Source organism: Psittacula echo, assembly GCF_963264785.1.
Source record: "Psittacula echo genome assembly, chromosome: Z".
Classification (NCBI taxonomy): domain Eukaryota; kingdom Metazoa; phylum Chordata; class Aves; order Psittaciformes; family Psittacidae; genus Psittacula; species Psittacula echo.
The window spans coordinates 12,198,316-12,334,733 of record NC_137742.1 but is presented as its reverse complement, the minus strand read 5'-3'; the positions used below and the strand labels follow the sequence as shown (position 1 = coordinate 12,334,733).

Sequence of the window (136,418 nt, the reverse complement as noted above, 5' to 3'; positions counted from 1 at the left end):
AGCCTGCCCTTCACTGCGTGTCCCCCTCCAGCCTTTCCCTGCAGGGGCCGGTGTCCCACATCCACCCACTGTATCTGCTGGGATGGGATTCCCCATGCTGAAGCTGTCAGACTTGCCGAGCTGCTGTGGATCGAGAGTGAGACAAGCCACCCTGCATGTCCAGGATGGCATTGCACAGCACTGCCAGCAGCAAACCCTCTGCACCCCATGGCTGACGTCTGCCCAGTGCCCAGTGCCCTTTCCTCTGAGCATCACACTGGGGATGTCAGATCCGTGCTCAGCCAGACCCCAATACAGCATTTGTCCTGTCCTACACCAGCACAGATCCAGTCGGACCAGTGTAAACCCCACTACGCATAGCAGCCACCCTGCCCAGCTTGACATGCCTGCCTCATGCCAGGACCAATGGGCCCTTCAGAGGATATTCGGTGTTTTAACTACTTAGTTTAGTATCTAATTAAACTGGGGCAGGTCCATAGGGTCAGGAAAACAAGGCTGGGGAGCTCCACCAATGCTCTCAGAGGCTTGCCCCCCCCCCCCGAGACTTGTGTTGCCAGTGCTCGTCCTTGTCTGTTCACCCCTGTCCTTGGCATCCACCTCAGAGATTTGACGCATCTCCCCCATTTAGCTCCATTAAACCAGCTGGGATTGGATTTTTTGTTCTCAATCCTAAAAAGCCTGGCTGTGCCCTGCTGGCCGTCCTCCAGCCGGCTCCCCTTTAGCTTCTCCTCCTGTTTCTAGGGTTGGTTTTCATCAAAGAAGGACTGGGTATCAAAAGGAGGATATATTTATAGGGTGTCAAATACCCTGTGTGGCACCTCAGGTCGTTATACCCCGTTTCTGAGCTGCACACAGCTGTTCCACCCTTCATCTTGGCCGAGCACAAGCCAATTTCAACACCTTCCTAACATCTCCCTAGCGGGATCCATTTCCCAGGAGAAATATCAGTCATAGCACTAAATAAAACTCTTCCTGGCCTTGCCCTTCCCAGGGTACAAGGTGGCACATTGGACCCCAAAAGGACTGAGTCCCCACACACACCCCCTGAGCATCCTTTCTTGCAGCCCTCAGCAGCAGGCCATGGGCAAAAGCGTTTTCCACTTCTCTACTCTTTTTCACTTTCCTGCCACAGTTTAGCAAGTGCCACGGAGATTTCCCTGTGGAGCTGAGTGCTTGGGAATCAGTGACGCAGCTCAGGACACTCATCCCCATTAGCTCTGGGGAGCTAGGCAGGACCAGAGACCCCAGCATTGCCCACTGCAGCTGGCCTGGCCCCACAGCCCAAGCTGGATCCATCGGTCCCTGCATCTCAGCCTGGTTCAGTGTCAGCATCGCAGGAATGGGATCCTGACAGTCTTCCTCATGGACACTTTCCATATAAGGCCCCCCTCTTCCTTCACCCCCCCGAGGTCCAGTGCCCATGCACGGCAGAGTTGCCGGCGCGTATACATACATCTGTAGCTTTCTTCTCCGCCTGCTCCAGCTTCTCCTGGGCCTCCTTGACAGCCTCGGAGTACTTCTCCACCTCATCCTCTGTGCCCTTCAGCTTCTTCTGCAGGCCCTGCTGCTCCTCCTCCAGCTGGGGAAGGGACAGAGCTGGGGGTCAGGGGCTGTGGGGATGCCCACCAGCCTGGGGAGGAACAGCCACCCTCCTCCTGGGGACACAGCGGGAGCATGACACTGCCCCTCTGTCAACTGGGGTCCACACGTCCTCGAGGGGGTCCTTGATCCCCATCCGAGCCCCCAACACCCCTGAGACCAGTGCAGTTTAGGGAGTGGTGGGCCCCCCCCGTGTAGGGCACTTGAGAGGTCCTGATCTGGGGGCACAGGTCAGGGAGGTGAGCAGCAAGAAGGTCCCTATCTCTATATGGTTGGAGTGGACCGTGATATCCCCAAAGGTCTCCCTGGCAAAGGGATAGGGAGGTGGTACTGGGTGTGTGTGGAGGGACCAAAGTGAACAGTCAGGGGCAGCAGTGTGGAGCACTGGTACCTGGGGACAGGCACGCAGCAGGGTGAAGGTCCTCGGGGACGGGGACCCAGTGGCTTGAAAGTCTCAAGGGCTGGCCATTCCTAGAGCTGGGATCCACCCAGCAGGGCAAGGTCCTCAGGGCACGACACCCCTAGGACGGAGGTCCCCAGGCTGGATACTCAGAGTGAGGAGGTCCCCGGGACTGGGCACACCTAGGACAGGGTCCTCAAGTGGGACACACAGCATCTGGAGGTGCCCAGGGTTGGAAACCCCTAGGGTGGAGGGTCCTCAGGCTGAACCAACCTCTGGAAGAGGATCCTCAGGGCTGGACACCCCTAGGGGAAGGGTCTCCAAGCTGGATATCCAGCAGGATGGGGTCCCCAGGCTGGACACCCGGCAGGAAGGGGTCCCCAGTGCTTGGACACCTGGCAGGACAGGGTCCCCAGGACTGGAAACTCAATGGAACGGGCTCCCCACTGCTGGACACCCAGCAGGACAGGGTCCTCAGGCTGGACACCCAGTGGGGCAGTGTCCAAAGGGCTGGACACCCAACGGGATAGGGTCCTCAGGCTGGACACCAAATGGGACAGGGTCCCCAGTGCTGGACACCCAGTGGGGCAGCGTCCGAAGGGCTGGACACCCAACAGGACAGGGTCCACAGGGCTGGACACCTAGCAGGACAGAGTCCCCGAGGCTCAAGTCTCTGTAGGCTGTGGTCGCCGGGCAGTGCCGGGGGGGTCTGTGGGACACCCACCTGCTTGCAGCGGTCCTCCGCCTGCTTCTTGTCTGCCTCCGCCTGCTCGGCACGGTCGATGGCGTTCTCCTTGTCCAGTTTCAGCATCTGCATCTTCTTCTTGATGGCCTCCATGGTGGCGGCGAGGCGGCGGCGGGGCGCGGGGCGGCGAAGGGAGCAGCACCGAGGGCGGCGGTGGGAGTACCGGGGACGGCGGGAGCACCGGCACTGCGCCCCCCGGCCCGCCGCGCCGCCTAAGAGCTGGGGAGGGGCCGCGCCGGGGCCGCCCCGGCGCCTCCCCCGCCGCCCGCCAGCACCTTTTAGGGACAGGCTTGCACCGGCCGCCGCACCGAGCGGAACGGGGGGGGCGGCAGCCCCGGGCACCGGCACTCGGGGGCACCGGGAGGGGAACACCGGGGGCACTGCACCAGGGGTACCTCAGTGGCTCTGTACTAGGGACATCCCGGTGGCGCTGTGCTTGAAACACCGCAAGGTATTGCATTAGGGGTACCCCAGTGACTCTGTATTAGGGACACCCCGGTGGCACTGTGCTAGAGACACCGCAGGGTATTGCATTAGGGGTACCCCAGTGGCACTGTGTTGGGGACACCCTGGTGGCACTGTGCCAGAGGGATCCTGGGGTACTGAACTAAGGGTATCTTGGGGGCAGTGGGAGAAGGACACCCTCGGGCACTGTGAGTCGGTCACCCTGGGACACTGCAGTAGGGGTACCCCAGTGGCACTTGGGGACACCCCGGTGGCACTGTGTTAAAGACACCGCAAGGTATTGCACGAGGGGTACCCCAGTGGCGCTGTGTTGGGGACACCCCGGTGGCACTGTGTTAGGGACACCCCAGGGTATTGCACTAGGGGTGCCTCAGTGATGCTGTGCTAGAGACAGCCCGGAGTACTGCTCCAGGGGTACCCAGGTGGCACTGTATTGGTATCACCCTGGTGGCACTGTGCTAGAGGAACCCTGGGGTATTGCACTAGGTGTACCCTGAGGGCAGTGGGAGAAAAACACCCTTGGGCACTGTGAGAGGGACACTCTGGGACACTGCAGTAGGGATACCCCATGACACTGTATTGGGACACTGCACTAGGGGTACCCTGGTACCACTGTGTTAGGGACACCCTGGTGGCTAGAGAGACCCTGGGGTATTGCACTAGGGACAACCTCGTGGCACTGTGCTAGGGACACCCCAGAGCACTGCTCTAGGGGTACCCTGGTGGCACTGGGTGACACCGTGGGGTATGTGAGAGGGACACCCTGGTCACAGCACTAGAGGTACCCCGCTGGCACTGTGCTATGGACATCCCGGGGTATTGCACTAGGGGTACCCCAGGGGCAGTGGGAGAGGGACGCCCTGGGTACCAGGGCTACTTCAGTGGCACTGTACTGGGGACACCCTGGTGACACTGTGCTAGGGACACCCTTGAGCACTGCAGTGGGGGCATTTCTGGTCGTGGGGCAGACCCCCTATGTCCTCTCACCAATACGGAGAACATGCCATGCCTTGGCCCTGAGCTTGAGGACTGCATGGCGGGCAGTGTGCTGTTACTGTGCTCCAGGGACACCACCACCAGCCGCCCCCAGGGCCTGAGACCTCCCTCTGCCCCAGCCAGAGCTGTCCCTGCGCTAGAGGACATTGCAGGGCTGGCACTGCCCTAGTACACCCCATGCCCTGTCACTGCACCCTGGGGCCTGAGGGACCCTGCTTGTTGGCACTGGCTTGGGGGCACCATGGGCTGCCACTATAGTCTTACGGACACTCTTAAGCTGTGATTGCACTCAGGAATGCTCACGGGCTGTGATTTGCCGCTGGGGATGCCCATAAGTTGTGATTGCAATGGGGGATGTCAGTCTGGCACTGCAGAGGTACCCATAGGCTGTGACTCCAATCAGGCACCCATGGGCTATCCTTGGGGATAGCCACAGGCTATGATTAACCTTGAGGACACCATGGGCTGGCACTGCCCACATGGGGGAAATCCACTGGGAGAGAAGTGAGTGGAGCCCCTGACTTCCTATTCAGCTCTTGCATCACGCAGGCTCCCTGGCACCCACCTCCCTGCTTCCTTGCACCCTGGTGCCACCATCCACAGCACCCATGGGAGGTACCTGGCAAGTGTGCACTCCATAGGATGGCATTTCATGGTGACGCAGGGGCCCCTCTGCATCTTCCTGCTCTAAATAAACTGTATTCCACAGGCAGAAAAATGCAAACCTCTCAGATCCTGGCTCCTCCAAAAATAACCCCGGCTTTAATAATGCTCGTAAATGCTTCTGGCACATTCCCAGCTGCAGGGTGGGCTCCGGGACGGGGGGGGGACTGGAAGGAGCCGTGCAGCACGTGGGGAGGCTGGGATGGGATGGGGAAAGGGACAGGGACAGGGACAGGAGGGGTGTGCGGGCGGCCCCAGCCTGTCAGAGCTGCATCCAGCCCTTGCCTGGCACAAGCTATCAGCAGCGGTGCTCCAAGCAGAGAGGAGCAGAAAGGATTTGGGAGCTGGAGGAAGTGGCTTTCTATGAGCCTGCAGCACTGGCTTGTGGGGGGTGTAGGAGGAACGGGTGCAGGCAAGGACCGAGGGAAAGCAGCCGCAGAGCCACTGATGGACTCTGGAGAGCTGCTATTAATACTGACGAATTAGGCACATATTTGGACAAGGACACTTGGTTACCACAGCACACGGCTTCTGCGGGCAGGGGGAGGATCTGTCTTCTGTCAGTCCTGGCCGAGAGTGGATGTTTTTCTGCAACATGCTTCAGCCCAGAGCAACTTCATGGGCTTGGCGCAAGGGGGAATGATGATGTGCATGGTGCGAGCAAAGAGGAGGCTTCCCTATAGCCACACATGGTTTAAGCCCTTGAGTGTCCCCACAAAGGATGCAGTTTCCCCTCATTGCTCGCTCCCCTTCGCTCCAGGCATCATGGTGGTGTCTGAGCAGCACAATTGGAGCCATCCAGGCCCATGAGTCTGCCCTCAAGGCCATGCTCTGCAGTGACCTCCTGGACAAGGGGGTGTTGAGGACTGTGGGTCACACCCTTCCCACTGCTGCCCATGTCTAGCCCTGCTCCAGGCTAAGGCTCCAGGGACAGGGACCCTGCTCCATGGGGAAAGCCTTGTCCTGTCATCCAAAGGGAACTCCCTGGGTACAACCCCTGCTGCAGTGCCTCTCCTATCCGAGGGGTCCCCAAGAAGCTGGGCTGTGGCTTCCCTTCCTGCTTCCAACTTAGCCAGGGATTTAGGTCCCTGTGAAGGCACTGGTGCCTCAGGTGGCATCCCAGCTCCAAGCCTCCAAGTGTGCTCACCCAATACTGCCTGCCCAAATCATCCCTCCCTCTTGCAGGCGAGATTTAGGGGACCGAGGTGAATTGCACCCCATGTCCCTCCCCAGGGATCTGTGCCACCACCCCTTGCCTGCACCCCAGCCCAGAGGATATAGCAGTGGATGTGTTTGCAGCCCTGTGCCCCTGAGTGCCAGGATGAGGATGGGACCACTGCCATGTGGTGCATGAGACAGGCAGGGAAGTCATATTCCAACTTCTTGGGGACCCCAGGGATAGGGATAGACACTGCACCCAAGGCGTTCCCTTTAGATGGCAAGACAAGGCTTTCCCCAGGAGTGTGGTCAGATCCTAGAGTGGGGCATGGAGTGGGGTCCCCATCCTTGGGTTCCTTACCCTGGGGCAGGGCTGGGTATAGGCAGCAATAGAAGGGATGTACCCGCACACCCCTCAGCACCCACTTGTCCAGGAGGTCACCCGAAGAACAGCCTAGAAGGCAGACTCATGGGTCTGGTGTCCTTGCTGTCCGCGCCGAAGGGCCCCGTGCCCAGCCGGTACCTGGGTGAGAGCCTGGTGGCGGGTCAGCCCGGCGCAGATTGTCAGGGGACAGCTGGGAGGGCTGGGATGCCTGCTAGAGCCGCAAATCCACCCGGGAGCCTGGCCAGGGGCGAGCGTCCTGGGGGGGGACAGCCCCTCCGTGCCCATGAGGATGTGACAGGGGCCGCCAGCAAGGATGCTGCGGGATGCTGCCCTCACCACTCATGCTGCCCACAGCTCACAGTGCTGGGGACCGGTCCCTGAACACAGGGGACATGCACCAGGCACCCCATATCGCCGCTGCACACCCCAGCATCCCCATTGCCACCAGGGCCCCCTGAATCCCGCTGAGTGACGGGGTGGGAACAGGTGGGGACTTGCTTGGGGCAGCTGCTGCCCGCACAGGTCGGACCAGGGGGGGCTATTTCAGGGGGGTGAGCTCAGTGCCAGCAGCTGGGAGCGCTCCGGCCGCATTCCTGGACCCACAGCACAAGCGGCTGCTGCTTCCCCACCATTGGGATACCAGTGACCAATGGTCCCCCTACCTGCACCTTACCCAGAGGTACATTGGGCTGGGGGCACGAAGAGGAGCCAGCAGCCCTGATGCCTCCCCTTTGGTCCCCCCAAGCCTAAATCCCCCAGCAACACAACCCTGAGGCCCCCCGGCAGCACCTGCAAGGGCCAGCACATGGCTGGCAGCGGGGGTCCGGGCTGACGGGTGCCTTGGGGCTGGACGTGCCTCAAATATTTTCCATCCCATATTCCTGTATAAGCACCCATGCTACATTCCCCCCCCCCCCTTCCCTGGCCTCTGCTGCCCACCCGCCCTCCCTTCCTCCTGCGGGGGGAGGGTCCCCGTTGATATTCAGGCAGCAAGAAAGCAGGAAAACCAGGTTTTATTGGTGAACACGTCTTTCCAAGGAGACATCGCTATCCCCCACCCCACCTCGGAGCTTCGGGGGGAGCTGGTTTCCTTCAATGTTTTAATACGGGATGCTTAAAGTATCAAAATAGTGAGAGAAGCCTCAGCGAGTGCAAAGGGGGAAGGGATGGAGGTCCCGGAGCCGAGGAGGGGTGGGATGCTGGGCTGCGGGACCCTGGGGATAACTGGGTGTTAGTGGGCAAGGCATGAGCTGGAAGTGTGGAGGGGGGGAATAAATGAACGTTGAAAGCTGCAGGCTCAACACTAGAGAAATGGAGAAGTTACAAAAATACTGCAGATCTCGGAAAACAATGCAGGCACTTGGGAAGGCGGAGGAGGAGGCAGAGCTGGCTGGGGCTGCAGAAGGCAAAGAGCATCTCTAGGGGTGAACCCCCTGCATCCCCCCTATCCTGAGCAGAGGCACTGCACCTTCTGGTCCTGCTGCTCCCCAGAGGAGCCCAGGCTGAAGAAGATGCTCAGGGCAAGGGGAGGCTCAGTGCCTCCCAGGGAAGCTGTGGAGGGAGGAGGAATATTTAGCCAGCAATAAGGCATTGGAGGTGAAAGGCAGCTCTGTGCAAGAGCTAAGAGAGACCACGCTGCTCCCTGCGCCCCATCGCACAGGAGGGGGCAAGCCACGCGCCTCTCCCCATCCCGCGTGGAGGAGAGAGAGGGAAGGGGCACAAGTGGGAAGGACAAAAGGCACACAAAAAAATCCCCTATAGTGAAGAGCTCTCCAGCCCACATTGACGGGGCTGGCAAGTGAGCCCTGAGCCGGTGCAGCCCCAGCTTCCACCCCAGCCGGGTCCCCCCAACACCACGGCCATGCCCTCGGTGAGCACAGGAAGCTGTGCCGGGTGCTGAAGCGGAGCTGCTGGCGCGGCACCGGCCTGGAGCAGCGGCTGGGTTAGCCCCGGCGCTCTGTGTGTGACCAGAGCCTGGGTCTAAGCCCTGTTCTTGAGGCGGGTCGTCTTAAATAGGAGCGGGCGGGCGGGCAGCAGTCTGTGCGGTGGGTGAGTGGCGGGGGCGCTGAGGGGCTCAGTTCTGCTCCTCATCCCGCAGCTCCGAGGGCAGGAACTTGTACTGCTGCTGACGGATCATAGCCAGCTTCTTCCGCGCCTCCTCCAGCTCCCGCTCCTTGCGCAGCATCTCCTCCTGCGCAGCGATGATCTGCAGGGAGAGAGCCCTGGGGTCATGGCTGCCTCCAACAGGGATGGATGGGGCCTCTGCCATGGCAATGATGACCCCTGGAGCTGGGCTTTTCCCAGCTCCTTAGGCTGGTGTGGCCACAGGAGTGAGGGCTGCAGTGCCTGTGGTGTGATCATGGTCCTATGGAGATACAGGGAGCAGCACAGCTCCTGGGGCTCAGCCCCGCACACTCCATAGCCTGTGGCCATAAGGGACCTGCGGCACCTTTAATCCAATGTTCTGCTCTTCGTATGTGTCATGGACACCGGGATGGTGCAGGCACTGCACCAAGAAGCCAGGGCATTACACTGCTGGGAGCGTGCACCACCATTAGCTGTGCCCACTGCCACATACGGCAGGATGAGAGTGAAGCCACAGTGTTTCGTTGGTGCTGGCTGGGACGGATTCGCCTGCAGCATGTTTGTGAGGCTCTCTGGAGTCTTGCCCCATACTGGTGTGTGGTAGGACACGCTCCTGCGGCCGGGACACAGGGGTTGTGGTGTCAGCCAGAGGCTCCCCTGCTCCTCACCTGTGCAATTCCCCCGACCATCTTCTCCTTCACCACCACCGTTTCATCATGGTCCTGGAAGGCAGCTGCCTTCTGTGCTGCCTTCACCAGATTGTCTGACGCTCTCTTCACTGCATTGCCAGCAGCCTGCGGGAGGGAAGGGGGGATCAGCACCCTCAGTCACAGCCCCAGGGTAGCACTGCTGCCTGGGGGGGTGAAAAGCCCCTGCCCCAGGCTGGGCTGGCAGGAGGACAGGCGTGCTGGGAGCCGCAGGCAGTAATTCCTTTACATGGCTCGCTGCCTTGCCACCCGCTCATGACCATTTCAGGCGCTGCTGCTCTGAGCCAGGCTCTGGCTCCTGTCAGAGCAATGGGGCAGCGAATAGGGGGTAGCCCCGCTGACCCTCCCCAGCCCGAGGGATCAGCTGTGGGACACCGTGTTAATGCCCCAACCCATGGGCATTAACCTCTTGTGTGCCATAGAGTAAGAGTGCTACAAAACATGCCACCCAAACATTAACTTGTTGAATAGCAGTGATGCAGTGCATGCATTTCAGGCATTCCTGTGCCAGCTCCTCATCCCTGAATGCCTGATGTGAGCATCACTCACACTCCTGGCACGCAGCCCTAAGTCCAAGCAACACAGACCCTGCGCTCCAAGGAGCCCATGGCACACAAGCAGGGAGTGTGCATCCCGGGGGCACCCATGTGCCCTCACCACGCTCGTACCCACGCCTCAAGCAGCCTGGGACTCACCTGGAGCCGCTTCATGGCCTCTGAATCATGGTCAGCCTTCACCTTGCAGGCCACCAGGAGCTGTGCAGTGGAGGCAGCCACTTGCTTGGCGGATGAGATGAGCTTCTCCTCGCTGGCGTGGCCCTGTACTGCTGCATTGGCGGCTTCACAGAGGTTGTTGGTGGCAGCAGCCACCATACGTGCCTGCGGTGAGAGGGGGTCTCAGGGGGTGTGCAGGAGCCTGCCCGCAGGAGGATGTGCTCTGACTGTTCCCAAGACGGTTGTGGGGCATGGGATGGTGATAACCAGCTTCTGCACCATGTTTCAGATGGTGGGAAAGGGAGGAAGAAGCGTGGCTGCTTTTTCCCCCAAGGAGAAGCACATGGGCAGAGAATCCCCTAAAGGAGGGTTCCCCCCATCCCCTGAGCACGACCTTCATACTCACGGCTGAAATGAGTCCCTGGGACCACTGTCCATCATCCAATGCATTGGCAGGGATGGCGCCCACCTGCAAGGAAGAAGAGGAGTGAGGCTCACCACCCTGCGTACCCCTTGCATGGGGGAACAAGCAGCCCCAGGTGAAGGGAGGACCCACCACAGCTCTACATCTTATTCCTTTCCCTCTTCCAGCCTTACCTTTCCTTGGGCTACTAATTCTCGCTGGGCTGCTGAGGCTGCCTTCACCAGGGCACTTGTGGCTGCAGCAATGGATTTGGCAGCCTCAAGGATCTGCTCCTCGAAGTTCAGGCTCTCATCTGCTTGCTGTGGGCAAAAGCAGGGTGTGAGTCCTAGGCAGGTGTGCTGGGGAGAGCAGGCTGATGGCTGCAGGGGGCTGAGGGGGCACATCTGAAGCTGGATTAAAGGCTGTGGGGTGCAGGGATGTGGAAGGTAGCAGGAGCACACGAAGAAGGACTGGCTGTCGCATGGGCCTTCACACCAGGCTGAAGCACAGGGAGGAGAGCCCCAGTGCACCCGAAGCTGAGCATGGGGGTCAGCCAAGGCTCAGCACCACTACCTTGGGCTTGGCTCTTGGTTTCAGCTGCTCCAGCTTCTTGGCTGCAGCCTCAATGGCAGCTGCTGCCCCCAGCAGCTCGTTCTCAGCGATGACAGTGGGGTCCTCAGGGTCAACCCACTCTGTCCCTAGGGAAACCGGGAAGGGAAGCAGGTTAAACCTGCGCGAGGCCTCACTTCTGACCTGCTCTTACCTCCTCCAGCAGCTGCTGATCCCTCCACGCTAATCCCAGCCCTCACGGCCTTACCTTTCATGGCCTCGGCTGCCTGGATGAGCTCGGTGACGGAGCTGGCCACGCGCTTGGAGTATCCTGCCAGCTGCTGCTTCAGCTCATGAGTTGGCTTCTGCAGGATCTGCGGGCATGGGGCAGATGTAAGCACATGGAAAAAGGGGATCTCATAGGTCTGTTCAGGGTGCAACCCCCAGGGAAGAAGGGTGGGACACCCCTGGGACCCCTCACCCAGATATCCCCCCTACATGTATATACATCAGGGGTTGTCTGTGGTGCTTTCTCAAGTGACCCTGGTTGGTCTTCTCCTGCCCGAGGATGGGATGAGCTTCCTTCCCCACAGGGTTCTGCATCCATAGCTTCTGGGACGTCTCATAGACACAAGACCCTCCGTGCAAGCCTTCCTGCACTCAGCAGCTATCCCTACAGGATTTCCCCCCAATTCCCCAAGCATTTCAAGCTGCAGCAGCATTTCCCCCTTGCTGTCCCCATTTCGGAGATCTATCAGCCAAGACAAGCTGGGCAAAAGGGGGACCCATATCCTAGAAGAGTTGGCCCTAGCAGGACAAGGTGTCAGTCTGACCCATGAGAGTCCTTCGCTGGGGTTGGGGAACACACGTGCACACACCACAGCACACACGAGTGCACACACACAGGGTCTGTACACACAAGCAGAGCTCACCGCTGGCCTGACTCGCGCCCGTCAGCTAGAGCGGGTGTGAGTACACACACACGGACCCTGGGGTCCCTGCGGACACACACCAAGTGCCACCCCAGCACTGTGCTGGGCACGCAGACACGCCGTGAGCAAGGCTCATGCTGAGGTTAGACACCAGCAGGCACCCCAATGCCGCCTTACTCACCGGCTGGGAGGGAGGGAAGGAAAAGAAGAGAAGAAAGCAGTGAGCGCCTTGGCCAGGACACACAGGCACTGGGGAGTGGCAGGGGAAGGTGGGTGCTCTCCAGTGATGGGTGAAGGGCAGCCAAGAGGAGAGGTGGGAATGAAGGATCAGAGGTCCCGGGTGGGGAGCGGTGCTGCCATCGTTAGCTCATACTACAGCCCTGCAGGGCTGGGTGAGCCAGGGCATCCGGATGATGCTCCCACGGCTGGAGGAGACACCTACACCCAGAGCAAACACAGAGCCACGCTCCTCCTCACCCCCTTTTACCCCTTATGTCTCCCCACCCTGAATTGCTTCACTGCATTTTTCAGCCACTGGATCTCCCTGCTTTTGGAGGGAGAGACCTATTGTTACCAAACGCCAAGTCCCTGTGGAGGTTCAGATTCCTTCCCCTCCCCAGTGAAATATGCAGGCTTTCCCACTCCTCTGCTGGGAGCCATCCCAAGTCAAATAACCCTCTCTCTCAAACCCTAACCACGCTTGTTCTAGCTCTGCTTCATGCAAAGCACTGGCTCTAACGAGGATCCATCATACAGCAATGAACTTGCTGCTGCTGGGGGGATCCATCACCTCCTTCCCATTCCCCTACATCCTTCCTGCTTGCAGCTTTCCAGGAATCTGCTGCCCTCTGATAAATGGGACCCAATGGTTCCTCCCCTCACAGACCAGAGTGCTGCAGAGCCTGGGGTGGTCATGGCTTTATCATGGACTCTTGTGGGGCCATCCCAGCAAAGTCACTGAGCTGCATGCGGCTCAGATGGCTGGTATGCCTCACAACTGCATCCAAGACTAAATGTCCCATTATTAAGCCTGCTATCTGCTCTGACAACATGTTTAGAACTGCTAAATGTTTAGAGCTGAAGGCACCGTGGAGGCTACGAGGTCACTGAGATGCCTCCAGTGAACATCTCATCAGATGCACCAATGCATGAGATTCAGGATATGTATGTATGATCCTGCATGCAAGTGGAGGATTACTCCCAAAATACAGCAGAATAGTCTGATTCCACACTAAGTCATTAGCCCCATTATCTGTTAACAACAGGTCAGCCTGAGAATTCTTTCTCAGCACTCGTGACCTAAGTGTGGCTAAAAGCATCTTCCAGACAGACATTTATTTGATTTAGATGCAGAGGAGAGAAAACTCACTGCTTCCCCTGGAATTGCATCCCAGTGGTTACCTCTTTCAGATAAAACCACCCTTTGACTTCCCCCCTGCCCCAGGTTCAATTTCTAGCCATTGATTCCTGCACACCTCCTCTTTGTGCTGCAAGTGCTGGTTATCCTCTGCCTAAAGGAGCCTCCCCTGCAGGAAACCACAGTCTGAGCTCCACCCCCTTCCATCTGGCAAACTTGAACATCACCAATTCCTTCTAATCAGCTCAGTGAAACCTCGCCATGGGGCTGGCTCTTGCTCAGTCTTCATCCTCACCCTGGTTCGAGGGCTGTCACAGCTGCTGTGATACACAGGCTGGGTCTGCGCATCCCTCCAGAGCCCCTGACTGTACCTCTGTGATGCTGCCAAGAATGCAGACCACTGGAAGGACCTCACTGGATCCTTTCTACCGCTTTGTGGTCTTGATTTGCTTCTTGTAAACTACACTTATCTTGCAGGACAGTTAATTAGAGCAGCCATCTGAAGTCCTTGGGAGGACTCAGGCAGACAAAGACCAGATCACAAGGGTGCAGCTGGTGTTCACAGTCATCACCTCTGCTATCTGCTGCCCATCTCCCCCTCTGCTGTGAGATTAACAAGCTGTTTTCAAGTCTCACTCCCACCACTTTTACTGGAAGCTGCTTCTGTGTTTTGCTTCCGTGTTGTCAAATTTCCAGCCTCCATCTGCTTAAGACCAGTTAATCTCCATCTGTTGTTAGTCAAATAACTTTCCTCAGAGCCCGTTCCTCTCTCCAAAATCCACTTCCACAGCAGGGCCTCAGCCATGTGCTGTGCCGGCACAGGCAGAGAAGGGGCCACACAAAGACCTCAGTGGGAGGAGATGCAGAGCCCAGAGGACCCTGGGGATGTGGGGAACACACACGGGCACCCCCTGCCCACGCTGGGAGCAGGGACAGGGACACTCACCACAAGCACGTGCTCCAGCAGCTCCAGGTATCCATCGGCGCACTCTTTGCCAAAGCGCAGCGCTCGCTGCCGCACATCCCCGCTCACCTCTGGGTGGTAGGCGGCTTCCTGAAACCCGGAGACAGGGAATCCTCAGTTCACATCCAGCACCATCCCCGCCAGCACCCACAAACCCGTGCTGGACCCACCTTGCAGGCACGCAGCATATCGGCGATAGCACGGCGGCTCAGGTTGGCCGTGGCGATGACATCCTCCTGCCGACAGGAGTTGCCAGCAGCCACCGCTTTGGCCGTGGCCATCGTGATGCCTTTTGTCATGCGGATGAAGTCCTCCGGGGTGGAGACCTTGGCAGGGGGCACCGGGGAGGAGAAGACCTACGAGGAGACGGGTGGTGGTGAGGCACAGCGCAGGCAGTGAGTGGGGCAGCAGACACGGCACTGCTACCGTACTCACCGCCAGCTCCTGGCGTATGTGCTCTATGGTGGCCTCCAGTGCCCGTGTCCCCTTCGTGGCCTCATCCTCAACAGCTTTCACTGTCTTCAGCAAGGAAGTGACATTTGTCACCATCACCTGTGGAAGGGAAAAGAGGTGAAGCCTCACATCAGCTCTGGGCTGCTGCCAGCACCTTCACGGTTCAGTGCAGAAAAGCTCTATCCCCATACTCTGCTCACACCACCTCACCTTGTTCTCCCACCAGTGCCTCCTCTGCATGCTGTGCCCCATGTTTACGTGCCACTTCTTCCCCTCCTACCCCCAGGCAGGCAGAGAAGCCCCCCCTGCTCTTTCTCCAGCCCTCCTTCCCATCCCGTCCAGCTCAGACCTTGGCAGAGTTCTTCAGCTGGTAGACAGCAGGATCATCCCCAGCTTTGCCAGCAGCTGCCTTGGTGGCACCGATCAGGTCTCCAAGTGCCTTGGCCACATCCTTCACAGCATTGATCAGAACCACCTGGGGAGAGCAAAATTAGGGCAATGGCTTGGCTATGGTCACGCTCAGGCTGGAGGTGGTAAGACCCAGCAGTGGGACCCCAGCTCAGCCAGCACCAGCCAAAGCCCAGCAAACCCTCCCTACAACAGGCAGGACCAACCCCAGGGTACCACACAACACCCACAACCCTCAGCTCTTTCAAGCAAGCTACAAGCAGCCTCCATTCACCCTACAAACCCCATCTCACCTGAGTCTCTGGGTCTTCAGATCCCAGGCTGGCGGCACCCAGCTTCACCACCTCTGCCAGGCGGGTGATGGTGGACACGGAGGACTGGGCAGCCTGGGCTAGCTTCTCCTGGCTGGCTGTGGCATTCTGCACCAACACCTTGGTGTCCTCCACCAGCGCCTTGGCTGTCTTCAGGATGCCCTCCCTGGGGAGAAGAAGGGAGTCAGAGAAGATACAGCCCTCTAGGTGCACACATGGTATAGAGAGACTGCGGACCCTGCCTTCTGGAGGGGAAATAGAGTCAGCATGACCTGTACCTGCAGTTGTCCTTGGCGCTAGACCATAGCTCATAAAGACAGAAGACCACAGGACAGAGCCTGACCCCCCATCTCACACTGAGCAGAAGCTGTACAAGGTACCTGTGGTCAGCAAAGGTCTCTGAATTCTCCCGGTTGAGCGTTCCTGCTGTGGCAAACATGATGGTGGTGTCCAGGTCCGCAATGATGCCAGAGACAGCGCTGGCTGCTGTGATGCAGGCTTGCGTCCCACGGTTCCCAGCCTGCAGGGCTGCCAGCACATGAGATACCTGTGGGGTACAAGGAAGGTGACCTGGGGAGCAGAGTTGGTGCGCACACCTTCTCCAACATCTCCCAGGACGAAGCCACTCCATGCCAAAGAGAGGAATTGGGAATCACGTGGTCTGGATACAAGCTTCCAGTTGTATCCATCATGTTTGGGGGTTCAGAGGATACTGGACTCCGGTAGTTTGCAAATGAACAAGGTTTGCACGATGGGCACCAGAATATCACAGCTCATTTCTTCTTTGGCTGCGAAACTCAATTTCTGTATTTGGGCAAGCGCTCACAAGGGAACAAGTTTCCTGATGGAAAGCGATCTTGGAAAGGAAGGAGCTGCAGGAGGTCCTGAACATGCAGACACGTGCCAGGCATTATAACAAGTGTTTGTTTTCCTTTTGTGATTTTGCTTACAAGCACTGCTGCTCTACACTTATCAAATACAGCTTTTAAGCCTTGTTTTCATCTGTTATTCAGAAGCGTGCTCTTTACACTGACTGATGGGACAGGATGCTTTCCAAGATCAATCACCCAGCAGGAGCTACAAGCTTGGCTGGAGACGCAGTAAACACTATGCCCATCAATTAAAGGCTGATTTGGAGAGAACCTCGTTTAGTGGCTCCAAAGGCAAAAGCCTCAATCCAGCATCCCTCCCACCTTGCCACATCACTGCCTCTCTCTCTGGACCACTAACCTTCTCGGAAACCTTGCGTGCACTCTCTATCAGCTCCTTCTTGGTGTAGGCATCGCTGGGGCTGCACTGCAGGGCTCCAGCCTTGGTGACCAGGGCGGCGCAGCCGTGACCCAGCTCCTGCACCCGTCGCTTGATGTGGGAGCCGATCTGGAGAGGAATGAATGCATGAGAGAGCCAGCAGGAGACTAAGCCTCACATCCACGATACCTGTCCGGAAACACCACCCACCATCACCAAGCTCCTCTCTCCCAGTTGATAGGCTGGAAAAGTTGGGGCTGTTCAGCCTGGAGAAGAGAAGCTGCATGGAGACCTCAGAGCAGCCTTCCAGTGTTTGAAGGGGGCCTACAAGGATGCTGGAGAGGGACTCTTCATCAGGGACCGCAGTGATGGGGCAAGGGGTAATAGGTTTAAACTATAACATAGGAGGTTTAGGTTGGATATAAGGAAGAAGTTCTTTACTGTGAGGGTGCTGAGGCACGGGCACACGGTGCCCAGAGAGGCTGTGGCTGCCCTATCCCTGGCAGTGTTCAAGGCCAGGCTGGATGCGGCTTGGAGCAACCTGGTCTGGTGGAAAATGTCCCTGCCCATGATAGGGGGGTTGGAGCTGGATGATCTTAGGGTCCCTTCCAACCCAAACCATTCCATGAGTCTACAGTCCTCCCACTCAGGAAGGTGTAAAAGGGAACATGGTTTTGTTCCACATTTCCACACCATGCTGCAGGGGAGGCGTGAATGCTACCTGCCCCAGGAGGTTCAGGAGTCCTCTGCTCTCAAGCCCTAGCAGACCCCACTCTGCCCCACATCACGCTCCAGCACTGCCCCCTATGCTCTCACCTCCTCATTCTCAGCAGTGAGGGCAGCTGGCTTGGCCTCTTGCGCCAGCTGCCCATAGTCGTTGGTGAGCTGGTTGGCCAGTGTGCCCAGCTCATCCGGGTTGGTGGTGGATTTGGTGACCTGCCGATGAAAGAAGAGCAGGAGTTGGAAAAGCCTTGTGCTGGGACAGGCAAGCAAGGAAGGCAGAGCTTTCTGCAGTGACAGGCTTGTTTGTACCCACCATCTCCTGCACAGTCACTGCGATGGCCTTGGCTGTCTTCACCATCGTGGTCTGGTAGTCCACAAAGGTCCCCTCTGGCTCACCCACTGGCCCCTCATCCAGCTGTAAGACACCAGCAGGAGGCTCTGGCTCCAGCTCCAGACCAAAAACCTTGTAGGTGTTGATCCTACCTCCTCCTCTCTCCCACCACCAGCCCTTGCCAGGTCCCCTCCATGCTCCCCTGTTGTGGTTTAAGCCCGGCTGGTAACTCGGAACAACGCAGCCGCTCGCTCACTCCCGCCCATCCCCTTCCCCCCGCCAGCTCCTGGAGGGATGGGGAGGAGAATCGAAAGAATGCAACTCCCACGGGTTGAGATCAGAACAGTCCAGTAACTAAGGTATAACACAAATCACTACTGCTGCCACCAATAATAATAAGGGAAATAACAACGGAACAGAATACAGCCACTGACTGATACCCAGCCCGACCCGAGCAGTGATCTAGCCCTTCTGGGTAACTGCCCCCCAGTTTATATAGTGTGCATGACGTGCTGTGGTATGGAATACCCCTTTGGCTAGTTTGGGTCAGGTGTCCTGTCTCTGCTCCCTCCCAGTTTCCCTTCCTCCCTGGCAGAGCATGAGACTCAGAAAGTCCTTGGTTGGAGTAAACATTACTGAGCAACAGCTAAAAACATCGCTGGTGTTCCCAGGCTGAAAGTCAAAAACACAGCACTGTACCAGCTACTTAGAAGGAGAAAGATGACTGCTGCTGCTGAACCTAGGACATCCCCTCACCTGGTTGATGGCCTGGGTGATGGAGTCCACCATGCCCCCCACAACCCCTGCAGCGCTGGCTGCCTCATTCAGGGTGGTGGTCAGGTCCTCCACTGCCTCCTTCATCATCTGCACAGCCTCCTCCAGAGCCTCCTGAGTGTGGGCAGCTTGCTGCAAGGACAAATCACAGTGAGGGAAGGTGGGCAGCAGCTCCTATCCCAACAGGGATGCTGCACACACACTTACCTCCATGTCTGACACACACACCATGCAGCACCCATACACAGAGAAGCACACCACCGACACAGCGTGCTCCACGTGTGCTCCACAAGGTGACCTCCTGCTCACCTTGGGGTTCCCACCAGCCTCCTTGGCTGTGTACAGCATCTGCAAGGCAGACTCAGCCAGCGTTTTGGTCTGGTCCAGGAGGTTCATCTGCTGCTGGTGGTTGGGCGTTTTGGAGGCAGCACCGATCGCTGCCATGATGAGCGGCTCGAAGTACTGAGCCATCTGGGACACCTAGGGAAGACCATCATCAGCTTCCAGCCCTGGCTATCTTGTGCCTCTCCTCCCACCATGAGCTTCTCCACACACACCAAGCACCTCATCAGCAGTTTCCCATCCCCGTGTTACCTTGTGCCCCAGCTGAGAGGCCTCAGCCCGTGCTGCACTGGCCACAGGCTCGATGAGGTTGCTGATCTCCTGCACAGCTGTGATCATCTGGTTGTGCAAAGCCTGTTGCAAAGAGAAGGCACTGCATGAGGCTGGGGTCACCACATGCTGATGAGAGCCTGGGGGAAGGATGCCAGCCAATGTTAAAGCATCCCTGTACCAGCCCATCCCTGACCCACCTCCTGGGAGATATCTTCTCGTGGGGCAAGCTGCTGGCTGATGGCAGCAAGGGAGGCCTGGTCCACCTCCCGCATGCATCTGTTCAGGGCATCAATGGCTTCATCGCACTCCCGCTGTCCTGGAGCTTTGTCCCTGAGTGACACATGGATTAGCACAGCACTGGCAGCAGCTACACCATCTCTCTGCCCCCAGCCTCAGCTGGTGCTGGTGAGGGGCAGGACTCTTCTGCCAGGCTTTGGAGCGACAGTCATAAAGCCCAGGCATGCTGACATGCACCCCATCAGTCAGGGCTGAAGGAGCAGCTCCCATGCAGGATAAGAGACAACATCTTCATCCCATCCCCTGCCTCACCTCACTGGCAGCAGCCAAGGGAATGATGAGCTAAGACATCCCCAAGGATGCTTACTCAGAGCCAGTGGGGACAGGGCTGCAGTTGAGCGGGCAGGACTCTCCTCACCTCATGTTGGTGATGAGCTTCTTGATGGAGTCCGAGACGGTGCGAGAGTGGCCAGCCAGCACCGACCACTGTGGTGGGTCCTTGGGGTTGACAGCCAGGGAGCGGGCGGTCTGGATGAGGCCAGCAGAGCTCTCCAGCATGGCCTTGGCTGAAGAGACAATGGGCTCCATGGCTCTGCGCCCCTGCACAAGGAGATGACGGCTTGGTGAGGCAAGGGACTGTGCATGGGAAGCTACTTCCTTTCTCACCTGTGACCCTCACCATGGAGCTGCCACCTCCCCATTACACCCCACCAAGGCACCAGCCCTGCACTGGGACTCCATTACAAGCTCAAGGGGAGGCACAGCTCCTCCCCACCCTACAGCAACCCCTATCACATCCTTTCTGCCCCTGCAGGATCCCACCTCCGGGCTGATCTGGGCTGGAACAGTGGCAAACTCTGGGTTGGAGGCGAAGGCCGTCAGGTTATCCACAGCCTCAATGAGAGGTGCAGTGGCGGCGCGGCACCGCTCCCGGTTCTCCTCGTTGAAGTCGCCATCCAGGGCCTGGTGTGGAGAGACCAGAGCAGTTATCCGACCTCTACCATGCCCCAAATCCCATCCCCACCATGGTGTCCCAGCAGGGAGACCTCACCTTGATGGTCTTCACCAGGTTGGCCGTGCTGTTGGCCACCTCCTTGGCCGACTGGACAAACTGGCGCTTGGCCACAGGGTTGGCGGTGCGGGAGGAGGCCAGGCGGCACGTGTTGCACAGGGCTGAGGTGTGCTTCGCTACGATGGTGGCTGCTGACAGCACCTGCAGGGAAGAGCAGGGTGAGGCAGGACCCACCACAACTCCCCATCCCCACAGCTCCACCTTCCTGCCTGCCCTACATGGGGCATCAGTGACCACAGGGGTCCCTCTTGGGACCCAAGATGGACTGCCAAGGTCCTGCATGCCCAACTGGACTGTCCATTGCATCAAAGCTGCCAGCTTGTTCCCAGTACAGCTGATGAGACATTGGCCATAATCTTAGCCAACTCTTGGGAGGCAGCTCTTCCAACCAGCCTCACACTCCCTTTCATGCAAGAAAATGCCCATAATGGTGCCCCACCTCATACTCACCTGGGACTGGGTGCAGGCAGGGTCCACCAGGTTCTGGCAGGCCATCTGGATGGCTTGGTTAGCTCTGGCAAACTGAGTGGGGTCTACCAAGCCCTGCTGGCCAGCCTGGCTGTTGGGGTCCGACACCCCCACGAGGTAGGCAGCCTGGGAGCATGAGAGGGGTGATGAGAGAGAGCTCACACACAGCAGGAAGGCTCAGAGCAGGTAAGGGCCACAGAGGAGGCTTGTGGGACCATCCTACAGGGACAGGCTTGGAGGAGCAGGGGTACTATGGCAACTATGTGCCAGGGGCAATGCTCAGGGCTGGGACCGAGCCTGTCTCACCTGAGCAGCTGCCTCTGTCAGCCCACAGAGAGCTTTGGAGGCGGCACTGATGGACTCGCCGAACTCGGGCAGTTTGCTGTTCTTGGCGTTCTGGGAGATGCCAGCCATGGACTCGCCCAGCACCTGCAGGAACACATCGATGTGGACACCACCTCCTGCTCCCGCAGTGCTCCCAGGCTCAGAGCTCACTGTGGTTCATCAGCAGGGCTGGAACCACCTTTTCCTTTGCCCTCTACATCATACCCAAACCCGCCACATCCTTCCCCAGACCTGCTTAGGGCTCACCTTGGAGTTCTCCATGACACTGTCGAGGCAGTTGAAGTAGGACATGTCATTGACTGTCTGGGTGGGGTTCTCCAACAGCTCCTTCACCGTCTGCAGGGACACAGGCATCACATCCAGGGGAAGGGTCCATGCCCTCTGCCTGCATCTCCCTCCTGCCCCTCACAGTGAGGCGCAGCTCTCCCCACTCCACCATCACAACACCCAGCTATCCCAGCCTCATCAAGATGTGGTTTCTCACCTCCAGCTCCCGCAGGGCATTGTCACACTCCTTCTGGCCTGGCGCCTGCTGGGTGCACATGGTGATCAGCTGGTTAATGCTGTCGGTCACAGCCCTGCGAGGGACAATGGAGAAAGACCCACAGATCAACACCACCACACAACCCTGCTCCTCTGCTACAGCAAGCAGCTCACACAGAGCAGTTCCTCCTACCGTGCTGCTGCTGCCAACTGATTCTTGAGGTTGGGTGCTGCAGGGTCGGCAGAGAGCGCCTTTGCAGCCAGCAGTAGCTTGCTGGAGGACATGGAGATGCTCTTCAGGTTTGACACCACCTGCGCCTGGTCTTCCTTATTCTGCAAGGAGCCAAGAAGAGTTACCTGCAGCACGTTTCCAAGCTCCACACCCTGGGTCTGCTTTGGTGGTTTTCAAGCTGAGCCTGTTCCCTTCATCTAACTCGTCCAACAGCGACAGCACTTGCTGAACCAACCCAAGCCACTTTCTCCCTGCTGCTGTGGCTTTGTACAGCTCCAGACTCCATCTCACCAACTGCATTGGCCACAATCACCCTGACCACCCTGCCCAGCCGCTCTGCCTGTGGTCAGCCACCCTCTCAGGCATCCCAAACCACCCAGCATCACCCGAGGGGGCACTCGCTCTTACCGGGGACTGGCTGGCCATCTCCACTCCCGCTTGCAGGAACTCATTGAAGTCCTGCCCAAATTTGCCAGAGGACTTGGCCAGGTCTTGCGGGGTGCCACGCGACGCCTGCACCAGCTCGTTGGCAGACTGGTTGAGCCCCGCAGCTGCCTGGTTCAACTGGCTCTGCGCCTCCTGGAAGCTCTTGGTGCTGGGAGGGAACTGAAGGCAGGGAGACCAGTCAGGAGAGGCAGTGAGGAGGATGGAGATGGAGGATGAAGGGCTGGCACATGCTTGGGGATATGCTCCAGAGGAAGCCAGGGCAGACAGATTGTCTCGCATGTCTACAAGGCTTCCCTCATCCCTCCCGCCCCGGCTCAGCTCACCGAATCTGAGAGCAGCCTCTTGCTGGCCTCTCCCACCATGCGGATGGCAGCGTCCACGTCTCGCTGCCCTGGCAAGCAGTTAACACAGCGGCTCAGGGCCTGCGACACTGCTTTGGCCACCTGCAGAGAAACAAAGAGGGGTCACCATTCCGTGGCCAGCCTTGTGCCCTTCCCAGGGGATGGCAGGGCACACCAGGGTACCCGTTCTCCCATCTGGGGTACCCATTCTCCCACCTGGGCCAGGCGCTGCTGGCTCTCTGGGTCTCCAGGCTTGCCCACGGCTTTCCGCGCCTCCTCGATGAGGTTGTTGGCTTTGTCCATCACGTCGCTGGCACACTCCAGCATGGCGTTCTGTGCCTGTGGGTCGGCGGTGTTGGCTGCCACACCTCGGGCAGCCTGGCTGAGCGAGCGCAGGGCCTGGGCCACCTCTCGGGCAGCGATGCCTGGGGAGATGGAGAGGTCAGTGGCTGCTGGCACTGCACGCTCCCCTCTCCCAGCCCTGGAGCTGATGTTGGTACCTGTGTAGTTCTCGTTGCCCTGGGCCACCTCTCCCAGGAGGTGAGCGATGGCGGAGCTCACGGCTTTCGTGCTGTTCCCCAGGTCCTGGGCACACTTCTCCATCTGCAGGGAGATAAGAGGGGACATGGTCCTGAGCTGCACATTCTGGTGGCTCCCCTGCTCCAGCACTCACTCTGCACCACCCCATGCACTCACCGTCTCCCCTGGCAGAGGCTTGAGCTTGCCATCACGGGCAGCTGCCTTGGCTTCCTGCAAGTCCCTCTCCAGGCTCTGTACCAGACCCAGAGCAGAATCTATCTCCAGGGGTCCACACGCCTCCTGAGCCTGCGATGGGGAGAAGGGAAGGTGAGTGGGGCAACCCCTGAGCTCACCCATGACCTGCTGCTGGGCTGTCCCCATGTTTCCCCCTATTATACACAGCCAGGGTCCTCCTGCAGGATAGGACCCGGCCTCTCACCTTCTGTGCAGCCGTGCGGAGCTCAGCCAGAGCTGCGGCCAAGTTCTTGGCACACTGGCTGAGCTGCATGGCGGAGGCCTGGTCTGTGATGGTAGGGACGGTGGCCTTGGCTGCAGCTACCATCTTCCCACCAGGCTGCCAGGGCAAAGGAAAAAGCAGTGAGAAGGTGATGAACGCGCAGCACCTCTTTGCTGCCCACGTGCAGCAGGTTTCACAGCATCCTGGGAGGGCCAGGCAGGGTAGAAAAGCTGTAACACCAGAGCTGGTGCAGGAGACTCTGGGCATCACAAGTACCTGAAGGAAGTTCTGGCTGGCAGCAATGAGAGCCAGCTGAGCACTGGGGCTGTCTGGCTGGGACTGGCTCCCTCGGACACCCTGCACCAGCATCGGGATCTGCTCTGCCACCACCTGCCAAAGAGGAACATCAGTGCAGAGGCTGTGAGGAGATGGATCTAATCCAGGACAAGTGACCAGAAGGTCGGCTCCGGGAGGAGCTCCGCGAGGACCCCAAGGTCCTGCCTGCCCACTGTGTTTGAGCAGGAAGCCCCAGCACAGCTGATGGGAGAAGGGAGATGCCGGGATGAGGCATGGGCCCTTACCTTGCAGCTCTGCACCAGCTGCTGCTGTGCAGCAGGGTTCTTGTTGGAGGAGGCAGCATGCTGTGCTGCAGCGATGGTCTGGGTGGCAGAGGCAGCGGCTTGCTTGGCTGCGTGCTGACAGAGGGAGACATGGGTTAGCATGGGTCACCAACCAGGTCACCCTGCCCTGAACCTCCTACCACACACTGCGGCCCACCAGAACATCCCCAGCACCCTCAACACCCAGCATCCCAAAGCAACGAGGTGCACACATGGGAAGGGAGGAGCGGGGAGGTCTCTGTGGGATGCAGCATGGATGCTGTACACAAAAAGGACTTCATCCCTCTGGGAAGCGCAGGGATGTGGGGGCTCCTGGTCAGGTCTCACTGACCCTGCCTGCTTGCTCTCTGTGGTCCTTCGCCCAGTGTCTTACCTCCAGCTTGTGCACCAGCTTCTTCTTGATGGCATTCTGGGCTGCGGCGTTGGTCGCCATGCGGAGCCCCTCTGCGGCCTCGCGCAGGCGCTGCTGCTGCTCCTCGCTGTCCGGGTGGGCTGCAGCTCCCTGCGGAGAACAGGAAACTCATCACACCTCACAGAGACCACAGGGTCCTCCCGCGCCCTGGCCTGATGCTGGGGAGTCCCCCCGAGGCAGCCTGGCTGCTTACCGATGACCGAAGCCTCTCTGGGACAGCACAGCTGCACAAGAGGTAACAGCTCCTCTGGTACTACCCACAGCTCTAGGAAGAGCCCCATTCCATCGCAAAGGTCGCTGGCTCAGCGCAGAACCTTGCTCTGGGAACCACGTCCCATCCAGGGGCTGTTTGTCCCCTTCCCAACCCTGAGCAGATGTAATCAGATGGGGCTGGGGGCCAAAGCCAGCATTCCTCCCCTCCCACACCACTGACCTTCGCAGCCTCCACCATCTTGGCAGTGGCATCAGCCAGGATCTTGGCTGCACTCAGCAGCTTGCGTGAGTTCTCAAGGTCTGTTTCTCCTTCCGCATCAGCTTTGATGGCATTGACAAGGTCGGAAGTGGCCTGGGCCAGAATACGAGCCTGACGCACCATTTCCCCTGGGACAGGAAGGAAGGGTGGCCCCATTAGCGAGTCCACAGGCTCCTTGATACCTCCCCATCCACCACGCTCTACTCCAGCTGCCACCAGGGCTCTCACCAGCATCGCCCATGGAGCTGAATATGTTCTCAGTGACGTTGAGGATGGTGTCAGTGGCCTGGTCATAGCGCCCGATGGGCTGCCCGCCCAAGGCATGCTGCTTGATGTGCTGCAGCAGGTCATTCAGGGCCTGGGTGACGGCCGTGGCTGCCACCCCAACCTGCTTCAGGAGCTGGTCATCACTGGTGGCTGCTTTGGATGCCTCCACACAGCCCTCTGCTGACTTGGCCACCAACTTGCCAGCCTCAATCAGCTGCTCCTGGCACACTGGTGAGCTGATTGTGGGAGCCACTACCTGGAGAGGAGGAGAGAGCAAGCGTGGTGGGCCCTGTGTAGATGTGCAGAAATACCTGTCCCCAGCTTCTGCTCCTCCATTGAGGATATACAGTGCTTAGGCACAGTGACAACGACCACAACCTGAGCTGTGCCAGACCCCTAATGTCTCACCGTAGGAAGTGTAGTTCTAGCACACCCACAGCCCCACCATGGAGCTGCCACCACCCCGGTGACGCCACCACACCGAGGCACGGGTTAAAGCCTTGCTGCTTACCTTGGTGCAGGCCACCAGCTGGGAGGTGGAGAGGGCACACTGGGTGGCAGCAGCGATCACCTGCGTCTGCAGCGCCGCGTCCTCCGTCTTCTGAGCCACGTTCTTGGCTTTGAGCACCAGCGCGGCCGCGGCGCTGGCCACCGCCTTTGCCAGCTGCATGAGCATGTCCTGTGGGGAATGGAGGGGGTCAGCGCAGGAGCCACTATAGCAGGAGCAACGGCAGCCGCCCGCACGGCACTCATAAAATATTCAGCTGGGAAACATGAGCTCTCGGGGGCCTTTCATCCACTCGGTCCCAGCACCAGCACCACAGATCGCCTGGGGTGGCTGGCAACACCTTGACTCCCCCTCTACTGTGCGCTACAGCCAGTGGTGAGGCTGTAACACGGCCTGGAGCTGCAGCCTGCAGCACAGCACTGCCATAAACACCACCTGGCGCAGCTCAGGCAATGCTCAGCATCCTCCCAGCACCTGTGACCTGCTTATTGCTGACCCGCTTATTGCCTAGGCAACAACTGCTGCAAGTCCCCGATGGTACCACAGAACAAGCTCTGCAAGGCACTGCTGAGCTTTACGTGGAGGGATGCAAAGCCAAACAATTACAAACCCCTCCTGCTAAATGGCAGGCACAAGCTGCTATGGCACAGCCACACCAGGGACATCTGCCTGCCCACAGGCTCACTCCACAAGCAAGAGGGGAGCAGGAGATGCTGCTTCTGGTCATCTGTATTGCAAGCATGCCAGCTATTTTCTAGCTCCTTCGCAACAGGTTACATCTCTATAGCCCTTGCTGGGGCTAAAGGAGAGGTATGACACAGCACCCAGTCTCCTCACCCCCAGGGCAGCAGAGGAGGCATAGGGCCACCCTGCCAGCACACAGCAGGCAGTAACCAGCACACAGCAAACTGCTTTCCTGCAGGGCACCAGACATGACTGTACACCAGGATTAGCTCCTGTGGCATGCTGCCGGTGAAAACTGGCAGCACCGGTGCCAGACAGCAAAGTGCTTGGGGCAAAGACCTTGGTACAGGGGCCAGAGCTCACTGCCCGCTGTGCCTGCAACCCTCCTGCCACGTGCGTGCTCACAGTGAGCGGCCCCACTAAGGACAGCAAAGCCTCCAGCCACCAAATCAGTGTCACAGCATCCCCTCACCTCCTGCAAGCCAGGACTATTCCCACTGCAATCCACCACCTTTCCAGACAGCAGGAGAGAGCAGAGAGCGCATGCACCCAGCTCCAGAGTCGCCAAACTACTGCATCAGAGCCCAAGGAGGGAAGTAGATACACTCGGGTCTGACAGCTCTGAGTCAGAGCATCCCACTGCATGTGTGGAAGTCGTCCTCCAGGTCCTAAACCTGCCACATGGGGATGCCCCTGTGCTGGCATTGATGCCTGGCTGAGCACAGCTTCCTCCCCTGCTGTTGTCTTTTCTGTTCCCTTTGTCTAAATGTCAAGGCTTTTCTATTTATGCTGAGGTCGCCGTGAACAGAAACACCTTGTTTCTGGAGGCTCTTTTGGTTTGTATAATGGCTAGGTCCTCCTACCCAGCACACCGTGCTACCTTGCTTGTGCTGGAAGGAGCAACTGCAGGAAAACAAGCCAGCTGGAAGCCAGACTAAACCACCCCATGATGCAGCAGTCACCCTGCAGCTCTCAACAGGCAGGAGCAGAGGACTCCCACAGTGCTCACACAGGGATGACCCGAGTGCATGGACTTCTGAGAGCCAACCACCAGAAAAGCAGGGTTTTGACAAGAGCCCTTCTCCAAAGAGTTCAGCTGATTGTCCTCAGAGGAGCACCCCTCGCACGGGAGAGGGCAGGGACCACCACACCGTGCCTACAGCCCCCTTTTTACCGTCTTTGGGTCAGAGGCAGGCAGGATCCAAGCACGCCGGCTTTCTGAGATCTACATGGGAATCCACAAGATAAGAGGTGTTATATCACTGCGGCTCTAGGGACAGAGATGGGCAACGGCCTGTCCCCTCCCTCAGCAAAGTCACTGCGCCCGGAGCCAGGTCCTGTGCAAAAGCTGATGGTTTTAGGGAGTGAGAGTCTTCAGCTGCACTAACCTGGAACCGGGGGTCGGTGTCGCTCTCCCCTATCTGCTGCAGCAGCTCCCCACTGGTCTGGCCCACCAGGCCAGCAGCCTGCAGGAGGTTCTGGCGAGGCTGCAAGGAACGAGCCAAGATCAACACTGGGTTTGAGAGCAAGCAACAAAACCCTCTCCTGATGGCCCCTCCTGCCCCTCACCTCAGCGCTGGCAGGCTGTGCTGTTTTCAGCAGGTCTGAGACAGCACTCGCCAGGTTCTTGGCAGCCTGCAGAAGCTGTCGGCCATTCCCTCCTTCATCCTCCATCAGTGCAGCCAGCAGCTTCACACCCTTGGACATCTCCGTCAGGTTGGAAGAGATGGTGGTAACAGCGCAGCCCACAGCGGTGTAGTCCGTGTCTGCTGGATCCCCTGCACAGGAAAAGAGGTGTAGGATGGGATGCACTCCAAGTGATGCTTCGAGAGCATCCCCATGCCTGTCACTGAGGTGGTTCCTTTTCCTGCGAACACGGGAAGAGACCCTCTGGCTCCTAAGCCTGCGTCAGCTGAGTTTGAGCAGCAGAGCACGGGGAAAGAGAGCTGCACCATGCAGTAGCTGTGCTCAGAGCTATGGCAGGGACTGGACAACATGCCCTTCATCTAGAGGATTGCTGGTCACCCAAACACTGGGAGGAAGGACTGGGTTGGGCAAAGCCAGGGTGAGCTGCAGGGGCATGACCAGCTCTACAGGTATATTAGCAGCAGTCAGGGCTGATTTAGCTCTAGCTGGGGAAGACTGGCTCATCCAGCCTCTGATGGAGGGCAGGAGCTGTGACCTTCCTGCAGAAAAGAGACACCAAGCCTTGCTCAAAATGAGGCATCCCTCTTCAACCCTCCACATACCTGCTGTGAGGTTGACCACTGAGGCTGTGCCCGCAGTGATAGCATCCACTTGAGAGTGGATCTCATGCTTCGACTCATCCATTTTGTTTTTGCGCCAAGCTTTGGATGCCTGAAATGAGGAGAACAGGGTCAGGAGATGGTGGTGGAGGTGGTGGGTAACTGCAGTCATGCTCACACAGACAGATGGAGGAAGGAGGAGACAAGGAAGAGGGAAGGAAGAGCTGTGACCACCCCAAGCTCCCCAACCCATCTTGATGAAGCAAGATGACCAAGTGTCCCCTCCTCTCATGGGGATACAGTGGATACAACCCCACCTCCTTGCAGGCAGCAGATCTTCCCAGGAGCTGCTTACACCTCTCCTGGGAATGTGACCAGCCTCACCCAGCCGAGCCAACAACCTCCAGCAAGGTCCCCCCTTCCACAGAGCCTTCACGAACACTCACAGCATCCTGCCCGAGGGGTGGCAATGTCTCAAAGTCATCCAGTGTGGCCTGGGCTGCATGCACAGCCTGCATGCTGGAGTTGATGGTGCCGGTCAGGGCTTGCTGGGCTGAAGTCTGCAACACAGAGACACACGGAGAGACGCTGGAGGCTTGAAATCTAGGCTTAAGTATTTCTCACATGCCCCCCCGCCCCACAACATGGTGTAATGTGCTGCTGGTGACAGTGCTCTGGGGAGGTGTCTCCATAATGGGGGGCGCACCTAGGAAAAAGGGAGCCTCCCCTTTACACCTCCCACTGGGAAATTCCCAGTCCCACTGTGGGTACAAGCAAGCCACAGTTAACCAGCAACTGGGGAGCAGGGAGCACCTGCAGTGGGACCCCACGAGGCTTTTACAGCAAGCCCCAAGCAAGCTGAGTGAGGCCAAAGAAAACAGCCTCCTCATGGCCTTTTCCAAGTGGTTCTCCCTCTGCAGAGGACACGGGGGACACCAAAGGCGGGCACAGGGCCATGCTGCAAAGCACAGCACTGGTGGGGCTGGCCATGCACAGCAGCTTGGGGCAGCTCAACCCAGAGGAGAGGCTGCACCCAGTGGACCGTAACTCATGGACCCAAATGGATGGGTCTACACAATGAAGGGCACCTTCTGGGGTCTGTGCGGGCACAGGGAGAGCTTACCAGGGGAGGCATGTGCCCTCGGTGCATCTGGCCACTAGTGATCTGCAGCTGAGGCTGTGGCATTGTGCCCACCTGGAAGTTCTCAGGCCCTCCAGCCCCTGTGCGCATGATGGCTGGCAGGGCCACTGCGCCCAGCTCTGCCTTGCCTACACGGTTAAACTGCTGCTGCAAGACAGTCAACCTGAAACAGGAAGAAGTACCAGGTCAAGGGATGCCCATGGCTTGTGGGAGTGCTGCTCTGAAGGACTGGCAGCTCTTCCTCCATGTATGCTCTGCTGCAAGCTTGGCTGGAGCCTGCTCTCCACTCAACTGCTTGGCAGCTCCCTTGCTCCTGGAGAACTTACTTCTTTGGAGACACGGTGTCTTCCAGCATGGGGGACTCCTCATCCCCCTCCAGTCCAAAGTGGTCTTTGCTCTTCTTCTGCAGAGGGAAGGAGAAAATGTGTCAGCCAGCACAAGCTTGCCAGCCTTCCCCTCCTCCTGCAGCCCACCATCATCCCACCATACACCCGACCCAACTCCAGGTTTCCATGTGCCAGCTGGAGGCAGCTGGAAGGTGCATCATATACCCCTCTCCGCAGAGGAGCCGGTTGTCACTGCCCTTCCCAGCACAGCCTCACCTTTTTGAGGATGATATCGATGTAGCCAGCAATCAGCTGTGCGATCTGCTCCCCCTCCGTGGTCTGCACCGAGTAGTAACCATCCTGGTAATCCCCAAAATCCTGCAACAGCAGGGCACAGGGTAGCACTGTGGCATTGGCGGCCACCCTGAGCCCCTCTGGTATGCGCTAAGCACCCAAGTGCCAGCCTTCAAAACAAGAGCCAGAGAGGCACCAGAGGAGGGCAAGGCTGTCCCACCATGGGGCTGGCAAGAAAGGGGCTGGCCTGAGAGCAGCCCCTCATGGGGCATCGCTGGTGTTGGGGTGGGGAGGACCAGGGCTGGTCCCTACCAGGGTGAAGCTCTTGGGTGATGCTGCCCAACGCTTGATGTTGGTCAGGTTCCACTCCTGAATCACTTCCTTGGTCTTCTCATCTACACGCATCACACACTCCTTGGTGATCCCCAGCAGCCGCGGCACCAGCTTGTTCTTCCCCTTCATCTTCTCCTGTGGGCCACGACAGAAGGGTTATGGCAGATCCGTTCAGGCAGAGACCTTTGGTAGCCATAGATGTCTGCTATTGCTACACAGGCCACACTTTCTGCTTGTGACATACGGCTTGAAAATGAGAAGAAGCATGAACCAAGGAATGGGAACACAGTGCATAGCGAAAGGCAGGAAGGACAGTGGAGACAGAGGGAAAACTGGACCAATATGGGTTGAGGAGTAGCAACTGGAGACACAACAAATGGAGGGATGCTGAAGAAGAGGAATTCTGGTTGGTGAGAGGTGGGATCGGGGGGCTGCAGCTCTACCTTGACCAAGAAGAAGGAGACTCCGTACGTCTTAAGGGAACGGGCAAGTTTCACATAGCGAACTTTGGCTTCGATCTCACTCATGTTCCCACAGTTCTTGTGGGCCTGCAACAGCAAAGACAATATCACACTAGCTGCACAGCCCTCTGGCTGTCACAGCCCTCCCAGGCTCTCCCCACTCCACCAACATCCCCTGACCCTGCTACAGCATCCCTCTGACCTGTGGGACCACAGGAGCTGCCTTATCTGCTTCACCTACAGCTTCTGCTCCCGTTTCTCACCCACCAAGCTGCTATGCGTTGCCTTCAAAGACAACAGCAGCCTCAACCTTTGGTATGGAGGAAAGAGAAGACCAGGTCTCAACGTGCCCCCTGCACGTACCATGAAGATCTTGCGTTCCCCTTTCTGCTTGATGTACTCCTTGGGCAGGAAATCCTTGAGCCTGCCAAGAGACACCCAAGCCAGCTGTTAGCAGCAGAGACCAAGCCAGCATTTGTCTTCAACTACAAAGAGGCCAAACCCAGAGCCTCGGATGAACTCCTGCCAGGGCACGGGCTGGGAGTTTTTGGGAGCAGGAAGGATGTGGGAGAAGTTGCTGCAGTAATGAAAGCTGCCTCCGTGGTAGGGTGGACGGGCTGAGGACACAGCCCATAATGTGGCATCAGAGGAGGGCATATGGTGGTCTGAGATCCCCCCATCAGAGCTGGCTGCATGTCCCTTGGGGGTGCCAGGAGGAGCATGTGGGGCTGGCACCCCTTGCAGGGAGGAGAGTGGTTGTAGCAGAGGCAATCAGAGCTCCATGTGCTGGTGCAGTGCTGAGACTGTAGCGATAGGACAAGGGGAAATTGGTTTAAACTTAAATAGGAGAAATTCAGGTTGGATATAAGGAAGAAATGCTTTACTGTGAGGGTGGTGAGGCACTGGAATGGGTTGCCCAAAGCAGTGGTAAATGCTCCATCCCTGGCAGTGTTCAAGGTCAGGCTGGACAGAGCCTCGGGTTACACAGTTTAGTGTGAGGTGTCCCTGCCCATGGCAGGGGGTTGGAACTGGATGATCTTAAGGTCCTTTCTAACCCGAACCATTCTGTGATTCTAAGCTGCCTGAACCACCCAAGGAGCTCAAACCACCCCAAGACAAGCTTGGGGGCTCCTGAGGACACTCACTCCAGAAAGCCCGGCTTGTGCTTCTGCTCGTTGTGCGGCCCGAACTGGATCTGGCACTGGTACCCAGCAAACTCACACGCTTTGTCGAAGGAGACGGGGTGGGAACCATTCAGGATGTCATCGCGAGCCTGTGTGAGAAGAGGAGACACTGCTGTTGGCTGGGCAGCCCCTCCACAACAAGCAGGACCTGTTTTCCAGGCTTAAATGAAGCAGTCTTAAAAGAAAGGATTTAGGACTAATCCCAGAGGGACGGTCACCAAGCTTGGGAGAGAAAGAGCAGCAGGACTTCAGGGTGATTCCTATCGGACAGAGGAGACATGAAATCCCATGGGGAGCTCTGGACTGCGCAGAGGGCAGGGCTGTGACTGACACAGTTGGCTCTTACCCAGGAGATAACTGTGCATCTCGAAGCTCCCCCCTCTCTCTACAGCTGCTCTTGGCCAAAGCCCTCAGCCACCAGCCCTGGCAGCAGAGCTCCAGAGAGCTGTACCTGCACGTAGAGCAGGTTGAGCTGCACAGGATCTCGTGAGTCCACGTTCTGGTCAGAGTAGAAGAATTTGCGCCGCAGCAGCAGCGTTTCGTTGTCATCGATGCCTTGCTCGCGCAGGGTCCGGCCGTGGTCCAGCCAATTCACTGCAGGAAAGGACAGAGCCTGAGCAGGGACAGGCACTGAAGCAGGGCCAATCCCTGCCCCGAGGCTGCTCATGCAGAGTGAGAAATCAGCATCTGTCTGGTGCATCCCAGCATTCACCCTCTGCCCTGGGTTTCCAGGAGACACTCCAGGGAGTGTGGAACATGCTCCCTCATCACAGTCCTCTCCACTCTCCTGTAGCGGCTATTCCCCTGGCAGGGGTCCCTGCTCCTCTTCCCAGTGCCCTCAGCAGGGGCTGATCCCATCCCCTGCACGTGCAGGCACCTACACTCATCATCTGTGTGCAGCTTCTGCTTGAGCTTTTCCATCTTCTTCTCATCTCGTAGCAGGGTCTTGTCCTTCTTGAGGGTGCCAGTGACCTCCTCCTTCTTCTCTTCCATAATCTCCCGAACAAGCGAGTACTCATCATAGTTGGTGATGCCTGCAGCAGAGCAGAGGGCCAAGCTCAACAGGACTTTGCTGCCAAATACAGCAAAGAGCCTGAAAGAACACAGGGGTGCACAGCAGTGCCCCCTTCCTAGCATCACGCACCCCTCATCCCCACTGCATCTCCACAGAGCTGCTGCTGCTCCCCCAGTATCCCCATCCGACACTGCAGTCTTTCCCCACCTCCCTTTCCCCTGCTGCTGCCCCTCCTCTCACCAATCCGGGCACAGATTGTCATGAGCATGTCCGTGACGGTTTTGGAGTCATCCACCATCACTGTTTTCACTGTCCCATCCAGCATGCGGATCTTCAGGGGCCGCTGCTTCTTCTTGTACTCCATAGTATCCTGTGGGCACAGCAGAGCACAGCTCGCAGCAGTGACACCAGTGCAGGGCACCCACATCCCACCATCAGCTCCCATCTCCCTGGTGCAACTATGGGGTGCTGTAGGGCAAGATGCAAGGCAGCAGGGCAGGCACTCACACCAGCTCCACACTGAGGGCACATCTGGAGCCAAAGCAGGTGCCAGCTGGAAGGATGTGGGATGGACGCTTACCCCATTGCGAAGCATGTAGTAGTCCAGAGCCTTCCCTGCCTCCAGCCAGATCCCTTTCTTTGGGTCTTCATCCGAGAGGAACAGCCCAAAATCGTTGGCTGAAAAACAGGTAAAGGCTCTGCCAGGGTAATCCTGAGCAGGACAGGGCCATCAAGATCATGGAATGGTTTGGGTTGGAAGGGACCTTAGAGCTCATCCAGTTCCAATCCCCTGCCACAGGCAGGGACACCTTCCACTAGAGCAGGTTGCTCCAAGCCCCGTCCAGCCTGGCCTTGAACAATGCCAGGGATGTGCAGCAGTGCAGCCCTGCACGTGGAGCACAGCAGCACTGTGAATGCTGGAGCCTAAACCTAACGAGTGGGCAACAAAGCTGGCAAGCAAGCTTCATGTTTTGCCATAGCTGTCTATGAAAAAGCTGTCTGAAGCATGCCTACACAATGCCGAACTTGGAACTGACAGTCACAACAGAAAGAAGAGCTTGGAGCTGCGGGTGACAGCTCTCAGAAGCGTTCAGTGCACTGTGTAGCAACAGTGAAAGCACGGGGGATCACCAGGAAGGGTGCCGGGAACTGACTGTGAAACCTAGGCTCATCCACGCTTTGAGTACTCAGTGGTGGTGTGATCTGCACCTTCCCAGAAGGACACAGCACAGTTTGAAAAGAGACAGAGAAAAGCAATATAAATGATGAAGCCTTGTTATGAGGGACTAAAGGAGCCAGGACTCCTCTGGCTGGGGAGGATGAGGCTGAAGGAGTAAGGGATCAAGCCTTAAAAGGCCTCAGAGGTGGTGAATCAGTGCTGTTCACCAGATCCTGCTCTCTTGCAGCTGGGGTACTCAGTGCAGCCGCTGCTGCTGAGCCCATGCGGTGGCACCGCAGCTCATACCCACAGGGATAACCCTGTTTTCATGCTGCGAGAGGCCAGGACCACGCCTGGCTTTGCCCTGGGAAAGGTCCTTTTCCACCTCTGCAACAACCCAGCGCCGCAGGCCTTCTTGGCTGGCTCTGTTTATAACTCGTCATCTTGTTGGCAGCTCTCTGCGGGGAGGGACAAATTCCTGAGCTGCCCTGCGCCTGCCTGGCTCACGCTGCCGACGGGATCTGACTAAACAGGGAGCAGGAAAAGCACGGAGCCTTGCCATCTTATTTTTACACTGAGAAAAAACAACCCCAAACCCAAAGCTATTTTCATAGCGAATTCCAAAACGATAGCTCTAAAGCACTGGAAAGGGAGCAGCTTGCCCCAGATCTACAGCTTCAGTGGGGAAAGGCACAGAGCAAGAGCAGGGCTGGGAATATACTACCCTAAGGTGACAGAAAAAACAGCGCAGCTCCAACAGGGACCCCTGAGTGCCACCGCAAGGAGAAATACAACCTGTGAGGAGCTGACGGGAAAAGCAAAGCAGCTGAAAAGGAGCTCAGGAATAAGCAGTTCCCTTTAAGGCTTTCCCTTCGGCTGTTTTTTCACAAGCAGGCTGGCTCACGCCCAGGAGCAGGAAACGCAATGCTCCTTCCAACACCAGTACAGCCCCACATCCATAGGGACGCTCATCCCCTCTCTGAAACAGAAAGCCTTGGTCTGCCGGACCGCTGGCCAGCCGGGCACGCCATGGGAAGGCATTTCCTTTCATCCTCGAGGAATCCGCTGCTTCCAGATGTCACCGCGCTCCCCTCCTCTTCCCACGACTCCTGACCCCCTGCTCGCTGCCTCTCCCCCGTGGCACAGCTGCTTGCAGGGCAGCAGGGACCCAGGAGAGCCCCCGGGGATGTTGTCCCAGAGCTCCAGCCCCCCCCCTCCATCCAAGACAGGGACAGGCCATGTCCTCGTGGGTGTGAGTCACGTCATGAGCTTCTGAGCCATAAACTTAACTTTGAGCCCAGTGTCAGCAGGGAGGGCTGAGAAGGCTTAGCAAGGTAATGGAGCACCAGCATGGGTCTGGCAGAGAGCTGCCGGTGGGGAACAGACCCAATACATGCCCCAAAAAGGAAAAACTAACTTATATGGTTTATTAATGCCTGCAACTGTTTAAATCCACCTAGTCCTGGCTAGGGGTGATGGATGCATGTAGGAAACAGAAGCAGAGGCAGAAAGGGCAGCAGGCTCATACTGCTCAAGTATTTTACTTCCAAATGTGCCTTCCTACCTTCCAAAAACCCCGTATTTCTTACAGGGTGTCAAGGAGGGAGCCTGAGGAGCTCATCCTTTGCTTCAAGTGGGCAGGAAGACCTGGACCTTACTCCCCCCACCCCACCACTGACCTGGGGAAGCCCATATGGGCACAGAAACAGGAGAGGAAAGGGAGACCAGGATCTAAACTGGGCACCCATCCCCACCGTGGACTTACGCTGTCCCATCTGCGCCTCCGGCACCCGCTCACGGATCATGCGGCAGGCGTCGTACACCATGGTGGAGGGCTCGAACTGCATCGTCTTCACCACATTGCCAATGCTGATCTTCAGCGAGAGGGCAACCATGGTGGCAGCTGGGCTGTCCCCACTCCTGCGTCACCTATCAGAGGAGAGAGATGGGTTAGCTCTGACTGCTGGCCCCTCCGAAGCACAGCGTCCTTCCTCCTCCTTCTCCCCCACAGCAGCATCTCTGCTCCCCAAAAGCCAGCACCCAGCTTCTACTGGTGAGCAAGAGCTGTGCCCACAATGGCAGGCCCAGGAAGGGGTCCCACTTTCCATCCTCATGCTGACCCTGGGGTCTCTGGCCTGTGCTGGGACCCTTGTGCTGAGGTCCCAGAGCCTATTTGACAGCAGCTGGTACCCGGTGGAGATGCTGCTAGAAGGAGGAAGCGTGCACGCAGGAGCACGCGAGATAAGCCAGCACAGCATGACGGAATGGGTTATAATTAAACCTGCTGTGACACAGAAGCCACAAGAGGAAAACCCAGCTTTGACCCAGTGCTGGCAGGGCCCTTCCCTGGCTATCAGGGACCCCCGTGTCACCAGCAGACGGTGCTGAGCCGGCAGCCTCAGCACAGAGGGACACGGAGGGACGGAAAAGCCCGGAGCTGCTCGGGGAGGCGAGATAAGGGCAGCAGGCATCGACCTCACCCGTTAAACATGATTGCCTGAGGGAAGCACCACTCACACAGTGAGTGCTCAGAGTGTGGGGTCTACGGCAGCAGCGACTGCAGGAACCCAGCGCCAGAGAGCCTGTGCACAGCATGATGTGCAGGAGGGCAAAGGATCAGCCACTGCAGGTCTTGCTGCACGGGCACATGGGAGCCACACTGTGCCATCTGAAACAGGCCCCACGCTGCGTCCAGCTTGATGGACCAGCTTCGAGCTTGAAAGATTGTGTGTATCAGCTTCAGACATGCAGCCCTCAACAGGGCTCCAAAACAAGAGGTTTAACACCTAATTAGAACTGTGATATCCTATAGCAGAGTAAAATCGTTAACACCACAAGAAAAGGAGGTGTAAATAAGCACCCTGCTTGCCTGACACAGCTTGTAAGGCTTGTGAGAGCCCTTCCCTTTGGGTTTACTGATACACATCAGGGTTCCTGCACCAGGTCCTCAGCCCTGCCCCACTGCCCCCTGCCTTTCTCAGCATTCCAAGTCCTCATCCAACCCCAACGCGATGCTCTCCAGCAGTGACATGCCTTTTCCTCTCCCTGAGAGCCTGCTCATGGGGAAGGAGTTCCTTGCTCTGCATCAACCCAGGCCATCTGGGGAGGATGCAAGAGCACCGGTGGGCTGCACCACATCTGCTTGTTCTCTTTTTGATTGATTTGCTCCTACGAGGCCTCCTATTATGGGTGTCAGGGAATGGTTACCAGCCACGTGCATCCTCAGTCTGGCCTAAGGTTCTTGTGCAACACTTGCTGGCAGCCTCCCTCCACCACAGCAGCACAGTGAGCCTGTGCATGCCCAGCCGGTGCTGCCAGCTCTGGTCCCCCATGCGAAAGGGGGTTACCTTGGTGTGGGCTGCTCCCAACCATGGACCTGAGCAGGTCAGGGGCACAATCTGTGATGGATAAATAGCTCCTGCATCTGATTTTGTCCAGCAGTGAGTCAGAGGGCAAGGGTCCTGCTCCTGCAGGGCCATAAAGCCATGCTGGTGGTGCGGGATGGGAGGCAGGGACAGGGGAGTGTGCCGCCTCCACCAGCACATGGAGCAGCTCCAGCTCTGCATTCCTGAGCCGTTCTGCAATGTTTCTGCGGAGGCCCGCGGCCCCCACGGCTCCGCTGACGAGGAATGAAATGCATTTCGGGTCCGGAGCAAGACAGCCTGGTGTCAAGGGGGGAAGAGGCAGAAGAGGCACCCGCCTGTGCCACTGCCCTCCATCCGGAAGCACCAGCAAAGCTGCGGAGCCACGGGGACGAGGAACACCCTTCTGCATAAAGGGCTTTATGAATATTTCATGCAGGGCGGGCTGCTGTGGTCACCGGGCCATCTTCTCTGTATCTAAAAATAATCTCGAGTTGAGCATAAAGCTGCCTTCCGTCCCTCCGCAGGAAAAGGAGAACATGCCCCTGACAGGACAAGGTCAGAGACCATGGAGGAAGGGGAGGGGAAGACACCGAGCAGCAGAGAGGAACTGAGAGGAGCCAGCCCATGGACAGCCATTTCTGCAGCCTCCTCTTGCCCTCCTCAAGCCACGCAAAATCAGCTCCCCTTAGCACACCCTTCATAGGGGCTAAAACCCCACAGGAGGACGAATGCTCAAGACTTGACACTCCTGAGCTATTACAACAACAGTGCTCAGCAGGGAAGGTGCTAAAAACACAAGAAAGCGCTCAGAGGAAAGGGATACGGTTCACTTTAATTCCCGTATTCTACAGGAGCAGCTCAGGCTCCAGCAGCTGAGCTTTGCTGACATCAATGTCTAAAGCAGAAATGCTCTCTGCTGTGTAAATACACCTCCTCAAGCCACGGAGAGATTTGTCAGCAGTTAATCACACAGCGCTTGTGTCTCTGCTGCCTCCTGTGAAGGCACCAACGCAGGGCTCGGCCTCTGCAGACCTCTCTCCTCCCCACGTGGGGAAGGAAAAGCTGGACTAGACAGAAGGGATGAGACAGCGTGGGAGCCCGGCACTGCCGACCAGGAAAACAAAGGAAAAGGACAGTGGAATTCAAGCTGTTCTTCTGGAAAGGGGAAGCAAACACAACCCAAAGAAACCAAGTCTCGATGCGCACACACACCAGATTTCTGCGCTGGTTCGCCTTCAGAGCAAGCAAACCTGTTCTCAATCGGCGGTCGGTATGCAAAGGCAGATAAGGCACCGGAGCAGCGAGCCCACCGGCTGGCAGCCAGACTAACACACTTCTGCCTTTTACAGCAAGCTGCAGCCCTCTGAGCCACCAGCACGCTCCTGAGCTGATCCCACAACGGCAGAGGGGTCTTCTTCATAGGGTCCCACCCCACCAGGGCTGCCCCGATCTCACCCTGCACCAGATGGGCAAACCCACCCTGGTGCGGAGGTCTCAGCTTAAAGGCAGCGCAGCCCAAGGAGCCACCACGTACTGCAGAGACCACTGACAGCGAGTTTTCCACCACGTGACGTAGCTGCTATATTTGCGCCGGTCGAGCTCAGTGCTGCGAGGACGGTTACAGAGGAGGGTTTTTATCTTAAAATCAACCAACAATTCAGCAGCAGCCTGCTGGCACGCTCCGCGGACAGTTTCCAGAACAAGCCGTAAATCTTTAGAACGCGGCGATTTTGCCATTTTTAACATGCTCTTTTCTAAGGGAGGCTGTGGATGCGGTTTGGGTTTGTTGGTTCATTGGGGTTTTACGACAGCAATGCCAAGTCTCACTTGGGAAAGGCCCCACTCCGGACCACCCCCAGGCTGCAGGAAGCACCATCAGCTGCGATCCACCCCACTGCTGGGGTTTTCCAGAGCCATGGGGCTGCTGGCTGCCGGCACAGGCAGGCAGGTATCAGGCCACCACGTTTGCTGGCATAATAGCACAAGGAAAGGGGTCAAAAATTAACCTGGTTAAGAAGGCAGAGCCGGCTCTGGCTGGGCCACATGGGACCATGGCAGGCACATGGGTGTCTCAGCCCCGCACCCATGGAAGGCTGTGCCGGCTGCCCCAGCCCTGCTGCCAACACCATTCAGCCCAGTTCCCCTTCCCCAGCCGCATGTCCACATTGGGTGGAAGATGGCTTCTTCCAGCTGAGGGTGAGCTTGCTCCTGGGGAGCATGAGCAGCCACTGGGGCCAGCTCCATGGCACCCCTGTGAGCACTCGGCTGTTACCCAGGGGCAGGAGCATCCTCTCACCCCCACTGGATGAGCAGCCCTGCTTGATGATGGGAACAGGCAGGGGACAGCAGGGGAGATGGAGGAGGACAGCAGCTCTAGCTGTTAACTGCTGCTGTTTCCTACGCATCCCTAGGTCTGCCTGCTCCTGCCTGGCATCCTCTGTCCTCCAAACGGATGAGCGCAAATGGCAGCACCCCTTGGCTGCACACCATCAAGGAGGCATGGGGGTGAGCAAGGGCAGGACTCCATCCCCCGCGTCTCCTGTGTCTACAGAGCTGGCACAGCACCCCAAAAGCAGCACCTGGGGTGCAGTGTGTGTTCTCACCCAATCTGGGCACCCACATTCACTAGGGGAAGCAAGCTGAGCATTCACTTGCTAACCACCACACCACCGGCCAGGCAGAAAGGGAAAAGCAAGAGAGAAGAGAGCGTCACTGAGTTTTGAGGGGCATTTCTCTACCCAGCATCCAGCAAAGCTCAGCTCTGAAAAAGAGGGTGAACCACAGGTTCCCTTCCTCAGCCTTCCCACTGTCCTTCCCCAAATCTTCGGGATGTGCCAAAGCCTTGCCACTCAGGGAGCAAGCTGGGTGCTTGGACAGTGCTCATCCCTGCTCATTTAGCACCTGGGGGGGGGGGTTTCACCCCATAGCCTGCAGGAAGTGGGGGGATCAGATCCTTTTATCGGGCAACCGCCTGGCTCTAGCACAGCTCAAGAGCCCCAAAATATAATCCCTCCCCTTCTGAAGCAGCAAGGCTCGGGGAGAGAAGAAGGGAGTAAACAATTATTGCTACCAAATATGGGTCTAACAGCCAGCGATGAAGGCACAGCAGAAGCATGCAGACATCCTGCCGGCAGATTCAAAGGGACAGGGAGCACAGGGACACGGGTGGGATCCGACAGGGAAGAAGCAAAGAATGGGACAGGGAACAGGCAGCGCACGGGGCTGCGCTTCTCTTGCCGGCTTAGCAGCTCCAGCCGGGACACGGCGGACACCGGTGGGAATCGGTGCCGTCGCGCAGCACCCACCGCAGCGCCCCGTCCCGGGACAGCGGCGGAAGCTGCCGGGGTGACCTGGCCGGGCTGCGGCACTGCCATCGGGAGCGTGTCCTCGGGCGTCCCCACCCAAAGCCACGCCGCGGGCGGGAGACACCCTTCCCTCTCGCTTCCCCCTGCCTAGGGAGGGCAGGAAGCACGGGGAACGCTTCGCAAGGCTCCCCCGCAGTCCCCCCGGTTCGAAGGGGCCACGGCCAAGCTTCTCCCGCCCGGTCCCTAGGGACCACCGAAGCGGGGGATGCTCGACGGGGCCTGAAGCGGAGGCTTCAGACCGAGGCCTGCGGCGGTTATTCTGGGGCAGTACAAGTACGGGGCCGGGATTAACGGCGCCGGACCCAGCCCGTGCTGCCCCGTGTCCCATGGTGGGCGTCGGTGCTCGGGCGCCGTCAGCTCTGGGTGGATGGGGGGGGGCGACGGGGCGCGCCCTTAACCCAGAGCAAGGCGTCTCCGGCCCCCGAAAGCCCATGTACCGCAGAGCACGCCGGTGGGGCAGGCCGGTCCCGGTAACCGGGACGCTTCTCCCCCCTCACTCTCCGGTAACCGGAGCTCGGCGGGGCGGAGTGGGGGGGCTCCCCCCGGGACATCCGTTTCCGGCAGTCCCCCAGGAACCAGGGCGCGGCCGATCCCCGGAACCCCCTTCCCCGGCCCCCCCCGGGCCCCGCTGTCTCCCCGCTGCCGGGTCCCCGTACCTGTGCGCGGGCAGCAGCAGCGCGGCGGCCCCGCCGAGGCTGTGCGGAGCGGAGCGGGGCGGCACCACCCGCTTCCCGCCCCGCCGCCCCCCGCCGCGCATGCGCCGCGGCACGGCGCGCCGCCGGGCGGCACAGCTCGGTTCGGCACCGTGCAGTACCCAACCCTGGGGCTACGCTCCGCCCGGGGCTGCCGCAGCGCGGCCCTGCGCACAGGGATAGCGCTGCCCCGTACCGGCGGGGCCCGGCCCTGCGACCCGGAGCCTGTGCTTGCCCGGGTCCCAGCTTCTTTCTTCGCACCCCCACCCCGTCGGGGCCCTCGCCCATCCAGGAGTACCCCTGTTTCACCCCCCCCATAACATCCCCGTTGCCCCCGGGGTAACCGGTGTCACCGGCGGGAGGGGCGGGCCCCGGGCGCGCGGGGCTCGCCGGTAGGCGGGACGTCACCCGTCGGTGCCGTGAGGAGGCGAAGGCGGAGCGGGGTTGGGGGGACCGCGGGCAAAGGGGGAACCGCGACCGGCGGCTCCTCGGAGGGGGCCCGCCGGTCCCTAGGGGGGTGCCCGCGGGACGGCCGGCGGCGGGGCAGGGAGCCGGTACGGCAGCGCTGACACCCTCCGGTGGCCGGCGGTACTGCCCCAGCGCCCCGGCTCGCTGACGGACTGCGCTGTCCGTGCTGTCCGAGCCCTGCGGGCTTGCGGCTGAGCCGCGGTCCAGTCCCGCGGTGAGAGGCTCCTCGGCCTGCTTCGAATGGGTTGTCCGGGTGGAGTAGCGTCTCCCGTTCCCTTCCCACTACCTTATCCGCTGCCGTGTGCTCTGCTTTTCCGTTCCCAGCGCACGGCTCCTGGACCTAAAGGCATCAGTTTGTGTGTAGAAGCAATGTGCCCTGGCTCTGCCCGGGCTCTGCCCCATGCCCCTTCCCCTCACTGCTCCGCTTTCTGCTGGCCAGACGCGGCAGCCCCTCACCATCTGCCTGCTCTGCTCCCAGGCAGGTGGCACAGCACCTGCCTTTTTTTGGGGGTGGGATTTTTTTGTGTTTGGGGCTGTTGGTTCCGGTACTTTTCTGGACTATGATTGCTGGCAGTGAGTAAAAGCTTATGGACGCTGGGGGGGGGTATAATGGATGCCCCCCATGGGTGAAAGAGCAGGGCTTTGGTTCAGGCATCGCGGTCAAGCAGGCCTGACCTACAGCGGCTCTGTTGTGCAAACCATAAGAACCATGCAAGGCCGCATCTTCTCAGGCACCAAGGAGTCCAGGACACATCTTATCTGGAGATAGCAGCACCAGCGCAAGCTGATGCTAGACAAAACTAAAACTGACACAGCTGCGAAAACACCAAGTGGGGTTTGACTACAAGTCCATCACTTTATCCTATAAATACTTTTCGCCTCCTTGTGCCCACTGAAATCTCCTGTACAGCCGCGAGCTGCACAGCAGGGACCTCTCCAGGAGCAGACGTCTGCCAAAGTTGCTCCTGGAGACTGAGAGACTCTTCACTCAGCATCTGATACCTGCAGCTGAGAGTCCCTTCACACACCATCTGATACCTTGATACTACAGCAAGGTAAGTCGTATTTTGCTTACATTCAGCCTAAAAGTATATTAGCAGCACAGGAGATTTCTTGCTAAATCTGATCAGTTTTCTGGTGGTGCCTGGCATAAGAAGGAGCAAAAAGAACAATCAGTGCCCTGAAACTATAGAAATACCAGTGCTAAAATGAACTGTGTAAGTCCATGTAAGAGTGTAATTCTTCACCAAGAAATGCTGGAATATTGCAGCCTAATTCCTCATGAGCCAGCTAATCAAAGTAACTCGTCGTGGACCAGGTTTAACCGGGCTTTGAGCAACCTGGTCTAGTGAAAGGGGTCCCTGCCCATGGCACCGAGGTTGGAACTGAATGAGCTTTAAGGGTCCCATCCAACCCAAACCAGTCTGTGATTCTATGAATTTATGTGTATCCAGCTATAGCTTAATTATTTGAAGTGTAGTAAGTAACAGAATGTTTCACCACTGTCTAATTTGTTGTTTAAACCATCATTTAAATCACTGTCAAAACACTGTTTAATTACCATTCTATGACCGTCTAATCACCGTTTATAATCACTTAATTTCCACTCACTGATTATCATTTGATCATTGTTTAATCATTAACAAAACCTTTTTAGTTTATCACATAACGATATTATAATGTAAATTGATATATATTATATATATAAATTGATATATAATGTAAACTGACATATAATTAATATATAATATGATATGGTATGATATTGTATAGTATGATATGATATGATTGATATGCTATAATATAAATCATATAATATCATAAAATCATAGAATAGTTAGGGTTGGAAAGGACCTTAAGATAAGCTAGTTCCAACCCCCCTGCTTATATTATATTATATGATATTATATGATATTATGGTATTTGGTATTAGGTATTATATTATATATTATATAATAGTATGTAATATGTTATAATGCTAACTTCTTTTAATACTTCACCTGTTGCTGTGGCTGGGTCCCAATAGCCTGATGGGGAAACCGGTGTTCTGGGACCACCACGGCTTGCATAATGGCTTTGCTGGGGATGTATTCAAGGTCTTGTTGTTGCTGCAGAGCCCCAGCAGCTGTTGCCATTGCACGGTAGACTCTGCAGGGGCTGAGGGACACCTAGAAGGAGTTCTGGTGTCTTCTCCGTGCCAGTGCTCACTTTGGATGTCCTGCACAGATGGCAAGCCCAGATGAACTCGCTCTCCTGGCCGATGATGACCTGTTTGAATTCTTCCTGAAGGAAGGTTGTTTTATGCCTGATATCTCAGTGGGGGACAATGTTCTGCTGGAAGACTGGGGGCTGCCGGAGCCTGAGGTGAGCTGTTTGGGAGGAGCTGCTGCTGGGTTGTGATGAAGGATGTTTGTCTCCCTGCTGAGTAAAAGCTTTTTCTCCACAGCCTCTGGACAAGGATATGGATGATTTCATCACGTCCATTCTGAACCCTTTTCAGAACGGCGCAGGCATGCGGCAGGATTATCTACCTGCTGATGGGGACGTCGGCATTCCCGAGGATCAACTTCAGCTCCTGAGTTTTGTCAACGAATTTGGTTTCAGCGACTTTTCCTTCAGCGACTTTGCTGGCAGTGACTTTGCTGGCAACGACTTTGCTGGCAGCGAGACTGCTGGCAGTGAGATTGCTGGCATTGAATTGGCTGGCGGCGAGGTTGCTGCCACCGACCCTGCCAGCGACACCCAGAACTCGGAAGTCGTGCAGGTTGATCACAGCTATTCCCTGCACTGGGACTGGTCTCTGCTGCAAAGCATAGCATTCGAGCTGGTCGACATGGCAGAGGAGAATATGTCCATTGATGTCGGTAAGTGATGGGCACGGGCTCTTTCTGTCCTGGCTGCAGGCACGAAAGCAGCCCCACATTGTGGGATTTTGAGTGGGTGCCAGAAAGTGATGGAGAGCACCATGTGCGGTTAGCTTTTGGTTGCCGTAACGTTGCAGTTTGATGCTACTTAGAGCTCACCGGTCGGGCGCAGCCTTACTGAGGCCCAGTGTTGCGCTCTCCTTTCCTTCCCCAGACAATTGGCAAAGAGTGGAAGGCACAAGCACAGCCCTGGTACCGACCTCTGGTTTCTCGATTCCAGCTCCTGCGGATGCTGTACCCCAGGTTGAGCCTGCCATCACTATGCAGGTATGGACTGCTGTGCTTGTGAGCCCCAGCCTTTGCTCCTGCTCACATCTCCTCTTCTCTCCTGGCTTGCTTTCTGTGAGGGATATCTCTGAGGAAAGCATGATGCCTCTTTGGTGGAGCTGATCCTGGTTCTGCGTCCTTTCTGCATGTCTTCTCTGCCCCAGTGTAGACTCCTTTTACTTTGTATTCTCAGCAGGCATATTCTTACCGTTTTCTAGGCAAGCTTTCCAGAGCTGGTCCTGACTGAGAAGCAGAAGCAGCTCCTGATGGCTGAAGATTTCACTTATCTGCCACTGATCCAAGTGAGTCCTTGCTGTGGTCTGTCTCTCCCAGACACACTTGGACCACTTGAATGCTTCAGCCAGAGTAGGGGTTTGAAAATGCAGGGTGGTGTTTCCATGAGAGCACTGCTGCCCAGGTGCTGTGTTGAGGCAGCGTGGGGTAGGCTTTGGTGTTCTTTTCCACCCTTCAAGGCCTTGGGGATGTTCATGTGTACAGCAGCCTCAGCTTTGCTAATCAGGTAGATATAAAGAGCAATGAGACCTGGCTGCTGTTTGTCTTCCCACTCACGACTGCTTGCAGGAGGCAGTTATACCACAAGTGCCTCTAATCTATTATTTTACCCACTTGCTTGTGAGCTGTGTGCTTTTCAACTCCCTTAGGTATGCCTCACTTTTGCTATGCTGGAGAAGCTGCTGTCCACATCAGCAGCCTGTGCTTTGCTGGGGGGGGGGGGGGGGGGGGGCAGGAGGCAAAACCACAAGGGCTGATATTTGAAGTGTATGCAGGGTTTATGAGGGTTGTATTGCCAATGTTTGCTCCTAAGGGGAAATGGCCCTTGCAGGTTAAAGACCAGCTTATGAAGAAGGTACGTCGCAAGGTCTGGAACAGGCGGTCAACCCTGAATATTTATCGCAGAAAGAAGAGGAATATGAATAACCTGGAAAACAAGTAGGGGCACACAGCAGTGTCACCCAGCACTGGGGAGACAGACAGATTCCTTTACGGGTACTTTGCAGAGTGATGACAGTGCTCAATTGTAGTTTCATAGAATCATGTGTTTGTGTTGTGAGAGCAAACCTCATCCAGTTCCAATCCTCACCATGGGCAGGGACACCTTCCCCTAAACCAGGTTGCTCCAAGCCCCGTCCAACCTGGCCTTCAACACTGCCAGGGATGGGGCAGCCACAGCTTCTCTGGGCACCCTGTGCCAGTGCCTCAGCATCCTCATAGTGAAGAATTTCTTGGTTTTATCTGTTTTAAGTCCCCTTTGTCAGTTTAACACCATCCTGCCTTGTCCTATCCCTACCTACCTTTGAAAAACTTTCCTCTCCGTCTTTCCTGTAGGCTCCTTTCAGTACTGAAAGCTGCTTTAATGTCTCCCCTGAGGTTTTTCTTCTACAGGCTTAAATAAAATTTCAGTTAAAACTTTGTGCTCTTAATGTATTATGATTATTATAGCACAGAAGTTATTATTAGAGTGGCACGGGATTTCTGCAAGCAGAATGGATGTAGTACAATCTATAACCACTGTAATATAGAATTTATAATACAACTTATAGTTTCTAATAACCTGGATACTAATACAATTTGACTTAGGATTTTTCGTCACATGGACCCTCTGCAGATCGGGTCAGATCTTAACACACAGTTTGGTATATCAATATAGCAATTATAATCTAGACTCAAAAATTACATAAAGGAATATGAGTCACTCCCTCCATCATGAGGGGAGTCATATGGTGGTGATGGAGGTGCTCCTGACCAAGGGTGTCTTCAGTCTCGCTGCTCAGCACCAGCTTCAGGTTCCCTCTTAGGATTCGTAAGTACTTCATATTAAGGACAGTACTTTCTGTGCTGTTACGCTTCCTTGCTCTGTGACAGGGTCATCAACACAGTGGGGATGGCAAGGTGCCAGGGACCATCAAGGCCGGCAAGAAAGGGGAATAGGTGGTGTTTCATTCAGAATCCTTGTGGTGGGAAGGGAAGGGAATGAGGAATCTGGGGGTTTTGTCTACTTGGTGCACAGGACTTTCAGGGCCCGATAACGAGGGGAAGGGAATGAATGCACAGCCCACTTGGACACAGGAAATGGCTGCTCCACCACTAGTACAAAACAGCCTTAGTTATGCCGACTACATGGCTGGGGATTGGGAGCAGGGGAGCCAGGCACAAGCAGCCATGCTGTGCTGCTGCTGGGGTCTTGCCAGGATGTTGTTGATGCTCAGGGCATCGCTTCCCTTGCTTTCTTCACCTTGGAGACGGCACAGAGCTTGCTCCATGCGAGCCTGGTGCTGGCCTGACATCACGGATGTGCAGGGCTGGTGTGCCGCTAGGACCGAGCATCCTTAGGGATTGGTGTGGTGCTTCTGTGCAGGACTGGGCAGGGCTTACCCCTCCCCAAAGCCTGGTGAGGTGTCACTCTAACTAACAAAGCCTGTTTTCCCTCTGTGCTGTTCATCTTTCCTGCGAAGGGTGGCAGCCTGCATGGCTAGGAACCAGAGTCGAGGGAACATATGGGTGCCGCAGACGCAGAACAGGCAAGTACTACTTGTTGGACTCGGCGGATGTGATGGGAAGGGCTGTTCTTTTGGGATTGTGGCCTGCAAAGGGGGAAATGGGGGAGCGTGCAGCCCTTGGTTTAGCTGCTGTGTTAACCTGTGTTATCTCCTGTCCTGCAGGTCACTATTTAGGCAGTTCAGGAAGCTGCAAGCCTTTCTGAATCAGCTCTCTAACAGGACTGCTGTGGCTAAAACCTACATGACGGTGAGTGGCTTCAGCCTCAATGTCTGTGAAGGGGTCTCTGCTGCTTGGGAGAGAGGTGTTTGCTGCAGCCCGTGATGCCTGTCTGTGCCCTTTGCTGAGGTCTGTGCCCTTTGCTGAGGTCTGTGCCCATCTGTTTCCAGGCCATTCTGTCCTTCGGTGCCTTTTTCTCTCCCAACACATGTGTGATTGAAAACATCAAGACAAAGCTGGATCTTGAAGGTGAGTGCCTGGGGGCTGAAACATGGCTCCAGACGAAGCGCTGCCCTCCTTCCCTATAGACACCCTCAATCCTGGGGCACCTCCACCCCAGCACCTCCTTGCTGGGGTGATGACAAGGTTTGGCTCAGCTCTGCACTCTTCCTCAGCCTTGTTGCAGAGGTCTGCCTTAGGGTACAAGAGATGGTACAAGAGCTGGGGGGATCCATTCCCTCTTGGATGCTTGTGCCTGGCAGGAGCACAGCATCCTCTCCCTGCTTTCCCTGGGAGGAAGCAGCTCTAGTTCTTCTCTTGCGGGCTCTGGGCAGGATTGTGGGAGGCTGGGGATGACAGGCTCAGTGCCTGAGGACCCCTCCACTCGGGTTGGGCAGTGTCAGTCGGTGATGGGAAGAGGGCCATGGTCCACCCAACCCCACTCACAAATCTTCTTTCAACAGAAATTCAATACCTGATGCTCTGGCAGCAGCTGGTTTCAAGCTGGTTTCCTCTGAGCCTCCTGAGCAGCACCCCCAGGGCCGCCCATTGCAGGCAGAAATGCTTGTGTCGTGGAACGGGAAGAGGCAAGTGCGGCCTGATTGTGGTGCCCCGGAGGGGTAATCCAGCAGCACCATGCAGATGTGCCTTCTGCAGCTTCCTCCTGCTTCTCGGGGTGACCCTGGGCATCCTGCCGGAAAGGGGCGAGTAGAGCCACCTTAGTCCCATCGAAGCCTTAGATGGTCCATCAAAGTAGATTCTTCTGAATACTCCCCTAATTGCCGCGAGCTCAGGTTTGCTGGGGAGGAATAGTTCTGACACTTTGTGTTTCTATAGCAGAACTCCAGATGAGATAGAATAGAAAACTCTTGTCAATTTTGCTGTAGCTGCTGACATGGCTTGCAGCTCAGGGCACATCCTTGTGGCTTGCAGGGATGGGGTGCTGCACAGAGGGTGAAGGTGGTCAGGTCTGAGGTTGCTGCTAGTTAATCTGCACAAGATAGACGGAGTCTATTGTCCTGCTGCTTCTTTGCCCAGGGAGAGGTGAATAAACTAAGTCCTGCACTTACTACTGCATCCAGTGGCCACAAACGTCTGCCCCTTGCCCCTTCCCCTTAGTCCTGTGGTGTTGCTTGATTTCTAGGTGTGAGATAGGGAACTGCCCTTCAGTGCTCCCACGAAGAGTGATCCCGCCATTGAGACAAGCTCTGCTTGTCGCCTGTTCCTGCTACCTTCGAGCCACAGGCACAGGTCCTAGCATGGCTAGAGAAGGTCATGTACAGCCCTTCCCAGGCCGTGTGTGCTGTTGCCTTCTGTAGGGGCTGAGCCTTTCCATCTGCCACAGCCCACTCTGTTTATCCTGGACCTCAGGGGAAGGCACATCTCGGAACCTTCATGTGGGGAGGGATGAAGCAGAGCGCAGCAGAGCTGTTTGCTCCTCTGGAGGCTTTCATGGCCGCAGGATGTTCTCAAAGCTGTGTCCTTGTGTGCCGCTTTGCTGTGCTGGCCAAGGATGCAGTGAGCTGTTTCTAGGTGCTCCAAAAGGCCAAGCAGAAGCACTTTTGATATGGTGAGCAGCGTGTTGCTTGAAGTGCAGCTTAGTAGTGAACGATAAAAAAAACCAGCTGCTTGTTTTAAATGACTTACTACTGCTTAAATAGCTCTACTGGGCACTTTCTGCATACTTTCAAACTATCATTTAATGGTAAATCGTCTCTCCTTTCCTACTGTAGGACACTTCATAGAATCATATAGAATAGTTTAGATTGTAAGGGACCTTTAAAGATCATTTAGTTCAATTCTCCTGCCATAATCAGGGACACCTTCTACTAGATTTCCGTAACAGTTAATACTTTCCTTAGTAGTAGCAAGTAAATAAATAGTAATGAAGCATGTCTATGTCTCCTGTGGTGGTTTCGGTGTGGGGTACCCAGCACAGCACCCATGTGCGAGCTGTGCCGGCGCCGCGGAAGCAAGCAGCTTCCCTGGTCGGAAGCATGAGGAGCCAGTGTCTGCCCCACTGCTGCTGTTGTAACAGAGCTGCACAATGGCAGGAAGTGGAGCAGAGCCAGGGTAGTGCAGCTACGGCTGGGGGGCTGTGAGGAGGGCCCTGTTGTGGTGTGGGTGATAAATCAGGGCTGGGCACTGGGGTTGGTTGGGATCAGTGGGTCCATGGGAGGTGGGAGTGGACCATGAGCTCAGGCTGTGGAGCATAGTGGTAGGTTCGGGTGATGGGTGCAGGCAGCATCGTGCTTGTAACCCACCCCATAAGCAAAGGGTGTGTGTGCAGGTGAATGAGATCTAACACTGAAAGCGTGATCTCTGTCTGTGCAAGAGAGACAGCCAAGGGGTGCCTCTGTCCCCAGGAGGACAGGCAGCAGCACACTTGTACCGGGATCAGGTCTCAGCTCTGCCATAGCTGGGGGAAGCAGCCTGTGACATCCTCAGGGAGCTGCTGGACCTCTTTTCCCAGGAGCCATGCACCGTGGCAGGAAGCTGTCAGGCTTCACTTTCACTTTGCAGTTCAAGGCCAGGGTGTGTGATGCCACTGATGTCACTCGGAGTCCTCAACCCGGCACTGAGCGATATTACTCATCCGAAATAAAACACAGTGGTGCTGCCAGCAGAGCAGGGAGCGGCACCGCAACCCGTGTTTAACCAGGGCCATGGGTCAGCACTGTGCTCTGCAGCTATCTGGCTTGTCAACCAGGTATCAGGATAGGAGAAGGCGCTGGGAGAGTGGGCAGGGAGCCAGGCAAGCACAGCAAGCTCCTCATCAAACACAGCTCAGCACACGCTCCTGCTGACAGGCACTGCCTGCACCAGCCCTTCCATGCCACAAAGCGCTGGGGACACTGCAATGAGAGTTTTGGGGATGGGTGTCCTTCCATGCTATTTTACATTGCTCTCTGTGCTCTTGTGCTGGTCCCACAACCAGCAGCTCCGAGGCAGTGACAGGAAGGAAGCTGAGCCCAGGCCTTGTGCTTTGGGTTAAAGGGCAGCGATGATAAAAATGCCCGGAATGAGTTCTTCAGCAGAGGAGGCTCGCACCTTGTTTCCATCAAGCAGAGGAGCAGGGGGAGCCGGGTGTTTCTGCCACCCTCCTCCTCGCTGCACGTCCTCCATGACAGCTTTTTCCCTTGTGTACTGCAGGGGTCAGAACACATCCCGCTTACACACACACATAGCCCGGTGTTACGCTGGTGTTATGGTCCCTGCTTGCTCCCCCTGCCGTGTTCCCTCTATTATTCCCAATGTTGACCTATATCCCATGCACATCCCTGAAAGTGCCTGCATCAGCATTGAGAGAACACTGACAGACCACAAATGTGAGGAAAACACTCTGCTCAGCCCTTGGCAAGTCCCCTATGGATGCTGATGAATGGAAACGCTCTCTTTTACGCTTGGTGACCCCCTGAGCTTCAGTAGTGCTTGAAAGCACGAAAGCATGACATTAGATTTGCCTCCTGTTGCTGAGGAGGGTTTGGGCTGTGTGGCTGATTGTCCTGGGTTCAGCAGCAGCAGTCAGTTTTTCTCCTTCTTAGTAGCTGGTGCAGCGCTGTGTTTTTGACTTTCGGCCTGGGAATAATACTGATAAAGCCGATGTTTTCAGTTGTGGGTCAGAATGTTTACCCTGACCAAGGACTTTGTGAGTCTCATGCTCTGCCAGGGAGGAGGAGAAGCCGGGAGGAAGCAGGGACAGGACACCTGACCCAAACTAGCCAAAGAGGTATTAAATACCACAGCACGTCATGCCCAGGATGTAGAACTGAGAGTTCCCGGAAGGGCTGGATCACTGCGGGGTGGGGGCGAGGTACCGGTTGGTGAGCGGTTGTATTCTCTTCCTTGTTATTTCCTTTATCATTATTATTGGTGGTAGCAGTAGTGATTTGTGTTATACCTTAGTTATTAAACTGTTCTTATCTCAACCCGTGGGAGTTGCATTCTTTTGATTCTCCCCCCTGTCCCTCCAGGAGCGGAGGGAAGAAAGGTGGGGGGGGGGGGTAGTGGACTGCATGGTTCTGATTTACGGCCTGGGCTTAAACCACGACACTGATACAAAACATCTCCTGATCGCAGCTTTAAAGGAATCATATTTTCCTCCGGTGGTTTTTTTTTTTAAGGAATCGGGGTTTCTCAAGTACAGAAAGAGAGAGGCAGAGATTTCAGCAGAAGACATACCCTCCTTTTCAAGGGAAACCTTAAACCCAGCACCCATCCCAGTTCTAATCATTACCACCGATCGCTGGATATCAGTGCAAACAAAAACTAGCAGAAAACTGATAGCCCGATTAAAAGAGCAGCTCAAAATAGAGAGATGGAGCTGTTGTGTGCGTTGCTCAGGGACACGGCCTCGCTCTGAGGTCTCTCTAGGGGCTGGCTTTTGGATCTCTCCCCATCTGCTTGCGCTGGGAACAGGAGCCTGCCGGCTCTGCAAAAGCCATTTGCAGCCTCCCCATGCATTCAGGCACCCAAGGAACTTCCTCTGCTCCGCTCTGCCTGGACCCTGCCCTGCAGCTCTGGGATATGCTGCCCATAGCATCCCACTGCGGTTATTCTGATCCCGTTGCCTGCCCACCGCCCAGCTTGTCTTGCACACCTGGGGGCATTTAGGAGGGACCCCAAGGGACAAGATATCCACAGCACAGCATCACTCTTGCAGGCACAGCAGCACCAGGGAGGGGACACAGGGTAGCCCTTATGCCCATGGAGACTGCTGCATGCAGCTGCGGCTTCACGTGGCTGCACAAGGCAAACCCTGTGGGTTAGAGAACAGGCAGAAACCAGAGCTGAGCCCTGCTGTCCCCACAGAAACACTTTATTGTGTACCTGCTGCCCAGCCTTCACGCTGGGCTGAACTTGCATGGGAAAGCAGGAACATGTGGGCTGAGAGCTGCTGAAATACAGCACCACAGAGGAGGCAGAGCCTGGCTGGGGGTAGAGCTGTGTCCTTGAGTTCAAGGCCTCCTGGGCTTGTTTGCTGCTGCTTCTCTGCTTGCTGTTATCTTATTCGAGTGAAAATAATGGTGCCAATCCTGCAGGAACCCCAGACCACTGTGTTTGACCCAAACAGGGTTACCTATGCTGTGGTGGAGGGTATAGAGGGGGAAGCAAAGGGGTGGTAATGTGTTCCCTGCTGGGTGCCGAGTGGGATGCCCTGGGCTCCAGCACCCTTTAGAGAAGGCTGCTGTGGGTGCTGCCATTGTGTCCTGCTCTCTGCCTGCTGGGAACGGTGGTAGGATAGGCTTGAGGGGGTCTGGTTGAGGCCAGAACCCATCCTGGGGTCACCCACCCTGGGGTATACCAGGATGCAGGGGCTGGCCACGTCACAGGGATGCTCCTTAGCCCCTCATCACTGGCGGCAAACCCATTTCACCCTCCCAGTCCTGCCATGCCTCATCCCATGGGATTTCTCCCTTCTCCAGCCCAGTGCAGGAAAGCATGCACAGTGGTGGCCATGGGAACCAGTGCTCACCGTGTGGCTTTCCAGTCTTCTGCAGGGCTGTCAGATGCCTCTCGCAGGAGCCATAGGGCATGCAGGGTCTCCTCCCCGTTGGTGCCCACATAGCACTGGCCCAGGAATACACTCATCTGGGTTGTGTCCAAGTCTGGAAGGGTGCGAGGAGGTGTGATTTGGGGTAGCGAGGCATGAAGCCACCCCCAAATGTGTCACCACTGCAGGGTGATGTCCCCCTCCTGCTTACCTCGATGCTGCCAGTGCACGGTGAAGGAGAAGATGGGCTGCAGGACCAGCCCCACGTCCTGCTGGGACCCCTTCAGAGGTGAGGAGAGGATTTCGGAGTTGCCAGCAGCAGGTCCCGGCAGGTAGGAACCAGAGAAGCTGCCGTCCTTGCCAACGGTGAACACAACCATCCTGCAGCCCATGTCACTGCGCCACGACCCGGAGAGGAGGCACTGCAAGGCCAGCCAAGGAGGATGGGGCAGCCTGCTCCTTGCCCCACCACCCTGGTCCTGCCTGGAGGTGCTCCATGGATGCTGTGTGAAGTCGGTGGCACTGGCATTGCCACCTCGACTTGAGCATTGCACCCACGACACTGATTGCCTCCAGCACAACCATTGCCCTGGCCTCTTTGCTGCTGCTACCCAAGGGTGAGCAGGTTCTCCCCATGATAAAGCAGAGGGTGCACTGCTTTCCCAACATGTTTGGTGGGAAAACAGGGTTTCTCTAGGATATGTTCCTGTTTGCCTGTCTCTGAATGGATTCCCACAGTAAGGAGCATCCTTGCAGGAGCGGTCCCTCCCTCCCAAGCCTCTCCACAGCTTCCCTCAGTGCCCACAGTGCAGCTCCCACCAGCTCGGGCAGCCCATCCCCTGCTCCCTGCTGAGCATCACAGCCCCAGCAGCACACTTAGGGGTCAAACGGTGCCACATCCCCATCACCACCCATCCCCATACCTTCCTCTCTGCAGGGGTGATGCAAGCCACCAAGCCCAGGGTGAGGACCAGGGTGAAGGCACCGCTCCCCATGGCTGCAGGGCTGGGAAGCACAGCTCCCTCCTGGCGCTTTATAGTCTGTAACCAGAGCCCATGAGCAGTGGGCTGGCAGTGGCAGGATGCCGCGGACAGGATAGATGAGGTGAGGAGGTCTGTGTGACCTGGACATTGCTGGAGGAATGCAGGGATGAGCACGGCTGTGCGGGAAGATGAGGAATAGGCTTTTTTAAAGGCATTTACGGCAGCCTCGGAAGCATCAAACACCCATTCCCAGTGCATGCAGGCTGGAATCATTGCCTGTTTAAACATGTAACTGCTCCCTGCTCTGCTGGTGCTGCTGCCACGGTGTCACCCACCCTAGTGCCGGGCATCTCTGGTAGAGGCAAGCTGCACAGGAGGGAAGGCTTACCCTGCCGTCTGCTTTAGCAGCCACAGCATTTCCCCAGTGTCTTCTGAGTATCAGATGTTAATTTAGCTGGTTTGGCTTTTACAAGTGTTAAAGGAAGGAGTAACCACGAAAGCACACTGGGGTCGAAGCAAGCATGCTTGCTGAACGCAGCCACAGCATGCAAACCAGCACCTCTTCCTTATATCTGCTGCTCTTAGGGGCTCTGTAAGTACACAACACAGCATGAACTGACCCTGCTTTCATGAGCTGCTTCTCTGCTTGCTGCAGTGCCTGAAGCAGGCATGGGGCTGCAGGCGACTGAGAAGTAAGGTGGGATTCAGCTGCATAAACACACGTTCCTTCCAGGACAGCAGCGTTTGGGGCAGCGGAGAGCAGCAGGGCTGTGGTGTGTGGACATCCACTCCTTTTACAGACCCAAACTCACAGCTTATCACAGGGGATTGAGAAATCCTCCCTGCCGCAGGGGATCTGTTGCTGTTGCCCTAGCTGCCACGCTCCATCCTTTCAGCCTGACACCCTGCCTTTCTGCGCTGTTTGGAAGGGACAAGCTGCCCTGGTTGAGGTGCCAGGGAGGTGGCAGCCGCCATCCCACATCACAGCAGCTTGTTGGGGATAGGCCAGGCTCGATGGGCTGTGCAGATAGTGAGCTGGCATCGCTGGGGCTGGCTTGTATTTGTAACACTTCTGGAGGAGGCTTCATCTTCACCCATGGACCTGCCAAAAACATTGGATGGAAAGAGCTGACTAAGCTTGGCAGGTGTCCACAGGGGCAGATAGAGTGGCACTGACGAAATGCAGCAACAGAGAAAGGTAGAATCTATGGTTGTAACCCAGGGGAATGATGAGATATGTGGGATATGATGCGATGCGATGCAATGCAATGGGATGGGATGTGATGCAGTGCAATGGGATGGGATGCAATGTAATGCAATGGGATGAGATGCTATGCAATGCGATGAGATGGGATGGGATGCAATGTGATGCAATGCATAGGGATGCCATACGATGCAATACAATGAAATGCAATGGGATATGATGGAATGATGAGATGGGGGCTTTAACTGTGCACATTTTACCTCAAGTGCTGTGCAGCATGAAGGAAATACTTTATTGACATCTCACATTTACTGATACCGTTACCTCAACCACCCAATCATACAGCATAGAGTCCTGGCACTGGAAAAGTGTCTGGTAGGAATGGATATGAAGGCACCGCAAGGAAGCTGTCTGGATTCAGGATCATGATGCCACCTCTGCCATCAGCAGGCAGGAGGGGAGTAATGGTGCAAGGTGGAAGTTTGGGTTGGGATGGGATAGGAAATGGTCCCAGAGAGCTGGATGGAGGGATGGGGGGGGGGGATGCAGATGTCGCTGGGGAAAAGGCAGTGGTGCTGTGGAGACAGAAGCTGCCTCGAGGGGAGCGAGGGCAGTCTTTAGAAACAGACAAGCAGAGCTGACATGATTTTGAAGTTTATTTTGATGTGAGAGGCTGGTTTTGCTTGCCTTTAGGGGGCTGCGGCCGGAGCACAGTCATGGGGCGGGCGAAGACGTTTCCTCACAGGATGGGATCAAGCTCAGCAGGTTCTTTCCTTTCGGGGTGCGTTTGCGTGTGAAGACATTTCTGCCCACCCTGTGGGAAGCAGAGACCATGGACACCCCCCCTCAGAGCTGCCAGTGCCAGTAGGTGACAGCAGTGTCCTTGTACGGATGCCCCTGGCCTGGGCAAACCCCTTACCAGGAGGTATCGACAACACCACTGCAAACCCACACTGGGGGGTTCAAAGGGTGGTCCTTGCCCAGGGGATGCTCCTCCTCAGGGCTACTGGGGAGGGCTCCTGTGTCCCCCACATCCACCCGTTACCTGGTGGCTTTCCAGTCCTCCTCGAGTGACCCGACGGCTTCACGCAACAGCCACATGGTGCTCAGTGTCTCCTTTCCACCCGAGTCCACAAAGCACTGCCCCGCGAAGGTAGTGGTGGCATCTGGGGGGAGGCTTGGTGTGGTCAGTAGGGATGGCACCCACGCCTGCTGTGTGCATCCACCTCCCTGTGTCCTGATGGCCTTGCACCCCCCAAACCGTACCGGGGGGACCTGCCTTTCCCTAGCAGCTCCCTTGGACAAGGCAGGCTCTGCAGCACCGCATCCCCTGTGTCCTGATGGGGTCTGGGATGCTGTGTGAGAAAGGGCTGCCACTGCCTCTCTCTGTTTAGCTGCACCAAAACATCACCCAGCAGAGAGCTGCGTGGCTCCAGGTACCCCCGTGGTGCCATCCCCAGGTATCCCAGCACTTACTGGAGAACTTGTCCCAGCGCACAGTAAAGCCAAAGGTGGGCCATCCTCCCTCACCAGGCTGCTGCTGGGCACCCTTCAATGGGGAGGTGCGGGCACAGCCACCAGCGAGCGTGACTCGTGTGAGGTATTTGCCCTGGAAGTCCCCGTTGTCCCTCAGTGCTGAAATCTCCATCAGCGAGTCCTGCTCGTTCCTCCAGAGCCCGCTGAGCTGGCACTAAGGGGACACAGCCACAGGCCCTCTGTGCATGGTGCAGAGGGGTCCCCATCCCTCCCACTTCCCCACGGATGGAGCTGTAAGCCGTGCTGCAAGTGTGACTGTGGGGCATGGCTCTACCTGTCTCTACCTGTCCCCAGTTCGGGGATATGCTTCATTAGCTGGCTGCTAAGTGAATGGTGCAGCAAGGCCAGCACATCTCAGTCCATTAGCATGCATGGTATGACCAGATATGGGCTCTATAGGAAGGGATGCTCTGTGCATTGCACCCCTGGGCACAGACCACGTAGGAAGAGACGCTCTGTGCATGGTGCCTTGGACACACATCCCATAGGAGGGAAAGCTCCATGCATGGTGCTTCTGAGCACAGACCCCATGGGAGAGAATGTTCTGTGCCAGATGCCTTTGTGGGAGCAAAGCATAGTGGAGGTGGTACCAAGGGGAAGTGGGCGACCTAGAGATACCCTGCCCATTGCCTGGACTGGGCACTTGCAAACTTCTCCTGCTTGTCCCAGCCTAAAATGGCATTGAAGAGAGAATCCCTGGCTGCCCACACTGCATCCCCACCATCACCCATCCCCATACCTTCCTCTCTGCAGGGGTGATGAGTGGCACCAGGGCCATGGCGAGGACCAGGATGAAAGTGCTGCTCTCCATGGATGCAGGGCTGGGAAGTGCCCAGCACGGCTCCCTCGACCAAGCCCTGCACCCTGATCCCTTTATAGGGCTGTAACCAGAGCCCCACGGGCACCTGACCAGCAGCCATGGCAGAGTTGCCTCATGTCAGGGTGCCCAGGACAGGTGACGTGAGGAGGTCTGCGTGACCCAGGCAGTGCTGGAGGAACACGAATCTGAGCATGGGTTTGTGCAGAAGCAGGGGCACACAAGTGGTTTGCACATCCACTGTCCAGGAGGCTTTGCCAGCCCATTCCTTGCTCTGTGATGGAGCCCTCAGCCTGGCAGTCTCCTGCTGCCTCCATCTCGATGCTGTCATTCAAACCACAGTGAAGCAGCAATCACAGCCTGACCAGATTTCCTCTGCTTTACTGAAGGATGGTGTGTGTGCTCCTGCACAGTTCATCCTCTTGCAATGCCCCACTGTGCTGCAAGTCTCTGCTGCTGTTTCTAAGCTGTTTTCTCTGCTGCTGTTTCTAAGCTACCGCACAGCCAGGGTGCAGGCAGGGCAGCGGGAGAGGGCTCCCCAGGAGCCATGGAGGGGAAGCTGGGACCTGTCCGAGGAGCTGCTCCATCCTCCCAGGAGGATAGCCTGTGCTACGCAAGGAGAGAGGCAGAGGAGCAGAGCAGGGTGTGCATCCTGAGCAGGGGGCTGACAGGAGTGATGGCCATGCAGACACAGCAGAGGGGACACAGAAACCATGGGACAACAATCTTGCCACCCTGGAGTTCAGGAGAGGAGACTTTGGCCTCTTCAGGGATCAGCCTGGTAGAGTACCATGGGATAAAACAGGGAAGAGGAGCCCAGGAAAGCTGGTTACCATTCAAGGATTACCATCTCCAAGCTCAGGAGCAATTGTCCCAACAAAACAGAAGTCAGACAAGAACACCAAGAGGCCTGTGTGGAAGAAAAAGTTGCTCCTGGATGAACTCCAGCACCAAAAGGAAGCCTGGGGGAACTGGTGGGTGAAGTGGCCAGGCTGCTCTCCATCGTGTCTGAGAAGTGTGGCAGCCCAGTGAGGTTTCCCTGACTGGAAAGGGGGAAACCTAACCCTCATTTGTAAAAAGAGACACAGGGAAGACCAGTGGAACTACAGGTCGGTCAGTCTCCTGAGAGCCCAGTGATGTCACGGAGCAATTCCTCCCGGAATCTGTGCAAACGCACATGGAAAAGGAGGAAGCGGTTGGTGACAGCCAACATGGCTTCCCTCAGGGCAAATCGTGCCTGGCAAGTTTGGGGGCCTCTACATCAGGGTTACAGCATTGGTGGATAAGGGAAGAGCAGTTGATGTCATCTACCTGGACTTGCGCAAGGCGTCTGACAATGTGCCACACAACATCCTTGTCTCCAAACTGGAGAGGCATGGGTTTGAGGAATGGGCCGTTTGGGCAAGGAATTGGGTGATGATTACCCTCAAAGTGTTGTGGTCAATGGCTTGATGTCCAAGTGCAGACCAGTGATGAGTGGGTCCCCTCAGGGGTCGGTGTTGGGACCAGTGCTGTTTAACATCTTTGTCAGTGACATGGACAAGAGAGAGTGGGTGTTTGCAGCAAAGCTTTATTGTGAGATGCAAATGGGGGACCAGGGACGCGGGCACCCCAGGGCTGCAGGCAGCTCAGGAACCCCCACGCTGCCTCCCTCACTCTTCCTGCGAGCTCCGGCGAGTGAAGACGTTACTGCCGACCCTGTAGGACACAGAAGGAGGAGATGTGAGGGTGGGAATTGCAGCCCTGCACAGGACAAATGCACCCTCCCAGTGCCAATGCCCACCCAGCCCCATCTCCCCCAACAGGGGTTGCAGCGTGGTGGGACCCAAGGGCAGGCTGTGGCCGAGCATCATCCTCGGTCACCAGCAGCAGCTCTGAGGGCACCGAGCACCACAAGGTGGCAGAGCCCCAGACCCCTGGGTATGCACAGGGGACCTGTGCAAGGCATGGTCTCACATGGTGGCTTTCCAGTCGTCCTTGATGCTGTCCACCTCTGCCCGCAGGAGCCACATCGTCTTCAAGACCTCCTTTCCCTCCTCATCCACAAAGCACTGGCCCGTGAACACAGTGATGGAGTCTGCAGGGATGGGGCAGGAGGTGAAGGGGAGCATGGACAAGGTGACAGGTCCGTGCCTGCACCCTGTCCCAGCACAGGGGCAGGAGACCCGGGCTGCCCCTGCCCTCTGTGACAGTGGTAACGGGGAGAGCAGGCAGGAGGGGTCTCGAGTAGAGATGGGCACACAGCAACTGCCAGAGCATCCTCTGCACCCTGGGACTGGGAGGTGACACCAGCCAAAGAGCTGCAGAGTCAAGGATGGGGGAGCATCAGGGAGAGCAGAGGGAATGTGAGAGCTCTGGGGGCACCGCAAGGGAAAGCAGGGGATCATCAGGGACACTGCTGTGAGGGCAAAAGAGCATCATGGATGGCGCAAATGAGGACAGGAGATGTGTGGGGTAGCACAAGAGGAGCAGCAGGATGTGGGGACATCACAGTGGAGGGTAGGTGAGATCTGGGACACAACAGGGAAGATGGGAAGGAGAAGTACCTGAAAAGTTCCAGTTGACGGTGAAGCCAAATATGGGCTGGATCAGGTCTGTGCAGTTCTGGGACCCATGCAGTGGTGATTCCACAATTTTGCTCTTGGCTGTTGACACAGCCGTGAGGTAGGAGCCATCGAAGTTGCATTTGCTGTCCATGGGGTTGATGGTCATGTTGGAACCCAGGTCATTAGTCCAGTTCCCGGCCAGCACACACGAGGCTGGAGTGGACTGTGGCAGACAGATGAGTGGACATTTGCCTTAAACATTTCTTGGTGCAGAAGATGCCAGCTTCTTTGCACATGTTGCAAACTTTGCAAGAGACTCCTTGTCTCTGCCTGGTGTTCTAACACCTATAACAGCAGGTGTTATAGCCACAAGCAAGAGCACAACACCGCTTCCGGCAGCTAATTGCACACGTGTAGGATGCTAGATCATCGACCTTGGGGAGGTCTCATTGGATGCAACCCCTGGAATACTGCCCCTGCAACCACCGCTCACATTGAGCTTGCACACACACAGATCACAGCCACCATGACGTTGTGCAGAAATGAAGAGGCGTCCTCTCAGGAGCATAAAACCCAAATCAATGAATGCTCAGGTGGGACCCTCTCCACCAAGACACCCAGGGTGAAGAGGACCAAGGGGACACCCACCACTGGATTCATGGGGATGACAATCTCTTCTGTTCTATCTCCTTCTCCTCTCTTCCTCTCTTTCTTTTAACTGAACAGTGACCGGATCTAGGTGAAAACTCACGGCACGGAACTCGTTTCTCCAGTTAAAGTAATCACAATTGAGCTGCCGTATCTAACCACGTGCCTTGTATTTTGTATTAACACATCATAAAAATGGTTGGTTGGTGTCGATTCACCTTAATTCAGTCCACGGGAATCACGAACTTGGTCGCTGATCCCAAGGGGAAGGAGGCCATCCTAAATGACTCCTTCTGGGTAGCAGCAGGGACTCATCACTGGTGCTGCAGCGCAGCCCCTGCCCACCCTGCCCCTGCATCCCAGCCCTGCCGTTACCTTGCTTGTGGAGAGGACCGGGGCCAGCATGGCCAGACTGAGCACCAGGAGGAAGGGGGTTGCGGGCCCCATCTCTGCAGCAGCGGGCAGCAGGTGTACCTGGAGGTGTTCTCCTCGCAGGGCTCTGCTCATGTGCCTGCTTCTCACCTATTTATTGCTGCCGGGGCTGCGGTGGCAGCATCATCTGCGGTGTTGTGCAATCTGGGTGTGGGTAACAGGACAGAAACACTTATCGAAATGGATCCAGATGTTATTGCCCTGGTCAGGCTTAAGCCCTATGAACCATAATGAGAACTATGAAGGGTCAGCATCGGTTGGCAAAAGAAAGAGGCGGTTTGCATGATAAAGCAGGATGTGCAACTCGAAACCACACCAAACGAAGTAAATATTTGTAACCCTTGGTAGTTCTGCTGAATTAGGATGATAAGGAGGTAAGACGAGTGGAAAATTACTGCTTAGCACTTAGTAGACTACAAAAAGGGATGCGAGACGCTCAATAAAGGTCTTAGTTTTCAGCAGAATTGGAGTCCGTCTTTGATACGCCACATCTGGGTGTTCCCAAGTTTGTAGCTGCCGGCCACAGGAGATGGCAGGCAGATATTCCCAGCTGAAACAGTGCCTCCTGGCTCACACTTCCCTGGGTCCTCGTGGGGAGGCCTTGCCTCCTGCAGCTGAGTGCTCGGCCAGGGAGCACCTCCCTGATGTCCCTTGTGCCACCTTAGTTAATCCCTCCTGTAAACACAGAAAGGCTTCTCTGGAAGATACGTAGATAGGTAAATTTGCTTATCCCCGTGGGAGAGGATGCCCTGTGCATGGTGCCCCCACGCGCAGACCTCATGGGAGGCAATGCCACAAGCACGGTGCTTGGAAGCTGGGCTGGGTACAGCTCCATGGCAAAGCCCTGCTGAGCCCTCCCAAGGCATCCCTAAAGGGACAGTGCTGTACTGAGGATGTGCAGGTGGCCAGGAGTCTTCGGGCTGCGTGACTCTTGCACGGGCACACGGCAGAGCCACCTCCTCCAAGATGTCTCTCCAACCTGTGAACATGTTGCTGCAGGGGAAGACAGAGCTGCACCTGGAGGTGCCCAGGGCAGAGGGGGCCTCTCTGGTGCCTGTCCAGCACAGGGATAAGTATCTGCTTTGAGAATTCCCCATAGTCACATCCGACCTGGGCTTGAATGTGCCCAAAGAACCAGTCTCCTCCTTCCCGGGGAGCAGGATCTGCATTGCTCATGTAGAAATTCCACTTTGTTTTTACTTCAAAAATCGGAGTGGCTGCATCCAGCTCTGCCCCATCTCATCCTGGGCAGGACCTGCCTGGACAAGAGTGAGAAGTGGGCACTGGGAGGTGCCTGTTGAGTATAGGGGAGCACGGGGGACACCAAAGGAAGTCGGTGGACCTTCACGCACACCACAAGAAGGACTATGGATGCCTGAGGTCACCACAGGAAGGGCTGGGGATGTCTGGGAACACCACAGGACGGGCAGGGGGCTCTGGGGACAGCGCAGTGGAGCTCTGAGGACGCAACAAAGGAGGCGGGGAAGGAGAAGCACCTGAAAAGCTCCAGTTGACGGTGAAGCCAAAGGTGGCCTGGCTGTTCTTGTTTGTGCGGTGCTGGGAGCCCTGCAGCGGTGACACTTTGATCTCGTTGCCGGTGGCTGTCACAGCCGTGTGGTAGGAGCCGAGGAATTCACCTTTCTCATTCACAGCCATGATGGTCATGTTGGAGCCCAGGTCATTGACCCAGCGCCCGGTCAACACGCACTGGGGTGGAAAGGACTCATCAGCGGTGCTGCAGCGCAGGCAGGGTGCAGGTAGGGCAGCAGGAGAGGGCTCCTCAGGACAAAGCCCTGTGGGGAAGAGCAGCCTGAGAAAGCTGGTTAACATTAAGGGATCAGCTCCTCCAAGCTCAGGAGAGATTGTCCCAGCAAAAGGGGAGTCAGGCAAAAACTCCCGGAGGCCTGTGTGGGTGAACAAGGGGCTGCTGGACAAACTGCAGCACCAAAAGGAAGCCTGCAGAGGGTGGAAGCAAGGACGGGTATCCTGGCAGGAGCACAGAGAGATTGTCAGAGCTGCCAAGGATGAGGTTAGGAAAGCTGAAGCCCCGACAGGGTTAAATCTGGCCATGGAGATCAAGGACAGCAAGAAAAGCTTCTACGGGTATGTTGGTGATAAAAGGAAGACTTGGGAAAATGTGGGCCCTCTCCAAATGGAAACGGGAGACCTGGTTACCCAGGACATGGAGAAGGCCGAGGTACTCAATGACTTGTTTGCCTCAGCCTTCGCTGGCAAGAGCTCCAGGCAGACTGCCCCAGTCACAGAAGGCAAAGGCAGGGACAGGGAGAATGAAGAGCCCCTGCTGTAGGAGAAGATCAAGTTTGAGACCATCTAAAGGAGCTGCAGGTTCTCAAGTCCGTGGGACTTGATGAGCTGCATCCATGGGCCTGAGGGAACAGGTAGTATTAGAAGGGGGGTGGTCAGTAGGTCGAGAGAGGTCCTCCTTCCCCTCTACTCTGCCCTGGTGAGACCGCATCTGGAATATTGTGTCCAGTTCTGGGCCCCTCAGTTCAAGAAGGACAGGGACCTGCTGGAGAGAGTCCAGCGCAGGGCGACTAAGATGATTAAGGGAGTGGAGCATCTCCCTTATGAGGAAAGGCTGAGGGAGCTGGGTCTCTATAGTTTGGAGAAGAGGAGACTGAGGGGTGACCTTATTAGTGTATATAAATATATAAAGGGGGAGTGTCATGAGGATGGAGCCAGGCTCTTCTCAGTGGCAAACAATGATAGGACAAGGGGTAATGGGTATAAACTGGAACACAAGAGGTTCCACTTAAACTTGAGAAGAAACTTCTTCTCAGTGAGGGTGACAGAACACTGGAACAGGCTGCCCAGGGGGGTTGTGGAGTCTCCTTCCCTGGAGACATTCAAAACCCGCCTGGACACATTCCTGTGTAACCTTATCTAGGTGTTCCTGCTCTGGCAGGGGGATTGGACTAGATGATCTTTTGAGGTCCCTTCCAATCTCTAACGTACTGTGATACTGTGATACTGTGAAGTGGCCAGGCTGCTCTCCATCGTGTCTGAGAAGTGTGGCAGCCCAGTGAGGTTTCCCTGACTGGAAAGGGGGAAACCTAACCCTCATTTGTAAAAAGAGACACAGGGAAGACCAGTGGAACTACAGGTCGGTCAGTCTCCTGAGAGCCCAGTGATGTCATGGAGCAATTCCTCCCGGAATCTGTGCAAACGCACATGGAAAAGGAGGAAGTGGTTGGTGACAGCCAACATGGCTTCCCTCAGGGCAAATCGTGCCTGACAAGTTTGGGGGCCTCTACATCAGGGTTACAGCATTGGTGGATAAGGGAAGAGCAGTTGATGTCATCTACCTGGACTTGCGTAAGGCATCTGACAATGTGCCACACAACATCCTTGTCTCCAAACTGGAGAGGCATGGGTTTGATGGACCATCCACTTGTTTAATAAGTAATTGACTGAATGATTGCACACAAAGTGTTGTGGTCAACAGCTCAAATATCCAAGTGGAGACCAGTGATGACTTCTTCATAGTTTGGTTTTTGGGCCAGTGCTGTTTAACATCTTTGTGAGAGATGTGGACAGTGGGATAGTGTACAACCTCTGTAATTTGCTGATTTTATGATGACACCAAGCTGTGTGGTAGAGTTGACACACTGAAAGGAAGAGATGCCATACAGGAAGACCTTGACATGCTAGAGAGGTGGATCAATGCCAGCCTCACAAAGTTGACCAAGACCAAGTGCAAGGTCCTGCGCCTGGGCTGGATCAATCTCAAGCACAAATACAGGCTGGGCAGAAACTGGAACTCTGCGCTGGACTTCATCAAAAGAAGCATGGCCAGCAGGTCAAGGGAGGTGATTCTCCTCCTTTACTCCTCAATGCTGGAGATGCTACCTGCAGTGCTGTATTCAGCTCTGAGGGCCCCAACACAAGAACAAGTTCAGCAATGCCACCTGGCTGGAACACCTCAGTACTGCTGCACAGCCTCTGTGGAGCCCTGTCCTGGCAAAATGTTGACATGAATCATAGAATCATAGAATACCAGGTTAGAAGGGATCTTAAAGATCATCTGGTCCACCCTTTCGTGGCAAAAGGACAGTCTAATCAAGATGCCCCAGCACCCTGTCGAGCTGAATATCAAAATGTTCAACTTTTGGGAATCCACCAGTTCCCTGGGGAGGTTATTCCAATGGCTGATTGTTCTCATTGTGAAGAATTTTCCTCTTTTGTCCAACTGGAATCTCCCCAGGAGTAACTTGTGCCTGTCACCCCTCACCCTTTCCATGTGACTCCTTGAGGGAGTTTTCATCTTCTTTGTAGCCACCCTTTATATACTGGAACATAGTGGTAAGGTCTGCTCTAAGCTGTCTTTCCTCAAGGCTGCACAAGGCCAGTTCTCTCAGCCTTTCCTCACAAACTGCACAGTCCTTTGCTCATCTTTGTGGCCCTTTTGTGGACACTCTCCAGCCTGTGTTGAATAGCAGGGACCAAAACTGAAGGCAGTAATCCAGGTGTGGCCTCATAAGCACTGAGTAGAGTGCGATAATGACTTCTTTGTCTCCGCTGATGATGTCTTTGTTGATGTAATCCAGCATCCTCTTGTCTTACTCTGCTGCAGCTGCACACTCTTCACTCATATTGAGCTTGTTGTCAATGAGGACCTCCGGGTCCCTTTCTACAGAGCTGCTCCCCAGCTGGGCGGACCCCAGGCTGTGCTGCAGTCTTGCATCATGTTATCCAGAACTTTACGCTTGTCCTTGTTGAGCTTCACAAAGTTCTTGCTAGCTCTCTTTTCCAGCCTGTACAGGTCTTCCTGCAAGGTGGTTCTCCCTTCCATAGTGTCTGCTTCCCCACTTAGTTTGATATCATTGGCAAATGTGGCGGAGGCACACTTGATCCCACCTTCCAGATCACTTGTGAAGATGTTGAACAGTGTTGGGCCCAATATCGATCCCTGGGGACCTCACTAGTGCCAGGTCACCAGCTAGAACAGGAGCAGTTCACCAGCACCCTCTGGGTGAGGCCGGTCAGCCTGTTCCCCACCCAGCACACAGACCGCTCATCCAAATCATAACACACCAGTTTCTCCAGTTTAACAATGGGCTAGTATTTCCCTTCTATTTCTGCCTGTTGTTTATGTACCTGAAGAACCGTTTCTTATAGTTTTTGACAGCTCTGGCCAATTTAATAGAATCACTGAATCAGCCATGTTGGAAAAGACCTTTAAGGTCATAGAGTTCAACCACTACCCCAGGTTGCCGATCCACCACTAAACCATGGCACTGAGGGCCTCATCTACATGGTTTCTGAACACTTCCAGGGACGGTGACTCCAGCACTGCCCTGGGCAGCCTGTTCCAATGCCTGAGCACCCTTTTGGGGAAGAGATTTTTCTTAATATTCAGACTAAACCTCCCCTGGAGCAGCTTGAGGCTCTTCTGCTGTCACTTGTTACCTGGGAGAAGAGACCAACCCCCACCTCACTGAAACCTCCTTTCAGGCAGTTGTAGAGTGTAATAAGGTCTCCCTGAGCCTTCTCTTCTCCAGACTAAACCCCCCCAGGTCCCTCAGCCATTCCCCATCACATTTGTGCTCCAGGCCCTGCACCAGCTCAGTTGCCCTTCTCTGGACCCACTCCAGCACCTCAATGTCTCTCTTGTAGAGAGGGTCCCAGGGCTGAACCCAGGATTCGAGGTGCAGCCTCACCAGTTCCCAGTGCAGGGGATGATCACTGCCCTGGCCCTGCTGCCACACTGGTGCTGGTACAGGCCAGGATGCTCTTGGCCTTCTTGGCTGCCTGGGCGCAAGCTGCTCATGTTCAGCTCCATCAATCAGCACTGTCAGGTCCTTTCTCATAAGCAGTTTTCCAGCCACTCTTCCCCAAGCCTGGAGCATTGCATGGGGTTGTTGTGGCCCAAGTGCACTGCTCGGCACTTTGCCTTCTTGAACCTCATCCCATTTGCCCCAGCCCATGGATCCAGCCTGTCCAGATCCCTCCGCAGAGCCTTCCTATCCTTCAGCAGATCACCACCCTCACCCAGCTTGGTGTCATCTGCAAACTTACTGAGGGTACACAACATCCCCTCATCCAGATCATCAATGAAGATATAAAACAACACTGGCCTGAACACCAAGCCCTGAAGGACACCACTAGTAACCAGTCACCAAGTAGATGTGACACCATTTACTGCTACTTTTTGGGCTTGGCCATCCAGACAGTTTCCAACCCAGCGAAGAATCCTCCCATCCAGGCCGTGAGCAGCCAACTTCTCCAGGGGAACACTATGGGAGACAGTGCCAAATGCTTTACTGCAGTCCAAATACACAATGTCCACAGCCTTTCCTCTTTAGCCAGGTGGATCACCTTGTCATAGGAGATGAGGTTGGTCAAGCAGGACCTGCCCTTCATGAGCCTGTGCTGACTGGGCTTAATCCCATTTTCCCGCACATACTGTGTGATCTCACTTAGGATCATCTGCTTCACTCAATGCTCTAGGACCTGCCCACTAGACCAAAACTGCTGATGGATGATGGAGAGTGGCTTAGCAAGCTCCTCTGCCAGCTCCACAGCACTCTTGTGTGTAACCTATTTGGCCCCATTGACTTGTGTACATCTAAGTGGAACAGGAGGTCACTGACAATTTCTTCCTGGATTATGGGGTCTTCAATCAGTTCAGTCTGGGTCATCAAAGTCAGGGGACTGAGCACCCTGAGAATGGCTGGTGTGACTATAAAGACTGGGGCAAAGGTGGCATTGAGTACCTCAGCCATTTCCTCATGCTTGGTCACTAGGTTTCCCCTAGTATACAATACAGGATGGAGATTCTTGTTGGCCCTCCTTTTATTGCTAATATACTTGTAAAAATATTTTTTATTATCTTTTATAGCAGTGGCCAGATTATGTTCCAGCTGCGCCTTCGCCTTTCTAACTTTCTCCCTATATAACCTAACAATATTCTTGTGCTCCTCATGGGGAGACAGTGCTCAGCCACATCCAAAACTCCACAATATAGTGATCGCTGCCAAGATACTACAAAGCAGGTTTGCTGGGTTTGTGAGTAGCAGCAAGTCCAGCAATGCCTCATTCCTGGTTGGAACATGTAACATTTCTATGAGGAAGCAGTCCTCTATACCATCCAGGAATGTGATGGATGGCATGTTGACTTCTCTGTTGTTCTTCCACCAATTGTCTGGGTAGTTGAAATCACCCATAAGAACCAGGTTCTGTTGACCTGAAGTTTGCTTCAGTGACTAAAATATTGCTTAGTTTGCCTTAGTGCCTTGGTTTGAATGTCAGTAGCAGATTCCTACCATAAGATCGCTCTTGGAGATGACCTCTCCAATCTTGACAAAGAGGCATTCAATAGGGCTTCCACAGTCCCCATCATTGATTTCTATACATTCAAGGTTCTCCTTAACAGGACTTAGGTTTTCCTGAATAGGATGGGACTCCTTCTCTTCTTTTAACCTGCAAGCCTTTATGAATCAGCCTATAGCCATCCCCCATGGTCCTCCCGCCATGTGAGTTGTGTCACCATGTCTCAGTTATTCCTGTGATATCGTAACTTTCTGACTGAGCACAGAGCTCCAGTTCCTCCTGTTTGTTCCCCACATTGCACGCATTGCTGTACATACACTTGAAGTAGTTGGTATCCTGCTTCCCATCTTGCAAGGCAGCTAAGGAACATTTGTCACTGTGCTGGTTGGCCTGACTTACTCCCCAGTTGGCTGCACCAGGGTGAGTGTTGCCACTTTGGACCCTGCTCCATAGTCCTTCAGTTTAAAGCCCATCTTACCAAGTTGGCCAGCCTGCTGCCAAAGGTTCTGCATAGGTGAATCGCATCCCTCCCTAACAGGCTCTAATTGTTGAATCATTCTGTTGGCAAGAAGGCAATAATGAAGTCAGGAGGATGCATGCAGTAAGACTGCATGCTTTGTGGTGAGAGCAGAGTGCTGCAGTCCCTCTGCCACCCGCTTTCCTAATTCTCAGGTTCTTCTAAAGCAGGTAAAAGACTGCACAGACCAAAGGACGATGTAGAGGGACCTGGCATAGAGGCATTCTGCTTATAAAGGCTGTAAAGGAACTGAAAAAGCTGAAGGAGTTCCAGGGAAGCACCAGGAAGGAAACACAAGCATCACTCCAGAAAAGGAAAATGGAACCAAGGGAGCAAAACGTGACAATCAAACCGCACGCAAGTCTTCAATGAGGCAAGCTGAAACACAAAGCAGGTGGAAAACATGCTAAATCTGCAGATGCTGTTGGCAATGCTCTCCCACAGCATTCCTGGCAGGAAAACAAGGAGAGCAGCAGGAAGGGGCAGTCCCTCCAGCCCACTCCTATCCTTGGGCTGCTCACATCCCAGGCGGGGTGCCAGCATGGGGTGTTCAGCTCATCCGGGGTTATTTTGGGACTGTAGAGCTAAAGGACCAAGCTTCAAGCTGAGATTCCTGTAAATCCTTTGATCTGTCTGGGATGTGTGACTCACACGACCTCAGCGCATTCCATAAGTCACAAAATCCGATGGGCAGAGGTTTGGAGCTGCAGCTCATGGATGTCCGTGTTCCTGTAAATCACACACTTTTCCCTAAGAGGAGTTTTGGATGTGCTGCTGCTCCCAGTGCTGAGCTGCTGGCACAGAGCAGCACTTCCTGCTTGCAGGAGTATGGATGAAGCCAAGAGCCTGAGGGCTGCCTCAGAGCTGGGGAAAAGGAGCTCTCATCCAGCTTTTAGGAATGCAGAAGGGCCCCCAGCTTATCCTCCCATCACACTCACCCAGCACTGACCAGGGAAGAGCCAGTGCCCTGCCATGCTTGGCGTCAGAGATTCACTTTGGGGATGCAGTGTCCCATTTGGGCTGGAAAAGGGGCTGTTCTCTTCCTGGAATAAGAGGATGAGAGATCATCCTGTACCCATCAGAGTGCTTTAGCCCAGCTTCCCCAGGACATACCAACAGACTGCACAAGGTTGGGTTTGAAGGAATAAATAGTTCATTTTATTTGGTTTTGGGGCACATCTTCCCTCAGGGCTGGTGAAAACCCCATGCTGGTACACACTGATGGTGCTCAGGGACCTCAGGCTCTCCAAGTCTGAAGTAAGAAGGTTCTCCATCCTCCTCTCAGGCCATCCTCTTGAAGATGTTGCGTCCCACCCTGTGGGGAAGCAGAAGGCCACTAGTGTCCAGCCAGTGGAGGGGCAGGGGTCCCAGTGGGGCTGGGTGTCCTTGGCTCACCTTGTGGCTTTCCAGTCATTGTGCTGGGAGTCAACCTTCTCCCGCAACATCCAGGAGGTCTGCAGGACCTCCTCCCCGCTGTCCTCACCAAAGCACTGGCCCACGAAGACAGCAGTGGAGTCTGAGGGTAAGAGGGGGCTGTTAGCATCCCAGCGGGACCTCGGCTGCTTATGGGGCTTCATGAGCACCAGTGGGTTTCATGCTCAGGGAAAAAGGTGGGTCCCAATGTTTGCAGGGGAATGCTCTGGCAGTGATGCTGTCAAAGCAACTCTTGATGCCACCCAGCCCAAACACTGTTTTAGGAGGTCACCTGCTGCCTGCAGGCATTGTCCAGAGTGGGGACAGCTCAGGAAAGGACAGACTGGGGACAGGAGCAGGGACAAAGGGATAGGGATGGGCACTGGGACCTGCTTAAGCTCGCTTCCTCATCCCACCTCCTCATCCAGGCACAATCACTGACCAGAAAACTTCCAGTTGACAGTGAATCCGAAGGTGCAAAGCCCATCCTCATCCAGGTGCTGGGAGCCAATGAGGGGGGATGGCTCGATGGGTTTCTGGGTGCTGGACACTGCAGTGTGGTACTCGCCTGAGAAGTTGCCGTGGTTGTCAACCTTGTCCACAAGCATTTTGGACCCCAGGTCATTCTTCCACCAGCCAGTCAGGTCACATACCTGGGGATGAGCAGATGTGTCCCTGGGGGCTGCCTGCACACAGCCCCTTCCCCTGCCTGCATCCCCATGGAGTGCTGGACTCACTTTGCTGTTCTTTGTGGAGTGTTTCTGCCTTTGGCTCAGCCACCATTTGGTGTTGGTTGTCTTTGCCTCCTTCATGCTGGCTTTTTCCCCACCTGGGGTTTCATCTGCCTGGCAGAAGATCTTTCAAAAGAGGTAAAACAGAGGGGCAGGCAGGTGAGCTGTGCAACCCCAGGACACGTCTGCCTGTGCATGTGGGGATGTGTGCTGTGCATGGCACCGGTGCTTGACATGAACCCTCAGGTTCATGCAGCCCCTGCAGCATCCCATTTGCAAGGCTCCAGCTCCAAACCCAGCCTGTCCTCCCCACACCACACTCCCCCGGGCAGGGGCAAGAAGCCACCCCACCGGTGCACCCTGCCCTGGTTTCCCTGTGTGTCATGCCCATCCCTTCCGGGAACGCGGACAGCCCCGGAGCATCCCCCGGCTCGGAGCATCCCCTCGGCAGGACCTCCCACTGGAGCAGGGGGTTCTCCCGCTGCCGGAGGGTCCCTCCTGATCCCGGACAGCCTCCCCGGGCCAGTGTCCCATCGTGTCCCGCAGCAGCTCCACCTGCATCCCCGCCGCGGCCGCTGCCAGCGCTGTCCCGGTGGGCACGGCGAGGGTGCAGAGCAGACGGCGGCTCATCGTCGGCAGCAGCGAAACCGAATCCAGCCGTGCCGGAGCCGCCCGCCTCTTTTTATAGCACGACCAAGGCACTGACTTCCCGGAAAGCCTCGACAGGAGAGACGGGGACATGGATGGGGATGGAGGTGAGGGTGGGGATGGGGAGAGATAGGAATAGGAATAGGAATAGGAATAGGAATAGGAATAGGAATAGGAATAGGGATAGGGATAGGGATAGGGATAGGGATAGGGATAGGGATAAGGATAGGGATAGGGATAGGGATAGGGATAGCGATAAGGATAGGAATAGGGATATGGATAAGGATAGGGATAGGGATAGAGATAAGGATAGGGATAGGGATAGGGATAGGGATAGGGATAGGGATAGGGATAGGGGTGGGGATGAGGACAGGGATAGGGATGTGGATGTGGATGGAATTGAGGATGTAGTTGAGGATGGGGATGGAGATGAGAATGGAGAAGGGGGTACAGGTGGGGATGGGGATAGGGATGGGGTTGGAGATGGGGGTGGGATCGTGGATGGGGATAAGGAAAGTGGTGGGGATGGTGAAAAGGATGGGGATATAGATGGAGTTGAGGATGGAGTTGGGGATGGGGATGGAGATGGGGATGGAGACAGGGATGGAGGCAAAGATGGGGATGGATATCAGAATGAGAATGGGGCTGAAGGTGCAATGGGGACATGTAGGCTGCTATTACGTGTCTATAGATGGGTTGTCTATAGACAGGTAGGAGCAGCCTTACGCTCACAAGCCCTCATCCCAATGGGGGACTTCAGCCACCCCAATAGCTGTTGGAGGAACAGCACAAACCCAACATATGCAATCCAGGATATTCCTGGGATGTGTTCATGTTAACTTCCTTCTCCAAGTGATAGAGAAGACAATAAGGATAGGTGCTATGCTGGACCTTTTCCTCACCAACAGGGAGGGGCTGGTGGTGAGTGTGAAGCCCAAGGGCAGCCTTGGCTGCAGCGACCATGAACTGGTGGAGCTCAAGATCCTTAGAGCAGTGAGGAGGCTGCACAGCAAGCTTGATACCCTGGAACTCATGAGACCAGACTTCATCCTGGGCTGCATCAGAGGAGCATGTCCACCAGGTCAAGGGAGGTGATTCTGCACCTCTACTCTGGTGAGACCCCAGCTGGAGTCCTGCATTCAGCTCTGGGGCCTTTGACACAAGAGGGACGTGGAGCTGATGGAATGAGTCCAGAGGAGGCCACAGAGATGCTGCAAGGGCTGGAGCAGCTCTGCTCTGGAGCCAGGCTGAGAAAGATGGGCTGGTTCAGCCTGAAGAAGGGAAGGCTCCTTAAAGGGAGACCTTAGAGCAACTCCACTGCCTAAAGTGGTGACCTTTAGGTCAAGGAAACCTTGAGAGGGGCTGTGAACAAGGGCCTGTAGGGACAGAACAAAGGGAATGGCTTTAACCTGACAGAGGAGAGATTGAGATGAGCTCTTAGGCAGAAGTTCTTCCCTATGAGGGTGCTGAGGCACTGGCACAAGGTACACAGAGGACCTGTGGTTGCCCCATCCCTGACAGTGTTCAAGGCCAGGTTAGACACAGGGGCTTGGAGCAACCTCGTGTAGTGTGAGGTGTCCCTGCCCATGGCAGGGGAGTTGGAACTGGGTGATCTTAAGGTCCCTTCCAACCCAAACCAGCCTGATTCCATGTAGGAGAGGTTGCCTCAGGTTGCCCACTGGTGTGGCCCAGCCTGGGGGTCCGTGGTCCTGTGTTTCATAGAGGTCCAGAGGAGGGCAGCCCTAGTTGCATGCATCGGATGTGAGCAAGAGGGCAGCGAACACCGGGGCAGGATGAGACCAGGGTGGGCTGTTGATGCAGGGGAGCAGGGCAGCTGCTGAAGCGTCAAAGAGGGGGCCATATGGGAGGCAAGATAGGGGTGTGGGAGGTATGAGACTGCTGATAAGTGTGGCTTGGGAGCAGCAGTGTTGACACTGCCAGTGCTGACTTCCTGTAAACCTGTGTTTTTGCTTTCTATTTCTGCTCAGTTTCACAAGCAGGCTCTTTGCCTCATCCCTGATTCTGTAAGCTGCCTTCTTCTGCGTGCACAAGTCTGGGTGAGAGCAAGGGGCCCCAGTCCTCACAGCACAACATGAGTTCTTGTAGGGTAACAAAGAAAACACTCAATCAAGCCACAGAATTGTAGTTAAGGCCAAAAAATGAAGCTAGGCAAAAGGTAAAACCAGAATATTTTTGATCATACCTATTTCTGTTCACATTCTTACTGTAAAAGCCTCATTTACCGGAAGGAAAATTTAATAAGCTTTTTGTTGGAATGCTGCATTGTAAACTGCATCTGTGTACACGGAGTCATGTTGTGAACAGTCAGAAATGTATTTATAGAAAGCCTTTCTTCAGAATGGACAAGATCTTCTGTTCCATGCACTGCCCGGGATCTGGCAGGGCTGAGAGCAGCCCCAGAGCTCAGCAGGGAAGGAGGGAGAGGAGCAAAGGCTGAGGAAGGCTGGGGAAGGGGAGAAACACTGTGAGAGGAAGAGGAGGGTGGATAAGGCACCACGCTCCCCAAGGCACTGTGTGATTGCTGCCCCTGCCCCATCTGTCAGTCTCTTCCCCCAGCAGCCTCACATTCCCAAGCAGCACTGTCCTTTGAGCCCTTCCTGCCTCTCCCAGCCCATCCCTGGGATGTTCAGGGGCACCCAAGCTGGGAGCCGCGTGTTATGTACTGGGTAACTTGTGAGTTGGGAACTTCGTGAGCTAGTGAAGTGATAAATTAGTGAGTTCACGTGTTGGACCGGTCCGCGCAAAGGGCATTGTTTGATGTGTGTTGTTTCATTTCTAATGAGCTGATAAAGTTTAATGCGCAGGTGATGTTGTCCTCTGAATGTGAGTTCCCAAAAGGAGCCTTATCGTGTTCCACCCTCTGGCTGGCCAGGCGATTACCAGATAGCGGGAAATGCAAGCATACGTGCATATATCCAGCATGGATCGCTCTAGGATCTGGCTTTAGCCACCCAGTCTGCCAGGTAGCTGCCCCTGGAGCCACTTGTCCTTCCTATGGTTCCTCTAGAATCCAGCCTAGACTTTGGATCACTCCAAAACCCCATCATGGTCCTCTCTGTGGGAGCAGGCACCCAGCCCTCCCCTGTTACATATACCCATGAACCCACACACAGAGCAGGGGTTGGAAATGGAGTTTAATGGAAAGAGGAGGCAGACAGGGGCGTGGAGACGCAGGATGATGTCAGGTGAGGTGCTGGCTTCCCTGCACGCAGCCTTCACCCTGATCTCAACTATGGGGCATCCTGCTGGGATGGGGCTCCACACCAGGGATGCTGCCTGGGGACACCGTTGCAGGGCGCCTGTAGATGCCCTAGATAGGTGCATGGGCAAGAAGGCACCTGCAGAGGCCTGAGGCCATGATCTGGAAGCAGGATGACCCAGCTTCTATCCTCCCCTTGTCCCCCAGTCCCCCAAAACACCTCCCTGCACTCCCCCTGCCACCACCTCACTCTGCCCATGGGCATAGGGTGGCTTCTTGCACCCCAGGGACACACAGGGCACAGCTCTTTGCCAGGCACGGAAAGGTTTATTCAGCTCCATGTACAAAGGCAGCAAGCTTTGGGAAGGGATGCTGGGAGGCACTGGGAGGAAGCAGCACATGGTGAGGGTGTGTTTCCAGCCAGCATACTGGGAGCAAGCAGGAGCCCAGCGCAGGACCAGGACAGTGGAGAACCTCAGGACTGCAAGTGGGACAGCAGGATGCAAGCAGCTCCAATCTCCATCCCCATCACTTGATGCGGGTGAAGATGGAGGTGCCGACCCTGCAGGAAGACATGTCAGCAGAGGGGAGGCAGGGCTCTGGGTTAGGGCTGCGGGTTAGGGCTAGGGTTAGAGTTAGGGTTAGGGCTAGGGTTAGAGTTAGGGTTAGGGCTAGGGTTAGGGTTAGGGTTACGGCTAGGGTTAGGGCTAGGGTTAACACTAGGGTTAGGGTTAGGGTTATGGTTAGTGTTAGGGTTAGGGCTACGTTTAGGTCTAGGTCTAGGGCTAGGTTTAGGATTAGGTTAGATTTCGGTTTAGGGCTAGGGATAGCATTAGTTGTAGGACTAGAGTCAGGATTAGCTTTAGGGTTAGTATGACTTTTAGGTTTAGCATTACGGTTAGGGGTATGGTTAGGGTTAGATTTAATTTTAGGTTTAGTGTTAGTTCTAGGATTAGGGTTGGTTTTTGCTTTAGAGTTATGTTTATTGTTTGAGCTAGGATTAGGTTTAGTGTTAGTGTTGATTTCTATGCAGTAATAGGGCTCACCTGGTGGCTTTCCATGAGTACCTGCGGGATGGGACCTCTTCCCGCAGAAGCCACGTTGTCTCCAGTGTCTCCTTCCCGTGGCGGTCCACAAAGCACTGACCCGCAAATGTAGTGATGGAGTCTGGTGGGATTCAAGTGGGGCAGAGTGGGCTGAGGGTACGTGCCCAGACAGAGGGACCTGATTCTGGCAGACAAACAGACATTCACCCACGGCCACTTCAACTGCACAGGCAGAGGGACCTCCAGATTTCCTGGACAGATAGATGCGCATTGGTCCTGCCATGTCCTTTGGACAGATGCCCCTGCCTCCATCCAGACAGGTGAACATCCCTGCCACCCCCCAGATGACTCTCCTCCCAGTCACTCCCAGTTTTCCCCACACCAAGTCCCATGGCAGCAGTGTGAGCACTTGGCTGGTCCACGGCCACAGCCATGGTTTCTCTGGGTGCCATGGGGTGTGTGTGGCGGCACCCCACTCCCAGCATGGGAAGCAGATGGCTGGCTTCCCCAGGACCCTGTGCTGGGTATCATCGTACCTGCGAACTGCCACTGCACCGTGAAGCCGAAGGTGGGCTGCCCCTTGCTACTGGAGTGCTGCAGGGCCCCTTGCAGCGGTGACACCAGGATCTGCTTGTTGGTGGCTGCCACAGCAGTGTGGTAGGAGCCCGAGAAGGTTCCAGCTGCGTCCAGGGCCAAGAGGGTCATGTTGGAGCCCAGCTCATTCCTCCAAAAGCCCTGCAGGTTGCACTGGGGACCGGGGGGTGTGTGGCTGCTTGGGCAGTGCCAAGCCACAGCCCACCCTCCAGCGTGCCTGAGCAGTGGGATGTGTGCCCCACATGCATGGGGCTGGCACAGCCCCTCCACATGGCAGATGGGATCGATGGGGACAGCACCTCCCCATCCCATGGCAGGGCAGTGGGGTGCTGGGTATCCCCGTACGAGGGGTAAGTGACCAGACAGAGCTGGCAGCCTCCTTGGTCATGCGTGCTGCACCATGGCATGGCATGGCACAGCCCACAGCTAGGGCAGGCAGCCCCTTGGACACAAACACTCTGCTCTGTGGCACAGCTAGGTACGGCACCGTGAAAGCATGCAGCCCCCTCCAGACATGCACACTGTGCCCCAGGGGTGGCATAGCGTGGCACTGCACAGCACAGCACAGCGCACAGTGGCAAAGTACAGCGTGGCACAGCACTACACAGCACGGCGCAGCACAGCATGGCACAGCACATGGTGGCAAAACACAGTCTGGCACAGCACTGCATGGCACAGGACATGGTGGCAAAGCACAGCGTGGCACTACACAGCACAGCACGGCATGCCATGGCACATCATGGCACAGCACGGCACAGCACCAAACAGCACAGTACAGCGCAGCAAGAGCAGGCAGCCCCTCGGCTGCTCACGCTGCACCTCAGGAATGGCACAGCACGGCACGGCACAGCACGGCACGGCGCAGCACACGGCGCCAGAGTGCCACACCACAGCGCGGCACGGCACGGCATGGCACGGCATCTCACGCCACGGCACCAGACAGCACAGCACAGCACAGCAGGAGCAGGCAGCCCCCTGGCCGCTCACGCAGCACCGGGGCACTGGGATGGCACAGCAGTGCAGGGCGCAGCAGCGCAGGGCGCAGCACGGCACAGCACAGCACAGCATGGCAGCGCGGAGCGCAGCCGTCCTGCAGGCACCCTGCGCGCTGAGCACACCCGGCGCGGCCCCCGGCTGCCCTTACCTTCCTGGCAACGGCGGAGCGCGGAGCGAGCAGCGCCAGGGCGAGCAGGAGGCAGCAGCCGCCGGTCCCCATGGCAGCCGCGGTGCTGGGGCTGCGAGCGCTGCTCACTCTGCGGCCCGCGCCCGCCCCGGCTCTTTTAAGCCGTAGGGGGCAGCGGCCGCCCATGCCGGGCTCCCTGCCAAGGGGCACCGCGGTGGGACACGGGCCACCGGCCACCGCGGCTCAGCGAGCGGAGCCCCATGGAGCACGGCGCGGTGGGGGGGCTGCGGCAGAGGCTCGGTATCCCCCGTGGCAGGGGGAACACATTGGGCACGGGGGATGGTGACAGGAGAGGTCACCGTGCCCCAGTGATGCGGTGGGATGTGGGTGCTGAGGCACAACAAGACAAGAGATGGTGGGTGTTTGCAGCAAAGCTTTATTGTGAGGAGCAGTGGGGGTCAGAAGAGGGGGACACACACTGCAGCCAGCTCAGGAACTCCATCACCCTCATTCCTTCTTTGAGCGCAGGCGGACGAAGACATTGGTGCCGACCCTGTAAGGACACAGAGGGAGGAGATGTAAGGGTGGGAATTGCAGCCCTGCACAGAACTGTTGCTCCCAACAGCAGATGCACCGTGGTGGGACCCATGGGCACCATGGTCACCAGCAGCAGCTCTGAGGGCACTGAGCACCATGAAGTGCATCACTGCTGGGTATGCACAGGGGACATGTGCAGGGCATGGTCTCACATGGTGGCTTTCCAATCGTCCTTGATGCTGTCCACCTCTGCCCGCAGGAGCCACATCGTCTTCAAGACCTCCTTTCCCTCCTCATCCACAAAGCACTGGCCCGTGAACACAGTGATGGAGTCTGCAGGGATGGGGCAGGAGGTGAAGGGGAGCATGGACAAGGTGACAGGTCCGTGCCTGCACCCTGTCCCAGCACAGGGGCAGGAGACCCGGGCTGCCCCTGCCCTCTTTGGACAGAGGTAACGGGGAGAGCAGGCAGGAGGGGTCTCGAGTAGAGATGGGCACACAGCAACTGCCAGAGCATCCTCTGCACCCTGGGACTGGGAGGTGACACCAGCCAAAGAGCTGCAGAGTCAAGGATGGGGGAGCATCAGGGAGAGCAGAGGGAATGTGAGAGCTCTGGGGGCACCGCAGGGGAAAGCAGGGGATCATCAGGGACACTGCTGTGAGGGCAGAAGAGCATCATGGACGGCGCAGGATGGGCAGGGGGCTCTGGGGACAGCGCAGTGGAGCTCTGAGGAGACAACAAAGGAGATGGGGAAGGAGAAGTACCTGAAAAGCTCCAGTTGACGGTGAAGCCAAAGGTGGCCTGGCTGTTCTTGTTTGTGCGGTGCTGGGAGCCCTGCAGCGGTGACACTTTGATGTCGTTGCCGGTGGCTGTCACAGCCGTGTGGTAGGAGCCGAGGAATTCACCTTTCTCATTCACGGCCATGATGGTCATGTTGGAGCCCAGGTCATTGACCCAGCGCCCGGTCAACACGCACTGGGGTGGAAAGGACTCATCACTGGTGCTGCAGCGCAGCCCCTGCCCACCCTGCCCCTGCATCCCAGCCCTGCCGTTACCTTGCTTGTGGAGAGGACCGGGGCCAGCATGGCCAGACTGAGCACCAGGAGGAAGGGGGTTGCGGGCCCCATCTCTGCAGCAGCGGGCAGCAGGTGTACCTGGAGGTGTTCTCCTCGCAGGGCTCTGCTCATGTGCCTGCTTCTCGCCTATTTATTGCTGCCAGGGCTGCGGTGGCAGCATCATCCGCGGTGTTGTGCAATCTGGGTGTTCCCAAATTTGTAGTTTCCGAACAGATGAAAGTGTTTGCTCGGAGATATTCCCAGAAATGCCAGCTGAAACAGTCCCTCCCTGCTCACAGTACCCTGGCATCTCATGGGGAAACCTTGGCTCTTGCAGCTCAGTGATCACCAAGCCAGGGGAAACCACCCTCATCTCCCTTCTGCCTCCCCTTCTTCCACCCCATTGCTGTGCCTGGGGTGCATAAAGGGTGCCAAAGAGCCTTACTCCAGGGCACCCCAATATCACAGCAGCACACAGCCTCACCCTCCTCTTCCTCACCAGGCAACCTTGTGCAAACCCACCCGAAAAGCTCCTTTAAGGGCTTTGCTTTATCCACCCCCAATACTGATGCAGCCAGAGATCAGTCTGCAGAGCACTTGGCCCGCTCTCACCCAAGGCTGATATGTAGGTCTGCTGTTGTTTTTACAAACTGGCTTTTGTTGGAATTGCTTTGTTTATGGAAAACAGGCATTCCCCAAATACTTTGGACATCACATTTTAATGATGACAAAGGTTGTATCGATGCAGGGATTCTTAAATAACTTTAAGTATGTGTTTATATATTTTCCCCTTACATTATAGTTGTTGCTGGCTGGAGAGGCTGTAATGGCTCTGTTCACATCAGAACTCTTCAGTCATTTTCAAGGCAGCCTCCTAAAACATGTGTGTTTTAATTCCCCCAGGCATCACAGCAAAAGATTGTGGAGGATTAAGCAGAAAATGCTCTTTTACCTAAAATGGGGACAAGGCAACTCTTTGCAACATCTCAGATATACTTCCCCAGCTTTGCTTTCCCTTAACCTCACATTTGAGACCCAGTTTGCTTCTGACAGCAGTATTCACCACTACCCATGCTGGAGAGCATTGCATTTCTGCTGCTAGAACCTCAATGCTCCCCTCTCCTCTCTGCAGGAACCACATAGCCCTATGGCACCCCTGCCCGTGAGGGGTCTTGGCCAGAGAGCTGGCTGCCTGCAGGAAATTCCTTCCCCTCCTTTTCCTTCCCTCTGTCTTAGAAATGAACTGCATGACAAGGTATGTTTTTCCACTGTTTGCTTTGGCTGTGTTTTTGGCAAGCAGGTGCTGCCTGGAGTGAGGCCGACGTTTGTGACAATGAGCTTGGTCAGCCTGGAAAGGTTGCACGGGGCAGGAGGGGCAGCCATCCCCCCCTCGCCATCACCCCCTCTCCTTCACCCCCTTGCCATCACCCCCTATCACCCCCTCTTCATCACCCCCTCTCCTTCACCCCCTTGCCATCACCCCCTCACCACCACCCCCTCTCTTTCACCCCCTTGCCATCACCCCCTTGCCATCAACTCCTATTACCCCTTCTCCTTCACCCCCCCTCCAACACAGCCTCTCCATCACCCCCTCTTCATTATCCACTCTCCTTCAAGCCTCTCCATCACCTCCTTTCCATCAACCCATCACTATCATCCCCTTGCCATTGCCTCGGTATGAGGAGCTTCCTGGGGCTACAGTGGACATGGGGATGAGCAACACAAGGTCTCTGCACTCACACTGCTGCTGATAGCAACCGACAGCTCATTTACAGGCAGAGGTTTCATTTTTAGCATCACGCAAACAATACTTCTGCTGCTTTCACATAACCTTTATTTTTCCCAGTATTAAACAAACCCTGTCCCAGAAGCGTATCTTGAAAGTGCAGGCATCAGCTCAGAGCTCAAGGACATAGATTTCTTGACCAGCCTTGGAGGAGTCAAACCAAAACAAGCAGATACCTCGGGTATCTCTGTGAGATTTGCACCCTCCAAAGGGCAGCCAGCGAAGCGGCTGGAGCCTGGAAATCATTACTGTGGCTAAATCCTGAGATGCCATTCCTGAGCCTTGGCACAGCAGGGGAGTGGGCAAGGGGGAACGGGCAGGCAGGGAACAAGTCCAAACAGAAAGTGCTGAAGAAGGTAAAAGTTGGCAGGGCTTTGGTTTAAACCTGTGTGTGCCAGGGGTTTATGAATAATAAAGGTTAATGAATAATAAGAATAAAGGGTTAATGAACAATTCAACTTCCTGCACAAACTGGGATTGAGTCAGCCTTGAAAAATAGCGTTACAGCAAATGTTAGTGAAAATCATATCTGTTACCAAGGATTTTGGTCCCAGCCCATGGCCATATCCATGCAGTCATTGCTGAAAGCTGAGCCTATTGTTTTATTATTGCATACTACTGATGCAATACAGTCAAAAAGAGGAGGAAAAAGCAGAAATACCCCTTGAACACAGCCTGAATGCCCAAGCCTATGAAAGAAAGTCTGCAGGCAGCCTGTCTTTTGGGGTTAAGGAGCATTGCTGAAGGGTCGCAGCAATCAAACCCAGCCTGGTCAGAGGCTGTGCTGGCTTTGGTACCTGGTTTTGTACGTTGATCAGCTGGATCTGGACATCACCATGTGCCAACACAACACAAAGGGAGGTGGGCAGCTCAAGCTTGTCCCACGCCCCAGCCTCAGCCCAATGACCCTAAGGGAGCGTTGCCATGGGAGGAGGATGTTGCCTGGTCCAGGGGGGCCGTATCCAGGAGAACCTGCCCTTTCCCGGATAACATTACTCCTGTGCCTGCGTGGACGTGGGAACACTCCCCTGCGGAGTGAATAAAAGGACATTTATCACCTGATGGCAGCACGGGCCACCACAGTGATGCCCTGCCTGCACCACCACCCAGAACACGCGTGAAGGACAGGCTGTCTCTCACCTCAACCCTCATGGCAACTATGATTCAGAGAGGGTTATAGCAAAAGGCTCTCCAGTGGGTAGAAAGAGCTTGTAGCTAAACCTGGGTGCAGGGTTCCCTCCCCGCACCCTCAAAACCAGGGAGGCGCAGCCTTCACGGGCTGACCTGGCACAGAAATGAGGAAAACAAAGCAAGGTGCCCAGCCCTGGGCAGGAGAGGAACATGACTTGGTCAAGGGCAGGCACACAGAGCCATTTCCAGGCAGCACGCTAAGCTCCTTGCCTTCCTCTGACAAGCAGGGAACAGAGAAGAGGGCAAGGGGCAGGTCCTATGTCCTCTGCACATCTTGCTCCTGCTACCAGTCCCCCACAAGAGGCAGCCTGCTAATTGTTTGCCCTCTCCAATTAAGCTGAGTGTTGGCTCTCCCTCTATCCCCACCCCAGTAAGAAGAGAGGGAACAATGCCGGGTCTCCCTTCTCAGGCTGCCCCCCCGCCCCAGCACAGAAGACACACACAAAAGAGACACAGCTGGACAAATTTATTAAGAACTTAAATGATTCATCCCCTAAAACGTGCTCCGCTGCCCGCCCTAGCAGGGAGGGGGGCCATGGTACCAGACCAGGTCCTACAGCTGCTGCTTGGGCTCGATTGTCACAGATTGTCACCACCCAGGAAGCCGGGGCTCCCCTGGGGACTGCATCCACCTTGGGGCAGAGCCAGTCTTTATTTGTAGTGTCACAAAAATGATGAACAACAGCATCCATGTGCCAGCATGCACCAGTCCCATGTCCTCACACACACACACATACATCCACGCTCTTTGTTTTTCACTGGTTTTGCCCTGCAGACCACCTCACCCAGCCCACTGACCGCACGAGAGAGGGCTCCTGTGCTCTGAGGCAAGGTACCAGCTCTGGTTGAGGATGGCTGGGGGAGGCCTGCAGGCTGTCAAAGCCCTGAGCAAGGGGGAAAGGGAGGCGCAGGCTCCAGCAGCACCTCCTTATCCCGCTCCTCTCCTTGCTGAGGAGTTGTTACCTGCACCTCTTGTCCCCGCCTCGAGCTCAGTGTTGGTGGTTGGAAGACCCCTGAGGTGAAGGACATGTAGCGGAGGTAGGGAAAGAAGACAGCGATGTGAGTATTATCAGAGAGGAGGGAAGGGCCTCCTCCAGCCCTCCTGGTGAACCTGCTGCTCTGCCCAGTGCCACCGGGCTCAGGGGTGGTTGGGGACCTAGATGGGCTGTGTGGGTGCTGGTGCCTGGCTGGCTCTGCGCTCCAGCGCCAGCTGCATGCTCCAGATGCTAAGGGGACGCATGTAAGCCAGCGAGCGGTAGACTTTCTTCTCTCGATAGGCCTCTGGTGTCTGGAAAGCCATCCCCAGCTGCTCCCAAACTGTCCGGTAGCAGCCTTCTGCTGTACGAAAGCCTTCTTCCACCAGCCCCTGCAGCAGAGGGAAGATGAACATCAGCACATCCATTGAGCACAAAGGAGATGGCCCGTGCCAAGGGGCACAGCATCACTCCTCACCTCCTGGATCATGGTGGCAGCCAAGGCATAGACCACACCAACCCACACCTCGTTGGACTGCACGCTGGAGGTGTCGGGCTCCCCGCTGGGTCTCATGCCATTCACTGCTCCCATGGTGCCACCAGCAAAGCTCATGACATTCTTCTCAAAGATGGTCCTGAGGGCACTGACGATGTGACTCTTGGGGAAGACCTGGGTGGACAGAGAGGGGGCTTTGGGCTCAGTGTGCACACAGACCCCTCAGGCTGGGTCTGCAGGGAGCAGGGTGAAGCTTTCCATGACAAAGGGGTCAGCACTGCTCACTGGGTAAACAGCCACCTCAGGAAAACAACAGGAGGAAATGAAAAGCCCTCTTTCCCCGAAAAGACAGGAACAAGAGAAAACACAGGAAAAGCACAGTTGCTCAATAAAAGAGATGCTGAACTTCATTCCACCTTCCTCCTGGGGAGGCTGACAGCTCAAACTAGTATGTCTCAATCCACAGACTCTCCACCTTCAGGCACTGGCCAAACTCCCCGCATCTCTCAGGAGTTTGCTTTGGGGACCAGGCCAACCACACCATTCCCACCTTGGGGACTAAGCCCATCAGTTTAGGGTTACCACTGCTTATTTCCCAGGCAATGTCTGTTTGAGGTCCAGACTTTCTCCCTTTCTCCTGTTCTCTCAGCACACCTGCACCAGATACAAAAGGCACTGCAACACCTACAAGAGATGCGACACCAGCCAGAAGTGGCCAAAGAATAGTCAGGATCATTGAGGCTGAAGGCACCTTCCTGCCAAAGGGAAAAAATAGGGTAGAGCCAGTCTGATGAGACCAGAATACATCCTGCAGCTGCGAAGTGAATGCTGTGGATGCTGGTAGTTTTGTTTGGGTAAATGCTGGGAACTTGGGGGAAATAATGAAGAAAATTAAGAAATAAGCTTCAATTCAAGAAACAGAAAAATCCCCAACCAAGCAGGGCTTAGGTCTGAATGATTTCAAAAGGACTCTATAATCTTCCTATTTTGTAACCGGGTGGTGATGTAAGTGTTTGTGGTCTGGACCGAGGTGAGTTTTACATGAGAGGAGGAGATGAAGAGCTCAGGCTAAAATGCACAGGACGCCTGATGGTTTTCTGTGTCTCGAAGGAGAGATCTGGAACTTTCGTTCCAAATGAAAGTTAACTCTTGTGAAACATCAGCAGTGCTTGAAGGATAAACAGCCATTTCAGGCTATTATCACGAGGAAGTAAAAACCTTCACTTCCCGATAAGGGACTAAAACCAAAACCAAGGCAGTTGTTCAAAAAACTAACGCCAAGAGCTCAAAACAATTATGAGAACAGACTGAAGTATCAAGCTGAGTAACCTCTTGTCAAAAGAGGAAAACAAAACAACCTCCACAGACTTTAACAAAACAAAAATCAACCTGACCTGAGCACAAAAACACCTGACAGCGAAACAAAAAGCAGTGGAACAGTAACACAGCCAGGACTGCATTAAATGAAAAAGCCTCCGTGCACAACTGAATTTAAATACAGTTTCTGCACTGTTTTATTACTGGCAGTAAAATTAGGAAGTGTCAGTGCAGCAAAAGTCACTTCCTTGGTGAGAAAAGGGAGGTTGAAGACTCAATGATGCTGAAACCAAAGGGCTGGCTCCTCTCCATCCCACATCCACTTAACAACAAGAAAGCTGTAACAAGAACATAATGAGAACATAACAAGAACATAATGAGAACATAACAAGAAATCTGTGGCGTGACCAAGAGAAGGAGCAAGGTCTCAGAGCTACTGTAAGGAAGGGAAGAGCCAGGCAGCTCCAGGTCATCAGCACAGCCCAAACACCTTTATTGCCATTCTGGTGCTACCAGAACCACGGCGACCAAAAGGTGTTATGATACAAGGCAGGAGCTTGCCAAGGGAGTCTGAGCAGTCCAACCAGACAGCTTTGGTAGGCTCAAAAGAAGGGCAGCAAATCCATTCTACCTGTGCTGAAGTCCAGTATCCAACACAGTCATTTTCTCCCTGTTGTGGCTCTGGAGGTACTCATAGAATGGTTATAGCTGGAAAGGACTAGTTCAAACTAGGTTATCCAAGTTCACTTGATCTGATTTTTTTCCACCTAAGCTCATGTGCTGCTGGGGAGCAAGAATCAGCAGAAGGGGATGGTGTGAAGCAGCCATCTGTGGCAGAAACTGGCTTTTCTTATTTTGTATTTCATTAGAATTGTACACGCATCGAGAGTGTATTAATGAGGTTACGACCGAAGCGTTGCCAGCCAGGCAGGATATCAAAATACATAGGAAAAAAGCTCTCGATAGCCATGGTAACAGAAGAGAGAGAAGCTTAACAGTTCCACCTCCAGTGAACTCAAAGCTCACCAGGCAGCACAGAAACAGTGCCACCTTCAGTTAACAACAACCTTTCAGGCTATGGAAAGGCAAAGCGAGATCTTCGGACTGAAGCAAGTTCAATGTTTGCCCCCAAGAGGGACGTCTGGGTATTACTGCACGGGCTCTGCGACAGATTCTGCCTGCAGCCACAGGCACAGCCTCAATTCCCATTCTAGGGACCCACGCTGAGCTAAATGCACTCTGTTCCGGGTGTTGCAGCACCAGCAGCTGCTCTTGCCATCCCATCAGACAAGAGGAGCCTTCAGCCAATTCTCCTCTTCCAAATGAAGAGCAACAGACTTTAGAGACCCAAATAAGCCTTAGTTCCCTAGGATAATAATTTAGGAATCTAACCTGGGCAGCAAATAACATAAAGGAAGCTTCATACACTTTTTCCTCCTATTTTTAAACAAACAGCCCCTTGCCAAGAGCAAACCCCAGTGAGACCTTCCTTTCCGTGAGCAGATTTGGTTTAAGGCAGGGGGCACCGAAGTGTGCTTTGGTGGAAGACTGTTGGATTCACACATCTGGATGGAGACCTCTGCACCACTCTATAACGTATAACCCACCCCACATGCCAGCTCTGCTACTGCAGGTCCCATCTCATCCCAGCCAGGATGCCCCTTTCTCTTACCTCAAACTCCCCTTGGTCCAGGCCACAAGCCCCAAGAAACCACTGCCCAGCACACTGGTCTGACATGATGCTGTTGGAAGCACCACTCCCACTGCTGTCATAGTTGTAGTATTTTCCTGGAAAAGGCAGGAAGCAGTTAAACTCAATAGTTTGGCACCCCAGCTCATGTGTGCTGCCCCCACACTTCTCTCTGTGAGGCAGGAGAACACTTTTTTCCAGAACGGTCTCTTTTTCCTTCCTTTCCCAGGCCATCATAGCCTCTCTGTTCACCCTCTGGTACCTGCTCCTTCCCCTCCACTTGCAGGGATGGCATTTCCCCTCCTCCCATTCCCTGCAAGGCTTTGTTACCCAAGAAGAAGTCACCCCATTCCCAAGGGATGCATGGCCAGTGAATGTGGTTCTCCACTGGCAAGGGCTCACCATTCCAGAGCTTCCTCTCAAATGCCTCCTTGCCCTTGTTCAGGATGTCCATATACTTCTGCCGGATCTTGGCATCCCCAAGCACCTCTGCCATCTTGCACATCATGCAGACTGCTGCCAGCCACAGCCCACCACAGTAGGCACTGCCAGAGCCAAAGGAGAGAACCATCAGCAACCTGTGCCACTCCATGGGTTGTACAGAGCTCCCACAACAGATGGGGACCAGAGTCCCAGCTCTGAGATACCTCCCCACCACATAGGTCCTTCCATCCTTCCATCTGGCTCTGTTGCTCACCTGGCTCCATTTACCATCCATGCATCGTATGTCTGGTCAGCAAAGCCACTGTTTTCAATGAGCCCATCATTATCCGTGTCAAACTTCAGCTCTGACTCCATCACAGCCTGCAGGAAAGGCAAGAGACGGTCACACAGCCTCTGAATCCTGGCAGCCCCTCATGCTCTGCTCAAGAGCATCCGTTCTCTCAGGATGCGGCATGGCTCCCAAGCAAAGTGTGGAAGGGGGATGCTCCACGGTGCGATCTGCTCCCCATACCTGGCAGACTGGCCACATGTCCTCCAGGTACATGGAGTCGTGTGTCAGGCAGTAGTCACGGTACACCTGCAGCACGAACTTCAGGTTGAGGTCCTTCCAGTCAGCCGTGTCGTGCATCAGGTAGGCATTGACACGCTGCCATGGCTCGTCACCTAAGCAGGAACAGAGCAGATGCAGCAGGGCAGTAAGCAATGAATGTCCCCTCGCCTGCTGAGGAGCAAGGTCCCAAGGGTGCTGTGATACATCATCACTAAAATAATGTTGCATCTTGTACCATCTCTGTCAAGAGCAGTCTCCTTGCTACTGCTCAGCTTCTGCCCCATCTCTCTTGTATGAGCTCCATGCAGCGTGCTCTTCACCACCACCCCAAACCACTCAAGCTTGTCATTCTCAAATGGTATTCCATGCACTATATCTCTCTTGCCCAGCTTGGGAGGTAACTATTCCAAGAGAGCTGTGTGAGCAGCCCCACACCCCATCTGCTCCATCCATACCCCTCACCTGGGTCCCCAATGTCATGTGGCACCACATTCTTCAGCTTCACCTGGGCTCTCTGACCACACATCAAATACTGGCGGAGCTGGACATCCTCATTCATCACTGTGATAGCTGGAGGGGACACAGAGCAAGACATTAGAAAGGCAGGAGGTGCTGCAGCAAGCTCCAAGCACTGGCAAGGCCACCAGCACCAGCATGCCAGGCTGCTTTTTGCGGCAGAATCAAGCCCACAAGATCCCAGCCATCTGCAAAAGGCTGAGAGGACACCAGGCTGTCCTCATTCTCCCCACAGCACATGACATGCAACTGTCACCACCCACTTCAGCAAGGTGGTGGCAGCACCCAGGGCTGGGAGGGAAGCCCAGTGGGTTCAGTCCTATCATTGCCCAGCAAAGAGAAGTGCTCCTCCACTGGTTGGGCCACCATCAAGCAGCTTCCAAGCCCACCCAAAGCATCGGGGTCTGCAAACATATGCATGGTTCTACTCTGCAAGGGGCACAGAAAGAGCTGGTAAGACCATGGATTTGCCCTGTGCACCTCATGTGCAGCAAGAAAGCATCCCACTGCTGGGCAGAGAGACACTGAGGCAGCAGCATTGTGGGTTTGCCAGTGCTGGGCCCAGCACTTCACCTAGGAAGGAGCTGGAGGAGAATGCTGACTCCACAGCACAGATTTCTACAACAGATACAGCCCCAAATCCTCCATCTTCTTCCTAGGTGAAGACATCAGCAGGCACAAAGCCAGAGTCCTGTGGGTCACTCACCAATGTCATACTGCAGGCTGATCTGCAGCTTGGGCCACAGCATGACGAGAGCAAAAGAGGCATAGAAGTGGACGTCGTAGGTGTTGTACATCCGGTACTCCTGACCTGGAAGGAGCAGGGAGATGGTGAGGGATGGGAGACCTGCCACAGGGAGAAGAAAGGAGGGGCAGGTCCTCCTTTCCACATGGCCCAGGAGGGTGGGCTCTTTCCCAGCACAGGCAGAGGCTCCTGTTAGAAGAGAGGTTTTATTCCCTATACACAGTGGGTCTGGAGAAGACTTTGTGCTGTATCCTAAACGGCTTGGTCCTTCAAGGGATTTTGCTGGAAGCAGTGCTGCCCTCTCCCTATCAGAGTGTGAAAAGCATCCCCACAGCAGGTTAAGAACGCCTGGCAACACCAATAGGGAGAGAGGTGGAGTTGGGACCATCCATTGAGTCCCTGCAAGTTACCTTCCAAATAAGCAAACCTTCCGTACTCCCGCAGCACAGGGAGGAGGTGGGAGATGCCAGCTGCTGCCTGGCCCCGCAGGTCCTCATCACAGCAGTCCGGGGGCAGTTCCACCCAGATGGTCCCCCCGTCCGTCATGAAGTACAGCTCGTTGAAGAGGGCAGACTTGTACCAGGAAGGCAGCTGGCTGCAGGCAAGAGGGAAACTCAGCCGCAGCGGATGAGGGGGTGATGCTCCCGCTCGCACCAGTCCCAGCACGGCACTGGGAAGATGCTCTCATCCACCCTACCTGTTCTCTAGGATGGGATTCTGCCATGCTTCGATCTTCCTCTCCCATTCCTTGTAGTGTGTCAGGGCGTAGTGTGAGAGAGCAGGAGCAGCATCACCTCCACTGCCAAAAAACCGGGTGTAGCGCCTGCAAACAGGGGTTTGGTGAACATGCCATGGGATCAGGCTGGGAAGAGCCCACCCTGCCACAGGAGAGGGGCTGGACTATAGTGAACACCAGGATAATGTGTGTGCTAGTGCGGGAGCAGTGGGGAACAGGGGCTGGGGAGAGGGTTCCCTCTGTGAGCTGGCAGGGAATGGGTGGCACAAAGCTCCCCAGGCAGCACTCAAACCCAGAGGCAGGAAGAAGGAGGCTTTGGGACACAACCCACCCACCTGAGGTGCAGCTTCTCTTTGGAGCCGAAGTGAATGCAAGGCATGTCCCAAGCCAGGGCCATCTCCAGCGTCCTGTGTCCCCGGGCAGGCACTGTGCAGCTGGCACACACCGCTGCTGCTGTCAGCTCCCCCTTCTCTGTCAGGCTGCTCTTACCTGACAGGAGAGAAAACAGCAGTAAAAGGTATCCACAAGCAATCAAGGAAGCCCTATGGAGGTGGGGTAACTGACGCTCCCATGCATTCCAATGGGAATGAGACTAGTGTGAGGTGTCCCTGCCTATGGCAGGGGGTTGGAACTAGAAGATCTGAAAGTCCTTACCAACTGTAACTATTCTATGATTCTATGTTTTGACCCCCTTGCAACCTGGATGGTACATCCCCAGGGTCTCAAGGGATGACATTACAATGTAGTGCATAATAGAATAATAGAATAAAGCAGGTTGGAAAAGCCCTTTATAGTCATCAAGTCCAACTGTCCCCCCAGGCCTACCAAATCCACCACTAAACCGTGTCACTAAGGCCCTCATCTACGTGCTTTTTGAACACTTCTAGGGATGGCGATGCAAGGTAACTGCTTTTTGCAAGCAGGAAAAAAATACCTGCCATGGGCGGAGAGGTTAAAAGAAGTTAGTCATCAAAGCAGAGGAACAAATCAGGCAGGAAAAGCCACCAGGCATGAGTGGAAGAGACAGAGCATCCCATGACTTTGTAACTGCGCTGCAATCAGAGGCGCTGTGACTTTCTAGTGACAAGTCATCATTTCCAAGCTTTCTGTACAGTGCTTGGACTGTGCCTGTGTTTACAGAAAGCCCTGAGGCAGCTGGATAATTACATGCTTGCTCTGACATGCGTACCAGGTAAACTCATTATAGCAACAATTTTAACAGAAGCACAGATTCTTACTATGATAATGCTTGGCATGCATGATGGAAAACCACATTCCAATAGCCTGGAGAACTTCGAGTGCATCTAGGCAGGAAACTTAGTTTTCCGGAAATATTTACGTAAACACCCTATTTACATAATTTAGGCTTCAAGGAATCTCGCAGAGGCCCAGCGCCAGCATCACTAGTTTGTCAGCACTGTCCTTGTTCAAAAGCTGGCAGAGGCATTAGGCAAATGGTCACAATGACAGGTTAGTAGCAAGGGCTGGGAGATGCCACCCTGCTTCAAGGCTTCTGCTCAGGGAGCGAGCAGACAACGGAGGATGACACGGAAGTGTCAAGGGAATACCAGAGGCCTTCAGGGAGCTGATATAGTAACAAGGGGACAGCAAGAGGTAGCAAACCAAACCCAAACCCAAACCAAACAAAACCAAGCCTGTTAGAACAAATTTGACAGGGCTCAGCTTGCAGATGTGGCAACAGGAACTGACGGAAGGCAGCCAGGCATCACCCTGGCTACTCAGCAGAAACATCAGCTCAGTGGGCAGACTACACTACACAGACTATCAAAACACTGGCATGTGCAACTAACATAGCCCCAGAGTGGTGCAAACAGCTTTGGGGAACCACAACAAGGACAGCATGACAAGCTATGGGAAATCTGGATACAGCCGAAAGCTGGGAATGAGCGACAGCGTAACTAAGAGCTTTTTGTCATGGCACTGAAGCGGATGGAGGGAGGAAATCCACCCTTGCTTGTGTTCCCTGCGACCAGCGTGGCCACCCGTTTCCCCTACTCCCCCTCCACCTACCCCACAGAGGACAGAGGGACTCACCGGGGGGTGACTCCAGCCTGCCATCATGCAGGAGGTCCTGCCACACCTCTCTACCCAATCCCGCGGGATTGAATGCCGTGAGGTGTGTGACTCCTGTGCCAGCCTGTGGAAGAGAAGAGCATCATCAGGGAGTGGTACTTCTGAGGGGCAGACGCACATCTGTCCCCTCCAACAACACTGGGACACCACACTCGCTCCCCACATGCTGTCCAGCAATGCTAATTCCAAACCTACCCACCCTACAAGCTTCACCTATAGCGAAGCTTCTCTCAGCACCCTGTGCCAGTGTCTCAGCACCCTCATAGGGAAGAGCTTCTTCCTAATGACTAATCTTAAATCTTCCCTATGTCTCTCCTGGCACCCAACCACAAAGAGGGTGCCCTCAAGAACATCACGTCCCCACTCCTGCTCCAGTGGTCAAGCACTGAGGATGGGTGCCAAACCCAACCCATTGCACACTCATCCCTCACCAGCCCCTCCACTTTCAGCAGGGCTGTACAACCCCCCCAAGCAGGAGCCACACCACCAGTGCCAGCCCTTTACCTTCTCCAGGGCAGAGATGGCGAGGGTGAAGGGGTTCACATGTGTGCAGTGGTGCAGCAGGACACCAGCAACCCGCTCGCCCTCCTTCTCGAGGGCAAAGGGCTCGTTCCAGTGCCCTCCACTCCTGTCCTGCTTCGCTCCCATGCCATTTTGCATGCTGAACATGATGGAGACGTCCACATCCTCATCCCTCCCATTCTCCACCTCCCAGATGAAGACTCCCACTGGCAGGCTGGAGTCCTGGCAGGGACAGACAAGGCAGTGAACAGGGCTGGTGCTCCATGATTAGCTGCTGGAGCATCACTTCTCCCACTACCTGGGAGACCACATGGGATACAGCAAGGAACAACTCAGTCTCAGAGCCCATTGCCAAGATGAGCAGCAGCAATAGGAAGAGAGAAATGGCAGGGGCAGGTTATACAAAACCAAAATCACAAGCCCTGAGCTAGCAAGCCCCACAAGGGGCAATACACAGACGGAAAGGAGCGTTCAGTGCTCAGATAGGTGTCTCACTACTCATTTGCTAAACAGGTTGATACAGGCTCACATGCTTTGCTGGGGTAAGAGGAAGGTCAGGCATGTCAGCAGCACAGCTTCCCACCCTCGCCTGGGGCTGGGAATGAGCAGGAGTGTGGAAGCATCCCTTGCTGCCATCCTGAGCTCCCACATTGCTGTGGGGGTTCCTCCTGCCTGGGAGCACAGGGAAGTGTTGGGGAAGCCCAGCTGGGAAAGCCCTGCTAATAAGCAGCAATTCCATTGGGCACGGCAGGCAAAAGCCGGCTAAAGCACTCTCTGGAACACCCAGCTGACAAACCAACCCATGAGTACAGGCTGAGGGCTTCCCAAAGCGTTACCACCGGATCCTCTGGGCAGGAAGGTCACAGCTCTGGACCTGCCATTCCGGGTGGATGGGAGCTGGGATGGTCACAGGAAAAAAACAAAGGCAGGAAACAGGCAGTACAAAGAGTCAAAGCACAGTTCAGAGGGGAAAGAGCAGCTGCCAGAGATAAGAGTAAAGAAACAGGGATAACCCTTTCAACACCAACTGCTCCAGGAGGGGAGAAGCCTTTCAGGCTTCCACCTGGCAGCTGGCACTAGGACAGGGCCGTAGGGCAGAAGAGACCAGGCTGGGAAAGAACATTAACAAGGTGGCAAGCCTGGTTGTCTTCAGGTAATGCTGAGCTGGGCAGGAAGGACAAGGAACTCTGCTACTGCAACATCCCCTGATACACAGACAACATTCAGGGGTCAAAACCTCACCACTCCAAGCCTCTGCGACCAAAACACGACACATCAAGCATCACACAGTATAGTCCTGTCTCTGCTGTGCCAATCACAGAATGGTTTGGGTTGGAAGGGATCTTAAAGCTCATCCAGTTCCAGCCCCCTGCCATGGGCAGGGACACCTTCCACTAGAGCAGGTTGCTCCAAGCCCCTGTGTCCAACCTGGCCTTGAACACTGCCAGGGATGGGGCAGCCACAGCTTCTCTGCGCACCCTGTGCCAGTGCCTCAGAACCCTCAGTGAGCAGCTTCTTCCTAATGTCTAATCTTAAATCTTCCCTGTGTCAGGTTAAAGCCATTCCCCCTCTCTTGTCGCTACAGGCCCTTGTAAAACATCCCTCTCCAGATTTCTTGTAGCCACCTTTACAGACTGTAAGTCTCTTTCAAGCCCCCCAGAGCCTTCTCTTCTCCAGGCTTTCCCATTCCCATGCAGGCAGCTCTGCCACATCCCAGCCAACCTGCTTCATGAAAGCCATGCTGCAGCAGTGCTGTGTGACCTGGTGCTCCCATGGAACGGGTTGCAATCTGCACGGAGCCACCACTTCCTTACCTTATAGTCATGGGGGATGACAGGAGAGACCTGGCGGCAAGTGAGCACCACGTTTTGCCCCGGGAGCTCATAGACCATCCAGGCACGAGGGTACAGGGCATGGTAGAAGGCGTAGTGGCCACAGTACCCCCAGTTCCAGCCCTGTAGAGTGCTGGGTTTCTCTGTGGACAAGACCTGCTGGTAAACCGTCTGCCCCTTGCAACGCAGGCACACTGTGAACTGGGGAGGAGAGATGCATGTGAAGGGGTGAGATGAGCCAGACAGCAGATGCCTCAACCACCCAATGCACCCCTTGCTGCACCTACCTGGTCAGCGATGACTGTCCCATAGTGATAAATGCCAGGGTTCAGCTGCCAGCGGCAGAACTCCCCCCGCCAGCCACGGGTGATGGTGCCTCCCCCGATCCCGCCCAGTGGGCACCCTGGCAAAGACACCAGAAATCAGCACCCCCAATGCTCCCCACAGCGGGATCTGGCTCAAGGAACCCCACTGCCCACACCCCAGAAGCTCCTTGTCCCACTTCCCCCAGCCTAGTACCATGACGGCCCCGTGTGAATCCCTGCCCACCCTGCACATTGGGCATTGCACTGCATCAGTGCCCAAACTGGAGGCTGACCATAGATCTGCTGCAGAGGAACAGCACACAAGAGGTCAATGAAGGCAGGTTTCTTCTCTATGCGCGTCTTCTTGTACCACCACCTGAAGTACCTGTAAGGGAAAGGGAGGTATGAAAGAAGATGGAAGCATGTGTCACTGTTCCTTCAGTACCACTGGGCAGGATGTGACTAGCATATGTTGCAGCTCTTGTAGAGCTCTTGTACGTCCCTCTTGTAGAGATGTACAACAGGAACCTGTGTGCCACGGCACACGGGGTGGCAGCCCCTGCCATCCATCTGCACCATGCCAGCAGACATGAGCAGGCAGAGGAAGGGCACAACACGAAAACAGAGCACCCCAATACTCAAGAACAGGGCTCACAGCCTTTCCATGAGGAAGTAGGAAAGCACACAAGGACCACCACCTCCATACCTGGTAGGGCACGTCCTTACTACGGAAGGTCTGGGAGCAGAAGCGCAAGCCCAGGGAAGCCATAAGCTATTGCAGGGACATGAACCCTGGGGGTTGGACTAGATGATCTTTTGAGGTCCCTTCCAACCCTTGGGATTATGTGATTCCACTTCCATGTCCCCATGGTCACACAGCACCCTACCAGTGCCACATCCCCAGGTGTAGATGGCACGGGGCAGCCTTGCCCCGGAGGAGGCGATGCTGCCTGCCTGCAGACTCACCTCTGCTCACGCACCAGCTGAGCAGCCAGGCGATGCCCATCAGATAATTCCTCACCCAAAGGCCTGGGAATCCAGAAACACCCAAATAGGGGCACACCTGAGCCTGGGTGTGCCGGCACCACTGCGGGCAAGAGGAGCCGGGCTGGGCTCCGGCTCGGCGCTCGTAAAGGACTGGCTTTGGCTAATGAACCGCCCCGAGTTAAATCTTCCTCAGGGAGACAATTAGCATATGGAAAACAGCTACCAGACCAGATGAGGCTGATAAGCTTCCCACAGCGAACAGACAGGTAAGACCCAACCGGTGGCTACATGGCCCTTGGTGCCAAGGAGGGGCATGGAGCCCTACAACGGGCAACCTGTGCAGTATCTCACCACCCTCACAGTGAAGAACTTCTTCCTAATGTCTAATGTAAATCCCCCCTCTGTCAGTTTAAAGCCATCCCCCCTTGTCCTGTCATTACCTGCCCTTGCAAAACGTCCTTCTCCGTATTTCTTGTAGTCCTCTTTAGGTATCTGCAGGCACTGATGCCATAGTGTTGAGAGGGCAAAGACACCCAAGTGGGAGTCAGCCCTATTGCAGTTGCTGGTGGGATGCTGGTGATGGGCAATAGGTGAGCACTAATTCCCCAGACATGTACTCCCAGGAGCAAAGGGGAGAGGCTTTTCCACAACACCCCTCCTCCTCCACACTCTTACCCAACCAAACACAACCGCACTTTGACTATGTGGCCACTGGACATTCACCTTTCCTCATCTATATCAGAAATCCCAAAGTCCTTCTCGGGGTGATGTTTTCTGGGCTGCAGGCTGCTCACCATTCCTACACTCCATGTCTGTCTGTTTAAGGACATTTTGCCTGCAGAGGTCCAGGGCACCACGAGAACCAGCCTGTCCTGCACAACCAACCCTCAATCAGGGCCTGCCACTATCTCCAAGCTACATCTGCTTGCAACTGCTCTTCTCTCAGCTGAGACAGCCCTGGCTTTAGGCTGCTGAGGCAAGGTTTTGGCAGCGTTCTCTCTCTCAAGGAAATTATTTTACTTATTTGTCTTATTAACCTAGAACCAGGGAACCAATCCAGCTGCTTCCCCAGCAGGTTTCTGGTGACAGGAAACAGGGTGCCCAGGCAGAAGAGTTGCAGCGTGGCATGCCGGCTCCTTGCTAAGCAGGTGACAGAGGGTCTCAAAAAGCAGGCTTCCTATGAGCATGCAGCAGGAGAGGTTTGTGATCAACAGCCAGCCACTGCCTGAGCTGTTCTGCCATCTCAATAGCAAACTGTTCCCCCATCAGCTTCTCGCAGCATTGTGCGAGCCACGAAGAGAAAGGTGGCCGATGCCCAATTCCTGCCTGCTAACAGCTCTTCCAGGGCTGCAGAATAACCAGGAGAGAGTCTTCATGTTCTGCAGCTCCCAAGCTCTCTGCCAAAGCTGGAGGGCATTTCTTTCCCTTCAAATTGGCAGTGGAACTAAAACATGTCTGTGCATTACCTAACTACTCCAGATCCGCGCTGTGACCCCCTGCTAGGGCACACCAGCCATCTGCAGAAACCTGGAGCCTCCCTGCAAGGAGGGTTTGTTCTGCACAAGTGTTTGGAGCTGATAACCGAACTACCTCCTGAATTTGTAAGGGAAGAGGCAATAGTTTGATTTTTAGCTTCTTACTTTTGAACCTTAAAATCTTTCTGCAGGGCTGATACAAGCTACTTCCATTCTGGAAGCCCAAAGCTGTTGCAGGGACAATCACCCCCCCTTTCACTGCTCACCCTACCAGAACTTCACACTTTCCCACATGCTCAGCTCATCCCAGCCTGCAGTGGCAGCTTTTCCAGTAGCATTTATCTCCCATGCATGACCCACGCTCTCCCTTCCCTTATGCCCAGGCTCATGCCGGGATGTCTCAGGTCGCCCCGAAGCGGTCCGCTACTTGCCCCTTCATCAGGCTTTGAAAGCAGCAGCTTCCACGGACATCGAGCAGGGAGGGGAAAAAGAAGCAGCTTAGAAAATGGAGGCAGGAGATAGAGACACAGCATCAGAAAATAAATCACACCACCACTGGCTTCAGTGCTCATCGTGACGGGTATGCAAACACTCCCAGTAGCCGGGCTGCCGGTCTAAAGGTTAACACGACACTGCCGTTTCCCACGCGCGTTTTTCTTGCTTACTTCCAGGTCACCCTAACGCAAAGCCGGGAGAATCCCCATTCCCGATCCTCCGACAGCACACGGCCTCTCAAAACGCTTCCAATTAACCTCGAGCTTAATCTCCATCTGCCGAAAAGTGCCTTATGCCAGGAGCTGAGCACCGGGCACTGCCCGGGGTGATGCGGCACCGGCAGCGAGCCTCAGGGGGCAGAGATGGGGGCGAAGCCCCATTCAAGCCATATCCCAAGCCCTCCCAGCTCCTGCTCGGTTTTAGGGAACCCTTAAGTACGCCTGGTGCTGTCTACACCAGCGCTGGCGCCAGGGGAGCCGGCAGCCCGGGGCCTTCCGTAATGCGCCGTATTCTGCCCTCTGTCCACCGGGACACCGCCGCAGCACCGACGGGCTCCCCAAGGGCCCACTCCCGATCCCCGTCTCCCTCCCCGTACCGCAAGCCGAGTCCGATGTGCCGCAGGACGTCGCGGAACGACACATCGCCGGCACCGTAGGGCTGCCGCGGCTCCTCGAAGCGGTGCGCCAGACAGAGCCGCCAGCCGGCCGCCGCCACCCCGCGGCCCGGCGCCGTCCCCTCATACAGCCGCTCCAGCGGGGCCGGGGCCGCCATCGCCGTCCCCTCACACCGCCGCTCCATCGGGGCTGCTGCTACCGCCATCACCACCCCCCGTGCGCCGTGAGCGCCCTCTTCACCGCGCACCGCCCGCCCCGCCTCGGCCCCGCCCCGGCCCGGCCGGCCCGGCCTCGGTCCGCCCGCGCCCCCGGGGCACGGCGCCTCCGAGCGCGTCCGGAAGCCTGGCCCCGCCCCGCCGCCGGAGCGGCCGGCGATCCCCAGGGCGCCCGACCGAGATCTGCTGTGTGGCGCCCGAGAGCTGCCGAGAGTTCCCGAGCGAGCCCCGAGAGTTCCCGAGCGAGCCCCGAGAGTTCCCGAGCGCTGTCCGAAAGCTGCCGAGTGAGCTCCGAACGCTGACGAAAAGGCTCCGAGCGCCGCCGAGCAGGTCGGAAGAGGGGAGGGGAAGCTGGGCCTGGAGAAGTGGCGGCTCTGCGCGGGGCAGGGAGTGCGGCCGGAGCGGCCTGGGGCTGCGGGGAAGGTGCGGTGCTGTCTCCCCAGCTCCTCAGGTGGGTGTTTACGTGCGTGCGTTTGCGGTCGAGGCCGCCCCTGAGCCGCCTGGGTTGAGGTGGCAGGGCTGGCCCGAACCCCCCTCAGTATGTACTGACTCGCTTGAGTCTGTGTGGGGCTGAAGGGGGGGTGTGTGTATGGCCAGGGTTGTGCTTGGTTCCCGTGTGTGAGTGAAGAGCTGGGGCTGTCTCTGCCCTCCCCCCTGCCATGTGTGTGAGGAGTGTGTGTGTATGTATGTATGTATGTGTGTGTGCGTGTATGTGCGTGCCAGGCCAGAGCTGTCCCTGACCCCTGTACATGTCTCTGTGCTGTATGTGTCAGCGTGCTATACGTGTTTAGAGCTGGGGCTCTCCCTGACCTCCCTGTGCATGTGATATGGGGTAGTAGTGCGTGTGTATGTGTGTGTGTCTGTACGTATGTATGTGTGTGCCAGGCCAGAGCTGTCTCTGACCTCTGTACATGTCTGTGTTCTCTATGTGTTTAGAGTTGGGGCTCTCCCTGACCTCCTCGTCTGCACATGCCTGGCCTGGCTGTTGCCTTCTCCCTCTGTTACATCACCTAGCCCTGTCTCCATGCCCACTGTTCCTTTATTTCTTGGCAGGTGTGCAGCAGGGCTGTTCAAGCCATGATTGAAGTGTTAGCCAAGCTGGGCCGTGGGCCCGTGTTCCTGGCAGGGGAGGTGCTGGAGTGTGTGATCACTTTCACCAACCCGTTATCGGCCTCATCTACGTCTGCCAGCAGGTATGGCAGCCTGTGCCAGTGAGCCCTTCCATGCATGAAGCCTCTGTGGCAGACTTGTCTGAGTGCTTTCAGAGGGGACGGCATTCCCTCCCTTCTGAGAAGCCAGATGTAGTCATGGCTGTGCTGTGGGGCAATGGTGTCAGCTCAGCCACTGGTGACTTCCCTGCCTGAGGTACTCCCTTAAGACTGCTTTGTGCCATTGCTGTTTCAGGGCTGAAATTGACGTAATTATTCTGGTTTTCTGCCCTCAAGAAAGAGACCAGTGAAAAAGCTATGCAGTTAAAGTTGCTTTTAACTGCTCTTCAGGTGAGCCTTTGGTGACAGGGTTGCCCTCAGAAAATGAAGCCAAACAGGCTGCCAAAGTGGGATATCTAGTTACACCAGAGCAACAGTCTCACAGAGCAACATCTAAATGTCATGATTTCCTATGTTTAGGAAAGGTGCTCTCTCTGTCCAGCATTGTACTGGCACATCAGTGCAATGCCTGCCTCCAGAGCTGGCAGGCAAAGGCGCAAGCACTGCCTGTAGTCAGAAAAAGGCAGCCTTCTGTGGCAGCATTTTCTGTGGCCCAGCATTTGACTGCTGCATCTCCCCTTATCATTGCTGTGCCTGAAAGAGGTGTTGAGGAATCATGACAGTAAGGAAGCTTCCTATATTGGCTCACAGTGAGTGACTGCACATCATAAGTAGTCACCCAAAACATCCACGTCCGCTGAGTGTGTGGCCTTGTCTGGTTCTCCCAGGAGTGGAGAGTGCTTTCTCATCTTGAGCCCTCCCTGGGAAGCGTCCGTTCACAGACCTGTCAGGTTCAGCGTCTTTTCATCACCAGCACACATTTCACACGTAATTGTTTTGGTGGGCCTGCTTCCAGGGCTTGCAGCCTCAGCAGCAGCAAAGCGGTGTCTTGTATTACTGCCGTAGGGCTTCTTTGTTTATTGCCTTCCTTAACTTTTCATCTTCCTGGTTCACCTTGCCTGCTAAACTCAGCTTTCACATTTAGCTATGGTGTGTGTCTACCTTTCCAGAGTTTTGTCTTGTATGGTGGCAGTGCTGTTTTGACTAGTTCTGACACATGTGGGACTGCAAGTGGAGCAGTTTTGGAGGTTCACAGTGCAGTTACAGAAGCTTCATTTGGGAACTTCACGTGTGTCCTGATCTGCAGAAAACTGCCACTTGGAAAGTCTTTAAAATGAAGAAGCAGGCAACCAAAGCTGACGAGACCTGGTGAAGTCGTACAAGTGGCAACACAAATACCGATTTACACAATGTGAGTTGCGTAAAGGCAGGAGCCAGACCAAAGCACAGTCACTGCAACAGGCAGATAGACCTGTCAGGGGCTAGGAGCTTTCGGGGCTGTCAGAAGCTGTGGTGTAGGTGGTGGAACCAAGAATCACGCATTTCAGACGTAGGGACAGAACTAAAGGATAGTCAGTAAATGCCAGGAAGTTAATCTGGTGGTATACAAGAAACAAAGCTCTTCTGCCCAAAGGCTGTGTGAAGCATGGCACTTGTGGGCTACAGGAGCCGCAGCGGGAGGTGAGAGAGGAAGGAAGTGACCTCAGCACCAGCACAGGATCCTTCCGCACCCTGTTGGCTGGAGCAGCCAGGTGTGCGGTAGGAAAGGACATGCAAATTTTGTTTGGGTGTCTGGTTAGAAAAATGAAACCAATCCAGCAGTTTGTTGTCAAGCAATACTGGGGGGTGGGGGGAGGGAAAGATTCAAAAGACAGTGTTTGAAATTTGAAGGTAATGTAATCATACTGAGCCTGTAGAATCATAGAATAGTTTGGGTTGGAAGGGACGTTAAAGCTCATCCGGTTCCAACCCCCTGCCGTGGGCAGGGACACCTTCCACTAGAACAGGTTGCTCCAAGCCCTGTTCAACCTGGCCTTGAACACTGACAGGGATGGGGCAGCCACAGCTTCTCTGGGTAACCTGTGCCAGCACCTCAGCACCCTCACAGGGAAGAATTCTGTCTAATGTCTGATCTCAATCTCCCCTCTGTCAGTTTAAAGCCATTCCCCCTTGTCCTGTCCCTACATGACCTTGTAGCCTGTAGTCCCTCTCCAGCTTTCTTGTAGCTCCGATTTAGGTACTGGAAGACTGTTAAAAAGTCTCCTCGGAGCCTTCTCTTCTCCAGGCTGAACCAGCCCAGCTCTCTCAGCCTGTCTCCAGAGCAGAGCTGCTCCAGCCCTCGCAGCAACTTCATGGACCTTATATAAAATATATATAAATATATATATTCATGGCACTTATGTAAAATCAGTGCATATTGTCTTTTAAGGAAGTTTTTCTCTGTTGCCATATGCATTTCCAGATACCTTACAACCTTATGGCAGCCCTTATGGAAAAGCCATGCTGGTGCTTTTGAAGATACAGAATGACAGTTGTGGGGTTAGAGGTAACTGGGTAGAGTAACCAGCACGTGTTTGTTTAGAGGCAGCCAGCACATACAAAAGATCAAATAGCACATTGTTAGTCAGCTGAAACAAATGCAGCACGCCTCTCCCTCTGGTTTGTCTGGACATTTAACTGCTCTGATGTGTCACACTGAGAGATACCCATGTGTCACAAAAAATCCCTGTGCCAGCTAGAAGTGGTGTCAGTGCTTACTAATCAGATAATGGTGTTAGAAAACACCAGAGGAACCATACATTGGCTAATTGAAATAAAAATTTTGCTGCTATTGAAATAAAATAGATGAGTGTTTTCGAAACTGAGAGGTATCAGTACTGCCATTGGAAATATCTTGTGGAATGGCTGGTGTCATAGCAGGATTCAAGACATGATGCTGTTTTTCATGCCAGTTCTTGTGGCTGAACAGAAAAGGGGCAAAATGACACCTTTACCTCCACTATAGCCATCAGCAAGTCATTTGCATTAGGAGGAGAAAATAGGTCCTTATGAAGCACCCAGAAGTGTCCTTGTCTGGCCTGACAAAAACAGAAGTTGATGTTCCTGAGAGGGACAGTGCTGTGGAGAGGGAGCACGTCTGTGCCCTGCCTGCCCTGAGGAGGGTCGAGCTTGCAGCAGTGGGTACTGTGGGCAGGGGTAGCTGACCGCAGGTTGCAAGTACTTGTTGCTTTTGAATTTGCTGACTTCTCTGATGGTTGTGTTATTACTAGAATGCCTCAGAGTACTGCTCTGTGTGTCACTTCTGGCTTGGGATTCAGTTCTTTGTGGCTAAAAGCCCTCTGCCAAGCCTGGCCCATGCATAACAACTAGAGGTGTCCTCTCAAGAGTGCAGTCTGTGGCCAGTCCCAAGCTGTGGGTGATGAGAAAGATGACTCAGTGAGTAAGGCTTGGAACTGGATCTTGAAATTCTTGACCTCAGCATATTTGCTGGAGGATCCCTGTGAGCTTCTGCTCAGGTCACTTCACCTCTGTCCCCATGGAAGGGGTGGCTGCTCACCTGCACTGCTGGCTGTCTTCTGCCACATGTGTACAGTGGGCTTCTCAGGGCAGGAGTGTCTGTGCTGTGCTCAGGTGTTGTGGCTCAGGCTGCAAATATTGCTGCTAAACAAGAGCCTTCAGGCCCAGAGCCAGGCTTTGGGTGAAATTCCTGTCAGCAGATGGAGCGGAAGTGGCTTTGTGTCAGCACCCCATCTTGAGCTTGTTTGGAGTGGGGCTGTGAGAGTGGCTTCAGTGACAGAGAAGCAAGTCCTTTCTCCAAGACTAGCAGTCCCACATGGAGCTGAGCAGAAAGAGCTGCTCTTCCCTCAGTTCATGCTTGCTGTAATCCAGGTTTAAAATACAAACATGAGTCTTGCTCTTCTTTATTCCTAGTGAGATGCTGGCATGGGCCAGTGCCCAGATCCACTGCCAGTTTCACACCAGCGAGAACCGGGTTGCACTCCCTCCCTCTGATGGCAGCAAGCACGATGTGCAGGCGGAGAATGAGACAGTCTTCGTGCCCAACAGAGGTGAGTGCCACTCCCATAACTGTCAGTAGGGATGGTGAGAGCGCAGCGAGCAGGAATCTAACGGTCTATAACATGTCTTTTGAGAGCAGAATGCGTAGAAGTGAATGGGCAGCCTGTGTTGTTTTCCTTGTGTAATTCACTGGCTATGGCTGCTGCAGGAGCTTGCTAGTACTGGGATCAAAGTGGCAATAGCTTGAAGCAAAAGCTTGGAGGGTTGTCTGTCCAACTGTTCTGGGAATGTCTAATGATCTGACTGGGGTTAAGGTGTTTTCCTCCTCAGCTCTCTTCTCCCCATTCCTCGTCTGGCTGTCCTGGTCACAGCCTGAGGCTAGGCAGCATTAATGTGGCTTTTCTCTTCCAGGAGAGCGGGGTCAGTGTATCCTGTCCACCCCACCAAAGATTCTCTTCTGCGACTTGCGACTGGACCCTGGGGAGTCAAAGTCCTGTGAGTCCTGCCTTCTCTTCCCCTGCTGAGACAGCTTGACCCTGTTGAGCCCCGCTCTCAAAGCTGGCTCTGCAGACCTGAGCACTCAAATGGCAGACCCTGGTGCTTCCTAAACCAAGGTGCTTTGATGGGAGTGTGAGTGCTGAGGAACAGCATGCTGCATCACCCATAGTCTGTTCTCCACCATATGAACACAGCATACAGCAACATGTCCCTCAGTCCTGCCCCTGGCCCGTGGCCTTTGCCGCAGGTCCGTTGTGTAGCTGTGGGGCATAAAACGTTTTGAAATACCTGGCTGCAACTGAAGGAACGTTTACACACACCCGTGCTTCCTCACCTTTATTTTATTTCTTCAGCCACACTGGAGTGTTCTTGGAATATAGGCTCTAGAAAGTCTGTTCTTCCTCTTCAGGTTTTGGCTGTCCTGGAGACCACAGTTTTGTGCTGCTTATAGTTTTTCTGCTGTAAAAGTGAGCACTTCTCCTCTGCTCAAAGCTCTCCATGTCTCCAAAGCCCTCCAGCGGTGTCTTTCCAGTGGGTCCCCTTTAAGCTCTCCTTCATTACTGCTTTCTCTTTTGCTGTTTAGAGAAATTTTCATCCTTTTCACAAGGAGCTTGCAGCCACTCATTTTTGTTGTTCCAGGCAACTGCTTCTACCTGAGCAGACAGTGGTGAAAATACAAGTATGTGTTTTTGTTTCTTGGTCAGTGGCTGCGTGACCCAGCCTGTCAGTTCATGTGGCATCTCCTTTGCATTCCAGCAGCAGTGTAACGGTTGGGCACTGCAGGCTGCACGTGGAGGGCTGCCTCAGGTTGTCCTAGGGATCTGCTGCATCAGCCATCACTAGGGAATGGTTGATGGAGACATCTCAAGTCACAGAGCAAAGGGAGCAGAGAGGCAGTGCCTGTGGTGGAGGGTTTCCACTGGAGCATTGAGCTCTGGGGAGGTAAGAGTAAAGCTGCAAGTGAGACCCAAGAAGCTGCAGGCTGTGACATGCTGGTGTTGAAGCTGGGTTCTCCTGCCTCTCTAGGCTTGAAGGGCCCTGACTGGAGGGAAAGGTGAACAGGGTGAAAACAGTCAGGCTTGGGTAGGTGGTGAGTGGGGTTGAGCAGTGCTGTCTGGAGCTGTGTCTCCTAAACTACAAAGCAGATTGAGCAGGTTTAGTTATTTACTTACTATTGTACAGCAGCATGCTGGGGAAAGGAGCTGGCCCTGCCACATTGCAGACAAGGTCTGCTGTGCTTTCTCGAAGTGGCTATGCCAGGGAGGAGAAGAAAGGTGGCAAATATCTCAGCTGGCCTGAGGCTCACTGGAATTCCACTGTGTTCCTTGCTGCTGCCAGTGTGGGACTGGAGCACTCATTCCCCAGGAGCAGAGGGAAGCCCGTTTTCCTGGTACATCTCAGGCTGGCTCACCAGTCTTCTGAGATAGCAGATGGGTGACTACAGTCCCACCTCCAGGTGGCTGGGATGGATAGAAAGTCTTCCCTTGTGCGCTGGCTTTGCAGGCAAAAGCTGTTCAGCTCCCAGCTAAGCTGGTGATACTCTGTCCTTTCCTTCCCAGTGGTGTTGTACCGTGTGTGTGTGACACTGGCACAAGCAGCCTGCATCTGCCTTGCACTTGGATGCCCCTCCATAGAAAGGACACAAACTCTTAAGCACTTTGAGCTTCCTTGGCTGTATGTTACAGCCTTTCCCCTTGGCTGTGTGACGCTGCGGTGTGTGGCACTGGGCTTTTCAGCACTGAAACCCCCGTATCACAGCCCTGGCTCTGCCAGTCTGCTCACAGCAATCCCATCAGCCTGTGGAGCTCTTTCTCTCACGCGAGACTGCATCTGGCATGCCTGCACAGCATTCCTGGGGGCTCCTGCCAGCTCCGTGGAGGCAGAGTTAAGGCTGTGTGGGTGTGTATCTTAATTCTTCATTTCCTGTTTTTCAGAAGTTTTGACTTTTGCTGCGCAGCTTGCAAAGGCAAAAAATAAAAGAAAAAAATAGTAAAACCAACCCAAGAAATCCTAATTCTGCTTCAGCAAAGCACTATGTTATTAAACTGTAGCCAGAGCTGGCACATACAGCTGAGGTCAGGCCGTCTCTTGATAAAGGCCTTGTTTTCAGCTGCTGACCAGCTTATTCCCCAGTATCTTCCCCTGGTTATAGTGCATGTATATTGAATTTGACTCATCTGCCATCCCTTTGACATGATGCCCAGGCTGAGCTCTTTCGATATGTCACCATCAAACGTTTTCTGAAGCCTTCAATTTCTGTGGCTGTTTCTGCCTCCTCTCTGGTTTTGTAATACCTTTAAATATTTAGTAGATCACAGAGGAGAGGAAATGGAAGCAGCCTGGACACAGCTGGGAGTCCAGCCAGAGGGTACAGTGGGTGGGTAGGGAAGGCATCCATAGCTTCAGGAATGTGCTTCCTTCTGGGATATGCACAGAAGCTGGGACTTCCTGAGTCTTGGCATTCCTGTGCCAGGTAGCAAACCACTCATCCTCCTTGAGCAGCAGTGGTCTGGTTATGCCATGGTTATCCTCATAACCATGCCCAGGTTATCCTCACTTGGCATGAAGGTCTTTGCGAGCACTCTTTTAAGCTTGGTACAGGGGGTTAAAAACAGTCTGCTTCCTTCCTGGGAAATATGTTGATTTTCCTCCCTGTCAGGACAGTTGTTGGCTTGATCTGCACCCCAGTCCAGCGGGACAGAATTGTGTTTTAAGGTGTGACAGCCTGTGGATGCTGCTTGCTAGCATGGGCTTTTTTCTTCCTTCCAGTCCTGTTATTTTACATCTAGAAGTTATATTTAAAAATATAACCCTAGCTTTTAATCTAAGCCTCAATGTTTAGGATGTGCCAGAGGTGGGGAAAGATCTGTGGTTTCACAGCAGGATGCTGCCCTTCCTCTGGCAGGGTGTATCTATGTTATGGTGGGCAAGCCAGAGAGGTGGAGGCTTTCCACAGTTCACTGTTTGCGCCTTTCTTATTACACAGCATGTGGTTTGGGAAAGCTGCAGAAGTGTTCACACTGTGTCGAAAAGTGTTGGGGTTTGTGTGGTGGCCAAGGGGCTTTGAGGGGGCTGATTGTGGTCTAAGCCAAGTCCCAGCATCACAGAGGTCTCGGAGACAGAGGCTTTGTGGTCCAAGTCATCAGTGTGTCAAGTGGGATATACCACAACTTGTTGTGAAGGTCTCTTGATTTGTTTCTTGGCCATTTAGAGCTAGTGCTTCAGGGGAAAACACAGGAAGAAGCTAATTTTTGTTGCTGAGTTTGGGGTTTGTGTAAAGCCAGTATCAAAAGAGGCAGGAGGTATTGATCACCACCTCTCTGCTGCATGGAGCAGAGCCCTGAGAAGGCTGCAGTGTGTGACTGCTTTGGGGAAGTGGTGTGCGAAGGAAGTGCGCAGAGGCAAATTCAGGTTGAACTCGTGATGAGCAAGTTTAGCTCTCATGTGTTTGAGTTCCTGGATTTTACATCTTTCACATTCTTTTGAGGCAAAGGAGTTGGTTTGTGTGGTTGTATGTGCTGGAAGCAACATCTGGATGACGGTGCATGTGATATGAGGAGCAGTGCGCTGGTGCAGAGAAGCCAGGGAAGCGCTTGGCATGCTGTTGGAAAGAGGAGACAACAGAAAGCACCAGGCACTGTCCATAGCTCAGCACCAATGCTGGTGCTAACCCTTGGTGCAGGAAGCAACAGCTGCGAGCAACAGCTCCGGAAGCTTTCTTTTGCCCTTGGAAAGCAACCTTCCAATCTTTTCTGTGCTCCTTGCAGATTCATACTGCGAGACGCTGCCCATAGACGGGCCTCCCTCTTTCCGGGGACAGTCGGTGAAGTACGTGTACAAGCTGACCATTGGCTGCCAGCGTGTCAACTCTCCTATCAAGCTCCTGCGGGTACCCTTCCGTGTCCTCGTGCTGCATGGTAAGGCCACGTGCTGCCCTGCCTGCAGGCACAGGTCTGGCTGCACTCTGTCCTTCTAACACTCTCACCTTCTCCCCAGGGCTCAAGGATTATCAGTTCCCACAGGATGAGGCTGTTGCACCCTCAAACCCCTTCCTTGAGGCAGAGGAGGGCTTGAAGAAAGACTCTCGCTTGGCAGACCTAGCAACAGAACTGCTCATGGTGGCCACCTCCCGACGCAGCCTGCGTAGGTCATATCCCCTTCTTGAACCTGCTGTCCTAACCTGGGCGTGAAGCACAGCTCAGGGCTTGCTGCAAAACTCTCTCTGGCAAAGCAAAGCCTTAACTGGGGCTTCGGAGCAGCTCCATCAGGTCCTGCCTGGGTCACAGTTTCTATGCTGGCTCTTCCCAGCCAGTCACAGACTGTTCCTACTTTAGCCAAAGAGACCCTTTTCCCAGCATATTGCAGCTGCTGCAGGCATTTCCCAATGGGAATGCTGCCTCCAGGATCTGTCCTTCACACCCAAACAAGAGGCAGGGGTCACGTCTGCTGTGCTCTGTGATTAACCTAGAGCAGTGTATGGAGCAGATCCTTTCCCAACCCCAACTCCCTTCTTGCCCCCTTCTTGCTCCACAGACCTGTATAACATCAGCAACACACGTGGCAAGGTGGGGACGTTCTGCATCTTTAAGACTGTGTATAAGATTGGAGAGGATGTCATTGGGACCTTCAGCTTCTCAGAAGGAGACATCCCCTGTCTGCAGGTCAGTGCTGGCTTCAGGGTCACTGTGGGGGGAGAGGCAGGAGGGAGACAAAGAAGGGATTGGGGTGGCACTGGACTGTTGTGGGGTTTCTAGTGGGGCCCAGCTGAAGTCCCCTTGGGATATAAGGAGGAAAAGGGCTCCAGTTCTGAGGTCATTTGGGAAATGGAGGTCCTGGGGCTTTGCACCGGGGCTGTGTGAGTTTGTGAGAGCGAGCGCCCTTCAGTGAAGGACTTGGGGGTGTTGGTCAACGAGAAACTTAACATGAGCTGGCTTCAATGTGCGCTCGCAGCCCGGAAAGCCAACCATATCCTGGGCTGCATCAAAAGGAGCGTGACCAGCAGGTCGAAGGAGGTGATCCTGCCCCTCTACTCTGCTCTCGTGAGACCTTACTTGGAGCATTGTGTGCAGTTCTGGTGTCCTCAACATGAAAAGGACATGGAACTGTTGGAACAAGTCCAGAGGAGGCCACGAGGATGATCAGGGGACTGGAGCACCTCCTGTATGAAGACAGGGTGAGAAAGTTGGGGCTGTTCAGCCTGGAGAAGAGAAGGCTGCGTGGAGACCTCAGAGCAGCCTTCCAGTATCTGAAGGGGGCCCTCTAAGGATGCTGGGGAGGGACTCTTCATGAGGGATTGTAGCGATAGTACAAGGGGTGATGGGTTCAAAGTGAAACAGGAGAAGTTCAGCTTAGGTATAAGGAAGAAGTTCTTTACTGTAAGAGTGGTGAGGCACTGGAACAGGCTGCCCGAAGAAGTGGTGAATGCTTCATCCCTGGCAGTGTCCAGGGCCAGGTTCGACAGAGCCTTGGGCAACCTGGTCTTGTGTGAGGTGTCCCTGCCTGTGGCAGGGGGTTAGAACTGCATGATCTTAAGGTTCTTTCCAACCCAAACTATTATATGATTGCTGTGCAGTTTTCAGTGAGCCTGCAGACGGAGGAGAGCATCCAGGAGGAGTTCCAGCGCCGGCGTGGGCAGCCTGTGTCCTTCAGCACACATGCCCGCCATCAGGAGGCCTGCCTGCACACAGCCCAGAGCAGCTTCAGCCTGCCTATCCCGCTCAGCTCTACCCCAGGATTCACCACCAACATTGGTTAGTGGCACCAGGGCACCAGGGAAGGGACCCCTGTTGCTTATCCCCATGGGAGGAGTGTGTCCTGTGGGAAGGAGCGGGTTTATTTGTGTGTCCCCTTGCCAGGACACAGCACTGAGGCAGCTGCTGTCGCTGTCGCTTGTGGTGTTGGCTGCTGACCCCCTGTCTTGCCCACAGTGTCCCTGAAGTGGAGGCTGCACTTTGAGTTTGTGACCTCTGGTGAGTCAGCGGGGAACTGCTTGGTTCGTGGGAGCCAGTCAGAGGCCATCATCTGGACTGGGGTGGAGCAGATGGAAGTGGACACTTTCAGCTGGGATTTGCCCATCAAAGTCCTTCCCACCAACCCCATCCTGGCTTCCTATGTATCTCAGTTCTCCAGCACTAATTCCATCACCATCTGAAGTGGGCAGAGCTGGTAGGGCGTGTGGTGCTAAAGTATGTGCTGCCGGTGGGAATGGCAGGCAGGACTGTCACCGGTGTGCTGCAGGATGCACAATGTCCCCTTCGTCTGCAGTCACCAGGCAAGTCTGTCCTGCTTGCAGGTGGAGGAGCACTGTGCTTGCTGCGGTATCTTGTGCTGCAGCCCTTGGCTGGGAGCTGGATCCTCTCTGCCTGGGTGAAGGTGCGAGTCCCAGCACTCACCAAAAAGAAACCTGCTGCCCAGAGAACAGCCTGACGTGCCTTTACCCCATGAGGGGCTTCCAAGAGGGAAAGTCCCAGCCCAGGGAAAGGAGAGGGGAGCTTTTCCGGTGAAGCCCCATACCAGCCTCGTGTGAAGGCTGTGCCCCTATAGAGAGACACCTTAAGCAGAGGTCTTTCCGCAGGGGCTGGGTGGGATCCTGCTTTCCTGCCCCAGCACATATACTGCCTCTTGCGTGGGGTGTCCCATACGCACAACCTTACCCTCACTCAGAGAAGGCAGGTCCTGGCAGGCTGGCTCTGTGCTGCCAGCATGTGCTGGTGTCCTGCGTCCCTGCGGCCATGTGCTATGGCAGCACCATAGTGATGATCCACAGCAAGCTGTTCTCTGCCCACCCTCCTGGGTGTGAAGGCATCCTGCTGGTCTCGGGATCCTTAGGGAGCTGGAGTGAATGTGTGCTGTGCTCTGGAGGTCTCCCTGCTCAGCCCTCAGCTCCTAATTTCTACCAAACCTTCCATAGTTTTTCTCTATTAATAAAAGTCTAATAAAAATCTGGATGTACAAAACTCGTCCTTCCCAAGAGCCTTGTTCCTGTTCCATTCCCAGGGGTGGACACAGCCCACCTTGCACAGCAGTCAAAAGGCTGGAGACATCCTCTTTGTTTAATACTTTTATTGCAAGAACAGAAACATCTACACAAGGCTCTGCGCAGCACAAGGCATGGCACCAGCAGGGGCAGTCTGCCGGGGTGGCCAGCTCCATCCTGGCACAAGTGAATTAACTTCAGCTCCCTGAAACCTGGCAGGGCACCCAGCTTCCCTGCAGCAGGGCATGGGGCCTCCCGTGGAGTCATTTAGTGGTTCTCCTGCTCTGCCACCTGCTCTGGGCTGGCTCCTTTGCAGTGTTGCCCAGGGCTGGCCTGCAGTGCTGAGGATCCCCTCCAGCCCCGGGAGCTGTGGGAGCAGGGGTGTTAGTGGTTCCAGAGGTGGGTTGTGCCCCTCGTGCTCTGGGGCAAAGAAGGGGCTGACTGAGGTGTGTGGGTCCTGCATACACAGTGCTCCCCAGTGAGCTCCCAGTGGCTGCTGTTCAGGGGGCAGAGGTCTGGGAGGGAGGAAGGAGGTGCTTAGCTTGAGGCTAAATGCGGGAGTACAGCACAAGGCTGTGTTTGGTCCTGTAGCCCTTTCTTTAGTAGCTGGAGGTTTCCTGCCCACCTGGAAGGAGATCCCGTGGGATCTACCTTCCCATGGTATGCAGACCATTTCTCAGGGAGGGGACCCTCTTTCTGTTCAGGGAGCTGAAGGCAGAAGCAAAGCCGTACCGTGGCAGCGCTAGGGTGTAAATGTTAACTCAGTACCAGAGTTTGTGCATAGTGGTTTCCCTCAAAGGTGGCAGCAGTGACGTCTCTACAGGATGGGGCAGGTCTGGAGCATGCGGGAGATGTGGAGGGTGATGCCAGGGGGGCACAGAGTGCTGCTGAGCCTCTATCTGCTCAGCCTTGCACCCAGCACCTTGTTGATGAGCGGCTCGGGGGTGCCGGGTGAGCCCCACTCGTGCTCCAGGCTCTTCACACACGGCAGGCTGGGGTTGGCCTTCTGCACCACCGAGATCTGGCATGTCTGCGAGTCGTAGTGGGCTTCACACCAGTCAGGGAAGTCAATGGGGTGCTGGGTACTGTGGGAGAAGGCACTGTCAGCTCGCCCATAGCTCCTGGGCATCTCATTGTGCTGAGACACGCCTGTCCCCTGCTTTGTGTCCCCACTCACACCACCACCCTCAGCACTTCAATGGGTTCCTGCCCACCTCTGCCCCTTGTTCCCCAGGGCCTGACACCCCACATTTACACCCACCAGGCTCAGACACAGAGGTGCCATGGCAGGGCAGCATGACTGCAGTATCCCACTCCCCAGCATCCCTGGTCCCCTCACTCACGTCTCGCAGCAGCCCACGCCAACGGGGTGCAGGCAGGTACACAGCAGGCAGTTGGTGCTCAGCCACGACTCTCCGAGGGAGAACTGCTTCCCCTCGTACTCACAGGGAGCTGCAAAGGAAACAGTGGTGATGAGCACACGTGGGCCTGCGCTGGGGTGTGGGGGACTCTCCTCAGCACCCCTTGTGCCCTGAAGGAGGGGCAGGGGGATGCCATGACCTCCCACCCACCCTATGGTACAGAAGACACTTGATGGCCTCTCCACCACCCTGCAGATATGGGATACCCAAGCATCTGTCAAGGGTGATGCTTCCACCCATCATCCCCTGACCATGCCCTGCAGCTCCCCCCGCTACCCTGGCAGCTTAGGGCAGAGGCAAGCAGCTCTTGCTTCCCAGGAGAGGCCACATCCAGCATCCCCTGGGATTTGAGCATCTCTGCAGCCCTGGAAGGCAGTGCTCCTCCATTTGCTGCACACTCAGCCCCAGCCGGGCTCCTGCCAGGAGCAATCCATGGCCCAGTGAGCTGTTTCTCAGCCAGAGCCCTGGGGAGCTGTTGTGTGCTTTATAGACTGTTCCTTCCACTCGTCACTGGCCCGTGATCACGCTCCTGAGCTCATCACAATCCCTCCTGTGCTTCACAGAGCCCCGCTGCCCCAGGGAAAGCGGAGGCCTCCTCTTCCCATCAGGTTCTTCCCTTCTCACCTCTCTGCTTACCTTTAGCTTGGAAGTAGCATTTGGCCTGAGAGCCCGGCAACTGGAGAAGGAGGGAGAGCAGCAGGCAAAGCCAAGCACACCCCATCTTCTGTGCTCGCATGGCCATGGTCAGCGTTGAGCTCGTCTTCGCCGAGGTCGTCTTGCTTCTCTATTGCCTTTGCTCCTTCCCTTCTCGCTCTCTCTGAGCGCCTTTTTAATGCTCTTCTCCTGATCCCAACAAGAGATATTTATAAAGTTCAGCTTTACGACCCTGGCCACCAGCTGTGCCCCACTGGAAAAGTTGTAAAACTCATTTCCTGATTTGAAAGGCATGAAAACAAGAGGTAGGATCAAGATTTTTAACAAGCTGTGAAAAGCTGATTCATGCCCTCCAGAAATGTCTCCAGTTGGAAGCCCTGGTGGGTGCAAGGCTCCGCAGCAAGGGGAGATCCAAGGGACCCCAGCAGGATTGCCCTCGGCAGCGTGGTGAGCACAGGAGATCCTGGACCCTGACCAGGATAGCCCCAGGCTCCCCTCTGGTTGTGCTAATCTCTGATCCTTCACAGCAGTCAAGGATTCAGGAGCATCCCATTGTGTAGGGAAGAGAGCAGCACAGGTGTCCTGTCAGCAGACAGTGTGGGATGCAATGGCACTGTCCTTGATGGGGATGGAGATGCTCATGCGCAGCTCCTGGGTGCCAAAACATGGCAGTTTCACCCCATCCTGCCAGGCTCATGGCCACACATGGGTTGGGGGTGACAATGAGGTTTTTGGCCAAGAGCAGGCAGTACAGTCATTGCTGGTGAGGAAGGCTGTACATGAGGCATGACCCAGGGCGTATCTGAGCGGTGCCCATGAAAGTGGGGCTGTGCCTGTGTACATGCAGCACTTACAAGATGCTAGAGCTGAGCAGCCCCTTTCAGAGGCTGGAAACCAGCCCCAGCAGAAATAGGGTAGGAGGGACAAAAGCAGAGACCAAGGTGCATTTGGTCAATGATGAGAGAGAACCAAAGGGCTTGGCTGGAAGCAAGCAGCCCTGTGAAGATGCCTCACGACCCAGAGACAGGCCCATGGTCCTCACAGACCCTTACGCAGAGGTGCTGCCTGTGGGCTGAAGTGACAAGGCTGCTATCAGCTGTCAAAGGGAGGGGATGGAAGGGATGGAGCACATCAGAGCCCTGGAGAGCTACCGGCAAAGGACTGAACTGCCAAGAGAAACCACAGCCCTTGTCAGAGGTGCTGCCGGGAGCAGGAAGCGAGCCCAGCTGGTGAGGAGGTGGTGTCGGTAGCAATGGCATATGTGGGTCATCTTCCCTGCATTAAGCTCCCTCTGTTCTGAGGGGCTGGGATAGGTTTACACCCTGACGCGTGAGGCTGAATATCCCTTCCAGAATTTGTGTTGGCACCCACTATTATAGCTGGGTATTTTTTTCATCCCCATAAATGCCCAATCCCTCCTTGAATCCTGCTAAATTTTGGCCTCAGCATTTTCCTGTGGCAGCCTAATTAAGCACGGAGTGAAAAAGTGAAAAAGAATTGCTTCCTTTTATCCGCTTTGGATTCACCACCTTTGGCTTTGAAGGCACAGTCCCTTCGCGCTGGTCCTCTGGGCCCCCTCGCCATCCTCTTGCATCCCCATCCTGCATCTTACGCTTTGGCCTCTAAAGGACCAACCCCAGGTTTGTATCGTTTTCCCTTCTGAGAGTTGCCCCAATGCTCTCATAGTGCCCTGGGTGATGTTGTGTCCCTCCTGGTGGGGTGCCTGGGGGGCAGTGAGGGTGGGATCAGTTGGAAAAGGCTGATAATAAATCAGAGAAGCTCAAAGCACTCATGAGCAATCTGCTGGATACAAGGACATACACTGAGAGGGTGAAATGTACCAGTGACAAATCAAAGTCACCCTTTTGTGCGGAGCTGCTACTATATAAGGAGGATAAAAGCGTTCGTCGTCAGAGTGGTAAATGAGTATTCCTATTGTGCGTTTGGAAAGAGAAGTCAGGCATGCTGGCAACCACAATGAAATCATCCATCATGGTTTCATCACCGAGTGCGACAAACACTAAACAAAAGCGGTGGGTTTCGTTTGGAGGCTGCAGGATCTGGCTGGAGTTCCAGAACAGCACAGGAAATCTGGGGCAAGAGCATGGCGCTGCTGTGTGGAGGGGCACTGCCCCTGCTCCATAGGGGAGGCATTCCTGGGATCTCTGTAGCCGTTCTGGTTTCCCAAAGAGAGGATAAAGGCTACCAGCCCCCATCATTAGCACCGCTTGCTGAGTAAATGCAGATGAGGAGGAAAGGGGGTCAGGACACCCCTAGGCACGCTGCAGAGGGACGTGTAGTGTGAAGCACCCTCCACACCGTGGCTGTGGGCTGGGGATGGGGCTGGTGGCCCCACACAGCTCTTCTCCCTCCAGGCCTCACTCCTTCCCCTTTCTCCTTGTATCCCTGGGCACCCTTCTGGCCCCATGCAGGGACCAGAGCAGGAGGGGGCTTGTAGCTTGGGAAGCAGCAGCTGGAGTTGGGCTCGGTTCTGGTACCCAAAGGATGCTGATACCCTCTAGCTGCACTAGCAAGTGCATCCCAGAGGAGGTTTTGCCCCACAGAGAGAAAGGGGGGGGCTGGTTTTGGTGCTCACAACATGGGGAGACAGCTGAGACCCAGGGAAGAGCCACAGAAGGGATGCAGGGGCTGGAAGGGGTACCTCACTGTAAGTTCAGCCACTTCATCATGCGTAGGCCAACAGCAGGGACTGGCTGCATGTCCAGGAACACTGCTGGGGAGCAGTCACCATCCTTCAGCACCCCCAGACCCTGCAGAAGGTCACATCCATGTCTCAGCATCCCCACAGCATGAGAGGTGCTCCTGCCCGGCTTGGCCTCTGGGTTGCAGCTCTGCCCAAGAGGAGCTGGGTGCTGCACCCACCAAGGGCACAGCATTGCCCTCCTCTCCCAGCAAAGGCTGGGTCCTCCTGCTGCTCAACCCCTGGTTCCAGAGGATGGCAAGGTGTGTATGGGCATACATGAGCACCCAAACTGGTGGGTGCTGGGGAAGAGTGAGAGCAGCTCACCCCATCCCCGTGGGAGGCAGGGGGGTAATAAAGGATGCTGGACAAGTTGCCATCGGCAGGATCCAGGAGCGTTATAAAACCTGAATCTCCTGAGCCTTGAGCTGGGATTGCAGCTGCAGAGCAGGAAGCAAACAGGATCCCGGCTGGCATTGTGAAAGCAAACACCATAAATCCGAGGAAGTGCTGCGATTGCTGTTTTAGGCACTGGGGAGCTTGGCTCCTGCTCCCCACAAGTCCTTTATTTTCTCTATAAACAGAGAATAAAACCCCAACAAACCCAACCCCAACTTATCGCTCAGCTGAGCTACCCTGGTGCTGCCTCGGGCCCAGGGTGGCTGCAAGATGTGGGTCACTTGCTCAGTGCCTCAAAGATGCTTTGAGCTCCAGAGCCCCCAGGGCAGGGTGCAGGCAGGGAGCAGGCAGGGTGCAGACAGATGAGATGCCAGCTTTAGGCTATGTTCACTTACCTGTGAGCACTCCCTGCTCACTGGAATGGCCAGACCCCAGGGAGAGGCAGGCAGGGGGACAGAAAGAGATGAGCAACCAGGAGCTGGGAAGGGAGGGGACAAAGGGCTACCCAGGGCATGGCAGCCAGCTCACTCCATCCTTTGTCCTGTAGCTGGTAAGCCAGATGGGATTAGCTCCCAGAGGCTGGAAGTACAGGTGAGATCAGAACCAACCCCACCAGGGCTAAAGCAATGGGGCTGCTGCTCCATGAAGGGGACAACGCAGAGGGGTCAGGATGAAAACCTCAATGTCACTTTGCTCTCCTGCCCGCTGGATGAAGCTCGGTGACACTGGAGGAGCCTGGGCTGGGAGCCGTGCTGGCATGTCCTGCGTCTCCTATGGGAGTCCCTGGCCTCGGCACACGCACACTGACCCTGCTTGAAGGGAAGAGCTGTTTCCACCCCATGGGATGGGCACAGTGTTTTGCAGGGGCTCCACAAGCCTGGGTTGGATGGTGTCTGTGGGGCTGCTCCTGCAGGAGGGGGTCTGCTATAGGGTGGTATCTGAGTCCCCAGCCATGGGATGAGGTCTGTTATGGAATGGTGTCTGTGGGTCCCCAGCTGGGCGATAGGGTCTCTTACAGGATGGTGTCTGTGGGTCCCCAGCTATGTAGGTCCCAAGCTGTGGGATGGGGTCTGTTATGGGATGATGTCTGTGTGTCCCTAGTATGGGATAGGGTCTGTTATGGGACGGTGTCTGGGGTCCCAAGCCATGGGATGGGGTCGGGGTCTGTTATGGGATGATGTCTGTGTGTCCCTAATATGGGATAGGGTCTGTTATGGGACGGTGTCTGGGGTCCCAAGCCATGGGATGGGGTCCATTATGGAATGGTGTCTGTAGCATGCACTCTGCCCACCACATTTCGGGTCTGTCCTCTGCACAGCTGGTGCTCAGGTAGAATTCCATGGGCCAAGCAGCCCCATGCCATGACCCCCTCAGGCTCCCTTTCCCTCTTGCCCTCTCACACAGCCTCATCTCTTGCTCTCTCCCGTGCTCCATCCCTTTCCATCACCCTTGTGCTGTTAATCCCTGCCCTGTGCCAGGCCAGGTTTTGGCACTGGTGTGTGAGCCATGCATCTCCGCTGCCCTCATCCCTGCCGCTGCGCTGGCACCCCAGCACCCAGGTACCCCAGCACAGAGGTGTGCCGCATGCATCCCATGGCTCTGCCCTGGCTCTCCTCAAGGAAACGTGCGGGGTGTTTAGGAAAACAGGCCTTGGCACCCGCCGTCCATCCCGAAAACACGAAAACATCCGTGCGGGCAGCGAGCACGAGAGGCGGCACTCCATAAATCCCCTGGAGCAGGTGCTTTGTAGTTGGCACAAGGAAATGAGCACATTATTCAGCTCGGCTTAAGCCCTGAAACGCTTCCTGTCCTGTGAGTCAGAAATAACCCCGGGAGATCATTCCTGGGCCACGCAGGAGGTGCACCAGCCAAAACAGTGCCATGGGAGACCTGGGGGCCTGGGGACCTGCCCGAGGGGTCAAGCACAACGTGGTGGAGATGGCTTTGCTTTGGCCAGCAGCACTGATCCCATCCTGTGGGATGTGCTGGGGAGCCCCTGGGGATTCCCAGGCCTGTCCTAGGCACCATGACTCAGTGGGATGCAGGGACTGGGAGAGCCCCAGTAGGCACTGGGACTTCCTGGTTCCTGGATGGATCCCACAGATCTTCCTCAGCCTCCTTCTAGGATCAGGAAGGCAGATCCTCCCTTGCACCCTGCATCATCCTGGGGGATCACAGGCATCCATGGAAGCACCCTGGGGTGCTGTCATGCTTTAGCAGCACCCTACAAGAAAAACCATGGATGGTGGTGGCTTCGTGGTGGAAGAGACCACATGGGCATGAGGCCGGGACTGCTCATACCCAGCATGGGGGTCCTGGAGCAGATGGAGGGGAAAGCAATGCAGTGAGTACCCCAGCACATCAGGGGCAGGGTCCTCCTAAAGGGGGTAATGGTTGACATGTCCTGTCCCAGTGCCCTGCAAGGACACTCGTAGGGTCCCACTGTGGGTCTGGGACATGGAGAGGTGTGGGGCTCTGCCCATGGACACACTGGACCAGGGAGATGATACAGCTGCGGCATCACCCACATTATTCCCTTTAAGGTATTTGCTCCATTTTTGCTGCTATTGGCACACAAACCCCCAAAACAAACAAGGACCCCTTCAGGTTTCCCAGACTGCAGAAGCACAGGAGGCTCAATATATGCAAAGGCTCCCCTTGTGCTTGCACCCATCCATTTGTGTTTCATGACCAACCTGGCCAAAGCTATCCCAACCTTCTGAAGATGTTCCTCTCCCATTTAGGTCTGGGTGGCTCCTCCAGCACTGGGAATGGAGAGCCCAGCAACCCCCCTGGCTCCTAGTTGTATGGAGATGGGGATCCTCAGTGAAGCCTTCCCCATCTCTGCCTTCTTCCTGTGCCCCCCTTCACAACCCATTGACAGCCCCCAGCCTCCAGCAGGATGGTGTTGCTGATGCTCAACCTCTCCATGACCCAGTGCCATACATGCCCTGGCACTGCCTCCTTTGCCTGGCCCTGCTGGAGCTGACCATGCTGCAGGCACTCCCTTGCAGTGCCTGTGCTCTCATTACAGCCACCTCCTGGAGCTGACAGGTTCTTGGCCCCGCTCCACGTGCAGAGGTGAGGGCATTTGGCAGGGCCTCGCAGCCCTCGAGCACGGGTTCTGCACCTGAGGAGGTGCAGAAACAGTTCTTAGCGATTAAACAATCATCAGCTTTGGTCTGGATGGAAAACAAGATGGGAATATCATGGGCATGAGCTCCCCAGGGCTGGTGGGCACGGCTGTACCCTTGGTGCAGTGCAAGAACCACCATAGGCCACCGTGGACTTGCACAGCCAACCACGGTCCATCATAGATCACCGTGGACTCCAGAGACTCCCATGGACCACTACAATCCGCCATGGACAACCATGGGCTGCCTTGGACTATCATGGACCACCACAATCCACTGCAGACCAGCATCAAAGTCTGTGGACTGCCATAGACCACAACAGACCACCTTGGACTATCATTGGCCATCACAGTTCACTGTAGACCACTGTGTAACTCTGTGAACTCCCACGGACCACCACAGACCAATACAGTTCACCACAGACCACAAACCATCATGGACAACCGTGGACTGCCATAGATTACCATGGACCACCACAGTCAACTGTAGGCCACCATGAAGCTCTGTGGACTGCCATGGACCACCACAGGTCACCATGGAATCATAGAATCCTAGAATAGTTAGGGTTGGAAAGGACCTTAAGATCATCCAGTTCCAACCCCCTGCCATGGGCAAGGACACCTCACACTAAACCATGTCACCCAAGGCCTCATCTAACCTGGCCTTGAACACCGCCAAGGATGGAGCATTCACAACCTCCCTGGGCAACCCATTCCAGTGCCTCACCACCCTCTCAGTAAAGAATTTCTTCCTTAGATCCAATCTAAACTTCCCCTGTTTAAGTTTGAACCCGCTACCCCTTGTCCTGTCACTACAGTCCCTAATGAAGAGTCCCTCCCCAGCATCCTTAGAGGCCTCCTTCAGATACTGGAAGGCTGCTATGAGGTCTCCACGCAGCCTTCTCTTCTCCAGGCTGAACAGCCCCAACTTTCTCAGCCTGTCTTCATATGGGAGGTGCTCCAGTCCCCTGATCGTCCTCATGGCCTCCTCTGGACTTGTTCCAACAGTTCCATGTCCTTTTTATGTTGAGGACACCAGAACTGCACACAATGCTCCAAGTGAGGTCTCACGAGAGCAGAGTAGAGGGGCAGGATCACCTCCTTTGACCTGCTGGTCACGCTCCTCTTGATGCAGCCCAGGATACGGTTGCTTTCTGGGCTGCAAGCGCACACTGATGCCAGCTCATGTTCATTTTCTCATCGACCAACACCTCCAAGTCCTCCTCTGCAGGGCTGCTCTGAATCTCTTCTCTGCCCAACCTGTAGCTGTGCCTGGGATTGCTCTGACCCAGGTGTAGGACCTTGCACTTGACATGGTTAAACTTCATAAAGCTGACATCAGCCCACCTCACAAGCGTGTCGAGGTCTTTCTGGATGGCATCCCTTCCCTCCAGCGTATCAATTGAACCACACAGCTTGGTGTCATCGGCAAACTTGCTGACCATATGGACCTCCATGGAGTGCCATGGACCGCCACAAACTGTCACGGACTGCCAGGGATGGCCAGGGATGGCCATAGACTGCCATGGACCACTACAGACCACCATGGATCACCACAGCTCACCACAGAAGATCATGGATCTCCATAGACTATGGTAGACCATTACTTCCACCATAGACCATCATGGAACTCCATGGGCTGCCACAGACCACTATGGATCACCATGGACTTCCATGGACCACCAGAGACTGACTGCCAGCAGGATCAGGGCGCTGAGCACAGGTCTGTGGAGGGAAAACTTGTCGGACGTGTGATGCCAAGTGCAGAAAGACTAAAACTCAGCATGGGACTAGTGGATGGGGAGGTGAGATGGAGTGACAGAAGCCCCAAAGCATGGTGAGCCCCAGCCCTACTTGCCCCAGGGAGCAGCCTGAGGGCACAACAAGCCCCACAACACCCCATGCCCACCTCGGTTCCCCTTCCCCTATGTGCGCTCGTGTGGGGATGCCCTGCTCCGACCAGGGACGCAGAGCCGAGGCGGACGTCCCGTGTGCCCTGCGGGTGTCCGCGCACTGCCCCGTGGGTTGCAGCCGGTTCCGCCGCCTCTAGGGGCGCACAGCGCACGATGCGGGCACCGGGCCCCCTCTGCTGGCACGAACTCGCAAACACGGGGTGCCCAGGACACCCCATCGCGCCTGCAGCGAGTCCCTCTGGCTGCCCCACTCCTTTCTTCACCACATCTCGTCTCGGTTTCCAATGCGCCTCCGCATCCTGCATCCGAAAGCATCACCCCGGCAAGAGGGCACCGGCCCCGGGGTCGGGCACAGCCGCGGGCTCCGTGCGCCGTGAGCCCCCAGCAGCAGACGCTGTGGTCCCCGATGGGTCTGTCACTGACCCACCGTGCCCAGCTCCACACGCCATGGGGAAGCTCTTCCAGACCCTTCCCCCTTCTCCCTTCCCTTTGCTGATACTCGCTGTCGGTTGGATTTCATCGTCCTTCGGCTCAGGCACCGCCTCCGGCTCCGTGCTGCGACCGGACCGGGGTATTTATAGCCCGCAACACAATCCCCAGCGCGGGTTGTGCTGGTATTGATGAACCGGGCTCGGTGACCCTGCGAAGGAAAGGACATATGTCACTCGTGGCGCGGACACCTGCAGTGACACAGCCGTGATTGCAGCAGCCCCAAATGCGGGGGGACCCTGGGGTGCCATGTCCCCCGCTGTGGGGCCCTGCCCCGAATCACAGGAGGGGACAGGGACCCCCCATCTGTCCCTCGGCGCAGCATCCCTCATGCATCCCATCCCCACGGGATTTTGCAGGGTGGGAAGTACCAGCAAGAACTGGGGGTTCTCGTGTAGCTATTGGGCTCCCCAGCACCCCACACACTCATGCCGCCTCCCATAGCTCTGAGCAGTGGGGCAGGGTCAGGCAACACACACACATCCCCCTGCACACTCCACACACACCCCCCCTCCCGCCCGATGGGAGCAGGCGGCAGGCTGGGAATGTGAGGAATGCACCGCAGGCATGCTGCCCCTGCCCAGCTTCCCCCGCCCCACAGGCCCCCCTGCAAGCCGGGGCACCTCTGTGCCCCCCGGGCCGACGCAGCCCCCCCTGGCTGCCATCACCTCACATCCTTACCCCATAGTCGAGATGCCCCGGCCCCACGGCATCCTGCCCCATAGCCAGCTGTTACCCCCTAGAGCACTCCCCTGGGCTCCACGGGCTGCTCCACGGTCCCTTTCTTCCCTATTTTCCTCCCAAGGCCTGTGATCCATAGCACAGGGGTTAGAGCCTTAAGCCCCGCACTGGTGACATGCCCCCTGCCTCCAGTTCCCCCCAGCCGGGGCAGCAGCGACACCAGGTCCCTGTGGCATGGCTCCCCGCTTGCACCATCTGCTGCCCGGGAACATCCTGTGTGTCAGGGGCATCAGGATCCCCATGGCATCCTGCTTCCGCAGTCCTGACTCCCCAGTTGCCATCCTGCATCCCGAATCCCCAGGAATCTCCCCAACCTCCCTGCCTGCCCTGGGTGGGGATATCCACATCCAGGACACTGGATGTCCCACCAAAGGGGGCACCCAGATCCCAGCATCCCCTCCCCAGAGCCCGATTCTCCCTGTACGCCACAGCCCAAGCCCTCCCTGAAATCCTTGTTGGGGTCACCCCTCTCAGCCACGCACCTCCTCACACCACCAGTGGGACACCCCCCAGGGCACCCGTTTGCCAAGGCCCCATCACGTACACCCCCTGCACTCCATTGCCTGTCGCAGCCCTTGGCGGGTACCCCCAAAATGGGGCACCCCTCCCCAGTTCCCATTCCAAAACCTGGATACCCACTCCCGAACTGGTCCTTCTGGACGTCCCCGGAGCAGAGATACCCTTCCACAGTCCCCCACGTACCGGGGACACTCCGAACACAGCTGCGCCCTCCCCACCACCCCTCTATAAACCCCCTATAGAGCCCCAGCACCTCCTCCTCAACCCCACACAACTGGGGGCCTCCGAACCTGAGACGCCCCTCAGTAACCCCTCCTAGGGGACCCGCATCCCCGCTTCCCATCCCCTCCACCGGGGACCCCTAGAAAGTGATCCCCCCCCTTTTCCTCCCCAACCGGTGCCCCCCATCCCGCTAACCCCTCCTCCCCCCCCGGGGACACCGCCCCCGTTGTCCCCCCTCCCTGCGGTGCCGCCCATCCCCGTGCCGTCCGGCCGGGCGGGGCCCGGCGGCAGAGGGCGCTGGCCGGCCCGGGGCGGTGCCGCCGGGGGGGGGGGGGAAAGGAGGGAGCAGGCGGCGGGCGCAGGAGCCGCGGGCGGCGGAGGAGGCAGCGCGGCCCATGGCTCTGCTGCTGCCGCTGCTGCCGGCGGCGCTGCTGCTGCTGCCGCTGCTGCCCGTGTCGCTACCGGCGGGAGCGGGAGCGGGGCGGCGGGCGGCGACCCCCGACGGGGCGGCGGCGGCGGCGGCGGCCAACTTAACGGTGGCGGTGGTGCTACCGGAGCGCAACGTGAGCTACGCGTGGGCTTGGCCGCGAGTGGGGCCGGCGCTGAGCCTGGCGCTGGAGGCGCTGGAGCGGGGCGAGCCTCCGCTCCTGCCGCGGCCCTTCTCGGTGCGCGTCGAGTTCATGAGCTCGGAGCTGGAGGGCGCTTGCTCCGAGTACGTGGCACCGCTCAACGCCGTCGACCTGAAGCTTTACCACGACCCCGACGTCCTCTTCGGGCCGGGCTGCGTGTACCCGGCCGCGTCCGTGGGGCGCTTCGCGTCGCACTGGCGGCTGCCGCTCATCACCGGCGGGGCGGTGGCGGCCGGCTTCAGCCGCAAACGGGAGCACTACAGCACGACGGTGCGTACCGGGCCCTCGGCCCCTAAACTGGGCGCCTTCGTCTCCCACCTCCACGCTCACTTCAATTGGAGCGCCCGCGCCGTGCTCCTCTACGTGGACCGCAAGACCGACGACAGACCCTACTACTTTACCGTCGAGGGTGTGTACCAGGAGCTGCAGGACGGCAGCAACCTCACCGTGCGCCACCACATCTACTCCCCCGACGAGGGCGGCCCCGACACCGCCGTGCACTTCATCAAAGCCAACGGGCGCGGTGCGTGGGGCTGTGGGGAGAGGGGGGCGTCGGGGGGATCCCACTCGGGATAAGGCTGAGAGCCTGGGGGGGAGAGTGAGCGGAGGGGGTCCCCGCAGGGGAGCTGCGCAGGGATCGGAGGCGGGGGGGGGGGAGGCGAAATCGTCCGTGGGGCACGGTGAGGAGGTGAGGATGTGGTGGGAGCTGTGTGGGGCACAGCTGGGAGGTGGGGGTGTGGGGGGACTGGTGTGGGGCACAGCGGGGGGATAAGGGTGCAATGGAACCCGTGTGGGGCACAGTGGGGGGATAAGGGTGCAATGGGACCCGTGTGGGGCACAGTTCGGGGACAGGGGTGCAGTGTGACACACATAAGGTACAGCAACAGGCTGAGGGTGGAGTGGGACCTGCCTGGGGTGCAGCAAAGGGGTGGGGTGCTGTGGAGCACATGTGGGGCACAGCAAGGGGTTGAGGGTGTAGTGGGACCCATCTGGGGTACAGCAAAGGGATGGGGACACGATGGACCCGTTCAGGATACAGCAAGGGACTGAGAGCACAGTGGGAGACAGAAAAGGGTTAGAGGGGCAGTGGGACCCATCTGGGGTGTTGCAAGGGGGTAGGGGGCCACTGAGATCTGTGTAGGGCACGGCAAAGGGCTAAGAGGGCAGTGAGATCCTTGTGGGGCACAGGGAGGGGATAGGGAGGCAGCAGGATCCATGTGTGGTGCAGCAACAGGCTAAGGAGACAGTGGCACCTTTGTGGGGCACCGTCAGGGTCTGAGGACACAGCGGGATCTGTGTGGGGCACAGCAAGGGGCCAAGGACATGAAGGGACCCATATGGGGTGCAAAAGGGGGTGGGCAGAGTGAAACCCTTGTGAGGCACAGCAAGGGTCTGGGGGCACAGGGGGACCTATGTGGGGCACGGAGAAGGGCTAGGAGCACAGAGGGACCCATGTGGGGCGTTAGTATGGTCTGAGGGCACAGTGGGACCCATGTGGGGCACAGGCAGGGTGGGCAAAGCAGTGAGGGGTGGGCACATTTTGTCACGGTGGGGCTGGGGGAGCAGCAGGAACTGCATGGGGAGGTGGGTGCAGAGGGGGGGGCAAGGCAGGACCTGAGACCCCTGGGCCACCCAGTGCCAATTGGGGGACCCAGGGGAAGGTGGGAGCCATGGGGTCCTCCTCCCTGCCCCGCTACGCAGTCACCCTGTGCTGGTGAGGACCCTGACCTATGTGGGGCATGCGATGTGAAGGGTGCTGAGGCCACCTTACCCTCTGTGTTAGCAGGACCGGGGCGTCCCACGGGCAGGCAGGACCCAGCCAGAGGCTGAAGGTGATGGTGTGGACGTGGCCGTCTGAAGGGCAGTGCTGGCAGTGGTTACGTGCCTGGGGCCGAGGCGGTTGTGCCATGACCGTGCAGAGCCCCCAGCCTGGCACCCACGCTGTGTCTGTCCCCTCTGTGCCCCATGGATGGCGCTGGGCATGGCCCCACCCTGCTGATGGATGGGTGCATCAATCCAGTGCCTGTTGAGAGCCCCAGGAGGGCGGCTATATTGGGAGCGGGAGGAAATGGAGGGGCTTACGGAGGCAGCTGGAGAGCAAGGGCAGCCTGATGCTCGTTCATTATTGATGAGCGGGGTATTGATCCCGGAGCCAGCCGCTCTGCGATGCTTCTTAATGGATCCTGAGATGCTGTGTCATTAAGAAGGACATTGAGCTGGGACCAGTGGAGCCAGATGAGCCAGTGGGAGACATGATTAAGGCTGGGAGCTGTGGCTGGGGTGCTTTGGGGTGCCAGACTGGGTTCCCCATGTCTGAGTATCCCATGGTGGGCTGTGGGAGATGAGCAGCTTGTGGCTGCCCCTCATTCGCTTGGCTGAGGGACTGGGATAGAAGTTGCCTGCATGCACCGTCACCAGCCGTGGAGCCATGTGGGATGGGGGCAAAGGACCGTGCAGGGAAAAAGGCTGAAATCAGTGATTCCCATGAACGTTTCCGGCTTGGTGCTGTAAATCACCTCAATGGGAATCGATCCCTCCTGGTGCAGGCAGAGGGTTGTGGCTGATGGGGAAGGAGGCCAAGTGTGGGCAAAGACCTGGGCTGCGAGGGGGTCTGGGCACCCAGAGATGGGGCAGGATGTGGGGCTGGGTGCTTGGCCCCACGAGGTGGGTGCTCAGGGCTGCGATGCTGATGTTGGGTGCTTTCCTAACCTGGGATGTGGGGCAGGGAGTGGGGACCTGCAAAAGTGTCCCGAGGTGCCCACCCCTGCATGGCGTAGCACGGAGGGGGAAGCAGAAGCTTTGGTCACAACCACATCTGTGTCCAATGACACAGCATTTGTCCCTCTTGGCATCACCTTCCTTTGCCCATGAGTGGGCAGGAGTTTGGAAAACTTTTCCTGGGGGAAGCCACTTCCTTGCCCCACTGTGTGCCCCTGATGCTGCCAATTCCTGATGTTCCATAGAGCAGGCACAGCGGGGTGTGGGTACATCGCACTCCCCATTGCCCCCCTCAGCAGTGCCTGTGCGACGTGCAGGGGCCCGCGTCCCTCCTGCCACTTGTAAAAGCACTGATATAATTAGAGCTGTGGCTGAGGGAATTACCAGAGCATCTGCCTGCAGAGCCCAGGTACCTGCCTGGGGGATGGCTGGGTGCTGCCGTTGAGAGGGGAGTGCATGCGGTCCTCACCCCTGCAGTCCCTATGGGCATAGGGCAGATGCTGGGCTGGGGCCCTGTGCTGATGGGGCTGCTCGTAACTGGGATTAGCTACATAAACCCAGGATTTACCCTCTCTTTAGGGTTGTCTTCCACCATGCAGGTGTCAGGCAGCGCCTTGCCACTCCATCTGCACACTCATGGTCCTGCCCATCCCCATGCATCATGGGCACCCCTTAAACAAATGCTTGTGGGCTGCCTGCACCCCAGCCTCACAGGACCCCATTCCCCTTGTCCTTGGTGATGCTGGGGCTGCCTTTGGCCATTCCCAGTCCCTGCAGGGTGTATGAGCAGGCAGGGATGCAGCTGCCGGTGTCACCGAGAGCCTCAAGCATTGACCCTTCCCTTCTGTGTGGCTCCTGCAACCTGTCCCCGGGGACCCGCGCCGGCGCCAGCCCCCCCCCCCTCGCTCGGTGGCCTCTGACCGGGCAGGTTTGTGCCGCCGCCGCCGCGGCTGGGGCTGCCTGCCCGGGGTGCCCACCATCTGCCACCAGCTGCTGCGGCTCCACGGCCTCTCCCAGCGCCTGCGATGGGATGTGAAGGGTCCCGGGCGGTGTCCCCACGGGGGGACCCTCGGCCTCTGGATGGTGGGATGGTGCTGAGGTGCCCATCCTGGCTGAGAGACGTGGGGGGGGGCACAGTGCTGGCTGCAGGACCAGCCAAGTGTGCAAGCCGGGAGTGTTTATTTGAAGCACTGCAGCACTCACAGGGAAGCCATTTCAGACCCTGGAACGGGGTTTTTGCTCAGGCACAGCCCAAGCTTCTGTGATTTAACTCTCCCCCATGCCCAGGAGCATCTCCTCACCTCGCCGTGGGCTTCCCATGCCCATGGTGGCTGTGCTGGGTTCCTTCTCCCTCCCCAGCCCCCATAGGTGACCGACCTGCCAGCACTGCTGCCTGCATGGCCGGGTGCCCTCCAGCAGCAGGGACCCCATCCCATGGCGTGAGGCTTCCCCGCTGTCCCCAGCCCTCCTGGTGCTCCAGCCCTGGGCCCTATGGAGAAGGGCTGTGCGCCGGGGCCAGCGCCCAAGCGTGACATTCCTCCCGCACCCGCCGCCGCCTCCTCCGTTGCTCAATCCCGGGTTCCCAGCCAGGATGGCTGGAGCGGGGGCCCTGGTTTTCCGGGGGGAGGGAGGAGGCAGTGGCAGGATCCTCAGCAAGGGCAGGGAGGGCCCCTGCTCGAGGGGGTTCCAGACACTCTCCGGCGCCCATCCCCACATCCCGCGGTGCCGTGTGCCAGCTCCACACTGCCCCTATGCAGGACACGGGTGGGCATCGCACCGGGGCTGTTTGAGTCCCCAGCAGTGGATGGGGACATGTGGGGCAGGCGGCCGGGGCCTGGGCACCCCCTTGCCGTGTGGGTCAGAGCAGTGAGATGCTCTGTTTCCAATTAGCGCTGCGGCCGCCAAAGGTGCTGGAATCCGGGAACCTGCACATTCCTGCCGCACGGCTGGCCGGCCACAAACCCAAACATGGGCTTGTCCTGTTGCTCAGACCATGCTCCCCAGGGGCCTCCGGCGCCTCTGCGGCCCCCCCCCCCGGGGCCCTGAGTGGGGTTGGCGGGGAGCAGATGGGGAGGTGATGCCAAGGGGAGGCATCCTCAGGGTGGCCTTCGGTGGAGCAGGATGTCGGAGGTCTGTGTGTGGGGTGTCTGCCTCATGTTTTGCAGCAATGGTTCTCTCTGTTCTCTTTCTCCCCTTCAGCATAAGGTGGCTGATGGGGCAGGAGTAGATCGGGGCCAACAAGGATGATGGGTCTGAGTGGGCTCCGTGGCTGTGGGGTGTGTGGCATGAGAAGGTGGTGAGCCAAATACTGCTCATCTGCCTGCTTCATCCTTGCACAGGCATTGAGTATGCCTCCAGGATTGCTCTGCCCTGTTGCTCCAGGGAAAAGCATCCAACCCCATGGGAAAGCATCCCGCCCCATGGGAGCATCCCACCCCACGGGAAAGCATCCCACCCCATGAGAGCATCCCGCCCCATGGGAAATCATCCTACCCCATAGGAAAGCATCCTGCCCCATATCTGCCCCAGGATGGGGTGGCATCACCCCCCCTGACGCCTCCCCTCTCTCCGGCAGTGGTGTACCTCTGCGGGCCACCAGACATGCTGCGGCAGATCATGCAGCTGGCACAGCAGGAGAACCTCACCAACGGTGACTACGTCTTCTTCTACCTGGATGTCTTTGGGGAGAGCCTGAGGGGTGACTCTGCCCGCGATGCCTTCAAGCCCTGGCAGCAGAGCCCAGGACAGGACTCAGGGCTGCGGGAGGCTTTCCAGGTGAGCGGCACGCACCAGCCTGGGGACAGAGACCCTTCCTCCTGGTCGTGGTGTGTGAACCGGGTGCTGTGCTTGGTTGCAGATGGTGCTGGTGATCACCTACTACGAGCCCCAGAACCCGGAGTACCAGCAATTCCAAACCCAGCTCATCCTGCGGGCTAAGCAGAAGTTTGGGGTGCAGCTCAACTACTCCCTGGTGAGTGAGTCCTGCTGTGTGATGGGGTGGTGGGATCCTCTGCATGGGGCTGTGGTACATCACCAGGATGCACAGGGTGGGATATGGTCATGGGCAATGCAGGAAGGGCCATCCCAGATGGGAACAGCCATAGGCACTGCCGTCCACTGTCATTTAGTTATAGATGCCCCATCCCTGGCAGTGTTCAAGGCTGGACTGGACGGGGCTTGGAGCAACCTGCTCTAGTGAGAGGTGTCCCTGACCGTGGCAGGGGTTTGGAACTGGATGAGCTTTAACGTCCCTTCCAACCCAAACCATTTTATGATCTCCACAGGGTGCGTGTTGACCCCGGTGTGGGGTTATGGAGTGAGTGCATGGCCCTGGTGTGGGGATCCTGGGTCTGGGGGGCTCCTGTGTGCATATGGGTATGGTGAGGTTCCCCTGACAGATGAACCTGGTGGCGGGGTGTTTCTATGACGGGATGCTGCTGTACGCCATGGTGCTGAACGAGACCCTGCGGGAGGGCGGCTCCAAGAAGAACGCCACGCACATCATCGAGAAGATGCGGGACCGCAAGTTCCAGGGTAACGCTGGGGCAGGGACACACAGGCTGCGGGTATCACTGGGGTCTTGTGGTCCTTGTCCCACCTTGGCTCTTGCTTCTCCTGCAGGGGTGACAGGGCTGGTGAGCATGGACAGCAACAATGACCGGGACACTGACTTCAATCTATGGGCCATGAGCGACCCGGAGACCGGGCAGTATGAGGTGGGGAGCATACCGGAATCCTGCGGGCAACTGGGATGCTGGGGACTTGGGGGGGCTTAGCTCTCTCTGCCATAGGTCGTGGGGCACTACTCGGGTGTGGAGAAGCAGATCCACTGGCTGGGACGACCGATCCCCTGGGTGAAGGGGGCTCCCCCCTTGGACAACCCACCCTGTGTCTTCGATGTAGAGGACCCCTCCTGTGACAAAAGTGGGTCTCAACATCCCTCAGTCCCCAGCACCCTTCCCTGTGCATGCAGGGCAGCTGGGCCATGCTGATATCCCCTCCTGCCTGCAGCCCCTCTCTCCATGCTGGCCATCGTGGCTTTGGGTACCGGCCTCACCTTTGTCATGTTTGGCATCTCCAGCTTCCTCATCTTCAGGTCAGTTGGGGCTGGGAGACCTGGGTACCAGGCACCTCTCAGCCTGGCGCAGAGCAGGCAGGGCAGGGGGATATGGGGTCTCTGACCCTCCGTGTGCCTACAGGAAGCTAATGCTGGAGAAGGAGCTTGCCAGCATGCTGTGGAGGATCCGCTGGGATGAGCTGCAGTTCGGGAGCCCTGAGCGGTACCACAAGACAGCGGGCAGCCGGCTCACCCTGTCCCTGGTGGGAGCTGCAGCTCTGGGGCAGCCCTCCTCCTGCCCCCGCCCCTGCCCCTGTGCTGCCCTTCCTCCCTGTGCAACACTCCTCCCCTGTTATCCGTTACACAGCCCTCCATCACCTTCAGAGCCCCATTGCATCCATCCACTACACAGTCCTACATCCCTACGTAGCTCTCCATCCCCTATAGAGCCTCACTCTATCCATCCCTTCCATGACCCTTCATCCGTGCAGAGCCACTCCTGATCCATCCCTTCCATGACTTTGAATCCCTGCAGAGCCACTCCTGATCCATCCCTTCCATGACTTTGAATCCCTGCAGAGCCACTCTTGATGCGTCCCCTACATAGCTCTGAATCCCCTACAGAGCACCATACCGCATCAAACCCCTATGGAGCCTTCCATCCCCTACATGGCCACACCTTATCCGTTCCCTACATCCCCTGCAGCACACCATACCTCATCCTGCAGTCTTCACCCTCCCTACAGAGCATGCAGAGCCTGTCCTGCACCATCCCTTGCACTCCCCTGGGTGTCCCTGCCCTGCTCTATTGATGCCTGTCAACCCCCCAGCCCAGCATCCCCATCGCTAACTCCCTCCTTCCTCACAGCGCGGCTCCAGCTATGGCTCCCTCATGACCAGCCATGGCAAGTACCAGATCTTTGCCAACACCGGCCACTTCAAGGTCAGTGCAGCAGGCAGGGGGAGCTGAGCCACCGCCCTAAACCCTTCCTAACTCTGTTGGGGTTCTCCCCTGTGGCTGTACTGCTGCCCTGCCAGATCCTGGCACCTTCCATCCCTCCCCAAACCCAGCGGTGCTGATCTCTTCTTCCCATCCCGGTACCCCAGGGCAACGTGGTGGCCATCAAGCACATCAACAAGAAGCGCATTGAGCTGACACGGCAGGTGCTCTTTGAGCTGAAACACGTAGGTGTGGGGTCTGGGATGGAGTGGGGACCCTGCTTGGGGGTGCAGGGGCTGGTCCTGGCTGTGTGGGGGTGCTGGTGAGAGCAGCAGCCCATCCCATCTGACCTCAATCCCATCTGGGCTCTGCTTCCATGTGCAGATGCGGGACATCCAGTTCAACCACCTTACCCGCTTCATCGGGGCATGCATTGACCCCCCCAACATCTGCATCATCACTGAGTACTGCCCACGGGGCAGCCTGCAGGTAGGGGAAATTGGGGGTCGCCGGGTGACGCTGATGGTGAGCTGGGTGGGCTGGGCATTGGCAACAGGGCTGTAGATGCTGGTGGCCACAGAAGCCCCATAAGACTTGCAGCAGAGGTGCCCAAACAGAAGTCAGAGATGGAGGGGAGGGGATTGGTGCTGCAGAGCCCCCTGCAGATGGGTGCTTGTGGGGCTGGTAGCAGTGCCACCATCCCGTTGAGCTGGGATCCACTCCATGTGCTGTCCCAGGATGTCCTGGAGAATGAGAGCATCAACCTGGACTGGATGTTCCGCCACTCCCTCATCAACGACATCGTCAAGGTACCCAAGCAAGGGGCATAAAGGGCTGAGGGATGCACCTGAGGGATGCCGGCTTCACCCTGTCCGTCCGTCCCAGGGAATGGCCTTCCTGCACAACAGCATCATCGGCCACCACGGCAGCCTCAAGTCATCCAACTGCGTGGTGGACAGCCGCTTCGTGCTGAAGATCACCGACTACGGGCTGGCCAGCTTCCGCTCACCCTGCGACGGCGAGGACACGCATGCCCTCTATGCCAGTGAGTGGCTGCTCATGGGGACCAGGGGGGTGGGGTGGCCCTGTCTCACCACTCCATGGCTGTGTCCCACCAGAGAAGCTGTGGACAGCCCCGGAGCTGCTGCAGAAGGGGCGCCTGCCCACCCCGGGCATGCAGAAAGCTGATGTCTACAGCTTTGGCATCATCGTGCAGGAGGTCGCGCTGCGCAACGGCCCCTTCTACATTGAGGGCATGGACCTGAGCCCCAAAGGTGAGGACGGGGGGAAGGTGTGTGGTGGTCCCATCCCTGCTGGGGTGGTCACGGTGCTCACTACTGGCTACTCCCTGCAGAGATCGTGCAGAAGGTGCGTAACAGCCAGAAGCCGTTCTTCCGGCCCTCCATAGACATCGGGGTGCACAGTGAGGAGCTGGCCGTGCTGATGGAGCGCTGCTGGGCGCAGGACCCTGCCGAGCGCCCTGACTTCAGCCAGATCAAGATCTTCATCCGTAGATTCAACAAGTTGGTGGCTGGCGAATGGGGAGGGTGGCCCAGGGGGGGAGCAGGGATGGCCATGGGGGCTGTGGTTGGGGGCTTTCCGTGATGCCAATGACTGTACTCCGGCAGGGAGGGCAGCACCAGCATCCTGGACAACCTGCTGTCGCGCATGGAGCAGTATGCCAACAACCTGGAGAAGCTGGTGGAGGAGCGGACGCAGGCCTACCTGGAGGAGAAGCGCAAGGCAGAGAACCTCCTCTACCAGATTCTGCCCCAGTGAGAGAGGGGGAGATAGGAGTCTGTGTGGGTCTGGGGGTTGGTGTGGGGTCAGCAGTGGGATGCATGGAAACAGATGAAAGGGATGCGGAGGGAATGGGGTTGTGGTGGGAGCTCACCATCATCACCCGCCGTCATTGCCAGCTCTGTGGCGGAGCAGCTGAAACGTGGGGAGACGGTGCGGGCTGAGGCTTTTGACAGTGTCACCATCTACTTCAGCGACATCGTGGGCTTCACTGCCCTCTCGGCAGAGAGCACCCCCATGCAGGTGAGAGCAGGGCTCGGGGGACAGCCCTGGCGTGGGGGCTCATACCCTGACAGTGCCATTGCCGGGGCAGGGGGGATATGCCTGCTCTCAGCCCCACATGCACCCTTGCTTCACCAGGTCGTGACGCTGCTGAACGATCTCTACACATGCTTCGATGCCATCATCGACAACTTTGACGTCTACAAGGTGAGGGGGGTGCCAACAAGCTCAGCCCCCGAGGTGAGGCAGGCAGCGAGGAGCCTGGGGTATACCTGCTGCCCTTGACCCCGCAGGTGGAGACTATTGGGGATGCCTACATGGTGGTGTCGGGGCTGCCAGTGCGCAACGGGAAGCTGCATGCCCGTGAGATCGTCCGCATGGCCCTGGCCCTGCTGGAGGCTGTCAAAACCTTCAAGATCCGGCACCGTCCCAATGACCAGCTGCGGCTGCGCATCGGCGTGCACACCGGTGAGCACCGGCGCCGCGGACGGGGGGCACCCATCCGCCCTGCAGCAGCCACGAGCATCCCTGTGCCCGCAGGTCCTGTGTGTGCTGGGGTGGTGGGATTGAAGATGCCACGGTACTGCCTCTTTGGGGATACAGTGAACACCGCATCTCGCATGGAGTCCAATGGACAGGGTGAGCCATGGGGAGGGCGGATGGGGTTCAGTGCTGCAGGTCATGCCCCGCTTCCAGACCCAGTCATGTCTCTTTTCGTCCCTCTGTGCCAATCAGCCCTGAAGATCCACGTATCATCCACGACCAAGGAGGTCCTGGATGAGTTTGGCTGCTTCGAGCTGGAGCTGCGTGGGGATGTGGAGATGAAGGTGAGGGCACGGGGACACCAGTGGGGTGACAGCGCTTCCTGCCACAGGGTGGGAGGGTTGGGGCTGGGACCCCTTGTGCCCCTTGATGCTGGGGATGGTACCCAAGGACCAAGCACGGGAGGCGGGGAGGGTCTCACCATCCCCTCCATCCCCAGGGCAAGGGGAAGATGCGGACATACTGGCTACTGGGTGAGAGGAAAGACCCCATCTGAGCTGGGCGGCAGCGGCAGAGCCCCAGCCATGATGGGGCAACCAACAATTCCCGGTGCCTGGACCCCCGGGATGCACCGGCACCCTCCTGTCACTGTAGCCCACGTACACACACTGCAGCCACCCTGCTTCAGCAGGGCTTGGGCACAGGGGGCCAGCGGCCACAGCATTGCCTGGCCCCCTCCATTGGCACCAGCAAAGACCAGTTCCCCCTGCAGCCTCTGCTGCGATCCAGCCCCGGGGACCCTATATCCCTGCTTTCCCTTCCCTCTTCTCTATGGCTCAGCTGGCTCTGAGCCTCTCCCGGGGCCTGGTTGCCCCGCAGGCACTTTGCCATCTCTTTTCAGTACCTGGCTCCCCCGGCAGAAGTTGTGCCCATGTCACCCCTACCCGGGGAGGGGGATACAGGGGCTCCTGCTGGGCCTGATCCCTTGGCCAGGGCATGCTTCAATGCTGCGGCTCCCCCCCTCCTTTCCCCAGTCTTCCCCTCCCCTGTATATAACCCCACCGGGTCATGTAAATACCCCCCCTTCCCAGGTGTAAATATAGGAGTCGCTGCAGACTATTTTGTGGAAATACAGACTTCCCCAAATCCCTTCTGTGCCCCGACGTCTGCTTCGCTCTGCCAAGCCGGGGGGGAGACACGAGGGGACGGGACACCCCCAACATGGAGCTGAGCCTGGGATGGGGATGGATGCAGGGAGCATCCCGGGGGTGGC

General features: G+C 56.3%; 12 protein-coding genes across 18 annotated transcripts in view; 2 read left to right on the top strand and 10 right to left on the bottom strand.

The window, feature by feature from the left end:
* The window catches only part of TPM2 (tropomyosin 2), a 13,920-nt gene extending 10,979 nt beyond the window's left edge, over positions 1-2,941 (bottom strand). For both annotated transcript variants that reach the window (XM_080638769.1, XM_080638771.1), the window contains exons 1-2: positions 2,724-2,941; positions 1,454-1,579 (exon numbers count right to left, since the gene is read on the bottom strand). In XM_080638769.1, coding sequence (XP_080494895.1) covers positions 1,454-1,579; positions 2,724-2,837 — 240 coding nt within the window. In that variant the 5' untranslated portion in view covers positions 2,838-2,941. The remainder of the gene's footprint in view (positions 1-1,453; positions 1,580-2,723) is intronic.
* Positions 2,942-7,423: 4,482 nt separating this feature from the next.
* TLN1 (talin 1) lies at positions 7,424-42,165 on the bottom strand. 2 transcript variants are annotated; one of them, XM_080636501.1, is made up of 57 exons: positions 42,094-42,165; positions 36,473-36,636; positions 34,129-34,226; positions 33,789-33,918; positions 33,415-33,567; positions 32,985-33,127; positions 32,495-32,622; positions 31,713-31,773; positions 31,332-31,436; positions 30,868-31,023; positions 30,538-30,639; positions 30,262-30,338; positions 29,918-30,098; positions 29,241-29,354; positions 28,798-28,906; positions 28,118-28,326; positions 27,937-28,035; positions 25,868-26,035; positions 25,318-25,612; positions 25,051-25,217; positions 24,579-24,707; positions 24,167-24,280; positions 23,862-23,975; positions 23,568-23,702; positions 23,306-23,434; positions 23,110-23,212; positions 22,826-23,034; positions 22,592-22,711; positions 22,230-22,427; positions 21,783-21,922; positions 21,591-21,684; positions 21,353-21,442; positions 21,068-21,190; positions 20,744-20,887; positions 20,273-20,434; positions 20,044-20,184; positions 19,640-19,821; positions 19,182-19,314; positions 18,964-19,065; positions 18,679-18,849; positions 18,352-18,501; positions 17,578-17,679; positions 17,358-17,477; positions 16,524-16,670; positions 15,674-15,840; positions 15,276-15,459; positions 14,924-15,049; positions 14,557-14,673; positions 14,292-14,477; positions 14,104-14,211; positions 11,137-11,242; positions 10,893-11,017; positions 10,514-10,639; positions 10,323-10,385; positions 9,899-10,081; positions 9,165-9,290; positions 7,424-8,617 (listed from the first exon to the last, which is right to left on the bottom strand). In XM_080636501.1, exons 2-57 carry the CDS (start codon positions 36,600-36,602, stop codon positions 8,486-8,488), a joined length of 7,626 nt encoding a protein of 2,541 aa, XP_080492627.1. In that variant the 5' UTR covers positions 36,603-36,636; positions 42,094-42,165; the 3' UTR covers positions 7,424-8,485. The 2 variants fall into 2 exon arrangements, with proteins under 2 accessions (XP_080492627.1, XP_080492628.1); XM_080636502.1 differs by lacking the exon at positions 42,094-42,165 and adding an exon at positions 36,828-36,912.
* Positions 42,166-51,734: 9,569 nt separating this feature from the next.
* LOC308231700 (avidin-like) lies at positions 51,735-55,232 on the bottom strand (the record flags this gene model as incomplete). Its single annotated transcript, XM_080637362.1, has 5 exons — positions 51,735-51,890; positions 53,292-53,343; positions 54,220-54,352; positions 54,449-54,659; positions 55,161-55,232. The coding sequence occupies 5 exons, from the start codon at positions 55,230-55,232 to the stop codon at positions 51,735-51,737; spliced, it is 624 nt and encodes a 207-aa protein (XP_080493488.1).
* A 1,906-nt stretch (positions 55,233-57,138) lies between these two features.
* Positions 57,139-58,771, bottom strand: LOC308231699 (avidin-like; the record flags this gene model as incomplete). Its single annotated transcript, XM_080637361.1, has 4 exons — positions 57,139-57,238; positions 57,470-57,590; positions 57,901-58,114; positions 58,700-58,771. The coding sequence occupies 4 exons, from the start codon at positions 58,769-58,771 to the stop codon at positions 57,139-57,141; spliced, it is 507 nt and encodes a 168-aa protein (XP_080493487.1).
* Positions 58,772-60,373: 1,602 nt separating this feature from the next.
* On the bottom strand, positions 60,374-62,418 carry LOC308231596 (avidin-like; the record flags this gene model as incomplete). Its single annotated transcript, XM_080637218.1, has 4 exons — positions 60,374-60,475; positions 60,734-60,854; positions 61,324-61,531; positions 62,347-62,418. The coding sequence occupies 4 exons, from the start codon at positions 62,416-62,418 to the stop codon at positions 60,430-60,432; spliced, it is 447 nt and encodes a 148-aa protein (XP_080493344.1). The 3' UTR covers positions 60,374-60,429.
* Positions 60,793-80,697, bottom strand: LOC308231595 (avidin-like). Of its 2 annotated transcripts, XM_080637217.1 has the most exons (5): positions 80,581-80,697; positions 80,290-80,500; positions 79,738-79,858; positions 79,486-79,541; positions 60,793-60,804 (listed from the first exon to the last, which is right to left on the bottom strand). In XM_080637217.1, exons 1-4 carry the CDS (start codon positions 80,650-80,652, stop codon positions 79,496-79,498), a joined length of 450 nt encoding a protein of 149 aa, XP_080493343.1. In that variant the 5' UTR covers positions 80,653-80,697; the 3' UTR covers positions 60,793-60,804; positions 79,486-79,495. The 2 variants fall into 2 exon arrangements, with proteins under 2 accessions (XP_080493343.1, XP_080493342.1); XM_080637216.1 differs by lacking the exon at positions 60,793-60,804 and having other exon boundaries at positions 79,406-79,541.
* Positions 71,422-72,993, bottom strand: LOC308231444 (avidin-like). The gene is made up of 5 exons (XM_080636840.1): positions 72,913-72,993; positions 72,364-72,483; positions 72,069-72,279; positions 71,609-71,729; positions 71,422-71,528 (listed from the first exon to the last, which is right to left on the bottom strand). Exons 1-5 carry the CDS (start codon positions 72,985-72,987, stop codon positions 71,495-71,497), a joined length of 561 nt encoding a protein of 186 aa, XP_080492966.1. The 5' UTR covers positions 72,988-72,993; the 3' UTR covers positions 71,422-71,494.
* On the bottom strand, positions 75,400-79,102 carry LOC308231594 (avidin-like). 4 transcript variants are annotated; one of them, XM_080637214.1, is made up of 4 exons: positions 79,010-79,102; positions 77,808-78,018; positions 77,272-77,392; positions 75,400-75,469 (listed from the first exon to the last, which is right to left on the bottom strand). In XM_080637214.1, the coding sequence occupies exons 1-4, from the start codon at positions 79,079-79,081 to the stop codon at positions 75,430-75,432; spliced, it is 444 nt and encodes a 147-aa protein (XP_080493340.1). In that variant the 5' UTR covers positions 79,082-79,102; the 3' UTR covers positions 75,400-75,429. The 4 variants fall into 4 exon arrangements, with proteins under 4 accessions (XP_080493340.1, XP_080493338.1, XP_080493341.1 ...); XM_080637215.1 differs by lacking the exon at positions 75,400-75,469 and adding an exon at positions 76,604-76,787; XM_080637212.1 differs by lacking the exon at positions 79,010-79,102 and having other exon boundaries at positions 77,808-78,208.
* Positions 80,698-84,712: 4,015 nt separating the features above from the next.
* Positions 84,713-100,590, bottom strand: GBA2 (glucosylceramidase beta 2; the record flags this gene model as incomplete). Its single annotated transcript, XM_080637360.1, has 18 exons — positions 84,713-84,923; positions 85,010-85,201; positions 88,017-88,132; positions 88,437-88,579; positions 88,732-88,838; positions 88,990-89,141; positions 89,491-89,598; positions 90,251-90,355; positions 90,700-90,884; positions 90,987-91,112; positions 91,361-91,514; positions 93,081-93,183; positions 93,624-93,863; positions 95,456-95,674; positions 95,761-95,876; positions 96,072-96,163; positions 99,331-100,134; positions 100,520-100,590. The coding sequence occupies 18 exons, from the start codon at positions 100,588-100,590 to the stop codon at positions 84,714-84,716; spliced, it is 3,243 nt and encodes a 1,080-aa protein (XP_080493486.1). The 3' UTR covers position 84,713.
* RGP1 (RGP1 homolog, RAB6A GEF complex partner 1) lies at positions 99,799-112,063 on the top strand. The gene is made up of 9 exons (XM_080637124.1): positions 99,799-100,015; positions 100,618-100,757; positions 104,544-104,680; positions 105,042-105,125; positions 108,896-109,045; positions 109,125-109,271; positions 109,662-109,789; positions 110,701-110,878; positions 111,056-112,063. Exons 2-9 carry the CDS (start codon positions 100,642-100,644, stop codon positions 111,277-111,279), a joined length of 1,164 nt encoding a protein of 387 aa, XP_080493250.1. The 5' UTR covers positions 99,799-100,015; positions 100,618-100,641; the 3' UTR covers positions 111,280-112,063.
* Positions 112,064-112,999: 936 nt separating this feature from the next.
* MSMP (microseminoprotein, prostate associated) lies at positions 113,000-114,267 on the bottom strand (the record flags this gene model as incomplete). Its single annotated transcript, XM_080637359.1, has 3 exons — positions 113,000-113,189; positions 113,448-113,556; positions 114,162-114,267. The coding sequence occupies 3 exons, from the start codon at positions 114,265-114,267 to the stop codon at positions 113,000-113,002; spliced, it is 405 nt and encodes a 134-aa protein (XP_080493485.1).
* Positions 114,268-124,691: 10,424 nt separating this feature from the next.
* On the top strand, positions 124,692-135,701 carry NPR2 (natriuretic peptide receptor 2; the record flags this gene model as incomplete). Its single annotated transcript, XM_080637358.1, has 21 exons — positions 124,692-125,448; positions 130,219-130,418; positions 130,501-130,614; positions 131,042-131,177; positions 131,265-131,359; positions 131,435-131,567; positions 131,655-131,739; positions 131,843-131,963; positions 132,569-132,643; positions 132,808-132,885; positions 133,025-133,129; positions 133,378-133,449; positions 133,526-133,685; positions 133,759-133,914; positions 133,995-134,163; positions 134,269-134,415; positions 134,560-134,683; positions 134,801-134,869; positions 134,956-135,301; positions 135,398-135,489; positions 135,645-135,701. The coding sequence occupies 21 exons, from the start codon at positions 124,692-124,694 to the stop codon at positions 135,699-135,701; spliced, it is 3,291 nt and encodes a 1,096-aa protein (XP_080493484.1).
* Positions 135,702-136,418: the final 717 nt, after the last annotated feature.

Bases quoted from the DNA above. Each gene is read 5' to 3' on its own strand.
- RGP1 (XM_080637124.1), top strand. From the start codon at position 100,642: ATGATTGAAGTGTTAGCCAAGCTGGGCCGTGGGCCCGTGTTCCTGGCA. The intron at 100,758-104,543 runs GTATGGCAGCCT...CTTTATTCCTAG, and splicing joins TCATCTACGTCTGCCAGCAG to TGAGATGCTGGCATGGGCCA. The intron at 109,046-109,124 runs GTAAGGCCACGT...CCTTCTCCCCAG, and splicing joins CCGTGTCCTCGTGCTGCATG to GGCTCAAGGATTATCAGTTC.
- LOC308231444 (XM_080636840.1), bottom strand. From the start codon at position 72,987: ATGAGCCGCCGTCTGCTCTGCACCCTCGCCGTGCCCACCGGGACAGCG. The intron at 72,280-72,363 runs GTGAGTCCAGCA...GCTCATCCCCAG, and splicing joins ACTCCACAAAGAACAGCAAA to GTATGTGACCTGACTGGCTG. The intron at 71,730-72,068 runs GTCAGTGATTGT...TCTTACCCTCAG, and splicing joins TGTCAACTGGAAGTTTTCTG to ACTCCACTGCTGTCTTCGTG.
- TLN1 (XM_080636501.1), bottom strand. From the start codon at position 36,602: ATGGTTGCCCTCTCGCTGAAGATCAGCATTGGCAATGTGGTGAAGACG. The intron at 28,036-28,117 runs GTGAGGGGCAGG...CGTTCCTTGCAG, and splicing joins CACAGCCTGCCAGCGCTGAG to CCTCGCCAGAACCTCCTGCA. The intron at 20,185-20,272 runs GTGAGGTCTCCC...TCTCCACACCAG, and splicing joins ACCTGGTGAAGACCATCAAG to GCCCTGGATGGCGACTTCAA.
- LOC308231595 (XM_080637217.1), bottom strand. From the start codon at position 80,652: ATGGGGCCCGCAACCCCCTTCCTCCTGGTGCTCAGTCTGGCCATGCTG. The intron at 79,859-80,289 runs GTACTTCTCCTT...CCATCCCTGCAG, and splicing joins CGTCAACTGGAGCTTTTCAG to ACTCCATCACTGTGTTCACG. The intron at 79,542-79,737 runs GTGAGACCATGC...GTGTCCTTACAG, and splicing joins GACGATTGGAAAGCCACCAT to GGTCGGCACCAATGTCTTCG.
- LOC308231594 (XM_080637212.1), bottom strand. From the start codon at position 78,177: ATGGGATGGGGAGGTGCTGTCCCCATCGATCCCATCTGCCATGTGGAG. The intron at 77,393-77,807 runs GTACGATGATAC...GAATCCCACCAG, and splicing joins GGTGCAGTGGCAGTTCGCAG to ACTCCATCACTACATTTGCG. The intron at 75,470-77,271 runs GTGAGCCCTATT...CCCCTTCCCCAG, and splicing joins TACTCATGGAAAGCCACCAG to CCTTCCTCAGCCTTTGCTCC.